The 136746-nt window shown below is 34.5% G+C and overlaps 23 protein-coding genes and 2 long non-coding RNA genes across 43 annotated transcripts; 13 read left to right on the top strand and 12 right to left on the bottom strand.

The window, feature by feature from the left end:
• Positions 1-2852: 2852 nt before the first annotated feature.
• Positions 2853-3806, top strand: LOC123217484. 2 transcript variants are annotated; one of them, XR_006502493.1, is made up of 2 exons: positions 2853-3156; positions 3324-3806. It is a non-coding gene; the product is annotated as an uncharacterized LOC123217484 (long non-coding RNA). The 2 variants fall into 2 exon arrangements; XR_006502492.1 differs by having other exon boundaries at positions 3303-3806.
• Positions 3807-5305: 1499 nt separating this feature from the next.
• On the top strand, positions 5306-6241 carry LOC123216539. The gene is made up of 2 exons (XR_006502231.1): positions 5306-5789; positions 5880-6241. It is a non-coding gene; the product is annotated as an uncharacterized LOC123216539 (long non-coding RNA).
• A 159-nt stretch (positions 6242-6400) lies between these two features.
• LOC123216537 (glucose-1-phosphate adenylyltransferase small subunit, chloroplastic/amyloplastic) lies at positions 6401-10238 on the bottom strand. The gene is made up of 9 exons (XM_044636979.1): positions 9787-10238; positions 9056-9352; positions 8619-8888; positions 8344-8523; positions 8126-8229; positions 7923-8034; positions 7634-7732; positions 7332-7451; positions 6401-6784 (listed from the first exon to the last, which is right to left on the bottom strand). The coding sequence occupies exons 1-9, from the start codon at positions 10042-10044 to the stop codon at positions 6668-6670; spliced, it is 1557 nt and encodes a 518-aa protein (XP_044492914.1). The 5' UTR covers positions 10045-10238; the 3' UTR covers positions 6401-6667.
• A 2863-nt stretch (positions 10239-13101) lies between these two features.
• Positions 13102-16022, top strand: LOC123216538 (cytochrome P450 724B1-like). The gene is made up of 9 exons (XM_044636981.1): positions 13102-13489; positions 13738-14062; positions 14173-14325; positions 14475-14720; positions 14813-14899; positions 14987-15065; positions 15199-15305; positions 15449-15570; positions 15655-16022. Exons 1-9 carry the CDS (start codon positions 13275-13277, stop codon positions 15764-15766), a joined length of 1446 nt encoding a protein of 481 aa, XP_044492916.1. The 5' UTR covers positions 13102-13274; the 3' UTR covers positions 15767-16022.
• Positions 16023-16907: 885 nt separating this feature from the next.
• Positions 16908-22033, bottom strand: LOC123216536 (subtilisin-like protease SBT5.3). Its single transcript, XM_044636978.1, has 11 exons — positions 21898-22033; positions 21661-21704; positions 21472-21572; positions 21214-21378; positions 20398-20506; positions 18744-19278; positions 18522-18619; positions 18169-18414; positions 17973-18087; positions 17676-17889; positions 16908-17572 (listed from the first exon to the last, which is right to left on the bottom strand). The coding sequence occupies exons 1-11, from the start codon at positions 21982-21984 to the stop codon at positions 17025-17027; spliced, it is 2262 nt and encodes a 753-aa protein (XP_044492913.1). The 5' UTR covers positions 21985-22033; the 3' UTR covers positions 16908-17024.
• A 9242-nt stretch (positions 22034-31275) lies between these two features.
• LOC123216213 (disease resistance protein Pik-1-like) lies at positions 31276-32051 on the bottom strand. The gene is made up of 2 exons (XM_044636610.1): positions 31925-32051; positions 31276-31826 (listed from the first exon to the last, which is right to left on the bottom strand). The coding sequence occupies exons 1-2, from the start codon at positions 31928-31930 to the stop codon at positions 31479-31481; spliced, it is 354 nt and encodes a 117-aa protein (XP_044492545.1). The 5' UTR covers positions 31931-32051; the 3' UTR covers positions 31276-31478.
• Positions 32052-42047: 9996 nt separating this feature from the next.
• Positions 42048-42841, bottom strand: LOC123216257 (heavy metal-associated isoprenylated plant protein 16-like). Of its 2 annotated transcripts, XR_006502212.1 has the most exons (3): positions 42759-42841; positions 42228-42665; positions 42048-42194 (listed from the first exon to the last, which is right to left on the bottom strand). XR_006502212.1 is itself a non-coding variant. In XM_044636660.1 (2 exons), exons 1-2 carry the CDS (start codon positions 42762-42764, stop codon positions 42282-42284), a joined length of 390 nt encoding a protein of 129 aa, XP_044492595.1. In that variant the 5' UTR covers positions 42765-42841; the 3' UTR covers positions 42048-42281. The 2 variants fall into 2 exon arrangements, 1 of the variants encoding a protein (XP_044492595.1); XM_044636660.1 differs by having other exon boundaries at positions 42048-42665.
• Positions 42842-44861: 2020 nt separating this feature from the next.
• LOC123216385 (disease resistance protein Pik-1-like) lies at positions 44862-45402 on the bottom strand. Its single transcript, XM_044636806.1, has 3 exons — positions 45397-45402; positions 45224-45302; positions 44862-45133 (listed from the first exon to the last, which is right to left on the bottom strand). Exons 1-3 carry the CDS (start codon positions 45400-45402, stop codon positions 44862-44864), a joined length of 357 nt encoding a protein of 118 aa, XP_044492741.1.
• A 2376-nt stretch (positions 45403-47778) lies between these two features.
• On the bottom strand, positions 47779-50065 carry LOC123217639 (probable glycosyltransferase At5g03795). The gene is made up of 4 exons (XM_044638729.1): positions 49523-50065; positions 49228-49436; positions 48807-49155; positions 47779-48592 (listed from the first exon to the last, which is right to left on the bottom strand). Exons 1-4 carry the CDS (start codon positions 49787-49789, stop codon positions 47918-47920), a joined length of 1500 nt encoding a protein of 499 aa, XP_044494664.1. The 5' UTR covers positions 49790-50065; the 3' UTR covers positions 47779-47917.
• A 2378-nt stretch (positions 50066-52443) lies between these two features.
• Positions 52444-55684, top strand: LOC123217368 (uncharacterized membrane protein At3g27390). Its single transcript, XM_044638368.1, has 10 exons — positions 52444-52642; positions 52957-53065; positions 53186-53378; positions 53559-53695; positions 53785-54073; positions 54183-54289; positions 54414-54576; positions 54654-54849; positions 54933-55173; positions 55270-55684. Exons 1-10 carry the CDS (start codon positions 52549-52551, stop codon positions 55472-55474), a joined length of 1734 nt encoding a protein of 577 aa, XP_044494303.1. The 5' UTR covers positions 52444-52548; the 3' UTR covers positions 55475-55684.
• A 643-nt stretch (positions 55685-56327) lies between these two features.
• LOC123216384 lies at positions 56328-57248 on the top strand. Its single transcript, XM_044636805.1, has one exon. The coding sequence runs from the start codon at positions 56328-56330 to the stop codon at positions 57246-57248; it is 921 nt and encodes a 306-aa protein (XP_044492740.1).
• A 995-nt stretch (positions 57249-58243) lies between these two features.
• On the top strand, positions 58244-60371 carry LOC123215597. The gene is made up of 4 exons (XM_044635763.1): positions 58244-58449; positions 58568-58667; positions 59419-59805; positions 60101-60371. Exons 1-4 carry the CDS (start codon positions 58343-58345, stop codon positions 60227-60229), a joined length of 723 nt encoding a protein of 240 aa, XP_044491698.1. The 5' UTR covers positions 58244-58342; the 3' UTR covers positions 60230-60371.
• Positions 60372-60896: 525 nt separating this feature from the next.
• Positions 60897-69935, top strand: LOC123215721. Of its 3 annotated transcripts, none has more exons than XM_044635932.1 (16): positions 60897-61407; positions 61950-62668; positions 63165-64595; positions 64836-65054; positions 65167-65238; positions 65393-65473; positions 65600-65637; positions 65746-65833; positions 65919-66068; positions 66338-66529; positions 66617-66696; positions 66843-66915; positions 66993-67094; positions 67708-67813; positions 68086-68173; positions 69157-69935. In XM_044635932.1, the coding sequence occupies exons 1-16, from the start codon at positions 61053-61055 to the stop codon at positions 69341-69343; spliced, it is 3981 nt and encodes a 1326-aa protein (XP_044491867.1). In that variant the 5' UTR covers positions 60897-61052; the 3' UTR covers positions 69344-69935. The 3 variants fall into 3 exon arrangements, with proteins under 3 accessions (XP_044491867.1, XP_044491866.1, XP_044491868.1); XM_044635931.1 differs by having other exon boundaries at positions 64830-65054; XM_044635933.1 differs by having other exon boundaries at positions 60898-61407; positions 61950-62539; positions 64830-65054.
• Positions 69936-71874: 1939 nt separating this feature from the next.
• Positions 71875-76645, top strand: LOC123217247 (zinc finger protein CONSTANS-LIKE 9-like). 3 transcript variants are annotated; one of them, XM_044638145.1, is made up of 6 exons: positions 71875-72027; positions 72743-73455; positions 74245-74472; positions 74790-75094; positions 75738-75867; positions 76009-76645. In XM_044638145.1, the coding sequence occupies exons 2-5, from the start codon at positions 72862-72864 to the stop codon at positions 75865-75867; spliced, it is 1257 nt and encodes a 418-aa protein (XP_044494080.1). In that variant the 5' UTR covers positions 71875-72027; positions 72743-72861; the 3' UTR covers positions 76009-76645. The 3 variants fall into 3 exon arrangements, with proteins under 3 accessions (XP_044494080.1, XP_044494081.1, XP_044494079.1); XM_044638146.1 differs by having other exon boundaries at positions 75738-75895; XM_044638144.1 differs by having other exon boundaries at positions 71917-71935; positions 75738-76645.
• Positions 76646-76842: 197 nt separating this feature from the next.
• On the bottom strand, positions 76843-80723 carry LOC123217248 (RRP15-like protein). The gene is given in 10 exon segments (XM_044638147.1): positions 76843-77318; positions 77408-77515; positions 77707-77780; positions 78224-78284; positions 78412-78431; positions 78536-78617; positions 78744-78754; positions 78757-78844; positions 78931-79380; positions 80588-80723. Coding segments are annotated over 9 exon segments (948 nt in total). The 5' UTR covers positions 79369-79380; positions 80588-80723; the 3' UTR covers positions 76843-77252.
• Positions 80724-82518: 1795 nt separating this feature from the next.
• LOC123217246 (probable E3 ubiquitin-protein ligase XERICO) lies at positions 82519-84553 on the top strand. Of its 2 annotated transcripts, XM_044638143.1 has the most exons (3): positions 82519-82924; positions 83556-83642; positions 83793-84553. In XM_044638143.1, the coding sequence occupies exon 3, from the start codon at positions 83881-83883 to the stop codon at positions 84349-84351; it is 471 nt and encodes a 156-aa protein (XP_044494078.1). In that variant the 5' UTR covers positions 82519-82924; positions 83556-83642; positions 83793-83880; the 3' UTR covers positions 84352-84553. The 2 variants fall into 2 exon arrangements, with proteins under 2 accessions (XP_044494078.1, XP_044494077.1); XM_044638142.1 differs by lacking the exon at positions 83556-83642 and having other exon boundaries at positions 82542-82924.
• Positions 84554-85296: 743 nt separating this feature from the next.
• LOC123217244 lies at positions 85297-87772 on the bottom strand. The gene has a single exon (XM_044638139.1). The coding sequence runs from the start codon at positions 87266-87268 to the stop codon at positions 85577-85579; it is 1692 nt and encodes a 563-aa protein (XP_044494074.1). The 5' UTR covers positions 87269-87772; the 3' UTR covers positions 85297-85576.
• Positions 87773-88367: 595 nt separating this feature from the next.
• Positions 88368-90898, bottom strand: LOC123217245 (U-box domain-containing protein 4-like). The gene is made up of 2 exons (XM_044638140.1): positions 90423-90898; positions 88368-89454 (listed from the first exon to the last, which is right to left on the bottom strand). The coding sequence occupies exons 1-2, from the start codon at positions 90731-90733 to the stop codon at positions 88638-88640; spliced, it is 1128 nt and encodes a 375-aa protein (XP_044494075.1). The 5' UTR covers positions 90734-90898; the 3' UTR covers positions 88368-88637.
• Positions 90899-92414: 1516 nt separating this feature from the next.
• On the bottom strand, positions 92415-101143 carry LOC123217243 (GBF-interacting protein 1-like). Its single transcript, XM_044638138.1, is given in 12 exon segments — positions 92415-93281; positions 93756-94253; positions 94611-94766; positions 95011-95308; positions 95918-96308; positions 96714-96899; positions 96987-97381; positions 97478-97607; positions 98027-98068; positions 98071-98128; positions 99455-99498; positions 100564-101143. Coding segments are annotated over 12 exon segments (2655 nt in total). The 5' UTR covers positions 100727-101143; the 3' UTR covers positions 92415-92987.
• Positions 101144-103425: 2282 nt separating this feature from the next.
• Positions 103426-106049, top strand: LOC123216517. 2 transcript variants are annotated; one of them, XM_044636948.1, is made up of 4 exons: positions 103426-103520; positions 103891-104186; positions 104657-104845; positions 105711-106049. In XM_044636948.1, the coding sequence occupies exons 2-4, from the start codon at positions 103941-103943 to the stop codon at positions 105792-105794; spliced, it is 519 nt and encodes a 172-aa protein (XP_044492883.1). In that variant the 5' UTR covers positions 103426-103520; positions 103891-103940; the 3' UTR covers positions 105795-106049. The 2 variants fall into 2 exon arrangements, with proteins under 2 accessions (XP_044492883.1, XP_044492882.1); XM_044636947.1 differs by having other exon boundaries at positions 103488-103607.
• A 476-nt stretch (positions 106050-106525) lies between these two features.
• LOC123216516 (long chain acyl-CoA synthetase 8) lies at positions 106526-111924 on the top strand. Of its 2 annotated transcripts, none has more exons than XM_044636946.1 (12): positions 106526-106735; positions 107742-108314; positions 108410-108490; positions 108605-108877; positions 109203-109334; positions 109418-109591; positions 109734-109963; positions 110214-110331; positions 110608-110739; positions 110874-111008; positions 111108-111314; positions 111608-111924. In XM_044636946.1, exons 2-12 carry the CDS (start codon positions 107766-107768, stop codon positions 111770-111772), a joined length of 2196 nt encoding a protein of 731 aa, XP_044492881.1. In that variant the 5' UTR covers positions 106526-106735; positions 107742-107765; the 3' UTR covers positions 111773-111924. The 2 variants fall into 2 exon arrangements, with proteins under 2 accessions (XP_044492881.1, XP_044492880.1); XM_044636945.1 differs by having other exon boundaries at positions 106543-106735; positions 107720-108314.
• A 1416-nt stretch (positions 111925-113340) lies between these two features.
• LOC123216657 (ribulose-1,5 bisphosphate carboxylase/oxygenase large subunit N-methyltransferase, chloroplastic) lies at positions 113341-118415 on the top strand. Its single transcript, XM_044637151.1, has 12 exons — positions 113341-114213; positions 114767-114930; positions 115047-115130; positions 115255-115312; positions 115774-115827; positions 116303-116374; positions 116480-116560; positions 117081-117253; positions 117582-117684; positions 117762-117893; positions 117983-118105; positions 118181-118415. The coding sequence occupies exons 1-12, from the start codon at positions 113833-113835 to the stop codon at positions 118265-118267; spliced, it is 1512 nt and encodes a 503-aa protein (XP_044493086.1). The 5' UTR covers positions 113341-113832; the 3' UTR covers positions 118268-118415.
• A 339-nt stretch (positions 118416-118754) lies between these two features.
• Positions 118755-121568, bottom strand: LOC123216658 (indole-3-glycerol phosphate synthase, chloroplastic-like). Of its 2 annotated transcripts, XM_044637152.1 has the most exons (9): positions 121252-121568; positions 120739-121176; positions 120567-120641; positions 120417-120461; positions 120177-120341; positions 119871-119949; positions 119639-119721; positions 119406-119474; positions 118755-119088 (listed from the first exon to the last, which is right to left on the bottom strand). In XM_044637152.1, exons 1-9 carry the CDS (start codon positions 121390-121392, stop codon positions 119005-119007), a joined length of 1179 nt encoding a protein of 392 aa, XP_044493087.1. In that variant the 5' UTR covers positions 121393-121568; the 3' UTR covers positions 118755-119004. The 2 variants fall into 2 exon arrangements, 1 of the variants encoding a protein (XP_044493087.1); XR_006502266.1 differs by lacking the exon at positions 119639-119721 and having other exon boundaries at positions 119018-119088.
• A 1370-nt stretch (positions 121569-122938) lies between these two features.
• On the top strand, positions 122939-126107 carry LOC123216865. The gene is made up of 6 exons (XM_044637483.1): positions 122939-123653; positions 124406-124705; positions 124808-124853; positions 125003-125282; positions 125449-125527; positions 125759-126107. The coding sequence occupies exons 1-6, from the start codon at positions 123216-123218 to the stop codon at positions 125945-125947; spliced, it is 1332 nt and encodes a 443-aa protein (XP_044493418.1). The 5' UTR covers positions 122939-123215; the 3' UTR covers positions 125948-126107.
• Positions 126108-127576: 1469 nt separating this feature from the next.
• Positions 127577-134960, bottom strand: LOC123216866 (acetyl-CoA acetyltransferase, cytosolic 1). 9 transcript variants are annotated; one of them, XM_044637491.1, is made up of 17 exons: positions 134815-134957; positions 134169-134232; positions 133814-133912; positions 133527-133700; positions 133327-133432; positions 133110-133248; positions 132867-132944; positions 132722-132787; positions 132489-132574; positions 132046-132145; positions 131797-131907; positions 131669-131710; positions 131381-131467; positions 131198-131301; positions 129895-130134; positions 129010-129192; positions 127577-127938 (listed from the first exon to the last, which is right to left on the bottom strand). In XM_044637491.1, exons 2-14 carry the CDS (start codon positions 134209-134211, stop codon positions 131212-131214), a joined length of 1221 nt encoding a protein of 406 aa, XP_044493426.1. In that variant the 5' UTR covers positions 134212-134232; positions 134815-134957; the 3' UTR covers positions 127577-127938; positions 129010-129192; positions 129895-130134; positions 131198-131211. The 9 variants fall into 9 exon arrangements, with proteins under 9 accessions (XP_044493426.1, XP_044493419.1, XP_044493428.1 ...); XM_044637484.1 differs by having other exon boundaries at positions 133110-133432; positions 134815-134959; XM_044637493.1 differs by lacking the exon at positions 134169-134232 and having other exon boundaries at positions 134815-134945.
• Between the last annotated feature and the right edge of the window lie 1786 nt (positions 134961-136746).

The raw sequence follows: 136746 nt of genomic DNA, 5'->3' as shown, positions 1-136746 counted from the left end.
ATCTTTGCTTAGAAGGAAAAGCAGTGAATTAAGATGTTAGATTAAATTTCTGAAAGAAAAGATGGATGAATAAAATTTATGCAGTCACGTTAATGAATTCAACAAATATAATTACAAACTTTAATTAAGTAACCAAAAACATGGCTAATGAAATACATAAAATCAAAGGTAATCCTCTGCTCATTCAAAGTTTTGAGATCACCATTATAAAACAATATGTTCAAGCCATCCTTTTTCACCTGGCCAAATAAAGCATAAGTTAAATTGACAATATAAATTGCAATGAAAGGATTCTCCATTGTTGCCATCCTTATATAAAGGATTTGCTTATTTCTAGTAAAAATATCAACAGGTAGAAACTTTTGACCTAACTTGGAACGACATCGTACCATGTTTAGCAAAACGAAGTCAGGATTAGCAAATGTCAGATTTGTCAAGCTCCCAGCAAACCCCACATGTAACCCAATATCCTGTCTCACTATGCAAATTCAGTTTACAAATGCACCAGAAGCCCAACTGTACACAGAGTTATCAAGTTTTTTGTACGTCTAAACATGAGTAAAATATTTTAATCATAACCCATGGAAACGCATGACCAAACTCCATTTTATATAATTTTCCGCATAAAATCGTTAATAATGTGTATGCATGGAAAATTTGAAACCATTTAACATTTGCAAAGAGAAATGAATGTAGCTGATGTGGCATCATCAAAATCCCATCATATTTGATGACGTGGGAATTCACACCAACTCATCATCGTAATTATTTAGAGATATTATGTGAAAATTGTGATAAAATTATAATAGAAAATATATTTAAAACGGTTAAATTATTTGAAACAATCGATAAGAATGTTTATGTAAAATAGGTCTTTGAGATTTTTCGTGGAGTTTTGGAGGTCCATTGGAAATTCTCTTTCTTGCTTGGAGAGTGAACAAACAAAAATATGAAAAATGTAGATTTTTTTTCTTATTTTTAATGTTTGTCTAAATAAAGAGATATGTATACATTTAAGATTAGTACACATTCGAGATGGTTGGATGCCACACCATCACTTTATATTTAATGTGATGCATATTGTCTATCAACCCTAGTCACTTTGTATTCAATGTTCCGTCTAAATAATATAATTACTTTTCATTGAATGTGATATAGTTTATTTGGTTGACAAAATAATAATTATACTCATTTGTCTATTTTGAAAACTTTAGTATCTCATATGATGGTAAACTTGTGGTCATGAATAAATGACCCAAATCTCTTTTAATCTAAAGAAGACATATTTTTCTCATTACATTGGAGTAGGATCATGTTTATCACCATAGATTTTATATGTCTAGGTAGTATGAGTTATTTACATCCTCATAATATGATTTGTCTACATGGTTATGATGATGTGTTAGGTCGTTAGAATGTTGGGTGCATATCACATACTTACTACGTGCCAACTAGACGCAACCTAAGGTACAATTATTAAGGGGTAGGTTTTATTGGCAAAAAGAGTGCTTAAAATCATCTCCATGAAGCTACATTTAGAGGACATCATCACATGCCATGTTGGTAACCAATGACAATTAGTGAATACAAATTAGTATGTGACTCTCACATCATCACATACCAAAAACACAAAAAATGATATATATATATATATATATAGAGAGAGAGAGAGAGACTTTATTTACACATCTAAATTGAAATATTAATTTTTATTAATTTCTTTTAACACTTCTTTAATTTTAATTGTTCTTAAAAACAAAAATATCTAAATAAAGCCTATATGTTCCATCTTCACTTCTTTTTAGATGTGTTTCCTAATTTAGGGTGTGTAATATTCTTTTTATCTTTATTTGTTGTTGTATGAAATGTAGTGTTGTTTCATTAATTGAATAGTGTTTTGGTTAGCTAAATGAGGCTAATTTTGGTTAGCTAATCTAAACTATTAATTTTGATATTTTCTTTGCTAGTTAAATAAGGTTCATAGATTGAATTCTTGTGAAGTATGCAAGACAATAGGAGTCTAAAAACAATGGTTCCTACGACTGCAAGTACCACTCATAAAAGAACTAAAGTGCTAATTATAACTTTGGAATTAAACCACATAATTTTTTTTTCTAAGCAAAAATGAATTAAAGAAGAAAAAGCCTCGTGCCCAAAAGAGAAATCTAACAAAACCTAAGCTCGTCTTGGATAAGAGCAAGACAATAGGAAACTAACCAAGGAAAAGCCAACAACACAAACAAAGATGAGATGAGCTCGTTGAAACTAACAAAGAAAGATCGAATATTTTTTTATTGACATTCAATTGGAAGAGCCCATCAAATATCCTCATTTGTATGTTACAACAATTAATATTCATTTTACATAGAACTTGGTAGCAACCCTGTTAATAACATTGAAGGGGTCAATGATAAAGAAATTAGTGGTTTTAAAGTGAATTCAAATAGAAACTATGGATATGTTGATAAACACACAAAAGAGTAAAACAACATACGAAAATTGGATACAACTATCAACAATGGAGAACTTGAGTTATGAAATATTCGAACTCGATTAAGCTTGTATCCACCCCTAACTAAAATAACAATTTCTTTTGTATATGCTAAGATCACTTCATAGATAAATTGGTTTGCATATTTAGCTTATGTAATCCTACATAATTGCATAATGAAATGCCGCCAATTGTACGGCTGTAGGAAATTCATAGGGATTTCAATTGGCGCATAAGCTCAGATATGCTAATAAATTACGGAAAGCAGCATTGCTTGGCCTCAAATCCTCATTATATTATATTGACTTTTTCCTCTAAATAGAATTTTTTATGTTATATTATCAACTGTAGAGTCGTCAAATCAAAGGATAATTTTGTGTGTTTACTATTATAATCTTTGTACAAATGGTTTGACATGATGATTAGGATCATGAGCTACATGTTTGAAACAGTAACACGCATCTGAACCAAATATATAATAGAGTTTTGTCCGTTACATATTACTATGCAGCGCTTCAATATCATTTTTGTAGAAGCCGAGATGTGGAAAATATTCTTCAGAAGAACTGCTGTATTTGCTTTCTATGTAGCTTTTATCTTTGTAGCAATCATGTGGTGCTCTCGTCTCACAGGAGCAACAACTGCCCAGTTCTCAGCTATCCAAGGTGAAAATCTGTCTACTTTCTTGCTGATAATATCCTCGCTGCGTCCCCCACCACCACCCACCGCCCGCCCCCCCCGCCCCCCCCCCCCCCCCCCCCCCCCCCCCCTTTTTTTTAAGTAATCATATCACTTTGTTCTAAATTTGCAGACTTAATTAATTATATGACAGACAATTTGGCGAGGAGGAGAACCAGGGAAGTTCCTGTATCAATTGACAGTCCAGTACCTAATCCAACACATGGAAACACCCAGCAATAAACTCAGGTTAATTATTTAAACTCATATGTTCTCTATTTTAAGTCAGTATTTGTGGTACCTGTAAGTTTCAATGTCTTGGAAATGACACGAGGGGATCTTGAGAGTGTTAATAGATTCCCCTTTGCTGTCATGAGGCCTGGAGGAGGGAAAAAAGATGATAGCAAAAGGGAATGCGGAATTGTGGTAGGTTGTTGCTGCGGCGGTGTTGATGGAGGAGGCGGAGGGTGCGGTGGTTGTGGAGATTGAGAGGATCATATCATATACATGTAGGTGTTGTAATTTATCAATAATCCAAGTATGAGTTTTTCTTTTAGTTAATTTTATCAAATGGAGGCTGCTCCTCTCTTTGTCGACAGCAGAATTTGAATGAAATTATCAAAGCCATTTAAAAATAGATTACCATCAAATTATGCTAATTAGTTGGACCACCTTCAATGAAAATTCCACATCCATGTTTAAAATTATTACATTGTTTTATAAAAATAAGAAAGAAATAAAAATTATAAATCATATTATTAAAAATTTTAATGTGAAAGATAACATGGCCTTGGCTATATTCAATTGTTTCAACTGTCACATTGTTGAAATACACACTATAAATTAATGTTAGATTCGAATTGAATTTATTTAAGTTTGAGTTTGACTCAAATGAGTCTGAAACGAATTAAATTCAAGTAAGTTTGAACTCAATATTGTGCTTGAAAATTTAATATTATCGTGCTTGAGCTTAATCTCAAGCTTTCAAGGTGTTCAGTTCACAAAACTTGTGAGCGTGAAAAATTTTATACGAATCAATTAAAACGAAGTCATTTTAATCAATATACATCAAAATGATGTCATTTTAATATAAAATCGAACTCAACACTCAATTCAAGCTCAACTCCTCTCTAACAAGAGGTGTGAAGTTAAAAAAGAATGTGAGAGATAATATTAAAACTGGCTACAAATAAATGTTAATTAAAAGAGAGGACATATGCACTTTATATTATCCAAAATAGGCCAAGAATTTCTTATAAGCAATCCAATAAAGTTTTGGTACATTCCATTTTAGATGGGAGTGAATTATTAACAAATTTAGTTTACTTTTATTAAAAAATTACGTAATTATCACCAAACTTTAACTAACATTTTGACCGCATAACAAGGAGTGGACGTGATTTAAGCTATTTCAGACTCAAATTATTGTTCGATTTTAACACAAGTTGAGTTTAAGTTAAAATTTTATCTGGATCAACGTCTAACTATTATAGGTGTATTATAACTCGTCTAATAGTTAGATGATTCTCCTTCTTTTCAAGCTATTATTTTTATTCTCTAATGTTTTTGAACAATTAGGTTGAGTGAACTCTTATTTAGTCTCGGTTCGGTTTGAATATTCTTCTAAACATAATTAAAATGTAATAATCAAATTAAGATCATCAATTGGTAATTAATGATTCTGAGTTCATCCTCTCCACAACAAACCAACCATTAGTTTGTTTTCTTTCGAAACTAATATTGACCGACTGGTCAAACAAGTATAGAATTGGAGTGCAACATGTCGTTCCACCTAAGAAACTACTAGCCGACTTGTCGTCTTTATCATCCTCTATAGCTCCACCCTCGTCGTTCAGCCCGTACAATATGGTTGACAAGCGATGCTGAATATTCGCTTGAACTAAAAGATTTCAGCTAAATTTGAAATGTTAATCATCTCTGTCTTGACTGAGATGCAGTAATCTATTAAGTGGGGATATTGGAAAGCACGAGACCCCTTCTAGAATAAATATTTGCAAAATGGATCCATGCATTTCATGTTGAAAATGTTGCAGAAAATTAAAAGAATATTTTCTTGACAAAAATATATATAAATATGTTAATATACCATGGATCAAGCTGTACAGCACAACTTGTAGTTACATCAAATCAACTTCAATGAGAGGAGATAAGAAAAAGAAAGCCTACAGTACGTAGACACTCTCTCGCTGCCCGACTTTTAATCCAATTAGGAGCTCAACAATGGAAGCCAAGTAAATGATTCCAAGAAAGACTTGGCTGACATTAAAAAAAAAAAAAAATTGGTTTTCTTCCTACTCAGAGATTGTTTACCTTGTCCGCAAACAACAATAAGAAGGAAAATATGGAGCTCATAAATTGAAAGATTCTCTTCATTTGGCTGCATGCGTGATGTTATATAACTGTTTGATGGTTGAGAATTGGAACGTGCATTTTGAGGAGCAAGCAAATTTTTGGTTTTGGGGTGTATAACACAGAATGCCAAAGAGTTACAGGATTAATGCTGGTGTCTGTGCTTTGCTTATTGCCTGTATAGTTGTATCAATGAGTTCACTGCCTGCGGTTACAGAGGCGAGAATTACCAAGTTTTCATCTATCCAAGGTGGGAATCTTGAAAAAATCAGATCTATTTTTCAGAACTTTAGATATTGTTCAGTAAGAATTAATCTTGTACTTGATCTGTGAATGACAGAAAGTTTAGTGCGAGAGAGTACAAAAGGGAGCGTGGTACGACGTCGTCGAAGTCTGAGGGTAACTCCAGCGCGTCAGGCGACTCCAGTACCGGCTCCGCAAGTCAATCAAAATGGTTGAAGTTTGTTGGTGTTTTAAATATTGGAAGATTTAGATTGCAAATTTCTGTGGGATATGGAATTGTTGGTTCATGCAATTATCGTATTGGTGATGATGTTGGGACAAAAGGTCAAGCGTTGTTTGCGAAATTTCAAGGTTTCAACTTGTCTTGTGTGTTGGGGTTGTAAGACCCTGACCCTGAATCAGTCAATTTTATGTTGTTTTAATATCAATAAAATTTCTTTCCCCTTCAGGACAATTAAATTTGACCTGATGCTATCAACAACATTCCTAGGTCAAAGATTTCTGAAATTTTACACTCCTCTTTTTAAGTCTTGACTCATTCGAGTATAAATTGGAAACGGAAACCCTTCTAGAATTTATTTTTCTCCTTAAATCAAGCAAAGTATTCGATGTTCAGCATTATTATGAATAAGCATGTTCATTATGAAAATTTCATAAAACTTACAAGCAGATATAGAAAACTTTTATTTTTACGTAAGAAGACCTTTGCACTGTAACTCTCCAGGTCTTCTCTTCCTCTCTTTTAATTACATTATAATGCCCGTAGATATACATACACCATATGTCGAAAAGGTAACCTAAGTTGAAGAAGAAATAGAATTGCATTTACAACATTTTCAAGAGTAACAAGTGGAAGGGAGGCAGACCAGGCTAGGGATGAAAATTCTAGATTATCGTTCCACTGGGAATTAAGGCATCCTTGATTACAGTCACAATCCCGCTTTTAATGAAGTAGCCATCGGTTTCTCTTGCAGCTTCTTGCACATTGTCGCTATTTATGATCTGTGATAACAAAACTCCGTGTAAGGAAATAATATTTCAGGCCACAAGCATGTATTTGAGACAACAAGGTAATAATTTAACATCACCAAGTAGCGCAATTATTCATGCAAGTTAAATGGAGTTTACAGAGGAATACCATTACACAACCATACGGTGACATTGGTCAAGTATATCTTTGAAATTAATATTCTTTGCAAAAAACTTTCAATTGATTTCAACTAAGTTGAAACTCTTATCAGATACTTTTCTTGGTGACCAATATAAAATTGGCCATCAACCAACTAATTAGAAAAATAAATTGTAACCCTCAAAACTGTAGCAGCGATTATAAGGAAAAAGAGTGATTTACGTTATTATTGGGGCTATATCGTGCAACAATGCTGGGAAAAGTCTTAAGTTTCAAAACTTAAATGAGCTTATTGTTATTTAATATAAATTCCCAGTTTTTTTCCGAGGAAGAGATAAAATGAAGTATGTAATAGATTAACTAATTTGCACAGATTCAAAATATGACCCACGCAAAACAATTATGAAATAGGAGTATAACCTTCACATTGTTGCCAATTCGAGCATTTTTGTCAATTATTGCCCTCTTGACGTGAGAATTCTTGCCGATACCAATTGGGACACTACCCTTTGCAGCCAGAAACCTCCTGTCTGCATCCGTCTGAAAAAAGAAGAATGCACCAGAGTTCAAATTGTCACTCAAGACAAGTAAACCTCCAAACTTTCACTAACATGCAATGCATAGCACTTATAACAGAACCACATATCTTGATCAAATAACAAATTGATAATAGGTCATCATTCAATGTTTTTGATAAGTCATTAGTGTTTAAGGCATTTTACCTCATAATAATCAGCTCCCATCAGCAATGTGTCTTCTATGATTGCACCTTCTGATATGCAAGATCGAAGCCCAACCACAGAGTGGTGAATTTTGCAATTCTACAGAAGAAAGAGAAGAATAAGATTGAACTCCGTGGATCATATATACATCATACCTGCCATGACTGGAATATGAAAGTAAAATCTATTTGACATTGAAAAGATTAATATGCGACTGGTTGTACAATGAAGTGATCATAACACATAATAGCCCACACAACATCTTAATATCCAACCTTCAAGAACCTACCTTAATAACACAACCTTCACCAATGACACTATCAGTGACATCAGCATCAAGCATCTTAGATGGAGGCAAATATCGAGGTTGGGTGTAGATTGGAGCTGAGCGATCATAAAAGCTGCAAACAAGAGGATCAAAACTACTTAGACACAAATTTATAATCAAGCTAGTAGCAAGACAACAAAATTGAAAAACAGAATTGTTACTACCTGAAATCAGGTATTGGCTTTCTGGTGATCCCTAGATTTGCATTATAGAAAGCCTCAATGGTACCTATGTCTTCCCAATAGCCATCATACAAGTAAGCTTGCACCTACAGAGATCAAAGAGAAATTAGTACAAATATAATTTTAACTTCTCTAATGCAATACATAATTTCTGCAATGCATTAAACTTCCAGAAAAAAAAGGAGGAAAGAAACATATACTCTCATCCCAATGGAAGTTGCACCAGGAATAACTTCACTTCCAAAATCATTTGCTCCTGGGAACTTATCCCGAAGCAGATTTAACATCACATCTTTACTGATGACATATATGCCCATACTAGCAATGTAAGGCATCTCTTTGGCTCTCTCATCACTAAGACCTAATATAGTTGTATCAACCTGAAATAGATCATTGAGAAAATATATCAAATTGATAATTCAAAAAGGATGAATAAATAAATCACAATATCATAAATAGATCAAACAACTTTTACCTTCATAGCTTTAAGTTGCTCTCCTTTTGGCTTCTCGGCAAATTCAATTACGCGTCCTTCTTCATCAATCTTCATCAGACCAAACGCAGTTGCTCGTTTTTCATCCATTGGCAGGGCAGCAACTGTGATATCTGCATCAGTTTCTCTGTGTGCTTGAATAAATCTCTCATAATCCATTCGGTACAAGTGATCCCCAGCAAGAATAAGAAATTCCAGTACATTGTGCTCCTCGAACAGCCACAAATACTGCCTCACTGCATCAGCTGTGCCCTGTAAATTTAAAATCTAACTTCCATGAGAATCAACCTAAGTACATGGAAACCCATCAAGGCATCACCAAAATAGGAAACAAAACCTGTTATATTTAATTCAGATTCACACATACAGTGATATAACAAAAAATTCAAAAATTTAGAAGCATTGCAATGCAATATCACCTGGAACCAATTGGGATTCTCTGGGCTTTGCTGAGCAGCAAGAACTTCAACAAAACCTTCATTTTTGTAACCACCCATGTTGCTAGCATACGCACGTGAGAGGTGACGATTGAGAGAGGCAGAATTGAACTGTGTGAGCACATAGATCTTGGAAATGTTACTATTTAAACAATTGCTCACAGGAATATCAATCAGTCTGTAATTAGCTCCCAGTGGAACAGCAGGTTTGGCCCTCTTCTTAGTGAGTGGGTACAACCTCGTCCCTGCTCCACCTCCAAGGATAATTCCTAAAACACTCTGCCAACAATTACCCACAAGAACAATCACATTACGTGCTGCAATGATCTGAATAACTCATGACATCATATAAAGACACATAAATTGATGTTGGTATGTAACGTCAAATAAAATATTAATTCTATGTAACATTTAAGAAACATAAAATTTATTATTTATAATATACGACGTCTTGTAAATAAATAGCATTAATGATTTTAATGTACAGTATCATCATGAAACACGATCCATAATTCAATATATATCATCACATTTTCAATCCACAGTTTCTAAAATTTCTCGTTAGTTAATCACGAAAATCCAAACAATCGTAAAAAAAAAAAAAAAAAAAGAAACTGAAATACTCCGTCGAACGGATAACTAGTATCACAACTCTGCTCCATTTGTTTTATGAGAATTATAACGTTTAAATTCTAAATTACATAAAAACTTACGCGACTGGCTTCAGGATCAAGACAGGTCTGAGAGTTTCTTGAATCCGAAACCGCTTTGGGAGACACGACAATAGGACGTCTCTCATTGGCGACGCTCCGCCGATCGCTAACAGCCGCTTTGGAGCAGAGCTTCTCACCTGAAAGATGAGAAGACGAAAACGCCAGTCGTTGCGAGGGAATGATCCTACGGCTGAGATTGGACGAAGTAGATGATGCAAAGGATGACGATGAAGAGGACGGTACTCCAATGGAAGCCATACTTGCCAGATTTTTGGAAACCGAACGAGTACTTAGTTTATTAGTGGGGAGTCGTGCCAAACTCAAGATTTGATGGGTTTTTGGGAGTCGCAGTAGGAAGAGGAATTTACGCAACGAACCTTACAGTTAGAATGCTGTTAACATCGCAAGTAAAATTCTGGGAAGTGTTGAGATCATTGGTGGAGGTCATTTCACCAACAATCACATGAAGTTGTTTGTCTTTAAACAAAAAAACAAACCAATTACCACCGTCCACTCATTTATTTATATGGAAAAAATTCGGAAATAAAAGTTATGAGAAGAGGTGCGTGGAGTAAATTGCACCTTTGATCGATCATGTGAGTTTTGCTTCACATGTAGGAATTTATAAGCTTAAAATCTAAGTGATAGTCAGTTGGGCCAAGAGGCCCAAGGAGCCCAAAATTCTCAGCATTGATGAGCTAACTGGGCCATAAACATTACAAATGAAGGGCCTATGCATTTGAGCTACGTCGTTCCACTTGTAGAAAGAGCAAAAATGCATCATTAATAATTAAATATAATCATAGCCATTAATTGCAATCAAGACGCACGCACGAGTGACTGAGAAAATTAATTAATCATGATTCGGTGGTCTGTGAGGGGCCCACGACTTGCACGTGCACTCCCCACTCATTTACTCCATTCCCGTCGGTCAAACATTTGTTAAATATATAATTTATTCTTGTAAATTCTAATAATAATAACTAAAATTTGCCCACACCTAGAAAGGAGCACCTAAGCAATTAATGGCTCAAGCTAAGACCTAGCCCTGGTGCCAATTATCTCTGTTGCATTGCATGCAGTGTTTTCGTCTCGTTAGGGCTGCAGTCTGGTAGAGCAAGAGCGCCCATGGCAGAAGGTAGGTGATAATATTGAGAACACAGAAAAAAAAAAAAAAAAGGCAAATCAAAAATAAATTGTTGTGAGAATCTCAGGACTCGAGGTTGGGTTGATTGATGAGTAAGTCATTTTTTTATACTCTCACTAGAGATAAACGCAGTTGACCAGACTTGTTTTATGAACAGCAATTCCACAGCCTCAAGAGAGCAACACTGATGAGAAGAGGACAAGGAGATTAGAGAGAGCTAGTCAAACATATTGAAAGAAGGAACACGAATCTGGTCCAACTGAACTGACATCTCCTCGTGCTATCTCGAACAATGTGATTCAGTCAGAAAGAAAAAGAGAGAATAATTGACTTGACAAAACAATTAATTAAATTCGGTAACGGCAGCCCCAAATATTGTTAATAAGAAAATTCATTATTTGGTTTTAATTTCTTTGAAAGCTGCCCTAAAAAATGGCATATATAAAGAATAGAATAAAAATGGTCCCTAGGAAATAATAAAATTGAGGAGCCCAAGAAGAATATATTGCAAAATGTGCTTTTGACTCGATTGTGGAAATTGAATTATCTTCCAATATCCTTTTTATTTGCAAAAACTTGATGTCAAATCACTGGCCTCACGAGTCACTCAGTGTTGTTGAACAACCATTTAGTTTCATGAATAAGATTCTGCCTATCTATGTATAAATCCCTGTTGAGACTAACGAAAAATGTTGGACCAACCTGAAAGCTATACTTGAGTACATCTGCCTCCACCTTCTCTCTTACTTGTTTCTTTTTCACTTTGATGAACAAAAGGATGGATACACTTCATGGCAAGCAATCCAGTCAAACAAAGTAGCTACCTTCTTTCTCATTGTTCAAATTGTGTTTATCTTTCTTTGCGCTTTTATGCATGCGCTTGTGGTACATGGCCATGGATGAATCCTGGTTCATTGGCTTTCTTCTTTTTAAAGAAACATACCATTTCCTATCATCATGCCCCGCTCAATCATAATAACTTGTCTCAATAAGAGAAATATCTTTTGTTTGATCACCGAATTACGCCAAAAGTCACCTATGCATAGTAATTATTTTTAATTTCTTTTTGCGATACAGGACAAGTATTTATAATTAAACTTAAACTAGTACTACTTTCATTTAAATGTTGTATTTCATAGGTGAGTATGAAATTTATATATGCATACTTATGTTAAGATCCAATATGTACTGAAATAAAGCATAACCGTTTGAATTTTTATTGGATATTTATACATGCTCAAGCTTTTTTGGATCGTTATTTTTGGGTCAAATCAATCACATAACTGTTGAACTAAATAAATTAAAAGTTTAATCTTAAATTCATTTTTTTTATACATAAGGTTTCTTTTTTAATCATTTAAGTTATCCCTTAGGATTGCTCAAGCTTTTACTCATTCTAAACACTTTTATCAATAATACATTTTTCAATTTCAAAAGAGAGAAACATGGTAATCTCATAAACAAGCAAATTTAGCTGTTTAAGAGAAAAACCTTTATCACATGGACTATTGATGAAGTGATTCACGTTCAATAGTTGTTTAATATATATCATGCATGACTTTAAACTATATAATTATCTTAATAATCCCAGTTTAAGAGGGGAAAAATAATAAGATTAAAAAATGAATGAAAAGGTACATGATCTGTATACGGCGTGACCATGTGAATGCATGGTTCGATCGGTCAATCGACCTTTCCATGTACTTGGCCGCGAAAAGCTAACTAAAGAACCCAATAAAGCTATGTTTGCACGTATAACTACTATATAAAATTTAGCTTAATAATAGGCTTTTTCAATCTTCAATAATGAACCATTATCACAACAATTGATTGGTCATCAAACGGCCAGGAGCACACTATCTTAATTCAACCTCATCATAATGATCATCACACGAGCTCAACTATGCTTTTCTGATTATTAACTTAATTAAACTATCATACCTAATTGATACTCTGTAGTTTGCTTATTGCTAAAGTTATGTAAATGATGATATTTTATAACATATTTACTTGTTATTATATAATGATTATTAATTATAATTGTATAATTTGTTGCAATGATATTTAATCTAATCAATAACTTTTTCTGCTGCCCCAGTAGTAGTAACAGTAGCTAGGTTGGCCTTCGTTTCCTAAGTCTCAGCCATTCTGATAAAGTAAAATTCAGTGACTGTAATAATCTGTGGAAAAGCCTGCTTTCTTTCTTTCTTTCTAGTGTTAATAAAGATGTAACTCTTTCTCATTTTTCTCTATATATACCAATTCCAGGCCATCTCCTTCCTCCCAAAACTCTCTCACCTCATCAATCGCTTCATTTTCTTTAAATTTAACCCTTTTCTTCATGGCTGGAATTTCAGGTTTTTGGCTTGCGGTTTTGGTTTGTATAGTTAGTCTTTTTTTGGGCCTCATCTTCAACCACTTTCTGCCTATCTTTTCGAAGCCTGGCCTTGCCTTCAAAGGGATTTTTGGTTGGCCATTGCTGGGTGAAACTCTTTCTTTCTTGAATCCTCACCCTTCTAATTCTGTCGGGGTATATCTTCAAGACCATTGTTCTAGGTAAGTAATAACATAAATTAATAAGCATATTTTTCATGTTTTATATATGTTGTTTGTTGTTATATACACACACACACACACACACACACACACACATACACATTGTGCATATATATACACACACACACACACACACATACACACTGTGCATATATATATATACACACACACACATACACATTGTACTTCATATTTGTCAGTTAGCTTTGGGATCGATCATTATTATGAGTTTCATGTAAAATGTCCAGGTTTGGGAAAGTATTCAAGTCTCATGTGTTCTTCTCCCCAACGCTGGTGTCATGTGACCCGGAGCTCAACTACTTCATACTTCAAAATGAAGGCAAGTTGTTTCAGTGCAGTTATCCCAAGCCCATTCATGGAATTCTAGGCAAGGCCTCCATGCTTGTGGCTGTTGGTGACACGCACAAGAGGCTCAGAAATGTGGCTGTATCTTTAGTCACCATTACAAAATCGAAGCCTGAGTTTCTTCACGACATTGAGAGAATTGCCATTCAGATATTGGACTCATGGAAAGATAAAACACAGGTTATCTTCTGTGAGGAGGCCAGGAAGGTATATATAATACATAAGTTAGAAGTTTTCGACAGTGTTCTATGTGAACAACTTAATAAATTAATACATATCTTCTTCTTGTTTTTTTTTTTTTTAATTTTGTTCCACAGTTCACATTCAATGTAATAGTAAAGCAGGTGCTAGGTTTAACACCAGAGGAGCCAGAGACAAGAAAAATTCTGGAAGATTTCCTGACTTTCATGAGAGGACTTATTTCTCTTCCACTTTATATTCCAGGAACTCCATATGCAAGAGCTGTTAAGGTGCAGATAACATCACCATTTAATAGAAAATACAAATAATATAATTGTTATATATGCTAAAGTTTGATCATTTTTTATATAGTTCCTATTATTCCTTGGTTGTGCAAAAAGAAAGCATGTGATCATCTTCTTTTTGACCATCTTTACAGGCTAGAAGCCGAATATCTTTAACTGTTAAAACAATTATAGAGAAAAGAAGAAGAAATATTATTGAGAATTCTAGAAAAGGAAACGACTTCCTTGAAGTACTTTTGTGGGTTGATACCTTATCTGAAGATGAAAAAGTTAGTTTCGTTTTAGACTCTCTATTGGGTGGATATGAAACTACCTCCCTCTTGTTGGCCATGGTTGTGCATTTTCTTGGTCACTCACCCACGGCATTACAACAATTAAAGGTAATTAATATAAATACTCCCACATGCAATTTCATTTTTATTTGTAATTTACATAAAATATTTTCAAAATTTATTCTTTAATATGTGTGTAGCTTGAGCATCAAAAGATAAGAAGCATGAAGCAAAAAAATGAGTATTTGAACTGGGAAGATTACAGGAGAATGGATTTTACCCAAAATGTAAGAGACTACTTATCTCTCTTTTAGATCCATCTTTTTATGCGATTTTAATTTGCTTTTAATTTTTATTTTATGTTATATTCATAGGTGATCAATGAAACGCTTAGGTATGGGAACGTAGTAAAGTTTGTACACCGAAAGGCTCTCAAAGATGTCAAATTCAGAGGTGTTTATTAATTAATTATAGAAATAATAAATATTTATTACTTTACACATAATCATGCATGAGTTGAGCTTTTTGAATTTGCGATTATGTTGTTGAGAAAAAAAGATGTTTTCCTTTTTATATTCTCTTTCAGATTACATAATCCCATCTGGTTGGAAGGTCCTACCTGTTTTCACAGCAGTTCATTTAGACACATCTCTACATGCAAATGCTCTTCAGTTTCATCCATGGAGATGGGAGGTAATCAACCTTCACTCATCAACTTCCAAATCTACACCAAGTCTGCTAATCTTGGAAGTTTAGTACTCGGGGATGGTTTCTTCTCAATAATTTAACATTTTAAGAAAAATGATTTTTTCTTATAAGAGTTGTGTATAATCCAGAGCCAGGATCAAACATGCAAGAAATTTACACCCTTTGGTGGAGGGTCTAGATGCTGTCCAGGATCTGAACTTGCCAAGGTTGAAGTTGCATTCTTCCTTCACCACCTAGTACAAAATTTCAGGTAGATTTAAAATTGTTGTATTGACTAACAAAATGGATACTATTCTTTATCTGAGCACTGAGCTTAATTTGATTCATTTTATAGATGGGAAAATGAAGAGGAAGACCAACCCATTGCATTTCCGTACGTGGAATTTCAAAGAGGGCTTGTGCTAAATGTGGAACGTTTGTTCGAGGTTGAGAAGAAGCGCCAATAATGCCCCATCCATCATGGTTTGGAATTTTATGGGCTTTTACACTTTCGTTAATTTGGAGGAAGCTTGGGCTCTTTCTGAGGCCTGCTAAATTGAAAAGATGTTGTAGGCTTTGGTACATAATCAATAATAATTGAAACCTCTATGAACTAAACTAAATCTTAATGTCTAATCAATGCTCTCTATGGAGTTAATTTCGATGGCGTGTTGTAGCATCGTCAAAATTTGTTAAAGCTAATACTGTTAGAGACTTACCATACACTGGCATTCTTGGCCAAGGTCTTCCTTCATGTTCTAAATTATTATTGCCATTTCATGTTTTCTATTCATGTATGTAATTTTTGAATTTTGTATAGGATAGGATATGATAATGATAGTTAAAATTAGTAAAATAATTTTGTTATCCACTCTAATCAATATAATTCAGAGTGCAAGTGAATTAGATATAGAAAAATTTTTAATGTAATTTAATCTGTTGTTTAAGAGCTTTAATCCACAATTATATTATTAACGAAATCAAAAAAATGTTTCAATATAACGTAAAATGTAAATAGTATGTATAAGAGAAATTGTCATGAAAACTAAATTTTAAAGAGGTACCTAAGAATAATAACTGAATTTTTTTAAAGCTTCCTCGCTAATCTTATTTGATCTAATATGCTTAGTCATACTATTTCCTTATTTTCTTTCTCTTTTATCATTTTATTCTTTATATTTATTAAAGTGGAAGGGTGGCAATCTCATCAGTTACAATACAAATTTAAATTTGAAAATTAACTTTCTATTACATTATAAGAAGATAGGATAACGATGGTGTCTCGATATAATAAAAAGTTATAATTTTTATATTAACATGAGATAAAAAAGAACTATAAATTAGTATGTTACTTTTTTTAAGATAAGGATGTCTACTCTCGTATAAAGTTGTTGGTTGTTGCTTTTGTAACTAATTGCGCCTCTAAATATCACTCGGCCAAAAGAGATTTATCCTATAACAAAATTCGAGGCCATTGCATTCAAGCAAACACAAATGAGAAAGAAGAAAATGCTAATACTGTTGTCATCTAATTATTTTTCTTCCTGCTCATTATTATTGATAATTAAAATATATAACAGCAAAGGGATCCCTGCTGAAGAATTATAATGAGACATAATCAAGGTTATATTATTATAGCCATGATCAGGTAGAAATTAGCAAGGCTTGACTGGCTTCCACCTGAAGTGAAACTTACCTGAAGCTTACATAATTAAGGCAAATATGTCAATTCTTATAGACTGCCTTCACCACTATAGGACTCCTCACTTGATGTTGTTTATCATCTGACCATATCAACTCCCCAAATACATAATTCTCAGATGCTTTTGCCTTCAGAACTTGCAGGGTAACATTGAAACTTTTCTCCTCACCAACCTTGTTGAACGTCAAGCTCTTTGGTTCAATAGACACAGAAATTCCTTCCGGCTTCTTGACGCGAACTTTATAAGTCCCCGGAGACCCAACATTTTTTACTGTCCGTTTCACAGTGATCACGGCCGAGAGATCAGGGACACTGATAGAAGGGTAGTTCAAATTGATTAGACTAATGAACTTGGTGCATTTATAGGTTTTTCCAAAGAAGGATGAAATTTGTGTTGTGTTGTATCCCAAGGCACAAAGAAAGTTGAGGTAATCTTTGACAGTCAAGTCATAGACCAGTCCAGGGTCCATGGCACGGTTTGGTTGCACGTGCCCTGCTCCATAGCTGAATGGTGTTGCCTTAGAGTATGATGCATTCAGAATTTGTTCCCCGTTGTTATCCTGGATTGTTGCTGAGAAAAAAAGAAGACAAAAGCGAGGATCAACATATAATTTTTCACTCTTCAAGTATCATGAAACCTACAATGTATTTCATTTTTGAGCTAGTTTCCATACCTGTGGTCATAATGGCAGATTTAATTGCTGCAGGACTCCAGTGAGGATAGAGGGTTTTAAGAAGGCCAGCGATACCAGAGACATGAGGACATGACATTGAAGTGCCTGATACAGAGTTATATAGAACTCGGCGCTTGTCAAAGTCTTGATTTGTTGGCCCTTCTGCTTGAGTGTAGGCAGCTATAACACTCACTCCTGGAGCTGTGATATCAGGCTGAACATGTTTACAAATATAATTACTTATCTCATTGAAATGGCTCAAGATTTAGTTTAAGGAAATTGAGCTGCCAGCTATACCTTAAGTATCTCCGGGGTTACTTTGCTGGGTCCCTGTGATGAAAAAGCTGCCATGAAGGGAGCTGGCTTTGTTCCAAGTTTCGTTGTTGCTCGAGTAATGTAAGCAACAGGATTCCTGTGAGGAAAAAACTTAGCAATTTTGTTGAATGTAGTACCCCATTGCGAATGATATTACTTGTTATGCTTGTTGTCTTACTTGGTTGAATTTATGTAACGATATAGAGACACACCATCACTGAAGTTGATATGTGTAGCAGGAAGGACATGAGCATCAGCAAGAATTTCATTCCCAGTATCCTCATCATTGGCAAGAACCATCCCAACAGCACCGGCTAAAAGTGCTTGTTGTCCCTTGTCTACTCTTGCATTTACTCCACGAAGGCAGACCAAGATCTTTCCCTTTGCCTTTTTAGGATCCAGTGTCCCATCCTCACATTTCAGGCTGTTTGCATTGGAGGCCAAAAATTAACACGATGATATGAGGTGTTCAAATTGGTAAGCATGTGAAAACAGGAAATGAATAGCTAAAATTCTTCAACTCTGACTCACGCGTCAAGAACTGATGCATTAGCAGCTTTGGCGTCTGCAGCACTGATTATTGGGAAGAACTTGTTCTTCGGCAAGCCTGTAGATGATAAGCTTTGTCCCTTCAAGATAAAATATATATATCGATAAGCCTTGTATACAAAGAATTCTCGCATCTTAGCAAAAAGAAATTTACTTGGAAGTAACTCAAACTTTGTAACTGTAAATCACAAGGAAAATACTAACTGCAAAGCTCTTATTGTTGCCGAGGACAACATAACTAGGGAAGTCCCTGTCCATGGTACTTGCTCCCACTGTGATAAGCCAAGGAGCAGTATTGGCCACAGTAGAATCAGCAGGACCAGAATTGCCAGCTGAACAGACGACGACAATGCCCCGCTTAATAGCATGAAAAGAACCAACTGCAATGCTATCATTGAAGAAAGGGGAGGAATCCCCTCCAAGTGAGACAGAAAGCACATTAACACCATCATGAATGGCGGTATCGAAGGCTGCCAATATGTCAGCATCATAACATTCGTTTCCTGCCACAGGTGGCCAGCACACTTTGTACGCTGCCACGCGGGCTTTTGGTGATCCTCCTTTTGCAGTTCCTTTTCCCAGGCCAAAAACACTTGCCTTGGCTACGAAGTTACCCCCAGCTGTTGATAAAGTGTGTGAGCCATGGCCATCATTGTCGCGTGGAGAATTGAAGGTGGAATTGAGTGGTCCAACAACAGAAGCATAGCCTTTGTTGAAGTACCTTGCTCCTATCAGCTTCCTTCTCCAATATTAATTACCAACGAAAATAAAGACATTGGATGAAACATCAGATGTAGAAATAAATAATGCAGAAAGAAAACCAAAGTAACAATGATAAAAAGATTCTCACAGCCAGGCATACATTGGTTTAGTAATTAAGATTATATTAAATTAATATCAATAGAAATTTGTTGGCTTTTGAAACTTCCCCGACTGTTAAGTAAATAAATCTTAAATGGATTCAAGGGCACTGCTTTCATGGTGTAAGTAAACAGATTGTTACTCCAAAACTGGGCTTTGATGTTCAACTTGCATAGAATACAGTGATGTTTATATGAATATTAATGCTAAGATCATGTTCAGCCAGACATAAATAGAATCATAATATAATTAAATAACAAATCAATTAATTAATGTTGTCAGATTTTTATTGAATTTACAAAATTAAGGCAAATACTCAACCACGTGGCTCACAGCCTACCAGAAGACTAAACTCTTCTGGACAGGTAGAATCAGAAAACCAGTCTTGCTGATAGATAATTCAGTGTATTTTTCTTTGTTTTAGATCAAGACTATTTTTTCACTAATCTGATGATTATATATCAAGATGATAAAATCATTGACTCATTCATTTTTGTTAACTAAATAACCTGATTGGTATTAAGTAATGATATAGTACATTGAGTCCAAGGCTTCATGAGAATGCTTAACAACTATGAATGTGCGTTTTGGTACCGTAGTCCTACCCACGATGAAAGAAGATTGCAAGTGATAGCAATTTGCTCTCTATAGATTCCAAAAAAGCTGGCAATGCTTAAGAAACCCACCGAGTTTGGACTGTAGGAAAACAATTAGGCTGAGATAGATTGCAAAAGAAGTAAATGTTGGGGACCAGTTTCTAGGCAAGTTGATGAAAGCAACTTGAATAATTTTTACCCTAACAAAGATTTCTAGATCAAGGACAGCAGAGTTAAAGATCTATGGAAGGATTCAATAAAGGTGAGATGGTGGGATGTAATTCTATCAATTGGAGCCTTCACAGACACAAGAGAAATGTATGAAAAGAAGACCACCATTGGTAAAGTAGTCCAGGGTAGAGCGTGAGCATAAGCAAAAAGGAAGGTGCAAAAGGGCACACCTGTTACAATGAAATGTAGCATCTTTCTCATTTTCACAAATCCCTTTCCACTTGGATGGAATCGGTCCCAACTCTTCATCGATAAAGCTTTTTGATTCAGGCCAAACACCTAGCACAATTCCATTCATCAAGAAACAAGGCTACATAATGTCAAACATGACAGTGAAATACCATGAGAAGGATGGGCATAATTTCTTGCACAATTTAGAATGCTGTATGAATCCAAGTTTAATTTTACATTAAGAGTTGAAAGCTGAAGAGGGCACAATTTGTTGTCTAGTCTAATGTCAACTAATATAGCAGTGGGGCTAAAAAACACCATTCATGGGTTGAATGCTTAGCCTCTCAGCCTAACCAGTAAGTCACTGGTAGGGACGGTGACTTTATAAGAAATTAAGTGCACAAGTCTATCAACGGTGCAAGACAATAACTATTCGCAATTTCAATTTGGGTTCCTTGTTTTACATGTAATAAACATTGGCAAGGGCTTTTACTGATGAATCATCTAGAAAAGCTGAAACTTTCATAAATTTCCACAAGCTGGTGAGTGAAGAACTTGAATCAGTCAAACCAAACCCTTGTCATGATAAAGAGTTTGAAGTTTTACCCTTGCCTACGTTAAAATCATTTTCATAAAAGTCAACGATGCTAATTTCAGTTTAATTTTTATGTATATTAGATCCAATGGCTCTCATGTAGATTGAATCTAGGGATGTGGTTTACTGTGTTAGCCTGTTAGGTAAACTAAATTAATTATGAATAAATTTAATTATAATATAAACTAGCTTAAGAAAAATTAAAAGATAAAAAACTCACCAGTGTCGAGGTTTCCAATAATGATATCTTCACCGTACCTTGCCGTGTTCCAGATTGAGTTTGCAGGAATCCGGCCACCGTGCTCCAGTTCTAAGAACTCCCATGAATGAGTTGTGTGTAGCTTCCTTCCTTGGTTCAAGAAAACTGACACTACTTTTGGATGCTCTACATTATAAAAGTAGAATATATCTACCAGTTAGTTAATAATGGAGAAAACGATGAAGAAACAGAGAAAGCGAAAAATCTGTTGCTTCTCACTTGCAATCTCAGCTGCTACGGTCTCATCGAGTTTGGCAGCAAAACCATTGATGTATCTTGTGTAGGAGTAAAAAATAGCATCTTCAGGATCATCATCATCACTGTTGAGAAAGTTTGAAAAATACTATGAGATTGAATAAATAGCCAGCTCGATTTCCATGTTGTTGAAAAAAATTTTAAATTCGTTACCTTCCCAAGAATGATCGAAGAAACTCATGGTGAGAGTTGGAAACCTGATTTAGATCAACAGAGGATAATTCAGGTCCATGAGAGTGGTCTCCTAAGTACACAACATAAGACTAAAAACATTGAAGTAGAATAAAATATTAGATTCAGAAGAAAAAAAATATTAATGAAGAAGAAGTACAAGGCAAAAGCAGCACTGTTTTGCATTAATAATAGAAGGAAGAAAGATTAAAGATGAACCTTTTTGGTAGCAATGGTGGGACTCTGTTGTAAGAGAGCAAAAAGAAGAAATAATAGAAGGTAAAGAACAGGATTTAAAAGCCTCATTGCTAAAATTGTAGTAATGTGGCTCCTCTGCCTCACTTCTGTTTTTGTAGGGTCTCTTCCTTCTATATAACAAATTAACAATGGAATAGAGCTTTGCCTTTTCTCATTTTGTGTGCAATTGCTAGCTCTTTTTTTTTTTTTTTAACCATGCTCAATTACGTATTCATGCTGCTTAATTTACAATCAAACTAACCACTTTGATATAATAATAAGATTTAATAATTTTAAATTAATAATAAATTAATCATATATATATATATTTTTTATTTATATTTTTAAAATAAATAAATATAATATTATTTATACTCATTTTAAATATATACTTATATATATTTATATATATTATTATACGATTAGATATTATTTTATTTTTATTTAAAATTATTTAATTATAATATATATATATATACATACATACTTAAATAAACACACATAATTTTATTTTTATAATATTCACCCAAGATAAAAAATCGTTTAATAGAAAATGACGTAACATATGTATAAAATAATAAATAACTATTTTACCTCAATTATAATCTTTTTCTTTCTCCTCACCCTTTTTCTTTTAGTTCTCCCTCTTCCTCCAATCTCCTCTGGCACCTCTTTCTCTTTCTTCTTCAATTTATGTTGTCTCGTTTGGCCAGCTGAATTTCACCACTCTTTATTGCTTCTCTTCCTCTTTTTGGTCTTGGCCACCACCATTCTAAACCTCCATTGCCTTACATTGCTGCTTTTCCCCTTTCCTGGCAATGATTGTCGTCTTGCTCTATGCAGTCTTCTTGTTGCTCACATTCGAGACCAATTGCAATCACTGCTAATCAAAATCAAAATAAGAAACTGGTTCAATTAAAGAGGTTTTAAGTGTATGGATTTTGGGCTCTCCTTCAAAGGAGGAGTAAAACCAAATCATGAGGGTTTGATTAAAGAGATTTTGTATGGTAGAGGGTGATGGATTGTTGAGTTTAGTTGGGGTGGATTGCAGAGGATTGGTTCTACAATAGGCGGTGGTAATGAACTTGGATTATCGAATGTTTCGAGTCAATGGTTTAGGGTTTTGGATCGTAGAGTGTTCAATTATGAGTTGTTGAATGTTTCAACAACATGGTGGTAATAGTTTTGATTCAAATAATCAATTTAATCGATATAACTCACCATTACTCACTTCACCAAGAGAAAGACAATGGTGGTGAAGTTAAAAAAGAAAGTAATATTATGAAACAGTGTTAAACATTAAGAAAAGTGGAAGGTATAATGGAAGAATAAAAAAAATAGAGTTATATGATGATTTCGGTTAATTGTCATAAAATTACACCTAATTGCTACAATTTTGATTTTATTTTATTGTGATTCTGGTTGATGTTATTCTAATTATTGATTAATGAAAACAAATTAACACTTATGCTTTTATATCATTAAATTTTTGTCAACAAAATTAAATTTTAAATAGGTAAATACGATCAGACATTCAAAAAATAAAATAGTGTTTTAAGATCAAACATTGGTTGAGAAAACTTAATTTGTTCTCATATTTATTTTAATTATAATATCAAGATCTTATATTATTTCATGATTAATAAAATGTTTTGCAGTCATTGGATTGGACTATCATAATTTTGAAAAAAAAAAAAATCAGATTTAGAATATTATGAGCATGATTAAGGGAAGTTTTTCATGTAGATTAGGACAAATTCATCATGCATATGAGACAGAGGATTGTAAATGGAGCGCATGCAGCAGCAGAAGTTTGATGAATAAACGTTTGAAACTTGGAAGAGTTTAAGCAAACAAGAATATGCTAGTATCAAACCTGATCGAGGCTCCACTGGCACACGCAAAACTTTGGCTGTATCACCAAATCAGGCTAAAATGGGGTCTGCCCCTTACCCCAACTCATCAAACAAATACATCTCCATTTGACCATACTGGATTATAATTCAAACTTCTCCAACACTGCATAATTATGAGCAGAAAATGCAATCGAACAAAGTGAAAAAGTGGGGTTTGAATAAGACATGATCACCAACACCATCACTAGTTTAGGTGATGGTTACTAAAGAGGAATGAATCTTATTTCTAGGTAGCTGAAGCATTAATTTTTTTTTTTTTTAATGATTAGGGAAGCCCAACTCACCGAACAAGTAAATATTATGGTGTAATGATTATACTCATAACTATTTTATTGAATGATTTTTTTGTCTCAAGTTAATCAATATAAGTTTTTTACATTAAAAAAAGATCATACTAATCAAACACTGGTTTTTTATAAGAGGTTTTTTCGCAAGTAAAGCATTAATTGATATTAAGATATTAATAATATAGTCATATTTTGAGGGGTCTACATGAAAAGAACCAACAAAACTACTCTGATATACATGTTGACAAAATTGCCCCAATATATGAATTATATTTTTCTTCATTGTTACCCTTCCAAAAACTGAATAGGATTAGTGGTCACCAATTTGTAAGTAAAGCATTAATTGATATACAAAAACATAAATCAAACATTGGTCTAAAAACATGCTAATCAAACACTGATCTTTTATAAGAAGTCCTTTCGCAAGTAAAACATTAATTGATATCGAGATATTAATAATATAGTCGTATTTTGAGGGGTCTACATGGAAAGAACCAATAATACTACTCTGATATACATGTTGACAAAATTACCCCAATATATGAAATATATTTTTCTTCATTATTACCCTTCCAAAAACTGAATAGGACTAGTGGTCACCAATTTGCTTCATTTTCTGGCTTTAAAATCAAGAACATAGCCAAAAGTTAGTTTTCTTGTGAAACTATATTTTACTCTGATTGTTTTGGCGTTATGTTGCTTTTGATGGATCTTATGGTGATTTTGTGTGTGAAATTGTGCATGTTGTTAGTATTTAAGAAGGGTGATCAAATCAAGTATAAGCATGGTGAGATAGAAGGTCAGTAATTATGGAAGGCCATAATTTAAACAGGCTTTATATAATTCATCTTCATTTTTTTTTTATTTAGATAAAAATTATGGGTATTTTCGGTTTAAAATTAATAAACAGTAAAAATCGTCGTGTAAAAAATTTTATTTTCTATCAACTCGAATAACAAAATTTTTTTTTCCCCAAATATGTGCATAGCAAACTACATTTACCCTCTAAACCACCATTAAAAAGTCATTTAACAAAATTTCATTTATTGTTTACTGAAAACTTCATTCAAAATTTGTTCATGACATTTTCCAAAAGAAAATACTTGAATTTGGATGTTCTCTTAGCTATTCCCACAGTGTGTTTTTTTTTTAAGGATTTTATGCGTCCATAGATTCCAAAACTGTTTACAGACTTATGTATAAAACATTATACATCCTTTAATTAACCATCCCTAAGCCTCGAATAATTACACATTAGTAATCAACCAACATAAAATCATTACAGCATTAGAGATAACACAATATAAAATTTTGTCTGCAAACTTGGATAAAACTAAAGAGAAAGAGGGACACAGTCTGGCCAAAATTGAGCAGAGTGAAAAAGCATGTGTGGCCATTATAGGGGCACTTTCTTATCGATAGGATATTGTTGATTAGTTTTATACTGTTACAATGGTGGATTGCAGTGCTCTCTCTTTGCCTGTGGGTGTGGGACACCAACACTATATCTGTATAGCTTCGGAATCAAATAAACTTGTAAAAACCGACATAAAAAAGGCTGCCCAGTTTTTATGACGAAATCTATAGCCAAAACTAACCTATAAAGCAAAGGATCACAGAATATAATTGTAAGTCTGAGGGCCGTGGTTTGGATTTTAAATTGTTCTGACAAAATTTTAGTTTGGATATTTAACAGCACCACTTTTGCAATTGATTTGGGCTTGGATGTATGCCTCTAGATCCAGCTCATCCCACCCATGTCCTGTTGTGCGTCGTTAATGTGGGTCCCACATCCCAGCTGGCGATACCCTATTAGCCACTAAATCTATATATAGTATAAACTTGACAATCCTCCAAACGGCCGTAAGAAAATCCGTTAGAACCACCCAAAATCTAGTGCAGCACTGGCTCTGCCTCCGTCTATTAATTAACGGTCAAAAGCCGTCATTGGTCCCCGAAAGCTAAAGCTGTAAACGTGCAAACATAGGCTAATTTTGTCAGTGTAAAGCTACTAAATATAGAATATTATTGGGAGAATCAATAGTGCAATATTCGCCTTAGTGGCCGTCTCTTTACAGTCCCATCTCACTGCCTGGATTTTCTGTAGTCTGTGCCCGCCTTTTCTCTCACTTAGCACTTCTTCTACCAGTCATCACTTACAAGGTGAAACTGAAATTACCGATAGATATAAAACGACGGTTCTCCATTATTTCTCCCAAGCTTCCTGCAATAACTCCTCTGTGCAGCCTATAATGTAGTTTAATACATTAAAAGGAAGGTTTAATGTATAATAAAGTATAAGTTAAAATTTTTTTGATGATATATTAAAATTAAAATTTTAAATTATTTAATATAATAATTATGTAATTAGTTACTAAACCCAACATTTAATTTAGTGGAATGGTTAGTTCCACCCCTTTAGACAATTCAGCTTAGGTGGGTTTCTCCTACCCAAAAAAAATTTTACTCTTTGCAGTTCATAATTCTACTGTGAGCGAAAAGATTTTTTTTTTTTTAATCTTACATTAATTATAGGGATAAGTTGATGAAGCAAATGAGGAGGACGTAAAAGTTGGGGAAAGATCTGCCGAGCTCCCTGGATGCCAACTAAGAAGTTTGTCAACCAGGCGTGTCGGCTCTCCCTAGTTGGCATCAGAGGAGCCATGCAGCTCCACCAATACTCACTGGTTTTCTCTTCCAAGAAATACGTTAACAGGGTGCCGTAAATATTATTAGTAACATATACTGTTACCATCTATTGATAATATTAGATTGATTCTTTTGCTTTTGTTGATCAATGTATATAAAATTCAACAACTTCACAAAGAATCAGGGGAAGGCTCGTTTATTTCATTCCTAGTATATGTAATTAACAAATATTCAAATATTCAGGTTTTATAAATCAAAATTTTGGATATTTACATATTAATTATATAGTTAGACATTATTTTTCGAAAAACATAAACTTTGTCATCGAAAATGAAATTGTGAGATATGGTTGTTGAAATCCCATTTTTTAAATTAATTTTCTCAATTTCAATTGATATGAGTTTATGTTTTTCATATAGATAAAATATCTGTGTGATGATTTAATTTAATTTTATATTAGGTTTAAATTATTATTTATAATAATAAAAATATATCATTAAATTCTAATTTTACGTTTACTTGAGGGTTAGCGTATTAATATATCTTAAAAAAATTTTTCTTTTTTCAAAACTCTTTACAATTAAAAGTGGGTGTGGGCCTAAGTAATTTATTTTTAGTCTTTTTCAGATGAGTCTAAAAATTTTGCTTTAAACTTTCTCAAATTTGATTTGAGGCCGAATCAAGGTCTATCCCCAGATGGATCCGCATGCTCCCCTGTGTATGACCTCATCTCATTTATTGATAATGAAAACAAATATAATCAATTAAGGAAGCAAATTATTATTTATTTAACAGTTCCCGAAATTGCAGTGGGATTTCAAAGAGTTGCAATTGGAGACACAGTGAATAAAAAGCACTCACAAAAACAACCCTTTGGTGAGAATATCCAACAAGTATTATTGTCACATAATGGAAAACAAGAGTTTGATCAATATTTTTCATTTAAATTTTCTTGGGTATTAGAAGCTTGTTCTCTGCATGCAAAATTCTTGATTATCATATTTACTTTCTGGGAACAAAAACCTGTAAGTGGATTATATCTCTAAACATCACATTCAAAACGATACTAATAACAAATATTGGTTTATTTTATTTATACTTGGCCAAAAGATTTGTTCCAACTTAAGGTATAGTAAAAATTCAAAGTGAGATCTTCTAATTTTTAAAAACTCAAATACATATTCATAAATAAAATTTCATAAAAAAATTCAGTTAAAATTAAAGGTAATATCGTTATTTAATAAAAAAAATTAAATAATATAAAATTCATTATATTTTTTCTCTTAATTTTATAATAAGGACGCCTAGATTTTATTCTAGAGGAGAGGGCTTTGAACTAAGATATATCATCAAAGGAAGAGGCATTGCAAGAAGGAAGAAAGATCAATCGTCGTTGGTCGAAGTGGGGAGGAAGAAAACCGTAAGTTTGGGGAAAAATGCTTCTTTTTAAAGTTTGAAAACTTTAGGCAGGAATGAAGTTATTAGTTTTTAAAATTGAAAGAAAAAATATAATAAATTTTATATTTTTAAATTTTTTATTAAATGACAGTTTTCTTTTAACTTTAAAGGAGTTTTTTAATAGAATTTTATTCATGGATAAATATTTAAATTTTTGAAAGTTTGAGGGGGTTATCTTGTATTTTCCCTGTATCTTGGATGAGAAAAAGTCTTTTGGCCTTTATCTTATTCAATATAAATAAAAGGGTATTCTTGAAAATAGGTTGAGTTTGAATAAACATTAATATACAGTGATAGGGATGGCAATTTGGACCCGATTTTAGGGGTCCTGACCCTTCCTGACCCTAACGGGGAGAAGATTCCTCGATAAAAACAGGAAAAGGGGCAAGGATGGGAACAAAAAAAATCCTCGTAATCGGAGACGGGGATATATATGTCCCCGCCCTGCCCCGCCCCATCCCCTCCCCACCCCACCCCACCCCCTAAATCTAATATATTAATATAATAATTTCTAAACTATTAAGTTCTAAAAATTTTTACATTATGATTTATTAAAACTATAACTTTAATTTTACTAATTTTTGAATTATCAATTATCAGCTTTTACTAATTTCTGAACTATTAATCTAATATATTAAAAAAACTCTAGAATCTCATTATCATAAAATGTAAATACACCAGATTAATTCTATTTCAACTTCAAAATTTAGTTAGTCAATCCACTAGGTTTTACACACAAAAAAACAAATTATAAACTTGATAAAATCAATTGAAGTGAATGAAAAGTGTTAAATTTAATGTTATTATAAAATTACCCTAAATCACATACATGAAGAGCTACTAATGAAGAGACTGATTATTGTATATTGTTAGATTTTATGAAAATTTTGTATTTGAACTAAGATAACAATAAATATTTTGTAGTTTTTGTAGCAAGTGATATTTTGGGAAAATATGATTTATTTTATTTATTGAAATACATAAAGGAATTAAAATTTATATTTACGAGTATGAAGAGAGGATTTTTCCCCGCGGGAATAGGACAGGGATAGGGAGAGAATTTTTTTCCACGAAGACGGGGCGGGGATGGGGAGAAGAATTTTTCTCGTAAAAACGGAGAGGGGATGGGGGGAGGATTTTCCTTCGCGAGGAGGGGATGAGGATTTTTTTTTATCCTCGTAACAAAGATGAAACGGGGACAGGAATTGATATCTCCTCGCCGCCCTATCCCATTGCCATCCCTATACAGTGACTATTGAGAAGAAAGGAATCCACGTTTATCAGTCTAACTATTAAAGAAAGACTTGTCAAATTAAAAAATGGACGGGTACGGTGTTCACATTACGATTCAGACTAAGGAAAAAAATAAAAATTAGTTTGTCCAAATAGAAAAACGAGATTAATCAGAATAGACCACTCATTAAAATTAGTTTGTCACATTACGCCATTGACTTGTCAAGTCATCGTGACTCTGTGTTATTGGTTCATTAAGTCATTTGTTGAGCCAATAGGTGCGAATACAAGTCAGTTTTAATTTTAAGAACTTTGAACACGTGTTAGATAATAATATCAAGAATACATGTAATTTTATAATATGATTTGCTTTTCAGTTGTTCTCTAATTAACGCTATTTTTTAATCAAATTTTGGCTTCAATGGCCCAAACAAACTTGACTAGCCGCTGTCTTTACAGTTGCTTGTCAGTATTCTGGATTTTTCCACTGTCGGTGGCCTACCTGTTGCTCTCTTCTGAACTTGTTTAAGTCGGGTCAGCTCTGATCGGCTGAAACTGAAAGTAACGGTATAATCTGGATCTTAGCCGTCAATTTCAAGAATAAATCATATAATATAAAATCTTATACTTATAAAATGATATATATTATATGGCGTTACACGAAATGTATTATTAATATAAAATAGGAAAAATGACTATTTTTTATCTAATTTTTAACTCAATTTCAAAAGTATATTTACGTCTGATAAAAAATTTAAACACTTATCCATCTTTAAACCGTCATTAAGTTTTTTGTTAAATATAGAGATAAAACCATTTTTCTCTAATTAATGCTTATCGTCCAAATCTAGACGATGCTCGTCATTCAGATCTGGACAATGATTGTCATCCAAAGGTCGATCTTTGGATGAAAACTTCTCTGTCATCAGTCGACCGTCGTCAGAGAAAGTGGCTAAATTTTAGGGGAAAAAAGTGAATTTTTTTTAAACTTAATTTATGGGACAAAAGTTAATTTTTTAAATTAAAAAAGAAAAAATAAGATAAAATTTTAATTATTTAATATTATTAATAAAATAATGAATTTGTCCCTTACCCTTAACAGAAAATATGTGAGTGGATCCTAACAGATTAAACTTTTGGTGAATGTTTGAGTTTTTTATCAGACATTGATATACTTTTAAAATTGGGTGGAAAATAGTCATTTTTCTTATAAAATAATATATTTTATTAGAGAAAATAAAAATATAGTATAGTTTATATGAAAATTTTTAAAATTTTAAATATATTTTAGATATTTTTTAAAATAATAATAAATTAATAAAAAAATTTTATTTTTTAAAATTATATTTTATAATATAATATGATATGATACGAATATTGAAGTAGAACCGCTGATGTGATCCAACTGCTCACATAAATTTATTGATGATCATCAGAGTGGCTCCCATGCGTGCCAACTAAGAAGGCCGTCAACACGTGTTGTGTCACAACTCCCGACTAGGCATCAGCGGAGCCTGCATGCAGCTCCACACACACCACTTGATCATACTTTTGTCTTACTTGACTGATTTGTATGTTGGAAATTTAAGGTTTGACGTGACCTTTAACGCCTACACCTGAGTCAATACAGGAGAATGTTCTTGTTTTGAAACTGTACAGTTTAAACAATGGAATTGAATAACTTTCCCAATTACAACGCTGTTACTGCAGTGTTTTTGCATATCTTTTGTTAACCATACCGGGCAGAGAATTTAAAAGGAACAATAAAACTATCTGTATAAAAGATGAATAAAAGTTTATATATAAATAATAATATATTATTTTATAATTAGATAATTTTTATTTAAAGATAAAATAGTACGTAATTACATAGCACTAAGAAATAGGAGAGAAGTTTATCAAAAAAAAAAAAAAAAAAAAGACAAGTTTTGCTCTTGCCTTGTTTAAGATTGGATAGTTAATAGTCCCCATCCCTTGCACAGCACCATCTCACCTCTAATACTCTCTTCCTTTATGCGTTTCACAAGATGGAGCAAGGATTATAGTCAGGGTCATATGGCGGGGGACCAGTATACACGTATTGAGGCGCAACGCCATGATAAGGCCATGTCTCGGGGCTCTCTTTTTCTTTCGCTTTGCTTTCTTCTTTCATAGGGCCAAGGGTCACAATCTCTGCATAGCCCATCTTCTTTCTTAACAACCTTGTAAGATTAACAGCGTCCACCCCGTCTCCAGTTACCTCTATCTGAGTCTTGTCATCTCCTTTTAAAGCCGCTGACTCCACACCGAAATTCCCCACTACAAGTTGCATGGCCTTGCAGCGTGACTTTTCTCCGTTCATTGAAGTCACCTTAATCACCACCTTTTGCTGGAAATAAGCAAGAGAAGCAAAATTAACAACATAAATAACAAAGTTAATAAACAAAACATTACTGTTATTACTAAGTTCATATAATATTTATGTACCTTCATGATTCTCAGCTGTGTCAAGAGAAAAAAAGGTAACTCTTATTTTTGTTTGGTGAAGATGTGAATTGTAGCTGGTATTTATAGAGATTGATGTGGTTGCGATTTATTGCTTATGAGAAATTTGGTAATACCATCTCTAAAAGGCCCCACACTCACTGAACGCTTGACATTTATCTTGATAATTTTAGAAATTAAATTAAATTATTATTATTGGGCCAAAGGTCTTATTTCCACTAAAAATATGTTGTTTTTTCAAGTGTTCACCTCTTATCTTTAAAAATCTCAAATATTCATCTATGAATGATTAAAGTTAACAGTTTTAAAGATAGAATTATTTTTTTGTTTATCATATTAAAAATAAACTAAAATTTAATCTCTTTCTCCCATCTTTCTTTCAACCGTAAAAACTAAAAGTTTCTTCCTAAGCCAAGTTTAAAAAAATGATATTTACCTTTTAAAGTTTAGTTTTCAGATCTCTGACATCATTGTTGGTGATAGATATCTCTCAATGTCTTTTCTATCTTTGACGGCTAAGTTTCTTTCATTTAAAAGTTTGGACGATTTTTAAAGATAAGGGATAAAAATTTGAAAAAACAATATTCTTTTTATGAGAATAAATCTTTTGGCGTTATTATTATTAGTATTATTATGAAAATGATGGATACTGAAAATGTATTGACTACAGACTGGTTTATTTTAATTGGTAGCAATTGAAACCGCGTCTCAACAACCCTAGTCATCATTTTTTGTACTTAATGGTTATGAAGTCAACCAAATGAACGGCTGGTCGAGAATCAGTCTCGTGTTGTGTGAAATGTACATGCGATCAATCAGATTTTATTGATTTGAGTCATCTAAAAGGCTATTATATATAAAAAGACTTTGAGTCAACGTTTGCCGTGTGGTTGCAAAAAATTATAGAGAAAAATCAAATTAATATATGATTTAAGACAGTATTTGAGATAGAAATATGGAATATAAGACATATAAATGATAAAATGACTATTTCCTTCCCCAACTTTGCCAAAATTATTTTTATATTTGAAATTTTTATTTTTTTACCATTGTAAAAGATATTTTTATCATTTTGTATAATATATAAAAAATTAATGTAGTTTATATTTCAGTAATATAAAAATATTATATTTTCGCCCTTGCACTCTATATTTTCATTTTTCCTTGTTTTTTCCCTTCTTTGTTCTCCTTTCTAAATTTTTTATAAGAAAAACATATTTAGTGGAAGTCGATAGATTTATAAACAGCAACTTTTAGATTTCAGAGATATGTATCACAATTTGGAAAAACATGTAAGACAACGTTTTGAGTTTTCAACATTGTTCTTCAATTTTTGGTGATATTTTTATGTTTTAGACACTTCTTGTTGACTTTCTAGCACTGTCTTTCAACGTCCTACATTGTACGTTTTCAAAATTGGATCGGAGTAAAAACCGTTTTAAGTACTGGTTTCTTTCAGACCGTTTGGACTGGCCGATTCGCCGGAATTCTAATTGTATATAATAACCTAAAAAAATTATATTTAATTACATGTGTTTTACATACTAAATTTTATGTTATACTTATTTTTCATAATTAACAAAATATATGTATGATTAAATATTAATTTAATAAGTAATAACCATTAACTTTGCATCAAAACAAAACATATATATTAAAAAAATTAATTCAACAAACATATGCATTATTGAACACCCAAACAAAACACAAATCTAATATATGCATTAAATAAAATATAACACCAACCAACCAACACAAAAATTATTGAACAAATAATATTCAATTCAACATTTAACAAAACATATAAAAAATATAATTCGTCTAACATAAAGTTTAATAAATGAGTAATTGATCATTCTTCATCATCACTAATAATAAAAGATCTTATCATCACTCCTGTTGTACCTTCCATCATTTGTTTAGCTTCTACAACATCATCTTCAATATTATTATTTACAAAATTTATAATTGAATTTTTTATTTTCTTTCACCCTAAAAATCAATCATTTATGCAAGTATGTAAATATTTGTATAAGTGCCAAAAAAGAGTTTTTACCTAAAAAATTATGGGAAAAATCATAAATCGTTTGATCATTATTAATAAAAATAGATCCCTCTCCATAAAGTATTTGATTCAATTCATCTGCATTAAGTTCACTAAACTCATCTTCCTCGTCCACTATCCAGAAGTCGATTTTATCGATACTTTCATAATCAATTAGATCAAAATTTGATTTCTTATAACATAACATAGATAGTCAAAATGAGAAGAAGTAAGGAATTAAAACATTAAAGAGTAATATACCAATCAACGTGATATACCAATATAGCTATTAAGCAGAGTAAAATCATATTGTAAATAATCAATCAACGTGATAAAATACTCGTAATAAAAATATTAAAAAATATAATGATGCATAAATAACAATTGTGTTACCTATTTTGCAACCGTAAGTTATAATAAATGAAAACAAGATCATTTACACGTTGATGATCTAATCTATTTCTCCTCTTAGTATGTATACGTTTAAAAACACTCCAATTATGCTTACAACCTGAAGATGTTGAAGTTTGACTGAGAATTTTAATTGCAAGCTTCTGTAAATTAAAAGTACTATATCCATATGTTCTCTACCATTCATCTGGTACAAAATAACATGTAAATACTTGTATAATAGAATTTTATAAATTATAAAAAGAATTGAGACATAAAAAACGTATAAATTCATACTAGGTCATGAAACATATCAATAGCAAGCTGACATGAGAAACTCCCTTCACAATCGCGAAATATTCGACTCTCTTCCACTAACTTTGCCTTACTAACATTAAACATACATGTTTTACTCTCAACAACATCCAAAAAACCCTGTAATACCTCTGGTTTTGTGCAGAAAGATTCGTGATCATACTGAAAGGCAGGATTTAAGTAATATACAGCTGCATGAATACCTCGACGCAATGTCCTATCGCACCTCAACTTAATTATTTGAGTATAAGGCTTGTATAATTTCTTTTTATTCTTGAACAACTTTTTTACCCCTCCAACCTAGCTCTATACATTCTATCATAAACATATTCTAATGAAGGTCTCTCATCTGAGTTTACAATACGAAGCAAACGCATCAGAGGACCCACAACTTTTACAATTATACCCATTTCATTCCAAAAATCATTATTCAAAATTATGGTCACAACCTCTTTGCCTTGATTACTCTTTGCATATCTGGAATCAATAAAAAATCTATCAGTGACCATCGCTTGTAAGTTATGCTTATGCTCAAAAAGGCTTTGTAATATGATAAAAGTCGTAGCAAACCAGGTTGCACTAGGCCGTATAATTTCTCTCCATCCTTCTCTTTTCCTTAACCAAGCTATCAATAATGTATGATTATAAATAAACTTTGTCACAAGAGATGCACATTTGGAAATTCTAACAATGTGATCCATTTCACCAATATCTTTCAAAATCAAATTAATACAGTGTGCTGCACAAGGTGACCAAATAATATTTTTATATTTTTCACACAATAATCCTCCAGCTGCTTTATAATTAGCTCCATTATCAGTCACACAATGGACAATGCTCTTAGGCCTAACCTATAATACTATTTCCTCAAACAATCGATGCCCCCTTTACAACATCAGATGCATCTACTGATTTGATAAAACAAATCTCTTTTGGACAATATACTAGAAAATTTATCAGTGACCTATTAGAAATGTTTGTTCAACCATCAGTCGTTAGTGTACAACCAACATCTTCCCAATTTTTTCTGTAACTATCAACAAGTAATTGCACTTCCTTCTTTGAATCGTTCAACAAATTCACTTATGCTTCATAATATGTCGGTTGCTTATATCTAGACCTAATTGCAGTTATAACATTTAACATAGGTTGAAAATAAATAGAATTTAATGCATTAAAAGGGATGCAAACATCAGATAAGAACCTCACAACAGCCATGTCGGCTCTCCATTTGGCTTCTTTTCCAGTCAAAACACTTTTTATTGAAGGTTGAACTCCACTAGTAGTCCTTAGAGCAAAAAAATCACCAACCCCAATTGGTCTTTTTCTTTTTGAATCATTTGTAACTCTAATTTGTTTTCTAGAAGATCTAGTACCAGTATTGCCTTCAGGCATGTTCATAGGAGGAGACAACCATTCAAATTCTTCAACTGCAATATCACCCTCAAATGAAGGTATAGTTGCATGCTTACAAAATTCTTGTCTTTCTTTATTTTTCGCTACAATCTCATCTAATGCATTCACCATTTGATATCTAACATCATAAAGAACTTTAGTTCATGGACCAACATCTCTTTTTTCCGAGCCAAATGTTGTTTCATTTTATATATACCACCTCCTCTAGTTGTCTTACCACAATATAAACACTTCAACATCTTTCTTCCATTCTCATCTATACTCTTAGAAACATGTGTCCAAGCAATATCACTTTTCACTCGACATGGTGTCAAAGAAATCTTAGATCCAGATGATGACATACTTCCACTTTACCTATCTGTTGCATATAAAAATAACAATAAAATCAGAAAACCAATTAATATATATATATTCATTAAATATATACTAAGCGTTAAAAATAAAAAGCTTTTATAATTTTAACATACATAACCATACATTCGTTATAAACAATAATATTCATAATTTGATCATCAAGCTGGCTTAAACAGAATAAAATTGTTATACATTGATTTATTAAATATAAATAGGGTATCACAAAAGTTTGATAGTCAACTTTCAAATTCTTGAAAACTAATCACATTACAAATGAAATACATTCAGTTCAAACATCTAATACAGATATATAATAAAATTACAAATTAACAATAAGTTAATTAAAAATTAACAATAACATATTGAATTGACAAAAACAATAAGTTAATTACAAATTAACAATAACAAATTGACCTATTATTAAACACCAAAAATCATAACACAAATTGACAAGCACCAAAGCCATAACACAAACTGACAAGCACCAAAGCTAAAACCGTAACACAAACTGACAAGCACCAAAAGCTAAAACCTGTTAATTTAAAATTTAAAATATCACAATGTTGATTTACTGTACACTATTTGACCACATTATCAGAAGAAAAAATTTTAAAAAACACTAGACAATATGTTTCAGAGTTAAAACAAATAGTATATAAAACAAACCTTTTAATTTCAACAAACCGTTTACAAAGCACAAGCAGACTTAATTTAAATACTGTTTGAACGTTTTTGCATTCCTTGCTTCAAACAGTATATAAAGTTTATATATAGTTTATAAAATTGTTCTTACATAATTATAAACAGTGTTACTAGCTGAGTATCAAATAGTAATTTAAGTAAATTATGTAATAAAATTTTTTTGGTTGGCATTCCAAGATAAATAGTGTTGCTGGCTGCTCCTTGCAAATAGCAATAATCAAGCTTTATATTATAAACAAACAGTGTTGCTGGCTGAATTTCAAAGCTTAATATTATAAACAAACAGTGTTACTGGTTGAAGTTCAAACAAATAGTAATGAATTTGGTTCACTCGCTTCAAACAAAAGCAACACTAATATACCCAGCCAAATTTCCAAACATAAACAAATAATTCACAATGCCTTACAAAAGACCAGTTTGCCTTCGTTGTTGTTGATGTATAATTGCCGGTCACATCAGCAACATGAACTCATCATCGTCAGTCACCGTTGGAGCCTAAGAAGTTGCTGTGAAAGGTTCCAAATATAGCCCTAGATACTTGATAACACCATTAATTGTTATTATTTTGAGTTCTAATTCCCTTATATTGTGTGGAAATTTAATTCAATCTAATGGAATTATTTATCTTTTGCACTTAGGAAGTTTTGAATATTTTTTTTGAAGTAAGTTGGGCCAAGAAGTCTAAAACTGAAGCAAATTTATGAATCAATGAAAATCTGTGATGTTGACTAGGCGTGGGCACGTGAAATGGCGAAAGCAGAATTTGAAAATTAAATCTGGATGTCCAGATCAGCTCGAAAAGTTCACAAAATGTGAAAATTTGTTGCTTAAAAAAGGGATAATTATTAGCTGGAAAAGAGGATTAATTGAGATAAACAAGGAAGAATATTTTTGGAGGAAGGGTATACATTAAAATATATATCTTTTCCTTTCTTTTTGGGAAAATATGTATCACTTTTGTTTGGTTGGATTAGAAGATTATGATTGACTTTTATTTTCAGATTTTAGTAGGGAAAAAATGTATATACTTTTATTTTTATTTTGTTAGGAGATTATTCATCATTGTAATTGGAGGATTAGAGAGAAAAATATGGTTTACAGTAGCTGAATATTTTCTCTTGGTTGAAGGGATCTGAAACTATGGAACTACAATGATTGTGAGATTTATTTTTGTTCTTTAATATATCTTTTTAATTATTCGAGTATTGATTATCTTTCTAAATTATTTTTCATGATTGTGTTGGTTGATTGCTAAGGCGCGCGATTAGTGTATCAATTAATATAATCTACTACTAGTTTAGGTGCTGAATCTGTAATTGTTCAATCCATCTAATCGAAATGGCAACTAGGTTTATCGTTTGTTACGTCAGGAACTGTAAATCCTAGGAAAATAATCAACTGGATTAAATGCAATGTCATACACTTGTGTTGTCTTGCTTCGTTGGTTTTTCTAATTCGCAATGTTATTGTTTAATTAAATTCGAGATCGTATTCGAATTATTAATCAATAAGGGTTAATTGGAATATATGTTTTTTGTTAACTACTCATAAGGAAAGATAGGTAATTAATACCACAATAAATATTTGAATAATTAATTTGATATTTTGGTATCAATGATCAATCGTAGTTCCAATGGTGGATGTGACCATAGACCAAGGTTTGTTTAATTGATTATTTGTTTTAGATTATTTTGTTGAATTTTTATTTATTGTTTTTTTCAATTATAATTTGCATTCAATTCAAAACCCCGCTTTATTTCCTTGTTTTGATTGATTTGTGATGACGTAATAATTAAAACTCTTCGAGGGAACGATCCCTACTTTCTTTTACTATATTTTTGTTGCAGGAATTTAGAATTTTAATTTGGGTATTGACGACAGCACGTACCAATACTCTTGTCTTGTGAGCCTGTAAAAAAATCACCAATCCCTAGACGTCGTCGTCAGCAGAGGTTTAAACCGTCGTCAGAAAGAGCTGAATCACTGGAGAGAAGTTAGACGATGTCGTCGCCTGCAGGAACTGCTTTTCTGTTGCGTGCACAACAAGGAAGAAGAAAGCAGAATTTTATTTTATATGCAAAACCTTGAACCGAAAACAACATTAACTAGTTGGACCACGGTTCATGTGAGAACCGACGGTTCAACCGCGGTCCAACCTGATTCTAAGGTAAAAACGGTTCCTTCTTCTACAGGAATCATCTACAGTTCCGGTTCACAGTCTGGTTCCGGTCCGGTTTTGCATTCCATGGTTTAAGTAGTTTTTCGATATTATTTTGTTGTGTTTTCGTATTAGCATTCGATGTTTCTAACTTTTGATGATGGAATCATGTTTCTAACATTGTTTTTCTATTATCAACACTTTTTAGAGGTTTTTTCGATATTGCACTCTAACCTTTAACACAGTTTTGATGAGTTTTCAATATTGTTTTCTTGTTTATAACGTCTTTTTGTTTATTTTTGATATCTTTCTTTAGTATTCTCAGTATCTAATTACGTACATCTTAGAGACAAATTATTATTTAGCTTCAAGGCATTTTTATATTTTTACTAACTTTATAAAAAAAATTAATAGAGTTTATTTATAAATTTAACATACGATATTTTTTAAACTCAAATGATGGATCGTGGCAACTTCATCAAAGCCTAGGTGGGCCATATGATACAACCTAAAAGAAAAGGCCAAAGGACTATTTTCCACCCTAAGTGTTCTCCAATTTCAAGTTCTCATTCTTTAACTTTGAAAATCTCATTTATTCACTCATAGGTGATTAAAATTAATAGAACCCTAACCCCATAAAAAATTTATCTCTTCCCCCCCTAAACTTTAAAAACTAAAAGTTTTCCCCTAATCCAAGTTTTAAATAATGACAGTTTCTCTTTAGGGTTTAGTTTCCAGATCTCTGATGCCATTACCAGTGGCCTCTTCTTTCGATGGTCTCTCTTCACTCAGTTGGATATCCGATCTGCGTCCAACGAAGCTTCAGAGGCAATGGAAAACTCTTCGTCTTTTGAGACGAAGACAAGGAGGTCGTCTTCTTCTAGGAAAACGATTGTCTTCCCAAAAGAAGACATATTTGTCTTTCCAACGAAACTCTTTGTCTCCCGTCATCTTCGAATAAATCCTTGGGCAAAGAAAAATGCCGAGTGTCAAATGAATGACGTACCCAACATGATCTCATCATAATTCAGAAAGCTAACATTATTCATTAAAGAGACCCATCAACGACCCTACCAATTTCATAATCACAAATAAAGAAAAAATGGGTGATCAGTATATATAATCTCCGTAAGGCCAAAAAACTTATTCCCACCAAGGTTTAGTAAATTCATTTTTCACCCCTAAAATTTTAAAAATTTAAATATTCACTTATTAACTATTAAAATTAATGAAATTTATTAGAATTAAAAGTATAATCAATATTTAATCAATATAATAAAAATAAATAAATTTTATCTCATTCTCCTCTAATTTAAGTTTTAAAATAGTATATTTTTCCCCGTCAATCAACAATCCTGTTAATAATGTTTTATTTAGTAATTACAATTAAAGAAAAATTGGCTGATCAATATGTATGATATACATAAAAAGTGATTTAAAAGCTAAATCTAAAATCAATTTTTTTTTTTAAAGCAAATATTTTTTGTGCGTTTCAAAAGTTATTCATTTTATAGAAATGCGTGGTCAAGAAGGCAAGACAGAAACTACATTGGTGGTTCGCAGCCCACAAAGCCCGTTGCTAAAAATAACCCTTCCATACATGTAATGTGAAAAACACAGGATGCATGGTGAATGATTAAATGAAAGTTTCTCAGCAATTTAGTGGGTTTAAAAGGATTGCTGTCTAAAACACGCAAAAGCCCAAATGTCTTCATTAGCTGCTAAGGAGATTCATAATTCAAACTCCAAGCGGAAAGTCAAGCCAACGAATAACAATGCTGCAAAAAACTACAACATTGTTCGTGTCATGAGGGTGTGGATACAGAATAGTCTCACACTGCTATGCATTTCTAGTAACAGGAATTACTCAAGAAACTCCAGAGGCCAGCCGCAGCAATAACGTATTTCACAAGATCTTTTAACATGCAAAGTTCAGCGACACACCTGCAATAGAAAATTTTATCTTCCAGCGCAACTTATACGAATCTTTTGAAATACGTGATATGCAGGAAGAGTTACCGCTTGGACTGTTCTATAGTTGCACTCTTTTATGGTTGTGAGCTCTGTAGCATGAAAACGGACACTTGAAAACAGAAACGTTGAAATGCATTCTCTTGACGTTGTACAAATTGTATTTATTAATTAATTTGAAGCAAATTTAGATTATTTTCTATGCATTTTCTTGTTCTTTTTTGGTGCATTCTCTCTCTCTCTGTAACCGACAACTTTTATACAGTAACTGACAAAAGTTCTGAAAGAATAATGAAAGCCCAGAAAATCTGCATATTTCTTGGAATTGGAATAGAAGAAGAACAACATAAATAAATAAATTTGATTCTATATATCAGTAGCTAATCCAAGAATCAAGTAAAGTTATCGTTCATTCTTTTCCCCTAAAAAACACGTCTACTGACAAAATTCTTCCAGCATGCGGCTTTTCTTCTAACTTAAATAAATGAGCAAGGCTTCTTTATTTTAAATATTTGTTGTTTATTGTTATGGGGTTGGGGGGAGGTGGTGGTGTGGATGGGTAGATATGATTAAAAACCGAAAGGTTGAGACAATTTAGAGAGGAGAAGATTGGAAGAGAAGTCAGGCAAATAAATATGTGGACGAAAAAATCTGTTGGGTTTGTTCGAGGGGTGTAAGGGCAATTTAACTCTCATTAGTTCGCCTTATATTTGAAATTTAGATGGGAAGGTAACCTTAAAACATAAACAGGAGAATAATGTTCAAGCCTTTTTTATTTCTGCCCATGTAGGAGACAATCAAACAGGGATATGGAAATTAGCAGATGAATTTCATCTAAAGCCTGATTGCAAACTCCTCACCCCGTCAGTGGGGAAAAAAGAAAATAGCACGGTAACAACAAAATCCCAAAGCCAAAATTGCTAACGTAAAACAAATCCATCCTTTGTACAACACCATCTCATCTCTAATACTCTGTTTCTCTCTGTGTTTCACATGATGGAGCAAGGATTATAATAAGGGTCACACTCACAGGGTGGAGCAGGAATAAACACGTAGTGAGGCACACCGCCATGACAAGGCCACACCTCCTGGCTCTGTATCTTAGGATCATTTCCTTTCTCTGCTTTGTCTTTGTCTTTCTTTCCTTCAGCAGCTACAGGGCCAAGGCTCACAATCTCTGCATAGCCCATCTTCTTTCTTAACAAACTTGTAAGAGCAACAGCGTCCATCCCGTCACCAGTTACCTCTATCTGAGTCTTGTCATCTCCTTTAAAAGCCACTGATTCCACCCCAAAACCCCCCACTACAATCTGCAAGGCCTTGGAGCGTGACTTTTGTCCATTCATTGAAGTCACCTTGATCACCACCTTTTGCTGCAAATTAGTAAAAGAAGCAAAATCAACAACATAAATAACAAACTTAAAAGATTAATGTTATTACTAAGTTCATATAATATATGGACGTACCTTCATGGTTCTCAGCTCTGTTAAGAGAAAGGTAACCAGTTTTGTTGCTTGTTGAAAATCTGAATTATACCTGGTATTTAAAGAGATTGCTCTGAGAAATTTGTTAATATTTTATATTAATGCCGTCAGTCGGCACTAAGCTTTCTACCAGGCCCCACAACGCGCTTACAGTGTTGGGGCATTTATTATGACAATTCTAGAAAATAAATTAAATTATTATCATTACTATTATTTTGAAAATGAGAGATACTAAATATGTTTTGAAAATTTATTTTTAACTAAAATCAGACGTTAGATTGATAATTAAAAAATATTTTTATTATTTTATATAATAATAATAATAATATAATTAATATTATTTATACTTCAATAACAAGGAAAAGCATTTTCACTTTAATAATTTTTGTGTCCCATCCGTTTTTATTTAACCTTCTTTTTAATTTCTTGGTTTAAAAAAATTCAATAGGAATTGTTAGATTTATAAACGACGACTTTTAGATTTGAGATGTATACATTATAGCTAGAGAAATTAGGTGAGATAATATCTTGACTTTGCAATGTTGTTCTTCTATTTTTAAAGTTATTTTTAATACTATTTTAGTGGTTTTTGAAAGTATCATCTAGTTTTCAACATTATTTTAATGGGTTTTTGATAGTATTTTATTGTGTTTTAGTATCATATTTGTGGTAGTGTTCTTCAATTCTCAAACCTCCCAGTGGCTTTTTGACATTGTCTTCTAGCATTCAACATTGTTCTAATGGCTTTTCAACACTGTTTTCTTGTTTTTGAAATCATTCACTGTATTTTTGGTTTTGCTTGTAGGTGTTCCCATCCTCTTATCATGTATATTTTAATTTCAGGGTTTTTTAAAAATCAATTTTATTAACAAATTTAACATATAATGAAAAAAAAAAAAAGACTTTTCTAATTTAAATGATGAAAAATTACATTTTCATCAAAGCCTGGGTGGGCAAGATCATTCAACCCTAAAGATATAATGCCGGAAAATAGAAAGTGTTGAATGAATTCAGAAAACCAACATTATTTATTTATTCACTACAGAGACCCATCAACAACCCTATTGATAATGTTTTATTTAGTAATTATAATTAAATAAAAAAATGGGTTATCACTCTTAAATTTATTCTGGTTCAATTAGTTCTAACAATTCAAGGTAAACACTTCTGTGTGTTTCAAAAGTCAAATCTTTTACAGAAATGCGTGGCAAAGAAGACAAGACAGAAACTACGTTGGTGGTTCGCAGCCCACAGACGGCCTTGCTAATAATAGGGTGAAAACAGCATGCTTGGGGATGGTGAATGATTAGTTGAAAGTTTCTCAGCAATTTTGTGGGTTTAGAAGGTTTACTCTAAAACACGCAAGAGCCCAAATGTCTTCGATAGCTGCTTAGGAGATTCATAAGTCAAACTCCAATTTGAAAGTCAAGCCAACAATGCTGCGAAATCTACAGCATTTTCGTGTCATGAGGGTGAGAATACAAAATAGTCTCAAAGTGCTTTGCATTTCTAGGTGCAGAAATTACTCAGGAACTCCAGAGGCCAGGTGCAACGAAGACGTATTTCACAAGTTTTTTAAGTAAGTAAAGTTCAGCGACACCTCTGCCATAGAAAATTTATCTTCCCGCACAACTTATATGAATCTTTCGAAATACGTAATGCAGAAAGAGTTGCGCCTTGGACTCTTTTATAGTTGTGAGGGCCAATTCCGTTAGGAAGAATGTCAACGATGTAATTGTGCACTAACATATTGTGTATGTATGTTATGTATGTATATAAATGCACACACAGTGCTGTTGAATGAATAAACGGACCCCATGACTGTTTCTAAACAATTAGAAATGGATTGGAGTTAAGGTGTACATCACCAATTATAACAACACCAGAAACATATTAATTTCCAGAAAAAACAAACTAGAAGAGGAAAATTCTATAACACAAGACGTGTTTGAACCATAGAATAAAAATGAAAAGTTGTTGAAAATTTTTACTTTAACCTTATTCAAATGCGTTAATGCACAAACAACATTATAGAATGACCAAGATAATACCCAAAACACCTGGCTTTGAACTGCAACTTTTTATTCATAGAATGGTACAAGTGGGAATATCTTGATAGTAGTGGTAGTTCGCGTAGACAGGAAGTGTATGGTAATGGGGTACTCCACAAATATCCGGATTCGGCTTATCGTCATTTTCAGTTGGCTTTAAAGGATCATCGGCAGGGGCAACAATGACAAGCTCTGCATGCCCAACTTTTTTTCTTAGTTTGGTTGTAACGGCAGCCGCGTCCACCCCGACTCCAATTACCTCAATCTGCCTCAGGTCCTCCCCCTTTAGCGTCACTGATAACACACCTTCCAATCACATATATACGTACACAAATTACACAACAAAATCTGCCAATTTTATATCACTATACAATTTTATTTATAAGGCTCGGATACCTGAAATGCCTCCCACGATCTTTTTGGCCTTACAGCGGTCCTTGTCGCTGTGCATGCAAACGTTTATCACCATCTTTTGCTGCCACCCCAGCAGCGAAAGATTAAAGAAGATTAATACAATTATTTATTAAAAGATGCAAGTTAAAGACTTTGTAATTTGAACACATACATACCTTCATGTTGTCCTGAAATGATGCAATCAGAAGAGATAATTGGTGCAATTTGAAGGTAAATATGGGATTGTGAAGAGTATGTTAATGAGAAAAAATTATGAATTGGAAGATGATGAGTGGGTGCGTTCGAACTTCAATGATATCAATAATCATCAGCCTTTTTGTCCCTTCAACTTATCCACTAATTTATTAATGTGTTCATTTCATAGAATTCAACCGTTTCATGGGTTCCGCATCTTGATTTCTCAACTAATTTACATCGCAACTGCGGGAACCAATATTTTATGCATAACCGACGTGTCGGCTCTTTGGTGGATAGGATCACGACTTGCTGGCTTTTTATGCCTATTGTAAGTCATTTATACCCATGTTTTCTTACTTGGACTGCACACCAACCCAGTGAAGGGGTTGGAGTCGATTGACTTATTTAAAATATTTCTATTTATTTAGTTATTAAATATCAAATCTGGATTAAATTTAACTAAAATTGAATTTGGTCTTCTAGTAAATGTTCATCTTCAATTCAAACTGTTAGGTTCGCGTGTCAACAATGTTAGAAACTGTTGGGTTGAACCCTCGATCGATCCAAACGCATTCAGCACTCTCCTCCTGAGCGACAAATGGCAATGGGCTTTTACTTTCTTTACAATTGTTACTATTATCTGCTAGAATGACAATCAATTTAAAAAATAATTTTTTTGCCAAAAAAGTATTTCCCACCCAAGGTTAGTTAGAATTACAAATTCACACTCTTTATATTTCAAAAAACCAAATTCCCACCCATGTACAGTAGGGCTGGATTCGAGCCGAGCCGAGCTTGGCTCGGTTCATATATGAGCGGCTTGAGTTCGGTTCGAGCTCGACTCAAGCTTGGCTAGTTTCAGACTCGCGTTTGGCTCGGCTCGTTTCGGCTTGGCTCGGCTCGTTTTTTCTTATCAAAACGACATCGTTTTTAATATATATTAATCAAAACGATGTCGTTTTGTATAAAAAATTAAAAAAAATCTACTGAGCCAGCTCGAGCTCGGCTTAGTCGAGCTCATTTCGGGCTCGAACCGAGCCAAGCCGAGCTCGGCTCGGATCCAGCCCTACATGTACTTAGTTGCAGTTGGGAAAAAATTATATATGGCACACAAGGGATTATTTTTCCATGTGTTTTGTTCTTATGGTTGTCTTAGGTATTAAGGCTTGAGAAAACATGTGCTTGTATGGATTAGTGTTTTTGTTGTTGATGTTGTGGAGAGGTTTTAGAATATTTGATTATGTATTCTCTTTACATAATACGAATTTGAGGCAAGTGTAGATTATTTTCCATGCATTTTCTTCTATTTTTTGGCATATTCTCTTTTTGTACTATACAATTTTTCTACAATAACTAATAAAAGTTTTTTTTTTTTCAGTAATTAAAATTTATATTAAACAAAAAAAACAATGAATCTATAAAAAAGAATTTGAGAATAACGAAAGTTCAACCTGTCCAAAGAACAAGTAAAATAGCCCAAAACAAATTACTAACACTAACAAAATACTACAAATTAAATAATCTAACATCGACCTCTCTTGAATGTTTATTAAAGTTCTTATAAAGATAAGAATCAAGAAGAGGACAAAACAAATATAAGATATATTTATATTTATAAGAAAGTGAGTGGCAAAAGTTCTTAAAAAAGAATCAAAGCCTCATTTAACAAGGTTAAATCCATACAAAGTTGAAAATTTGTGGATTTCTTGAAATTAGAATAAAAGAAGAACATAAATAAATAAATGTGATTCTAAACATCAATAGCTAATCCAAGAATCATGTAAAGTTATCATTCATTGTTTTCCCCAAAAAAACAAGTCTACTAAGCTTTTTGTAACAACAAATTCTTCTAGCACTTGGCTTTTCTTTTAACTTAAATAAATGGGCAAGGTTTCTTTTCACTTAAGTGTATGTTCTTTATTGTTGTGGGTATGGGTGGAAAGGTCCTAAGTTCTATAGGTGGTGGCATGGATGGGTAGAGATGATTAACCACGAAAAGATTTAGACAAATTAGAGAAGAGGAGATTGGAGGAGAAGTCGGGCATAGATGTAGTCGAAAAAATCTGGTGGGTTTGTTTGAGGGGAATAAGAGTAATTTAACTCTCATGCACTCGAGTCAAATATTTTTTCAGTTAATGAAGTTTAACTCTGGGTGAAAAATGTAATTCATGAAATTAAGGGTTGTCAAATGTTTATCCAAACCTTTAAGTGGGAAAATGTAATTTACTCAAACTAATAACTTAAACCCTTCATATGCTCAATCTTGATATGCGATACCATTTAAGTACCCAAAAGTTATAAATGCTACAATTAAAAAAAAAAAAGAGAGAGAAAAATTGATCTGTCTAATTAAACTGCGATGTTTAAAGAATACAACATTTTTAACTCTTTACAAAATTATTCTACTGCACCAAAAGAATTTAAAGCCAAATGTTTTTCTTCTTTTGAATACATCATGAATCACTTTGCCCAAAATAATTTTTTATTCCATTAAAATAATCAAGATTGATGGAAATCCTTGATTTGAATGTTCAATCTTCTGAGCCAAATGGAGTGAAGAGTCATGTGGAAAACATCAAATCTCTTGGGAGTATCATTGATCACAAAATGCCTCTGTACTTGTTTAACTCTTCTTTGCATTCTCAGATATTGGCTTTGAGATATGCCCATGAGTATATTTTTTATATTGGGTATATCCTTTACAGCTATTTGCACAGAAAATGATTTCCAATTCAACACATCACTGAATGGAGGCACATAGCTTTCTGAAATCAACACTGGAACGCATTCAGCATAGATGGATTCCACAACTCTGGGACTCGCAACTTCAAACCCACTTGGGCACAGGCAAAATTTACTTTTTCTCAACATGGAGTAATATGATACACCCTCTGGGAGTTTGTCATAAACTTGGACATCGTGGTCTTTGTTTTTCCACTGCTCTAGAAGTAGGTGTCTAATGTGGCCATGTAGCCGGCCGGAGAAAAATGCAAGAAGGGAGCGGCGTGACGGGGAGGGCCCGCCGATAAGTCCAGTGATTTCCCCTGTCTGGAGGTTGATTTCTGGAAGTGTGGCATCTTTGGATGGATTAAAGCCTTCAGATGTGTTGGCATTGCACAAAACTCTAATGGACTTGTTGTATAACTCGGGAACTGATGCTGATGCTATTGGCCCCTAGAAAAAATATACATTTCAATTGTTTAAATTGAATTTCACTGTTAAAAGAATAAGCACAATGTTATATATACTTATTTTAAATACATAAATATATATGTAAGAAATGTTATCTTATTCTTAATTCAAAATCATTTAATCATTCAATCATATAATGATCTATATCGTTTATGTACTTGATTTTATTGAAAGAAAAAACACTTGTATTGCTTACCCAATCATGGCAAGATAACATCAAATGATCAGCACCAAGGCTTCGATTCCAGAAGGGATGTTTAGTAGAAATGACATTGATGTAGTCGGCAACAGAGCGACGAATGCCATTTATGTCATGGGCTCCAGGCACAAACAGGTACTCAACCATCATTACAATAGTAAACGGAAGAAAATAAACCGTCGCCTTATCGGGATCTTTAGTTTTAAAAATGTTGTCTTTTTCAATTTCATAAATGAACCTTCCTTCCGTAGTATATATGTTCTTGCATGGACCATAGTGAACCATTGGGGGCTCGCCTTCTTCGTATACATAAATCCTGAAAAGCTTCTCCATCTCTAGATAACTCCTGCATAATAAATTATGTTAAAGTTTTGTGCACAATTGGCTAGAAAGATAAATAATAATCAAGTGATTGTACCTGTAAAAGGCATTAGCGTTTCTGTATATTGGGCCTTTAGGTACAAAGTCTGGGTCTTGAAGGGTTGATGTCAAGTTCCCCATTAAAGCAGCTTTTCTTATGGACGACCTGGCCCTGGCCAAACTTGCTTCAATCTTCATCAAGTTAGTGTATCTCCGACCAACATGATGAACAGACTGGTTGTGCTTTAGTGTGTTTTGATCTTCTCCCTAGTCAAGCAATTGCATCGATCAATATAATGCAGAGTGTCTAGAAATAATGCTGATCAATCAATATTACCAGTTGTATCTCTTACCAGTTGAATGGTTTCGTTTGTGATGAAAACATTGGAAGGAGTCGCAGAGTCTACCAATGAAGAAGAAGCAAAAGAATAAGAACCTGGGAAGCCATGTCTCCAGGTGAAAGGAGAGGACGTTGGAGACCAAGAAAAGTAGTGAGCAGGAGTCAGTATAAAAACAAGAACTGAGATCACAGTCAAAGGTAGAATCACAGCTAACAAAACAAGGAACGATGAAGAAGACCAGAAGCATGATGGAGAGGATTTCGGCTCTTGGCTCATCATGACCAGTAATACTATCACTTTCTAACTCTAAACGCCGAATCCACAGTGGAAAATTTCAAATTTTTTTCGGATAAGTCATTGGACAAATCTTTTACACAAGATTTTTCCTTTTTTTCCTAGTAACTCTAGAAGAACATATCCTAATAAAACAGGAAAACAAAGATTGGGTAAAATAAAACTTCCTCCATTAAATATTCAAAGAAAAAAACTAAGTAATAAATGCATGACGATTCAAGTCACTCAACCGAATAGAAGTGGATTCATTGCTTGATTGGAAGTTATTCCTTGCTGCATATAAAACATATTCCGGAAAGGAGTAGTGTGGCGCTTGCAGCTTTTTGCCACATCGTTGTTCCATGCAAAGCGCTTTCTTGTAGTTGAAGGCTTCCCCTATATTTCCTTTGTAAATCAAGATGGAATTTCGTCTTCTAAAATAGCTTGAATCTTCTTCTAATAGTGACACAGTTTTCTATAATGCGTAAGCCTATAATACCGTATTGGGTACTGCCCTTTGACTTAAAATACAAGGGGGAATAAGATATACTTTTTTTATGATTTGACTTGTCTAATGGGCAGATTTACCAGATTACCTGGACATTATTAGATGTATAATTTATTTTCGACATTTAGTGATAGAACCAGAACAATAATCTGTACCCACAAATTGATTTGACTTCCTAAAAATTGGAAAATTATTCAATTGGACAGAAGAGGGAATTACGGTAGCATAGGATGTGATGTGCATTCACCAGCAAATGGGATTATGGTCCCTATGAGACAATCAAGGTCTTTGATGCTGTCATGTGTACTCAGCTCCTCTCATTTTGGTATTTCTTCCATATTATTCCTACTATTATTGAATCTGTCAATATGTTTGTCATTCATTCTTATCATTATCTATTCTTACTATTCTCAGAATTGTATACCATTCCTTAATTTATATGCATTCCTTTTTGAGATTATTATTATTTTTCCATTCATTCCTGATCTCTCATCATTCTCTTTTCCATGTCAAAACACATCACTTAATCCATAAGATTTCCTTTCTTTCATTTATTCTATAATTTTACTTCCTTCATTGTGTTTGTGTACATAAGAAATAATAATCATTGACCATGATAAATTCCCGAGAGTGCATATTGGTAGCCTCTCTTTAGTGGTTTTCCACTTGATTGACACCATTTCTAGTGGAAAACAAAAAATAATTGCTAATGAAGGGTGTGTTTCTTTTGGGAGGGATCCAAAGTGAGGTTGATCTTATCCACTGTAAAATACTCATCAACCTAGGAATTATAATTACTATGATGAGATTCCAGGTCCTCTTAAGTCTTAACTACAGCTATATACTTTTCTTCTATTTGACGATATGCCATATACTTAAACATCTTAAACGTCAAGCAGTTCCTGATTTCTTATCAAATATACTAGAATAAGTTAATCAAAACAAATTTTTGACTTCCTGGAACGAAATTTTTCCCCACATCTTATGAAATTTGTTGTAGTGGTTGAGAATTCATACCCTCTTACCCTCTCAACAACTCCTTGGAGGCTTCAAATAGGCTTAGAGAGAGAAAGTTCCATCTTCTATTTTAATTTTTATTAGCTTTATCCTGTAATGAAGACATCGTACAATTAAAGAAGAGTATATTCCAGGATAAGTGGTCCATCTCCGTGACCAATAAGAGATATAACCATGGCAATTCTTCGAAATGCTAAAAAGAAAATGGGCACACATGCAATTACTTCAATAACTTTTATCAGTTTAACAAAACTTGGATGAAAGGAGGGGATTTATCATTATTCAAATTTAAAGATAGAAATTTGTGGTTTTAACATTAGGAAATAGTCCTTCTCCCATTTAATAAACACATAATAATCCATCTCCATCTCCATATCACTTTCCCACCCTTTTTGTTAGTCATACAGTGTTAATTTCTCTTCTCAGAACTGTCAATTAATAAATATTTATACTAATGCACAAGGGAGGTGAAAGGAATGTGAGCACTAAGTGAGAAAAATGTACGTTATTTACAAGAGAGATCGACGAAGGAATATGCAGAGGCAGGCCTTGTAATTTTGTTGCTGCAATGTACCCTTCGTTAGATTAACCATTATTGGACCGTTCACATTCGGCAGATAAATACCGCTATTATTTGCTAAGCTAGTTGATACGTCCAGATTGAAGTCATCAGCTCTTTGAATCCCAAATGTTGGGCTCTGGGGAATGCAGACCTGGACAAATGGGCTTCTATAAAGAATATTTTACATATACATATTTGATAACGAAGAACCCTCCTCCAGGACCTCTCATTTGGGCTGTGACTTGCTGAGCCTTACATCCAAGACCTCTTTCTTGAAATGCCAAACGCACACCGCCATCTACCTTGGGCTACGGTATTTTTTTTTCTTTAATACTATCAGCAAAATTACATGGCAGTTTAAAAGGTTAAAAATATCAGGTTGGACCCACAAGGGGACTTCAAGGCAGTTGGTTCCCGCCAAAACCGTGATAAAACTGCCATCTCTTTTCCTTTTTTGTTTTTTGGGGACAGGTTTCCATGCACCACAGCAATCTTTTGGCCACGTGTCCCTATAAGTCAGCATCTCTCGCCACGCGTCCCTACTGATGAAATCTTAACAAAAGACCTTTCTCTTTGTTAAGCCTTAACGCAATCTTTTGTATACGAGCATTGAAACATTTCAAGTTTCTACAACATAATTCCCATTTTGCTCTTCTGTAACTTCCAAATTTGCTGATCATGAAGATTCCAGTAGGGTTTACTGAAACACTATTGAGCTTTCTGTCGTTTTTGCCCTACTTCTTTTTGCTCTTCATCCTTGGCCTCCTCAAAGGTATCATCATAGCGAAATTAAATATCACGTTGTGTTCTTTTGACTATTAACGCAGACATGCGATAATTTAATGCTTAAAAGAGATTACTTTTTATAGTTCATTTTTCAACTTATAATCTATCCCATATAATCCTAACAGTGGACATATGATCGAGACATGAGTAATATGTGAATGGATGTATGCTGATAGTATGCATATGTGTTGGTGTGCATGATTTCTTGTATTATTTGTAGACATTTGCAAGTATATGATTTTATTACTAAAATAGAATATAAACTGCTGGTTAATCGTTTGTATAAATTTCTTTTCACAGCGGCAATTATTGGTCCTATTGCAGTGGGAATCATTGTGATTTCAAACTCATCTGTAATAATTGGCCTTTGGCCAACACATTTTCTGTGGACTTACTACTGTGTAGTGAGGTAATGCTTGATGTTTCACTCTTTCAATTCAATGCACACTTGTTTAATTCAGTAACAACTTCTTTTTCTTCTGTAATCTTATCTCGTGTTGTCATCTGTTCTATGGGGTTGTAATTTCAGAACCAAGAGGCTTGGGCCAGTTTTGAAGATTGTGGTGCTAATAGTGTTGCCACTGCCTCTGATTCTTTGGCCAATTATTGGAATTATTGGAAGTCTATTAGGTGGAATAAGCTATGGATTTTTCACTCCCCTGTTTGCAACTTTTGAGGTTGCTGGAGAGAATTTTACTGACAAATTCTACCACTGCTTTGTTGTAAGTTTTTTTCTCGATTTCAGCTCTGTTTTTTTTTAATTTATTTCCAATTTGGAAGTAGCTTTCTTGTTGAATAAATCTTTGGGTCAATGTACAAAATTCCATCTATCATTAATTTCGATCTATATAACTGTGATATTATATAAGGCACCATATTAGCGGCTTAATGTTGAATACCAGGATGGTTGTTTATCTACTATCAAATCAAGCTGTAGATCAGTGCAGGATTTTATAGACTTTTGCTTCCATTCATACTTCTCCTACATGGATGAGCTAAGTGAGAAAGTGCCTGAGGATGAAATGCCCATGGACATAAAGTAAGAACTATCTGTTCATTATTTTTTACATACTCAGCAGAAGATATATTAATAAATCTTTCAGATATTTTCTGTTTTGTCTTTACCAGGTTAAAGAAACTGCCAAGTTGTATTTTGGCAAGCCTAGTCGGAGTGTTGGTGGATGTGCCTTTAATTACGGTTGTTGCTTTGTGGAAAAGTCCTTACATGTTGTTTAAAGGATGGAAGCGGCTATTGGAGGACTTGATTGGTAGAGAAGGACCATTCTTGGACACCGTTTGTGTCCCATTTGCTGGTCTTGCAATTCTCTTATGGCCTCTGGCTGTTGTAGGAGCTGTGATAGCTGCTATAATCTCCAGCTTCTTTCTTGGACTTTATGCTGGTGTTATTGTCCAACAGGTCTTCAGAAGTTACCTTTTTCATATTAGCAAGTTCATATCTCTTCATTTTTCCAGTTTAATTTGTATTGGCCTTTAATTTTGTCTAAACAAAATCCCAACATATCCAGGAAGACTCGTTGCAGATGGGACTTGCTTATGTTGTTTCAATAGTTTCACTTTTCGATGAATATGTAAATGATTTACTCTACTTGAGTGAAGGATCATGCTTGCCCAGGTACATAACAAAATCTGCAATTGTTTTCTCTTCATATTTCAAAGCTTAAGTTAAAAGTCCAGCCCCAAGACATTTTGTTTTTCAGATAATGTTCTTATTTTTGGGGCATCCTTGTGTCTGCTAGGCCCAGATATCGTAGAAACATGAGCACTAGCTATGGGAGGAAAAAGCTTGGTGACAATGACACTGATCTAAGGATTCAAAGAGAAGGTTTGCCTAATGCAAAGCTTATCTCAGAAAGATCAAGAACACCAAAGCGGGCAATCCAACAATATAAACCTGTGCAGGTAAGGGCTCTTCCAGACAGAACTTCAAAATATTAAGTTCTGTTTTTGAATTATATGCTTAAATTCCAATGATACAGATGTGGGACTGGCTGTTTAAATCCTGTGAAGTGAATGGTAGGATACTCCTTCGTGAAGGTCTTATAAACATTAAGGATATTGAGGAATGCATTGTGAGGGGAAATTGTAAGAAGTTAGGCATTAAACTTCCTGCTTGGTCCATATTGCAGTGTCTGCTAGCATCTGCAAAGTCTGACTCATCTGGGTTGGTGATCGGTGGGTTTCATCTCAAACTTTTGACCTTCACTACACGTTTGACATTTTTATTTATAATCATACCATGCCATTAAATTTTCCAGCTGATGATTTGGAATTGACAAGGTTGAACAGTCTAGGAGACAACGTGTTTGACTGGTTCATTGCTCCACTCTTGATAATGAAAGAGCAAATAAAGAATCTCCAGTTAAATGTGAATGAAGAAATTTCACTCAGAAAGGTTATTATGGAGTGCAAAAATGATAAACCTCAGGACTGGGATGCCTGCGAATTCCCATCTAGTGACAATGTCCGAAAAGCACAGTTGCAAGCCATTATTAGAAGGTGAACTCATCAATACATTATGCACAACTGTAGGCCTTGTTTGACTGTGAAATTTTTAGTTAATTTCATTGAATGTGAATTTCTTCTTGTTGACAGACTGCAGGGGATTGTAGGTTCCATGTCCAGAGTACCAACTTTCCGGCGCAGGTTCAGAAATTTGGTGAAGATATTGTGTATAGAGGCAATGCAGGCAGCTGCTTCGGCTAATCATATTGGAGGATCGTTGCACTCCACAACTGACCGAACTAGCTCTATTGAAAGTGGGGACTGGAAAGATAGAGATGAAACTGTAAATGCATGAGCTCATAGAGATCATGTTAATTTGAATATTGCACAGATCGTCTTCTTCTTTTAAGTTTCTCCCAAAACTTTGTATATGATATTAGACTGGGTACCACATATTCTGAGATAAATGTAAATTTTTTTCACTTTTGTCCTATTTGTCAAAAAACATTTTGAGATGTGTAATAACTATTTAATAAGATTGTTTTCAAATAAGGAGGTTTTGGAAGCTGATAAATGGCTGATATATGAGATAATGTCTGCCACAAACATAGCCATGGCCACAGGATTAATTATATACGATTTTGTATCAGTGGCAACTGTGTTTGTTAATGGTTAAAAACTCATAAACCAACATAAACATAAAACAAGACACCTGTCATCAGTTTTTGAGTATAGAAGCAAATCAACTGTATATAGTAAAAAGATTTGAGGACAATTTTGTTGAAATCCGTTTCTAGCGGCCATCTTTTTTCTTTCAGCCTCTGAATGGAGATATTTTCTCCTACTGTAACACACATTCATGTTTGTTCCTTGGTCTGTTTCTTCGCCCAAAAAGAAAAAAAAAACACTAAATCCCCAGCAATAATCCACTTTGAAGAAATCTTCTTTTTCCCATTATATGTTTGTTTTATGTAACACCTCAAAGATCTATGACTCTATCCGTAGCAAGGTATTTCTGTAAATTTCATTATGCTGCAATCTGATTATCTTTTGGCGAGCACATTCTGCATATTTATGGACAAATAAGTTGAATGTGATAAAAAAAATATACCATTTTGGTGTTTGTTACAAGCTTAAATAGTATATATAAAAGATACAGTCATGTTGTATTTATAAAGGTTATAGGAAGGGCGTGTGTATGAGTACCAATGGCATTTCGCTCTATGAAATCTTATTCTGGGGCAAATCCACCGTTAGCAGAGAGAATAACAGAAGATCCTGTAACAAATAAAACAGCTCAGAGCACGGTCACATGTGGCTACCAAACACATATTGCAGGCTATTTGAGAAATGTGACAGTTTTGTGGTGCAGAAATCTTATGAATCATTCTTTATGTATAATGGTATATAGCTTGGAAGGAGATTGTCATTACAGCTGCAAGATTGATCTTAAGCCTTGGCAGTTTTGGAGCAAAAAAGGGTGCAAGTCAATCCATGCTGAAGGGAACCTAGTGGAGATTTACTGGGATCTTCGTTTGGCTAAATTTTCCGGAGGGCCTGAACCCTATGCGGATTATTATGTTGCTCTAGTTTGGGAAGAAGAGGTTGTGTTATTGTTGGGAGACAGCAAGAAAAAGGCCTATAAGAGAACAAAATCAAGACCAGCTATAGTTGAAGCAATACAATACTACAAGAAAGAAAACGTTTTTGACAAGAAAAGTTTCGCAACAAGGGCTAAATTTGATGAGAAGAAAAGGGAACACGAGATTGTAGTGGGGAGTTCAACAAACGGACCTAAAGATCCGGAGATGTGGATTAGCATAGATGGGATTGTGATGATTCAGGTGAAGAATTTGCAGTGGAAATTCAGAGGCAACCAAACTGTGTTAGTCGACAAACAGCCAGTTCAAGTTCTCTGGAATGTACATGATTGGTTGTTTAGTGGCCCTGGAACGGGTCATGGATTGTTCATATTCAAGCCAAGTGCACCGGAAGTCGAAAGCGAAGGCAGCACCACCACCAGCCTAGGATGTGACAGTGAAACCAGTAATGGAAGCAGGTACCACACAGCTAAAACTTGGGCAGCACCTGAGTTCTGCCTGCTCCTGTATGCATGGAAAATGGAATAAACTTTGATTATAGCATGATGAATTCAATGGATGCAACATCAACACATTTCTGTTGTAAATTATTTTGATTATAATTTGCCTGGACAGTTTGTTTTACAGTTTCTTGGTGGCTGAGGAGGTCCTATTTCTAAGCCATAACACATACATATATATAGCCTATGCTCATTTGGTTCTAGTTTAAAGAAAGAGGGATAGATAGGGTGAGATTAGGATTATGTCTTAGCTGATCTAGCTTTTTTTTTTTTTTTTCCTTTTTTAAGTTTATCAAATTTTTTATTCAACTGTCAACTATTGTACTTCTCATGATATATAATTGAGCGCTTTTTTTTTTTTTTTTTTTCGTGTTGTAGCTGTGTATTTGAAGTTATTTGATCTCAATATTTTATCATATATTATTTGTAATATAACTATTTTTTTGTAGAGGAGGACATCCACAATTTTGTCTTTATTTATCAATTAATTAGGTAAAAACTCCTAAATAAATTATCAAACCTTAAACAAAGTATATGTAAATTGTTACATGAAAAAATCTATTCAATATAAAGAGAGCCAAAAAACTACACAATTTAACCATTTACTTAAATTCAATATAATTAAAAATGTTACCATTAAACACAATTCATAATGTAAAGTCTTTCATCCCTATCAGACATGGGGATGATCATATATATTTTTTAAGAAATTAAAAATAAAGCTTTCTTTTTCAAATTTTACATTTTATTATATTTAAAAATTCTAATAAATTTTAATAACCGAATTTGGTAAAAATATTTTTTTTTTTGTAATGAGAAATTTTATTCGAATAAGATCACCACATTGAGCTTCAACTAATTATATTAAATAGGAGAAACTCTAGATTAGTGACTGATTTCATATTGGTAAATATATTATATGATAGTTATTTCACATATTTTAAAATTATTAAAAAAAAATTAATAGGGTAAAATCATAATAATAGAATTTTTAAATATTTAGAATTATTGAATAATAAAGGTATTATCACGCTCTGGATCGCCAATGCTATCCTAATTCCTAGCTGCATAGATCCTTGGCTGCGGTGCTTTGTCTAACGCAGAAACGCAGAGAAGCATAAGATGAAGGTAGCTTCAAAACTTATCTTCCTATTAAATGAACCGGAAGGCTTCGCTGCTACCATCTTTAACGCTCTCCACGTTAACCCTAACTCCTCTCTTCGTAGACTGTAAGTTACTTTCGATTTAGTCTGCATTTATAAAGAAAGTTTGGTTTATGAATCGATCATTTTTTAAAGAATTGGTAACTATTGCTTTTGTTTTTTGTTTTTTAATTTTTATTTGCAGAGATGAATCATTCGAGTTGTCACTGGAGCGTTATGGAATTAAAGAGAAGAAAGCCTGTGGCGATCTCGCCCACTTTGTCGATGATAACGGCAATTATCAGGTATTGCGTAACTGTTATTAAATGCAATCCTATGTTTGTTTTTGTAAACAAGAGAAACAAGAGTTTTTTTTTTTTTTTTTTAAGGTAAATGATATTGTAAAATTAGAAAAGTTGGGAAAATAAGTTTTATCTCTGCCACTCCATTTAACGGCAAACGAAGAATTCCAGTTAAGGGTTTGTGTCGATATGACATGTGAAGCCTTCTATGTGCAGACTGTGACCTCCTCTCTGCCTTTAATCATTACTAATGTTATTGATTTTCTTGTAACCACGAATAGAATCTTGCAGGGGAGTTGTATAAATGTCAGATTTTCTGAAAGTAAATCCTGGTTGTAGTTTTGTATCATTTCTTATTGTCGTCTTTTTTCAAAATGCTGTTTTCTCTATCAAAACAATTTTATTTTTCTTGCTTGTTTATTGAGTGCTTCAAAATTTGATTTTACAACAATTAAAATTAAAGGCTTTCCCATATTTAAACATCTATAAAATTTTCCAATATTAAAACTTTGGTGTTCTTTTTAGATCATACTTGATTGTGGTTTATCGTACCAAAGAAATAGATAGTTGTTAACTTCTTCCCAAGTTTTGTTAAAGCTGACCTCTCCTCCTACCACTCTCCTTTTTTTTCTCAAAGTCTTAGTGCTACATAACAGAATTCTGCTTTGAAACATAGACAGGCAGATTTTTGTCTACCAATTAATTAAAGTTTATAGTTTATTAAGCAGATCTTTCTTCCCTTTTATTCACTCAGGTTTCAGTGTTGCTTCTGCAAAATTATGAGCCACCTTCATTGGTTTGTGCCATAAATGAGGTTCTGGCACATATATCTTATGAAACATCAACTCTGCCCACACTTTTAGCCCCTTTTGTTGTAGAATCATCAAAGCTTAAGGGGGACAAAACTTCAGTGGCTAGTGGAAGCAAGGTTTCACTTTATGGCTTGCAGATTGGTCCAGAGACAAACATAACTCAAGCCGTGGCTGCCAGAATTGAGAAGCCACCAGCCTCATTGCAGATTCATTATGAACCTCTAGCCTGCTTTCTACAGCTGGTCCGAGTCTTGAAGTTGCCAACCTTAATCCTTATTGGGCAAAGAAGTACAAGCCATTCTGATAAGTCTTCAGAGGGAAAGCTTGAGGTATCCATTCTTGATTAACACTAGTTGTGATTTATACTGTAATGGAATGTCATTTATGATTGGAGTGAGGCATAAAAGCTGCGTTATTCTTTTCTGCTTTAAAAAAAAAAGGTATTTATGTTTACCAGACGTGACTTGAGGTTGAGATTGAGATTGTTTGATATTTTTTTAAATTTGTCACCGTGATAAAATTATTTAATATATCTCCATATCACTTTGAAGCCATCTTTCGCTTTGTTCTAAATCTTGTTCAAGCATATAATAATTGGCTTATTGTTGATGGTTCATTTTCCAGTTACTTCACGAGATTGGAGAGCTTTTGGCAATAGATACCAGGTTGTGCTTCTTGAGAGACAAAATCATGTGGAAACCAACTGAGACGTCAAAGGATGCTCAAGAGCCATGGCGTGCTTTGTATGGTTGAATCCTTGTTTGGACATATAAAGTCGAGATATGACATATCATTTGGTGAACCTGGTTGATAGAGTTTTCCACAATTTGTCTGAACATTATATTGATGTAAACTTAGAATGTTTCAGAAATTTTAATGTGAATTGGTTTGTTGAGATGCTTCATGTTATGCAGAAGAATTGAGAGAAAAGTGTGTTCTAAATAGCAGTTTCTAGAGATAAAAAAAACATTATTAGTCCAAATTAGAATTCTTTAGAAGTGAAATACATATCATATCTTAGAAAATCAAAATTATTCTAAAAAGGTGATTTTTGAATGTTACTTTACATCTAACCCTTTATTGTTAATTGGTGTAAATTTATCATTAGTTCTTGTGTCACAAATTAATTATTAAGAAGAATAATTTCATGTAATGACCATACTAAACAAGTTTTAAGGCTGATGATTATATAAAGTTTAAAAGCAATTAATGCGAATAACAAGTATTCAATATATTGTACTAACCAGAAAAATTGAATTTATATTTTCACATTTTCAAGTGATTTTTTATAAAATGCTTTTCCAAGTAAAATCATCCTCTTTGTTTTCCAAAATCTAAATGTTTCTCAGAGGAAAAAGAGAGCGAGAATTGCATAAAGACCAAAATGTCCTTAGCTTTTGCCGACATACTTAAAATAAGAGGGGTAAAAATGGACTAAAACAACTATTCCCGTTCCGTTCAATTCAAATTCCCACACAAACACTTTCCCGCAATTAGAACGAGGTTCAGAATTCAAAAACCCTAAGATTCAAAATCCTTCACAAATTTCATATTTTCTCCAAATCACATCTAGCTCATGGCCTCAAAAGATGAAGAACCTTTCAATACCGAGACTGACGAAGAAACCATCGCTTTGAGGAAGAAACGGTTGCGACGTGTGAGTTTTGCCGACCGAGAAATCACTTCGGTTCACATATTCAACCGAGATGAGGACTATGAACAGGAGTCCGCAGCGGAACCGAGCTCTGTGGACGAAGACAACATGGTTCTTGGCTTTTTCAGAGACTTAGCAGCAGATAGCGACGACTCCAGGGAAATGTCACCTGAGGGCGATGACGACGAAGAGACCGCTTCGAGCAAATCATTTTTAAGGCCAATTGAGACGCCTTCTCCTGGAAGTAGTATCATTGGCTCAGCTACTTCTAATGACGGTCAGTTTTTAATCAGTTCTTATATATTCAAAAACGGTGTGTTCTTATATATTCATTGGCAATCTACTTCTAAGGCCATAGTGCATTTCCGAGATATTAATAATATAAGTTTTTTCTTTTAATTAACATTGCTGGTGAATAAATGTAGGCTACAAACTTTGCATGGAAATTGACGAGGCACACATTAGATAGAAAGTTGAAAGTAAATAGGTTCGTACAATTAATGAGGATTAATGGTAATAATCTAAAGGATAATGCTATGTCAACTTGTATACCAGAGTTTATATGGGTAGTGCTCACTGTTACTATTAGTGTATTAGTGTTTTCGTGCTTAAGGATTTGAATTTTGGTTTTAGATTGTCTGGTGCATTTTCTTTTTTCTTTTTTGAAAAATATATTGTGTTTAGTTAATAATGAATTGAGGAAGAAGTAACGAGAAAAGATTGAATAGGCGTTTATATTAGATCTATTGTCACTGTGTGAGGAAGTTTAAATTTGTCAGGATTAAGTACTGAAAGGTTTTGCCTGTATTCTTTATGCAGAAAACAACTTTTTTGGTCCTGTATCAGCCAGATTTATTAGACCTGGCCGGTTGTCTGATTCTGCTGCTTCAGATGATAACCATGATATCACAATGGATTCAACGGCATTTTCAATGCATTACCGTAGTCTTGTTAGGTCAGAGTCAGGAGACATCAAGATGCCAGCAGAGAGTTGTTCTGCCTTTGAAGAGAAAACACCTTCCCAGGTTGGCACTCCATCTGATTCAGGAAGTTTCATGGTACTAACAAAAGCCAAGAAGCCCATAAGCCTGACATCATCACCTGTTGGTAAAGTTGGTGTCAGTAGAGATTCAAATGATATGACTCTTGTGGGAGAGAACCCACATAGGTATGATTATGGGAGACTATCTCCTACATTAGAAGCTCTTTTAGCAGAAGGTAGTCAGGATATCCATGCTGTTCCTATCATTGATGCAAAGTCATCAGAGAGGAATGAGGTTTCCATTTTTAATGAGAATGGAAGTGTCATGATGAGTATAAAGGATGACAGAGATACAGATATGTGCAACGTTGGCCCTGATAATATTTCACAAGAGAGGATTTCTGTGGCTCATTTTCAGTTTGGTGAGGTAAATGGTGGTACTACATCCACTCATAGGGATCAGATTACCTCTAATTCCTTGTCACATGTAACTGATGATCCAACTACTGATGCCTTTTTTAATCACCAAGTCCAAACCCCTAATCAGCTTGATAAAGTAAGAACCTGTCTTGCCTATGACATTTTAATCTGATATGTTTCATAATTATTTGGTTTTTGTATTGATACTTTTTTTAGTAGACAATTTTGAGATTTTTGGATGATTGGTTAGGTGCCCCCTTTATATATATACTTCTTCTCACTTCAGTACAAAACCTTTATTTCCTGTAGGTGCAAGTTTCATATGATCCTTTTTATGGCATTGTGTTTTGGTGTTGCATATAGATTTACTGTACTGTTATTCAGCTAAGAGAAATGATTGGTATTTCTTGGTACCCCATGACTTGCTATGCCCGTGGCTTCACAAAGGTGATGCAGGGCTTGCAGTGCTGTGTTAATACAATTTTAAATCTTTTGTCAACAGATGACATCTATTATTGCTATTTTCATCAATAAAACTTGGGAATTGTTTGAATGTTTAAACAATATTTCTCATTATCTTTGCAGGAAATTGAAGTTCTGATTCTTGCACTTGTTTTGGTGTTCAATTGTAGGTAAACAAAGTGGTTATTAAAGCCGTGACTGGGACAAACAATGTTGAGTTCCCTACAATAAGTAGTGGCACCCCACCAGGTGTAAGTCTGAAGAGTAATGATTGTCTGTCTAGTTTGTTCTCACAACCTGAACCTGCAGATTTATTTTCCACTGAAGACTCACAAAAAGAAAAATCTTCAAAAGCTGCACAGGAAAATTCCCATATTGATGAGCCTCTTGATCAGCAACTGGAATCTCCTTTAGTGGGATCTATAACCATGTTATCTGCTAAACGGAAGCAAATACTTCTGGAGGCTAATAATGTATCTAGACATTCACTATGTATGACTCCTTCCCCAAAACTGCCTGGTTCATTGTTGAGGAAGGAAAACATAAGATTAGGTGAGAGTGTTTCATCTCTTCTGAAAAGCATTTCTAAGTTCAAGCTTATTGAGTCCTCTCTACACACATCTACTCTTAGCGATGGAATTGAAAAATCAGAACAGAAGTTATCAGAGTACCTTTCTGCAACTTCTCCCTTCCATAATGTTGTGGAAGAAACCAGCAGTGATATCCCACACCAACTTGTGGACGCTCCCATTACTAATTTAGAGAAGCTATTTAGTGGTGATAGGAAGAATGGAGAACTCAAAAATGATATCAACATGTGTAGAGATTGTAATGAAACACCAAAGTACTTTGATAACTTGAACCAAAATCAAGAGAACATGATCTCCGGAAAAGATGGAGAACCCCTGGATCATCCGTCTGATAGCATTTCTCATGAAGTTAAACTTACAGAGATGTTGGCAGGCATGCCTTCATATTCGCAGTCTACAACATCAGGGAATAAAGTGATGCATCAGCACTTGGAGGCAAAAAATGCCATGAAGGTCATGTCAGACATTAGTGGATGTGAATCCTCCTCATTGGAGGTCACACTTGATCATAAAAAAGATCAGAAGCCAACCAATGATTGTATTAAGAATGTTTCTCCTCTATTGAAGAGGTTAGACCGGAAGTTGCCACCAGCAGAACAAGGCAATCTCTCTGGTGATCTGAAGCAGCAAGTTCAGCCCCTAGGAAATGTTGTCATTGTTTCTGGACCAGAAGGAAGTTCAACGGAATATGCTACAACTAGAAGCCGTTTGACTGAAATGGCTAATAACTTGGACTCCTTTAGTTCACCCCTTAATGAGGTTAACCTTATCAAAGAATTTACATCAGTAAAGAGAGAGGATGACAGAAAAATCCTTCCATCTGCTTTACAACATGTTTCAGAAACTGTGAGGAACCTGCAAACCCCTTCAAGGGATACAGGTTTGCCGAAATATCATCCAGTAAGCAAGAATTGCCAAATTGCAAATGACACAATCCGGACAGTAGAGGAACCTCCTCAAGGAGGTCATGAGCATGCTTCTCAACTTGTTGAGAGAAATCTGAATGAGAAGGTATTGATTTTTCTTCCTTTGTTCACCTACGCATGTTCTTACACAATCTCTACTCTGGCATTAATGGGACATTAGGAAATCTCTAGGCTGTTTGTTTATGTTATTTAGGTTTTCTTTGGATGCATAGAAAGTTAACATTATTACTGGTTCGAGAGATGACTATCTTCAAAGTCCATTTCAGATGAAAATGGTAATGATGATTTTTGTCAGATACTTCATAATTCATATATTCAGTTTCAGCTGCTAGATTTTGAGAATTCTTCCGGACGGAAAAGAAGAAGTGAAGAAATAGTTCTTGGAAATGCAGATAATGCTTGTGAAATCAATTGGATGCAGAGAAGGCCAAAAGTTCATAAAAGTAGAGGTAACAATTTGGATTTAAAGCTGGAACATTCTAATAGAAATGATACTGGAAATGAGAAGATTGGAGTTGACACAATCTTGAAGCTCTGGGCTGATGTATGTATACCACTATCTCTTATGCTCTCTTGTTTGCCTAACTATAATTGCCCTTGGGGTTAGACTTTTATGTCCACCCATTGTTTATAAATTTTTAATTTTTACTCTGCAGATTTCACACAAATTCTCAACAGAAACAAACCAAATCCTTTCTCCATTGATTGATAAACTCACTATAAGAGCTGTATGTACCCATTTGATTTTTTTAAGTTTCTTTTGTTCAGATAGACTCTAAAAATTCAATATGAAAATGGATAACTCAGTTGCTGGTTTTATTAATCTACTTCTTATTCTCCTAAACGTTAGTAATATCTTTTTATTCAATTTGCAACATGTAGATAGATGAGTTTGAAGATATTTTGGTTCACCTTCAGAAGGTTAATAAATATGGGGTGCTTTGTTCAGAAATACTTTCTCAGGTCAGCTGAATAAGTGAAAACAAGATCATTAGATAATTACTTTACAGTATTCATTGTTTCCAGTGACACTTTAACCAGCATGTGTTAGCCATTATCCTGTTAATCCTGTTGTTCCGTTCTGTGCAGAAAATACATGATCAGTCTGGAAATATTAGGCATAAAAGGTGCTTTGTCTCCCTTTCCATATGTCATTGTCAATAAGGATGATACTGGTGGTTGGAAGCTGGTTTAGCATTATGAGTATTGACATGAATGAATTGATGTTGTTGCAGAGTGGGTGAAGCAAGATTATTGCTTCATAAAATAGTATACGAGAAGGCAAAGCTGCAGATATTGCATGTGAAACATGAAAAACTGCTGGTATTTTAAATCTTCTTCTTTATTAAATTTTATTTTCAAGATAAATGCTTGTGCTTTCTTATCTAACTTCTGTTCTTGTACGCAGAAAAGTGCACAGCTATTAAGCTCAGGAATGCAGAAGTTTCACACTTTGAAGTTGAACTATGTCAGATATTTGTCTGCGTCTGGTAAAAGGGAAAGTGTTAATGATAAGCTTCGATATTCCTCTTCTGCAAATTTTGTAGACAAACATGGGGTATGCATGCCAGTTTTAGGATGTGGATAAAATCATGTGAAATCCTTTTTGCTGCATGATTTCATTCTGAGTTTCATCTTTTTTATATAAAAATGTATAATATGCAGATTAATATTGTTTTCTAAGTCATTTTGTAACAAAGAAAGATTTTTAACTTCCTTTTTCATCCTCAGAACCCTCCTTCATTTTTGTGTGTGCGTGGTCATATCTGTTGTAGTATCAGCTGGGTTTCAAGCTTCTAAGAAAATGCGGGTTATATCTTTTGCCAGGTTGTTGCCAACAAAGTTATCACAAGGAAACAGGAGGCCGGTGCTGTGGATTGGAAAATAAAGAATTTAGTTAAATCCTTGAACACTTATTGTAAGACTAAAGGTGATCTAAGCTGTGCTGACATTATTCCATTACTTAATGATCATCTTAAGAAGAGAGCGCTTTGCAGATATGTACGCCAGGATCTGCTGGTAATTCTCTGCTTGCTGCATTCTTGTCAGTGTGTACTAGAATTTTTCTATGTGACTGTTCAATAAATCATGTCTGTTGTTTCTCAGATGTGGGAAATTGATGATTTGGAAAGAACACATGGTCACAACAATCTTGTCCTCAATTACCATGGCTTCATCTGCCAGAGGTTGCTACCTTGCTGGATTTTTTTCCTTTATTTATCTTTTATTTTTTGCTGGAGTTATGCAAAATAAGAAAATATTTGAGACCATAGCGTTCCTTTTTTTAAGTCAGCAGATTTTTATAGTTGTTCATTTGTTTGGCAAAATAAAGGTTCACAATAATTGCTGGTCCAGTTTCAAGTATGGTAGTCTCAAACAAAGTGAATGACATAAATATTGAGAAGGTAATTTTGTCAAATTACCAAAACTTCTTTTTGTTCTTTTAGTTGTGTTGATTTGTAATTGAGTGATTCTTGTTTAGAACTTTCCAAACATGGACGCCTGTGGAGCATTTGCATTTGTGTTTAATGCTGAGTCCAGCAAGAGAATGGTTGGTTCTAAGAATTTGGTGAAAGAAACACAAGTAAGTTGCTGCATCTCATTGTTCTGATTATCACTCTGCAACTGGGTCTTCATCTCCTTTTTTCATCTTTGTATTCTGCTGCCTTCTTCTGGAGTAAAACTGGATTTAAAAGGCCTATGCCACCTATCTGAGCCAAGTGTATAGCTCAAGCCTAGCTTGAGTTTTGCTTAAGCCTTATGACAATTGCTTAAGCTCATTTTGTCCTTTCCTTGTCAAGCCAACTAGTTACTCTAGCTTGGTTTGGAATTAACTGTTGGAATTACCAAACTGCATATTAAAGTTTTCCATTGTTATTTGTTGCAAACATTAAATCTTGAGACCAAAAATGTTTATGATAGATATTTAATTTATAAAAACCAATTGAAATGATTATATTTAACATATTAAGGTAATAATCTTCACATTATTATCAATGAGAATCTTGCTTGTTCCATGGGCTAAAACACATGATGACAAGTGGTTGATCTTTTGGTTTCTTAGAGTTTTTTATTTGGGTACCTGATGCTGGATATATGTGAACACTGATGGATTAATAGTTCTCTTCCTTTAGGAGTTCCATAACCGGACAGATCATTGATAATTCCTTTCACTTAATTATTTTCTGAATCTGCAGAAAACCAGTTCACTTTTATGTAATCTTCTAGCAGTGGTTGAGGAGTTACAGCTAGCAAGGATAGAGATTAGAAATTTGACACAGACAAGCTTTAACTCTCCATCTGGTAGAAAATATTTTCTGTTACCTTCCTTTATTACTGTGCTAATTGTTTACAAGCTTGAAATTTGTTATTTCTGTCAAATGCATAATATAATAAACCACTTTGCGAATTGCCGCAAGCAATGGTGCATTTTTGTTTTGTTCATTTAAAATTTATGAATAGACTTATATTCACCCTTGCTTTTTTTTTTCTGTAACTGAAGATGAACCAATGCCTTCATAGAATATTGTGTTCTGGAGTTATCATTTCATTTGATGTTTTTCTTCCTTTTGCAGTTGAGCAGCTTGATTTGCACCTTTGTTTCATTGATTTGAATAGCGGTGCAAAAGTGACAGTGATTCTTGATATGACTTGCTTGAGTCGGTAAAGTTCTCCATTATTTTATTGTTTATTTGATCATTATATATGCTGCAAACTCAGAACTATCTTTTATCATTCAAAGAAGCTTTTGAATTGAATCTGATGTCCTCACTGTTAATTATGCTGCAAAAACTTTATGATGCTGTTATTGGGTTTATAGAGATATCTAGCTCTCCATGTCATAATCCTGTTGAAGTTTAATGCAATTTACTTGAATATTGGTGTTAGCTATGGAATTTTGGGATCAGCCTTGTTTGTTTTCCTGCATTGAAAGATAGGACAAGTAACATGTGATGATGAGGCCACTGTCTGTTGATTACTAGGTTAACTGAGGAGAATTCTGCTCTGAATGACAAACTCCAAACTTATTTGGTTATTCTCTTTACAGAAGCGTTGTTCTGTGCTGTGTGCTTTGCATGTATTCTGTTGCTTTTTCACACTCAAGCAGTTGACACTTAACTCACTGTGGCTATCAAAATCCTGTTGGAAACTGTAGAGTCTAGGTTTGGATTTGATTGGTATCCTTCTACGTTTTAAAGTTACTGGTAGGGAATAAATCCTGTTACAATTTGACCATCTTTAAATTCATTAATTATTATCGACTGGTTACTGAAATCCTGTAAATTGACTCTGGGTGTTTTGCTGGATAAAGATTTCTTAAAATCTTGCTCCATTATTTTTAGATTAGTTTTATCCAAATGAACTTACCATAGTCTGTAGGTTAAATAAGTTTATGGTCAAATAAAAAGGAAACAATTGGATTAAGGCCGTGAATACTTGGTAGATATTTTTGTAAATGTTCTGATGTATGCGGATGACCATTTTCCTGTTGATTGAATTTATTTAGTGCTGCACGAAATTCAGGTAACTGTGAAATTTCATTTTGGCTGGCATTGAGCTTGGCCTTTTGTTGTGCATGCTTTTGATCATTCTTCAGTGTCTGATAGCCATACTGACATGTGTAATGTTTTTGATATCTGAAACAGTGGGATTTATCCTTCCGAGATTCTCCCTTATCAGCTGCAGTTCCCCTCCACTAAGATTCTAAATTCCCTGCCTGAGTTCCTGTCTGCTGAAATAAATGCTGCAATTCCTAATATTACAAATGGTTACTCGAGGATTATTAGATTGTGCAGGCGTATTTCTGAGGTGATTCAATCTTCAAGGGGGTGATTATAGACTGTTTAGAACTTGGTGAGAGTTGTACTTTTTTTTTTTTCCTTTTTTGTATCATAACAGTGATTAATCCACTCCTGCAATTCTACCTAACGACAATCTACCTGGAGAGTGAATTAGGAGCATAATTTCGTTGATCGCTCTTAGCTTTTGCCAATGCATTTAGTATGTAGATCATTTGGCTTGTTTTTAGATCTGAAGTGTAGAATTGTGAGCTGTATTCCTACTAATGGAGTTGGCACGTAAATAATGGAAGACTGTCAGCTTGTGTCCGACCTTTTTTAAACTCCAGCAAGAAGCAAGCAAAGTCAGACATTTTCGCTAAAAAGGTATGACATTAGTTGCTTTCGAAGTCAGGTCAGCAATTGGGTAAGTCTGTCTTTGACATTGGTGATGGAGTGAAAAATAATTAGATTGAGTTGTTAAAGTGTCTCCGTCATAGTCGTGTTTTGAATTGTAAATATAAGGACCACTAGGGGTGTGTGTGTGCGCGTGTGTGATGATGGATGGACCGTTAGATTATAAAATGTATGATGTTATATGTTTTTTTTCTCGGAAATTGAATTCCCTTGAATTCATATTGTTCATACTTGGGATGAAGACGAATGTTTTTTCTGGCATATGCAAAATGTCTTGCTAGTTTTGCCAGTCGACCGCTGTTGCTGTGCCACCTGTCCAGGTGAATTCCTTTTATGATTTAAATCTCTAAAAGCAATATTCTCAACAAAAGCAGCTTTAGATATTTCTTAGATTTTGCCTGGATCAATTAGCCCCTGTTCTTGTGACATCAGCTTTTTGTCGCATAACTTTAAGTTTTGCTTCGAAAGTAAATTTAACTATTATTTACTTGAATCAGAATGATATAAATTAAATTATACAAAAATAAAAAAGAAATTAGAAATTTGCTTCTAATTATCTAAAAGTTCTGGTAGAGATGTGAAAAGGCCCTTTTCGGCAGTTTTTTCTTTCAAGCTCGTTAGTCATTACCAAAACTCTTGTTGGCACGGCATTCGCAGGTTTTTTTGACTTTAAGCAACTATAGCTGTTTTTATGCATGAAAATTCCATCACCCGTCCATCTCCCAAGTTTTGCTAGCATGGTTCTTCCGATGAAATGGTAGTTCGAGAAGTGTGAATTTGACATCTCTTTTTCGATGTAATGTAAATAGGGAAAAGTAGGTGGCCAGCATTTTGTCGTCTTTTTTCTGATTTATTTAACTGAAGAGAGACAAGTAAAAAGTATGAATTTACAATATTAAAATTAAGCAAATTATCTTGTAAGATTATCGAGAAATTCAAAGTCTTTTTCTTGAAGAGGCAAATTGTTGTAATATATTTTTTTTTTAATTTTCTGCTTATAAATGTTATATTTGGTAGATGACTTGCTACCAAAAGTTATTTATCCATAACTAAGATCTTTTAATTAAAAATTCTATATTTTAAAATCGAATTTGTTAAATTATACGAAGAAGTTAGAAACAAATTAGATTTATATAAAAAATATATATATACAATTTTATTTCTTTTGACAGACATAAATAGCAGTGTGGGTCTGTGGTGTGGTTGGTCAAAATTACAGTGCAAATGAAGGTGAGTGGGCCACATATGGGCTTGCGAAGGTCAATCATTTAACAAAGAGGAGGGCAATAAAGTTTTTGAAATAAACAGAAAAAGCGAAGCACTTTTCTTCACATGTGCTTTCTTTCTTCCTTCGTCTGGAAGCTCTGATGCCTTATCTGAACAAATAGTCTCGCCTCTCACTTTCTCATCATCTACATATTACCCTTCTTTTTATTTTGGTATCCGAAATTTAATTAAAAAATAATAATAATAATAATTTCTTCTATTTAATTATTATTGTTTTAGATTAAAGAAGTTTAAGGAACATATGTAATGTGACTTTTAACTTTAAAGGCACTAATAGATGTGGAGTACACACTGCCTTTACGTCATCCTTAAGAAGAGGATTTGAGAAGGTTTTTTTTTTTTTTTTAAATTAAGTGCCCGTGCAAAAAAACAAAAAAAAAAAGAGAAAAGCAGAAACACGTGTACATTTATTTTTCCACACCAGAGAGTGAATTAAAAAATATTTTTTATTATTAAAAAAATAGTATTATTGTTATTAATTATCCTTTTTTTAAAGGATGAGCCGAACTTTTCCTTTCGCTGTGAAAAGGACTTGGCCCCACTTCCCCCACCCCGATTTAGGTTTTATGTTTATTTTCATTTAATTTAATAAATTGTGTATTTGAATTTTAAATACTTATTTATTATTATTATTATTATTATTACATGTTTTCACTGAAAAAATGGGAAGGATAACGTTGTCGTGAGTATAACCTTAAAATAGTCAAAAAATTAATTTATTATTATATTATATATTATTAGGATTTTATATTTTAATTACCAAAAAAATTTAGGATTCTTATTTTAATTACCAATAAATTTTCGGATTCTTATTTTATTGCAAATTATTTCTCTCTCATTGCACTTTTTATCAGCTTACGTCAGATTTCATATATACAAGACCCACTCTATCCACCTCTCTATGTACTCACAGATTTTCTGGAAAGCTCCTTCTTCTTTAATGGTTTTTCTTCTCTTATAACAATTTTGTAATTATTTTTTTCATTATTATAATACAAACTCTCTTTATCGATCTTGTCTTTTCTTCTACTCACGGTAATTTCTTATTTTTTCTTGCCTTTTTTATTTTTTTTTCTCGGTGTTTGTAGATTAAGTAAAAGTTTTCAATTTTGATATCAGATTCGCTTTGTTTCTCATCTCGTTGACTGTTTGTCTGAGAAATATGGTGTTTGTTCTTTTTATATTGATTCGCTTCTTTTTCACGGTGGGTTTTGACAAAATTTTATTTGATTTGAATGATTTTTAATTGGTTTGTTTTCTTAATATTTTTGTTTTTTTTTTTTACTGTGCGTTCGATTCTTTTATTTGTTATTTTGTCTATGTAAATATATCACTTTAGCAGCTCATAATTCTGAGATAAAGAACTTTTTTTTTTAATAGAAATTTCATCAAAGAGTTTTTTTTTTTTTTAAATTGTATTTCTTTTGATGTTTATGTCAGAGATCAGTATGCTTAACTCTTTAACGCCCTTCTCTTTCTCCGTTTCATGTTACGTAGAATTTTCTTGTCGTATGTTTGTTGCTTAGAGCTTGAAATTGCTTATTGTTTTTATCTATCTGCTGTGCTCTAGTAGTTAGCTGGATTTATTTATTTATCGGTTTGTTTAATTTTGAAATCCATCAGCGGGATTGATAAGTAGCGATAAGTTTTTGTTATTGTTTTTTATATGCATGCGTAATATTCGGATTCAGTATATGATGAATTTCTGTGGATTTTTACCAAATTTTGTTATTATGTGATGTTTTTGTAGGTTGAGACTGCAGTTAGGGGAATTGTGCTAGATTTCAAGAAGTTACTATCTTTAGGTTGATTTATTAATACATAGGTCAATTAGAAGTTTGCAATTTGAAGAAATCTTGGATTGAGAAAATGGGTTACATATGCGATTTTTGTGGAAATCAAAGATCCATTGTGTATTGCCGATCTGATGCAGCATGTTTGTGTCTATCATGTGATCGAAATGTGCATTCGGCTAATGCCTTGTCCAAACGTCATTCAAGGACACTATTATGTGAAAGATGTAATTCACAGCCGGCCTTAGTTAGATGTGCTGAAGAGAGGGTCTCTCTTTGTCAGAATTGTGATTGGCTAGGTCATGGAACCTCTACATCGGCTTCTGCACATAAGAGGCAAACCATCAATTGTTATTCCGGTTGCCCTTCAGCTTCTGAACTGTCCTCAATTTGGTCATTTGTTTTAGACTTTCCATCTGTCGGAGAATCTGCTTGTGAGCAGGAATTAGGTTTGATGAGTATTACCGATAGCAGCATGAAGAATTCCTGGGGCAATATTGAAGATACTATCACTCAGAATGCATCAAGTGGTGGTGGCGGGACTAATATTATGCGAGATGCTGATAAGTCAAGTGTTTGGGTTGGATCTTCTTCCATGCCTGGGCCTAACTCTTCAACACAGAGTCTTGAACAAGCACCTGGATTAGCTAATAATGCATCTTTGCCCAAGGTAAATGCTAGTTTTGTTTTAGTTCATTATTTTTTTAGTTTCGGTAAGATCTGTCTTAGGAATTTTCAGGTATCTGACATGTTGCTTTCTCAATAGTCTGCTATGCAGCACAGTAATAAACATCTGACGTATAAGGGAGTTGATTCCTTTGGTGTAACAATCTAGAGTTTGCTACCGAAAATTGATGTGGCAATCTCTCAAGATACTGTTTCCAAGAATTAGTTAAATTCGTTGGATGTGATAGTTCCTTACTATTTGGAACATAATTTAATTTGAACTTATCCCAATACTTGTGCAATGCTAAAATGCTAGATGTAGCAGATTTTAAGACATTGATGTATAGGTTTTTCTATTCATTGTGGCCTTTTTGGATATACCCTAGTCCTTTATATAAACCAAATGTGTTACAATCTATAGTCTGTTTTTATTGAAAACTGGGAAAATATTATTGTTAGTCACTAGCAGATGAATATTATTTCTATGTTAAATATGATCTTCTACATATTAGTGAATCTGATTTCTATTGTATTTGAAAATTATATTTGTTAATAATATTTCAAATGAATACAGTGCTTATTTCCCAGTTTAAACTTCTTTCTTAACATGGAGTGGCATCATATTTCAGATTTCTAGTATGCATTAAAATTTTTTTGTGTTGGGAAGTCGTTATGATTATGAAGCTAGTTCACCAAATTAATGAGTACAGTGTTTGGGAAGTGTATTTGCGAATTTTTATGATATCTTGATCTGTCAAGGACCCTTGCAAATTTTCACTTCATTAATATGCAGTTATGCTGTCCTGGAACAAAAGGTCCTGCATTCTGTGAAGATGATGATCTCTATGCTGACTTCAATATGGATGAAGTGGATTTAAGTCTTGAGAATTATGAAGAACTCTTTGGCGTAACTCTTAATCATTCAGTGGAGCTTTTTGAAAATGGGGGGATTGACAGCTTATTTGGGACAAAGGAAATGTCTGCTGCAGATTCCAACTGTCAGGGGGCTGTTGGTGCTGAGGTTTTCTTTTCTTGCTTTGTTCTTTCAACACTATCGCTGTCACCTTACACATAGTTGGAGCACCTTTCAGAATATTAGCCTTTCATTCCAAAAGTTTCAACTGTAACCATTTTTAATAAATGACAAATTTACTTTTTAATCACCATCCTCCTTCAAAGCTATTAGTAGTGATTTTTTTTGGCATGTTTCAGCTACCATATGTGTAATACTGTCAGCCAATTTGATGTGTTTGTTGTATTAGTCATACAAGTCCATCGTTAGCTGGGTTTTCGCGTTTTACTTCTGAAATGATCTCATAATCAAATGTTCTTTTTCAGGGCTCATCAGTTGGACTTGTAAACACAGTGCAGCCTGCATGCAGCAATGCAGCATCTGCTGATTCCATGATGAGTACAAAAACTGAACCTGTAATTTGTTTCACAGCAAAGCAAGCACACTCAAGCCTCTCTTTTTCTGGCCTTACTGGTGAGAGTAATGCTGGTGATTATCAAGATTGTGGTGCTTCTTCGATGCTTCTCATGGGGGAGCCTCCATGGTGTCCTCCCTGTCCTGAGACTTCCTTTACATCAGCAAGCCGTAGTGAAGCAGTCATGCGTTACAAGGAAAAGAAGAAGACACGCAAGTAAGTGTATGGACATGACAACTACTGTGGTGAGCTTAGTGAAACATAATAACACTGAAAAAATTGTGGTTTTGGTTGCGTTATTTATTTATAGAGTTCTTGTGTTGCAGCTCCTGGATGTAGATTTTTCTAGCTTTTCCTTTCTGCATTTCCTTCTTAGTTGTATAGGATCGCATTTCCATTTACTGGGTTAATGATATTATGCCCTTAATTCTTCTTTTTCATCAATAGTATTTCACTTTTCTAAGAATGAATTTTCAGTCTGTCTGCTAATTTCAGTCTAGTTGTATGGTTGTGATTTCAATGTATAAAGTGATGAATGTATAATGAATATTTGATATTATTTCTTCATGTGGATGACATGGTTGAATTTTAATGGAAGAATTATTTATGGCATAAAGTAATTTCTTTTTATTACATGCTCTGTTCTGTCTAATAGGTAAGAAGGAAAAATTATGCCCTCGCAGAAATACACACACACACACACACACACACACACATACACATGAATTACTTACTGCAATAATACATAAATATTTATTTGTGTTTCATTTTCGTCTGGATGATAAGTTTGAAGTTTGCATATTGTTCAGCAACTCGGAAGGAGTTTAATTGCTTAACAGATCTCGTGTTTTTATGATAGGTTTGACAAGACAGTTAGGTATGCCTCTCGCAAAGCAAGGGCTGATGTAAGAAAACGTGTGAAGGGGCGCTTTGTCAAAGTTGGTGATGCTTATGATTATGATCCTCTCAGCCAAACCAGAAGTTGCTGAGTACAATTTTTAACCATGCTTTAAAAAGGAAAGAAACACGCAATGTTTAGTTGAAAAGCATCAGTTATTATTGCCTAAACAATGGATAACTTGATGCATGTTGTTACTGTGAAATGACAAAGCTGCATGGTTGTATCTCAGGGACCTAGGTTCTCATGAGGAGAAAGGGGTGGATGTAAAATCTCCGCTTTCAAATGCTTCAACAATAAAATTCAAGTGCGGATGGCAGATTCCCATTACCATAAAAGATGGATGGACTGTGACAGATTCTGACCAGAGTGCTTGAGACTATGTGTTAATCATTTCCGCTGTATCTTTGGGCAGTTCAGCTGCCCAATTCTTTTCTAGGACGGGGATACTTGTCGGTGCTTGAGCCGTATGTGTGCTTCCTTGTTCACCATTTCTACTGTTAATCTTTCTTCAACATGTTTGAACTCTGGCACGTCTATATGGGAACTAACACAGTGAGCGGCTGATCTCACAGTTGTCGTGGGGGTAGAAGCTTGGTAGCTGTAGTTTGAACTCTTGTTTTTCATTTGACATGTATAACACTGAAATGAAGCCGGGTAAAGAATGTATTCTGTTTGTTTTATCATGGACGTGTACAGCTCTTGATATGAAAATTGTATACGCATATATTTAAGAGGATGAGGATGTAGCCTGTAGTAACTCAGTTTGTTACTTACCCAAAAAGAAAATTACTCAGTTTGTTATTTTTGTTTGTGGCTAGAGGATTATTTGAGCTGTTATTGTAATAAAATGGTATTATTTGTAACTATTATAACAGTTGCATCATCTTATATTGTTAATCGAACATGATTTTGACAGTGAATGGAGGAATGGTTTTTGAAAATGCATCTGGTTTTGTGGGTTTCAAAATGGATCTAAACGTACTCTCCTAAACACAAGGGGAAACAAAGCATATTAGAGCACTATATACACATTTACACATTTCACTCATCTAGCAGATCATAGTAGAGCAAGAAACAAAACATGGAAAATGTGTTTTCAGTCAAACCTTCGGTGGGAACATAAAACTCACTCGTTAAGAAACGGTTTACACAGACGCTAATCTCTGGCATGAATTCATGCCTCCACGCTACCCCACTCCGGGAAAAGCCACTTCGTTTGAACCTATTCAACCAATAAAGCTAAACCAATGGACACATGTTTAAAAGCTCATTGCTCATGGAGGTCCTGCAGTGGCCATTGCCAAGTATGTTTTTTCACTTCAGGAATAAATTGATCCTTACATTTCCAATTAAATGTCATAGGGGCAAAACTTGATTCTACACATTCAAGACAAAACTTCATCTTGTATATATATATTAATTATCATGATCTCCATTCAGCCTTACAATAGGGATGTCCATATTATCATCCAATCAATCATCATCAGAACTATCATCCTCTTCTGACGTTCTTCCCACATCATCTGCTACAGATGTATCCTGCAAGGACATAGCAAGACATTATTATACAAGGAACTTGATTATACGGTATCCATGTCTGTAAAATTAGCAAGCACAAAAATTCTTACAGGCATCTTATCCCAATCCTTCAACTTCGAACTGGTTAGCATGTAATTATCACGTAATGGAGCCCAAGCAGGCCCTTCTCCATCTGCATTGCTTGATGAGACATGACCCTGCATATTGTAAGACAAAGAAACTACTAAGGTTGTGAAACAAAGTCAAAATTTCCATTTGTCAACCATATCCATGCTTGAATATGCTCTTTATCCCTTATCAAAGTTCAAAAACCAAGTATAATGGATTTTCTTTTCTTGTATCAAGGGTTCTAACTTGTTATTTGATCAGTCACAAAGAACTTGCAAACCTTAGAGGCACCATTAGCAGCTGATGTCTTGCCCAACTCTGAAAGGAACGCCTCTTTTCTTCGCTTATTTATCACTGGCAGGATTAAGGCAGCACATATTTAGAATTTGATGAAGATAAAAAAACAATATCAAGAACTGCAATTCACAATACTTTGCAAAAATATACAGTCAATCATGGGAATAACTACATTAGCTGGCATTCAATTGATATTGAGAAGTCAAGCATAACTGTTAGCAACAGTAAACATGGTTTCTGCAAGACTAGAAGTGAAAGTAGTACATCAGCAGGTATCATTATCTAGTTCAGTATGAGCCTGGTTCATACTAATCACAATCACCAACCTTTTCTATTGAGATGGACAAACCACCGTAATATGTGAACCATATATATTACTAGTATGTATGTAAATTGATTCTAATACTGGTAATTCGTAATCCATTCTGAAACCTAACCAGGAAAAATGGCATGGCAAAAGAAAAGTGGTACAAATTGTAGAGCAATGTCAGTCAGCATACCTTTTGCATCTTTAGATCTTGAAGGGTTCAACCCTTTTTGAGCATTCTGTGCTTTGTTTACCTGCATAATATACCAAATAACAGAGTTCAAGACTCAATACAATGTGATAGGACCAAATCTAACCCAAAAGGAAATGACAATTAACAATAAAAAAGAAAATATGTGAATCTTCGCCAAAGAAACTTACAGCATTGAATAACTTGACAACTGAAACTCCAGCAATACACATGGTAAAAGTGAAGTTAGTAAAAGTAATGAGAAGAGGAGGTGCATTTGTCATGAACACTAAACCAAAAAACATCATTTTGTACCTCCTTTTGTAGCAACACCAATGAGAAATTTTTCATGCGAATCCAAGTAATTAGCAGGCTTCACATGCCCCTTCTCTCCTGCCTATCATGTTAGAAAAGCTAATATATAATATCAATCCACTAACAGTAACAAGGGAAATTCATGGCACACATACTGCCATTTCAAAAAATAAAAAATAAAAAAGAGTATTTTTGAAACCAAGTATACCAAGTGTTTTTCTTTCTAGTCTCTCCCTTGACCTTTCGCTCAACTTCCTCTTCAGCGAGCTTCTCAGCAACAAGCTTCTTGTGTGCTGATAACACTGGACCCTTCAAGGCAAACAAAATTCAAACAAGACCCATGTATAAAGCTTTAAAAAGATGAAATTCACAACTCAATCAAGCAAGTAGCTTACAAGTGCATCATCAGCTATACTATTTTTTATGATGCTCTTAAATGCCATCTTGAATGCTCTAGAACCTTCCGTAAAACTTGCTATTCCAGGCTGAATTTCACCATTTTCTTCATCATCAGAGAATTCTTCATTTTCAGAGTTTATATCCAGTCCATCTTCAGAAGAATCCCCACCTTCTGCCTCATTATTGTGAGCGGAAAGTGGCATATCACCTCTAATCTCAGAGGGGGCTAGCTCCTCTTCATCATCATCTGAATTGTACTCTCTTGCCCTCTTGCGAAACAGTTTTCTCATCTTCTGATTTATTTTAACCTTCTCTCCACTGCCTGGCATCACCTTTAATTTCTTCTTTGCCTTACTTCCCTTTTTGCCCAATTTCCTCTTTCTTGGACCTTTTTCTGCTACTGGCACATGTACTTCCTCAGCCATGGTCGTCATCTATTTCTTAACCTAGCATAATCCAACCCAAGTAATCAAATTGCATCAACCACAGTAGAGTAATAATGAAACTATCAGTCAGAATACTGCTACAATAACATACCTTTTCAAGTAAACAATCAATTGTTCTTCTTAATTATATTATACCGTAGTTAAAACAGATTTTAAAATACAATCGTGATTCTAAGGTCCAGCCAACTCATGACAATAATCTCAAAACTGAGATAAATTCCACTGAAACAGCCGCAAGTAAAATTTCCAACCAAACCAATCAACAAAATCCAAAAAGACAATCAAATTCTTTTCAATGAAAATTCTATAAAATAATTACACACGCATAAAAGAAAAAAAAAAAACCCGTATGATAATAGTAGTTATTAATCTAGATTTTACAAATAACTAGCTACAAAGTTTAGAAACACATTGAAAGATTCAGCACAGCTACGAAACAATTCAACCCTTAAACCAGAAGTAAAAAATACCAGTAACAATAAAAACTACGTAGCTCACGCAACAGAAGATTTTCCTTAACAAAACCACATGTCAGAACGTGAACATAACTTAGCTAACCAACAGGGAAAAAACAAAGACAGGGAAACGAAATTGAAAGAAACTAAGAAGACGTACCGACGGTAAGAAAGACAGAAGAAAGAAGAAGAGAGAAGGGCTGGAGAATAGAAGAAGAAAAAGAAGTGATGGCAATAAGTTTAGGGCTCGGTCCTGAGGCTACAGCATAAAAATTAAATTCTTAAACAAAAACTTGGGCCAAAATATAGTCCGGCCCAGAAAATTAGTGCATCTTGATAGAAACGACATCGTATGGTTCAAGAAGGTATAAGTCAGTCAATTTCTATAAATCCTTATACATATGTATAATTTAAGCAATTGATGGATGTATTTTGTGACATTGTTTTACACGTAGATATTATTAGGGATGCAGACAGAGGAATATTTCTCATTGAAAATTATTGTTATTGTCACATTCAGATTCAGTGCATGTGTTACTTCATAAAAATCACACAGAAGGATGCATGGCAGCAGATGGGTTGGCACGTGAACTTCATCACCCATTTCTGTTTTTTCATGGCATTCAAAGCATTGCCCTTTGGCCGTTCATGTTTTCTACTTCTTCCTTATAAAATTACAGACAATGAATAGCCTACTTCTCCATAATTCGATTTTGTTTGATTGACTTTTATCATTCTTCTTAACATTTTACCTTTCAACTCTGGGTTCAATTTCCTTCTGACTAGACCAACTACTCTGTCTGCATTTTAAATGTTTGGTCAAAGAATTCATGCATCTTTAACATTAAGTATTATAACACGTGTACTCATTTTTCATATGAGTGGAAAATAAAAATTGAAAAAAGTTGGGATATGTCCTAGAGGCTTCTGATGAAGTGGGACTCATTACTTTGCTTTTATAATACTCTATATTGACAAACCAAAAATTAGTTATATCTAGTAAGTTCTGTTTTCCCTAGCTATCAGTCCACATTCAGAATACCATCTCTTCCAAATTATGGAAAATTAATAAGACAGATGGGATTTCAAAGAATCTAAAAAAAAAAAAAAATCTTCCTTAAGTTTGGATATTCATCATCACAAGCTGATAGAATAGTCATTGTCAGATTGAATATAGAAGCAACATCTCTATCAAATTCAAAACCTAATCATGTATATTCCTTACATTTTTTCACTTTTTTTACTCTTTATAAGTAATATATATATGGTACAAGTTAAAATTTTGGTATAGTTTTATTGAATCATGAGCTCATATTCTTCGATATAGAAATTTTTAACTAATATCATTCAAATTATTTCTAAAATTCTAAACTAATGCCACTCAAACTATCTCCAAGCGTCAGGAAGCATAAGCTAGTTGATGAGAAAAGATAATTTAAAATAGTGTTTGCTAGCTCTAGGTGGCTTTAGGTTTGTTAGGCAACTAAGAGACTAGTTTAGTTACCTCATTTAACACTACTTGTTATGGAAGCAAGCTAGCAATGTTGATGTAAAGCAGTTATCAGAAAACTCTCTTAGTCCACAGAAATATGTAACTTGTTTCAATTAAACTTCTTTAAATAGATACATGTATATATGCACTTAACTGCTTTCTATATATGAGAATATCAGCCTCCGTGGCTTCTCTCTCTCTCTCTCTCTACTGAGTTTCATTCAGATTCAAAGAATCAGACTTGTAATTGAGCACATGCAGACAAACTCCTTGATGTGTCGACTAACCAAACAAATCTTTGTGGGTTGCTGTTTCCAACCAAATGGACAACTTTTTTTTAACTCATTCGCGTAAGATATATATGTAAATATTCTTTATCTCGAGTCTTTGATTCTTTAGAGAAGAAAGAATCTAATGATAGATGTTAGGGTTCCTTTCATTTCATCCAATAATTGATGGGACATGACAGGCTTTAATCTTGGTTACATGGGCTCATTACACTGTCACATTTGAGGGACACTTGCCACCTGTATGAGAATGCAGCCGATTAGGGGTGCCCTCTGGGTCTAAAACCCATTAGAAAAGTGACACGTACTGAACAAAAAAACAATCCAAGGGGTGAATATCTGTTCACTTAAAACAAGCATGCCACTTTAACTCATACAAGTGCGTAAGGGTTCACACTTGGGTGGTTTCAAGAGGGACACGTTGGTAATGTGACAGAGGTATGGAGAAAGATGACACGCGTAGGTAGGCGACAGCTAATCAGAGAATAAATGCCACTTGTCAGTGAACAAGTAAGACATGACATATATGAATGCGATCATTCAATTGATGAAGTGATTTCACTATGCCTAAATAAGGCCAAATCTCCTTGTCATTTTTGCTTCATATCTTACCTTTAATTTCGGTGAGAGCAACTTTCTCATTTAATGTTGTTGTGAAGAAGACAAGCTTACTGTATACACGAATCCAAAGTTACTAAAAGCGGTAGAACGGAAGAAATCCTAAGGAGAAGAGTTTGAGTTAAAACTGTATTAATTTATAATTAGTATAGTTGCGCCTTACAGAAACTCTTGAAGTCTGCGTCAGGATTGAAACTTGAAACCACTTTTGTGATATAAAATATATAACCTCCAAGGTTGAAACTTTAGTTTCTTCCTTGCTTATAATTACTGGGTTATAATAATTCTTTCTAACTTGGTATATAAACAATTAAAAATGATTGAAAATTAAGTTGAAGAAAAGGAGAAGGAAACAAAAAGCCTAAAAAGAGGTAAAACAGAGCAAGAAACAAAGAATGGTGGCGATATAAAGTAACCATGGTTAGTGAAGAACAGAGTCCGGAAAACACGTAAAACTAACCATGGTCGAGTTAAGTAACTTGAAGATAGTAGTAAGAGTTTGCGGTGGGACCATTTGTGTTGGTTGTATATAAAGAGGACGAGGAGAGCCACTTGCTGTGAGCAGCTGAAACAATTTTACATTTATGTGATTGTGATTGTATACTTACAAGCTGCACAATCACTCTTCCTTTGATCTTATGAATCTCTTGTTAAGTTCTTCTTCTTGATATATCAACCCAACCTAACTTTGTGTAAGTCTCTTTAGTTATTTCCTTTGTGATTTTTCATTTTTGGGTTTTTTTTTTTTTTTGAGTTATATGAAAAAATGTTAGATCTTTTGTCACACTCGAGTTTTAAAGTTATGAGCTTTTTATTGTTTCAATCTCTTTTGCTGTGCGGATATCTTTTGTATTTTGACCATATTTACCATTTTCGTTGTTTTCCCAACTGTGATATCAATTTCAGTGTCTTGGTCAGCTAGATCTTGATCCTGTTTTGTTTTTTGGTTTATAAGATGTTTATTTTGACATTGGACTTTGCAAGAATTCCACCTTTGGCGTTCTTAATCCTTGAAATTTGTGATTCATGGGCTATGGATCCTTTAGAGTCATTTCAAGATAATTTGGCTAACTTGGTTAACTGTATTCATATTTTCCATTTTAAATCATTGTCACAAATGGGTTATAATATTTCCATCGTTTTAAGCCTATTTTATAGATTTTCCCCTGATCCTTGAAACAACTTATCCGGAAATTTGGCTGTTGATGAATAGTCATGTTATTCATAACATCACCGATATTTACTTATTATTTTAATGTTAATAATGTTTGTGGTTGTAACAAGATATCATTTTCCGTTGATTCTGTTGTGTTTTTGCTGCAGCTTTGATGTGCTTACCTCTCTCAGGCTTATTTCTGGGATTTTGTTGTTGCAATTAGTCTTGTTCAGGACTTTCACTCCTCTTGTAATGTAGTTTGAAAAATTTTGTGATGATGTTTGTCGAATATTTGTTTCTCTTTGAGAAAATTTCAGTATCCACAATCATTTTCAGAATTTAGTAATTCTCATTTGCTTGCAGTCTTTGAATGAGATTCTAATAACCTTTATATTACTTTTCAGATATAAAGACAACATTTGGCCGGCAAATCCAATATCTCAAGTTCAATTTAGCTTTACAAAACTGAAGATTTAAATTTTGATTCAGAAAATGGGCCTCTCAAGTCTTCCAGCTCCATCAGAAGGAATGCTGTGTGTGATTTTAGTGAACACTGCTCTATCAATCTCTATCGTCAAAGGCATAGTCCGATCTATCCTCCAAGTTGTCGGTATCCATCTTTCCGAATCATCGCCTTCATCCACATCCTTCGATTTACCTCAACCCACCAGCGAATCATACGACGGACGTGTAAGTCCTCCAGTTAACTACGTTGAAGAGTTTCGGAGCCAGAACCCTGCAATCAAGTTTGACACATTGTGCCTCTGTAAACACCCTGAACACGAATGTTCTGTATGTTTGACACAGTTTGAGCCGGAATCGGAGATCAACAGGCTGTCTTGCGGTCATCTGTTTCATAAAGTGTGTTTGGAGAAGTGGCTGGACTATTGGAATGTAACATGCCCTCTCTGCAGGACACCATTGATTCCTGAGCTTGAAGAGGATGCCTCTTGCTTCTGGTAAAGTGTTTTGAGTAGTCAGTCGTGTCGAGTCTGAGGAAACTTCATGTACAGCGTGTAGTGTACAGGTAACGGCTGGGGTGTAGTGTGATGCATGTTTTATGTGCGAATTGAAGCTTGAGACTTTGATGGGTCAATGAGAAACCAAATTTTAGTGTATATATTGTGAGGTTTCTGATGTTTTATGGCATATATCTTTGCTTTGATCTCGAGCTTTTAAAGTGGTTTCTTTTTACAGAATGTATTGTGATTGATAAAATTGACTGCTAACTACAGCCAAGTCCTGGCGGATTCAAAAGCTGAGGCCTGGGATTGTATAAACATCTTTAGCTTTTACATAAATAAAATATCCTTAAAATTAGTTTGCCTCCATCTACTAAAATTTAAAATCATGGGTAAGATCCAAACTTGTATATCCCACCTCTTGTAACAACTTCCCATCTCCGCAAGTTTACTACTTTTGTAGAAGTTTCCTTCTTTTATTCTGTTTTGTGTTTGAAAGTTCGAATTTAGATTAGCTGTTAATCAAAATTATAATCACTCCCCTCCGAATTAACAGCTAAAGCTAATCAAGGGTAGTTCTTCGTTGGAAAATTTGAGGTGGGTGAGCCATTTGATGACTCGAGCTTGCGTTGGAGCCTGAGATTGAGTGGAACGTTTGGATGGAAGACTGAACTGTATTATGGACATACAAAATTATTAAGAGATTAATCGAGGGTACGGACAGGATCCGTCAGGGTCATGTCAAATGTCGTGATGGGGGCCCGGGGCCATCCCCATCGCCTGAATGAGTATCCACAATGGTGGACTCCGAATGAACTAAAAACTACAAATGACTCATCTTTTCCAACCCTCGGGGAAGATTCTCATTGGTTCTGGACTGGTGTTATCGGAATAAAAGATTGAAGCTCAAGACTTTTCAACAGCGTAAATGAAAAGCAACGGCTACTGAACATAAATGCACAACATTGAAAGTCTTATTTAAACAAGAAGAAACAACAGTACAGTTTTAGAGAATATAACATAAACCAAAAAACAACTTGAAAGGATGCCGTGTAATGAAACATTGATTGTCCATATTCTACAAGAACTCAAGATACTGTTTTACTCAAGATCAAACTATCAAATAAGATTGCAGTTTCTGGAAAGTGAAATGGGCAATAACTAGAATACATGTGGGTATAACCCAATGTAGAAACACAAAAGATTTGAAACTCGATGGGCAAGGGTTAACTGGATGCAGCACTGCAGGTATTAATACCATCCTTGCAGTCATTGGTGAGATCATTGAAAGTTTCAATCTGTTTTTTCCCTCTCAAGAATACCTCTGTATCGACAGACACCCTCATGTACCCATCAAATTCAACAGCAACTCCTTTGGTAAGCTTTGTTGTCTCATGATACCACTCGCTGTTCTCATCCCAAAGATACTTGTACTCATCAAGAAAATGGGTGGTATACTTGTCTTTCAATGGGTCGAAAAAGGATGTATCAGGTTCATTGGTTGCTATATAAACATTCCTTCCATCTTCAATCTTGTCTGCTAGGGTTGAGATAAGTGCACCAGGTGAAGTATCTTTTGCAAGGTTAGGCCAGAGCTCCTTGTTCCTAGCCTTCTCCCCTCTCTCTATGTGAACTGAATCATAATCCCAATTCAACCTTGATGCAATTGCAGACACTATATCCATCAACCTTCTTGACTTCCAAAGCAGATGCCATGGCCGCTGAACAACAGATTCTGTCTCTCCTTCACACACCCTGTACCAGTAATTATCTGGTTCAACAGATCCAAATTTTCTCATAATCAAAGTATCCTTAACCTCAGAAAGCTTCATCGGTGTGATCCGAACGTCCTCCACTAGGTGAAGACTTAAGCCATCTTTCTTGTGCCACTGATTCCAATCTGACCAAAACTGATCCTTGTCCAACACAGCTGCTGCCTCCTTCAAATGCTCGAAGTCAAAGTAGAACCTGAAATCTTTACCTTCCTCATCTTGATTCGATGAAGTATACATAGAATTCAGACAAATAGTCAAATCCATAACCAATGTTCGGTTCAAGTACTGTGCTTCACCCAAAGCACACAAGAAACTCCACAAGTAATGATTCATGCTCTTGCACCTATCTCCACCATCCGTATATACCAAGTACTTCCCACGACTAAACGACTTCTCTGACTCAACCACAGGGAGTGTATCATTAACAGCTTCCCCAACAACCAACAAGCCAGGAGGTTCCTTTGTTTCTGTCTTCTCAAACCCATGTCTCTTCTTCTTCTTCCTAGCATTCACACCTGAATGATAATCGCCAATACTCACCACACTAAGAGTACAATTCTCCCTAGCAATTACAAACCGCCTATAATCTTTATAGAATGCAGCAGTCTTCCCTTCCTTGGGCCGGAAGCGCCATGCCATATCACAACTATTATCCCCATCCCCACGTACAGCCTTCCCAAACCGGTAAAAATGTATATCCTTAAAATGATCAATAGCTTTTCTCATCAATAAATGAAACACTTCTGGGTCAGTACAATCAACAGGACTATCTGCATTAGCCTCGCAATTAGTCCCCGTCTCAGCCTGCAAACCTTTCTCTGAAATCTCATTCTCAACATCAGTTATCTTAATAAATGTGGAAACCACAGTTTGGTTGGGCTTCATGAAATCCTCACCGGTTTTAACAACGGTGACATCAGATTTAAAAGTGGCATTTGAAGTTGATGTCAAGAATGTGGTGATCTTCGTTGAGGGGTGAAAAAGTGGGTCCTCAGGTTCATAAGTAGCAGCAATAATAGTGAAGATCAAAACTCCTAACACAAACGCAGTGAAACAAAGGTTGCCTATCATTGCAAGAGCATTCTGACCTAAATTCTCAGGCCGGAAACTTCCGGCTCTTGATAGAGGAGACCGACCCAACATTGTTCCCAAACCCTTAACTAAATCTAGCTACCACAACTGCGACAAAATTTACCCAGATACCAGAATTGTAAAGCTAACAGCTTTTAGATCTGGGACTAACAGATCTCGATATTAACAAGACAAACAAAGCAAAGCAAAGCAAAGAAAGATCTGAAGCTTCAAGCTGATTGAAGACTTAAAAACAGACAACAATAGTAGTTTAAGGTTTCAATTTCCCTTACCTTAACAAGAAGCATAAACTCATCTCTCTGTTTTTTCTGTTTTCTCTGCCTCAAAGTGCGTTGACTGAGGGGCTTCACACTCACACTGACGAAACTTGTGAGCTGTTACTCAACTGATTGAAGTCAAATAGACGAAGCATAAGGGCATTTGTTATGGTGGGATGGCACTGCTTTGCATCAACTGATACACCGACAGTGGCAAAATTGTAAATTGACGCTTTCTCAACATTATAAGTTCTATTTAATGCTTACAAGTTACAATAAAATATGGTCAAATTTATTATTTTCACATAAAATATTTAGAATAAAAAAATATAGGGTTTCAAAGATAAGGGTGGTTTGTAAAAAGATGGGCGCCTGTAATGAATGATTCAGGGAAATGCTTTATATTTAATCACTTCAAAATTCAGATAGTTTTTCAATTAGATGGACCACTCCCTCTGATTTCCAACACACACACAAGATGTGGAAGTCTGTTGAGCATCATGGAAGTTTCCTTCTGCTTCAACAACAAATACCAACTCCGTGCTGCCCCAAGGGGGCAGCTTAACTAAGAAAAAACTCTGGAATTCTGACACCCTCCTTAGGGGGTTTAGGTTCGAGATCTAATACATCAAAGCAAAATAAGACTTTTGAATTATCCGGTTTAATAATTGTGAAACCAATCATTATGCTTAGAGCCTTATCTATCTAGTATAAGCAGTTAACCCTAATATGGGCAAACCAGCTTGGGGAAGGTTCCTCATCATGGGAAGCTGAAGGTGAGCAGGAGCAAGCTATTCCTGGGTGTTCATAAAATTTCTAAATTTTGCCTGTGAAAGTATATTGTCAATGTCACCACAACCTTGTAACGTGCTGCCTTTCGTACAAAATTAAAGTGTGGGTATAACTTGAAGAGATTTTATATATATACATGATCAATGTTAATACTTATCATATACAACACCCGGATGAGGTTACAGTATCACCTCAAAATGGATGACATTCTCCTGAAATATAAATCAACATTTTACTCTTTTCATTCTCACTCACTTGGGTGGTGATCTAGAAAGGGTGCAAGAGATTTAACAGATCCCAGAAGAATATATATTGAATTGAAACTCCACCCTTTTATCTTTTATAATACCTTCTTGAGGCTGTAGGATATATCATGTGGATGTAATCTTGGAAGATGCAGCCCTTTGCTGGATTCGTGTCATACTGAGTTCCATACTTCTTTGGACCATGTCTTGTAGTAACCTCTTAGCAGTTTCAGCAGCTTTATCTGCTCCATCGATCCGTTTAGCAATGTCATAAAAAATTTTCTCCAAAACAGAAGAACTTAGTCTCTTTTCCTTCGGAGTATCTCTGAGCAAGTCTAAGAGTATCCGAGCTCTTTCTTTGGCTTCATAGGTACCCTCTACAGTCAGTCGTAGAAGCCCTGGGATTGCACCTTCTTTAAGAATAAGTTGTCGATACATATCCCGGCAACTCTGGCATAGAGAAAGCAGAGCTCCAACTGCATGTTCTGTGCTTACAAGAGATCCATCTTCAACTGTCTCTACTAGAGTTAAAATCCCACCATCTGAATTTTTTATTGCCATTCGCCCTTCTTCAGACTTTGAGAGGATTTCCAGTAATGCTGTAGCTTTCTCAGCAAACTTAGAATATTTCTTACATTCTTTAAGGAGTTTAAGAAGGGGGGGAACAGCTGTAGCATTTAGGATTGGATTGGAAGTCTCTTTGCAGGTTGAGAGATAGTGTAGAGCTGTGACTGCATCCACTTGTCCCTGAACACTTCCAGAATGGAGAATCTCTACTAGAAGAGGTGCAGCTCCTGAAGCTGCAATGGCTGGCTTGTTGGGTGCGGCAGCAGAGAGAGTTAATATTGCTGCTGCAGCCAATTCCCGTAAACTACTGTTTTGGAACTTGAGAAGCTCCACAAGCGGGGGAATGGCACCAGCCGTCACTATCTCGACCTTGTTACTGATAAATACGAACAGAGTGAATGAGATACAAAAGGTGCACCTAATAAAATCGACTAAAGAGAAAAAAGAGAAAGGATTATTGCATTACATAGGCAACTTCAAACCATAATTGGAAACAAAGGAATTGAAAGGAATACAATAAGGGAAAATTTTCACACATAATAAAAGCAGATCTATAGATTGCTTAATGCTCATGGCATAATCAACTCAAAAACAATCCCTGGTTACAATGGAAAAACTAAAAAGATTTTTTTTTTTTTTGAAAAATCAAAAAGCTTGTCCTTTAAGTCCAGGGACAACATAGAACCAAAAAAATGAGGTCAGCAGGAACTAAACCAGATATTGCAAGCAACATTCTGTTCTAAAATGCAATACTAAACCTAACTTAGACATTTCTATCCAAAGAAAATGAAACCTCACTTCCCCAGAATCAATGCTTTCATCTTTGGCAATCTCCATACGGAACCCAAAATATTCGATCTCCACAAATAATCCATTAAAAGTCTTCCATCAATGAAAACCCTAAGCCCCCAACAATGGGAAAAAAAATCTTGCGATTACATCCACTTGAATCAAAGAAATAATGCCTTTTCAAACTGAGTTGCTTTCGTTTTCCATTTATTTTCCCTTTTAGTTCTTTTCACCCAGACCTCAATGGCCAAAAACATAATCCATATCTTCACTTTTCTTAGACCTTCTTCTCTTGTATCATTCGTAAGATTGTATATTAATCATTTTTTCTCAGTATCTCTTCAGAAAACGTAATCTACGAACCAAACAAATTTTTCAGCATAAAAAACTAACCGTAACCCTCCATTTTATAGCTTAAAAATTTAAGAACCCATATAATTAAAATTCCACCGACTTATCTATCAAAGACAAAACTGAAATAAGAAAAAGCCATCTTGAAACATAAACAGATAATGTAATAATATGTATATGGTAAAGAAAGAACGAGAAACAAACCGTTCATTTCTAACAGCAAGATTGAGGAGAGCAAGGAGAGAGGCTTCACAGGCGTCGAGATTAGAAGAGACAAGCATCAAGACCAATGGTTGTAAAACTCCAGCAGCAGCAAACTTTGATCTTGTTTTAACAGAAGATTTCTTGACTACTTTTCTAATATCTCTAGCAGCTTCTATTTGAGTCTGAAGATCACCATTTATAAGCTTCTCAGCCAAGTCGTGTATGAGAATTTCCTTTTTTTGGTTCCAAGCTTCTTCTTGGTCCGTGGTGGATGGTGTTGAAGCGGCTGTGTTCTCTTCATCCTGTCCCATCTTCTTCTCACTTTTTTCTCTGTGCCTCAACTGAAGGGTTTCCTTCGCTTTTTATCTTATGATGATGGGTCCTGTCTGAATGCCCAAACAAACACTAACAAACAAAATTGACCAAAAATCCAGAAAGTTTTTGAGACCACAATTATTATTATATTTTACAATAGAGTTTTACCCATTTTTAACTGCCCAGTGCCCACCTCTCCAAAAACTTCATCTGCTACTGTCTGTTTTGCGACATCCACCGATCATCAAAACTAGGAGAATGCTTTTAATGGTTTTGTATTATTATAATAAAATTACGATGACATTGGATCTTTTGTCCAGTTGGATTTTGTACTTCGTATGTTTTCAACGATAACAGGTCTATTGAGAGATAACATCAAGATATTCAAGAATGTGAAAAGCATATCATGTCAACAGCCTGTGAATCAACAAACTTGAAATGGCTTCAACATTACCAAAAATTGGGACTTACGTCCAAAATTTAAAAAAAAAAAAAATGTTGTTATTAATGTCTGAGATTAGTCTTGTAAAGATCCTCAAAGAAGTTGGATAGCATATCATTCTTCAGGCCTTTCATTGATAGCATCAAGTGATGGTTCCCACGTTGGAAAAGTACCTCTGGGCCTTCTCTTTCGTTGACGAGACTGAGAATTCAAGCTCTTTTCATCTTTTTGCTTCACTACTTCAATCCCAATGAATCTCACATGCTTTTTAATGGAAGTTTTCTTTCTAAATGAACTACTTGCTTCACTTGATTTACTAACTCCACTTTGTTGGCAAAATGACTTGCAGGAGAAGTCATTCTTCTTGCAGGAAACTACATCAACTAACACATCAATAGAAGACAACTTTGAAATCGAGGAGACCATAGAGGCATCTACATTTCTATCAGGCCTTTTAATCCGTCGCCAGAGTTTCTTGACCGTACGACGAGGGACAAGGTAGAACTTCTCACCTGGGACGAGAATCTCATCTGGCCTCACGATTGAATCCCATGGCTTCCTGAAAACTTCAGGTCTAGCTAGAATGCAAGAAGGGTACTTCTCCATGATTCTAAAAGCAGGTGTTGCCACGTAATAACTTTCAACAACGCCACCTACATGGACTATTTTCAAGACAAGGGAGCTACTCTTCGGTGGAGATGAAGCTGAAGCTAAAGCTGGTTTTGAGTTAGAGGGCACATTGCGTCTGAACAGCTTATTGAGCATGTTGATGTTCGAATGGCAATTATGACGGCTTGCTGGGTTGGGAAGAAACAAGTGTTACATATAATAAGGAATATCGGTGAATCCAAGAGGCACCAAAAAAAAAATGCCGTCGGCCGACTTAGTCAAAGGGTAAGTGATAAGATTTAGGGAGGTTTACAAAGAGGGCTCCGTGGCTGATCTGGTGATTGTTATTTAGCTTATGTTGGGTTGTTATCAAATATCAATACCGGCCAGCAACAGCCCCGAGGGATGTGATCATGAGCACCTTCAGTGAAAATCCATTATATAATAATTTATTAACATTAATCATCGAAATAGCAAATAAAGAAAATAGAAGAAGAGATGTTTAATCTTTTTCTTGTCACAAGAGAAACCCAAGTTAAAATAAATCCAGGAGGCCAAAAAGGAAAACCCAGCCCTCAATCCTATACCACCTATGAAAAGCATTAATTTACTGTTAATCAGGTAACTGAAACAATAGAGAAGTTGCCTTCCGCTTTACCAATTACAACTTACAAGAGTCCAGTACATCATTTTCATGCTATCAAAATTCACTTTACAGGTAAGACAGCTGAACCACAAGACAGGAGGAACGGAAAATTTTCTCCACTAACCTATATATCTTACCTTCCAGAGCCCTATAAAATGGGAAAAATAATGGACAACAGTAAATTTTGAGTTCAGAAAGTTACAGCAAAAGGTGAAGAAAAAAGATTGAAACTATGAAATGGAAAATTGGTAACATCATATAGCAGCAGCAAGAAACCTGCACATGCCAACCTTGACTAACTTAAAATGGTTGACATCAGTTACAGGAGAACCGCAGCTGTTATGTCCTCAACCCAACCAACAAGAAGATGCTACTGGCAAATATATATATTTTGCAGCCTCCTTTCTTAATTTTACACTCTCAAATCCAGCCAGTGTTGTATCTTCTTCATTTTCCACCATCTGAACTCGTTGGAGTTCCTAAGAATATTTCCAAGATTGGACTTTAATCTCTTGTTTTACCTGCTAACAAAAAGAAAAAAACTACCCCTGTTTCAGTAGCTACTGGGCCAGTTGATCTGTGCATGCTGTGGCTGCTGATAAACACTGGCCGCTGGTCCCCCCATTTCAACAGCTCCAGCCATCGTCTGAGATTGTTGTAAAAGTGGATGTACTGTTGCTGCTGTTACTGTTTGTGCAGGGTGATAGATACCCACAAAGGTGCCATGACCAGCCTGTGTTGGAGCTAAAGTTACATGCTGACCTTGAGGAAGGTTGTAAAATGAACTCCCTGGCAAGCTGGATATCTCTCGGCCTGGTGCAGCTATCCACACAGCAGAACCTTCACTCTGCAGAAGAAGTAAATCCATCACTGTACAAAAAGGGGTGGATACGAACCAAACTGAACCCCAACAGCCTCTGACTCAAGTTCAGCTCAAATGAAAAATGGTTCAACTCAGTTCGGTTCATGTTCAACTCAAGTTCATGGTTCGAGTTCGCAGTTCATTGACAAAATGACATTGTTTTACCCAATAATGGATAAAACGATATTATTTTGATAATTGTTTGACATAACTCGAATCGAGCCAAGTTTGAACTGAATTGAACCATCCCTCAGCTCGCGAGTTGGACTAAACCGAATCGAACTCCCTCTATCTCGATTTCAGCTAGGTTTTAAAAACGAGCCGAATAGGATTGACTGAGCTAGCTTAGCTCAGGTCCAGCCCTAACGAAAATGATTTCCCTTCAACAGTAAAAGGAGGAAGGCAAAAGGAGCATTCAAATTGGATAAGTCAAATTAATTAATAAGAAAATAAGCAAACCTGTTGTCCAGTGATGTAGACATTGTTTTCCTTGAACTGGGATGCACCAAGCTCCTCATTAGGAGTAGAGTTGCCAGCTGTTGCAGCAGAACTGGGAGTATAGCCAGCTGGGGAAGACCCATATGGTCCATAGCCACTTAGCATTCCAATATGGTTCGAGTTACCAGTATTTGTTCCAGGTTTGTACTGCAGAAGTGAAAATTTGGCACCTGTTGTAGCTGCTGCTTGTGGAGCTGGATAGACACTGCCAGCTTGAGGTTGCTGAGGAAATGCACCATTGTTTAAAAACTGATGGATGGTAGGAGGTGGAACATAGAATGGGGAGAAATAGTGGCCATATGGAATGTAGTTTGGAGGATAAGATATATGCACTCCAGTTGGAGGACGGAAAACAGGAACTGGTTGCTGAGTCACAGCTATAGAACTCTGCGTGAGTCCAGCAGCTTGAGTTGCCAATGGAGTTGGACCTGGTGCAGACAGGACTAAAGAATTCCCACTCTATATGCAGGAAACATAAAAGCGTTAGAACTTAAGCTTGCAAATATAAAGCAAGATCAGCATCTCAATTCAATGTTATCAGACACCCAATATAGCCTTCACTGCAAAGTATAGGTACATGCTAGAACAACATAACAGCCACATCCATACAGCAAATTCTAACACAAGAAATATTGAACAACCCCAATCATCAGCTAATACTTGATATGCATAGATAACTGATGAGTGGATATTCAAGATTTAACCCCACAGTATAACATCTTCAGTAAATCATTTTTATCAAGGAAATAAATGAAAAAACTAAGTTGACATTTTCTCTAAATTGAAAATAATCAAAGGCTCCATGATTGGACAAACCTCTTGTGGAGACTGAGTAGTCTGTGGTGGCAACACCGAAACGTTCCCATTGTATTTGCCGACAACACCTGGCGGAGGAAATGGGGAAACACGACCGTCACTATCAGCACCTGATCGGTAGAACTGAGCATAATAACTTGCTGGATCAAATGGTTGCTGGACATGGATAAAGAGGAACCAGTAGTTGATTTTAATGCAAAAAAAGAGTGAAATAACTACCAATAGCAATGCACAAGATACTTAAGATACAATTGATGCTATGAGTTCATGATATTTCATGTTTCATTTAGCATGTAAAATCATTATCTAAGAGGTAATACATAGCAGGTATATAAATTTAGCATATCATAGATGTACAATCAACACAAAAATCACTAAACAAAAAATTTTGGATGCTCACTACAAAGCTTGGAAGCCGAGAAACATCACGAGCTTGAGACTCAGAGTTTTCAAATGGTGCAAACTGACTCCCTAACACGGGAGGCGCAAAACCAAAACTGGAGTTGGGATTAGTATGAACCACTGAGTATTGTTGGCCTCCAGAAAGCAAAGTTGTCTCCTGCTTTGATTCATTATACTCTGGGACTGCACTGTTTGATACATCACTATCAGCCGACAAATTTTCGGGTACATGATTAGGTGATTGTGAATGATCAGGATAATCTCCTATTTCAGCAGTTGCCAACGTGTTTTCATTGCTGAAAACAAACAATTTCAACTTATAAAATATCTGGACAAACATCCTGCATCTGCAGAGTAACAAAATCCCAGAAGCTAGGTTCGACATATTAACCACAACAGCGATATAAGTGAAAAGACCAAGAATCAGACTGTCTTACCGTTGTAAATGTTCATTAATCACAGCTTATTCCAATGAACATGAAAAATAACAATAATTCATTACAGCCTTATGTAATTTTTAACTCTATGTGAAGCCATCAATAGAATGGTAGCACAAACATGCCTCACTAACCTGAGCAAAAACCATTCTTCTATAACCCAAGAAGATTAAGGAGTGCAGTAATCTACAGAAATAAAAGGCATTGACCAAATATTATGAGGTTAAATTGAAGCTTTCAGCATGATCAACAAATAGACAAATAAAGTTCCTAATAACCAAATGAACAATACCACTGTTTCATGAATGATCAGATTCAGTGGTATTATTAGCACAGGCAACGCAGAAGATTTAGTTAAAAGGAGGGCAGGCACCAATAAGTTATTCTTCCTACATTAAGACAAAGGAGAGAAGGGGAGTGGAAGGCTTTTTACATCAAAACCTAAACAAAAAACTCCATGTTACAAACCTTGCAGTCTGTTCCTTCATAGTTTCTTCAACAACCTGAGAAGCTTCAGACACAGGTGTGGAGCTGTTCTCACTCTCCTGAGCACTGACATAATTAGTCGTTACCCCAAAACTAGGGTCAAAACTTCCAAAGCTCAATTTGGTTCTTTCAGATTCAGGAACATGTATATGGTTTGGAATTATAACATGCTGACGTTGTGGAAGATGTAACTCCCCCAGCTTTTTCTGCAGTTTTGATGTTGTTTCTTCTAAATCCAGAACACTTGACACGGACTGTGGTTGGGCACTAGCTTCAACTAAAACACTAGTGACTTCAGATGTGGCAGCCGCTCCAGGTACTTGAGTAGTAGTGGGGTTTGTGGGCTTTGGTTTCCACTCCTTGTTAGAACCACCTATTATAGAGAAAGATCATTAATTTCTAAATGAATCTACAGAAGGTAATCTAGCATTAATCAGTTCTAGTAAGAATATGAGAGTATAATATCATGCAGACATGTATTTCCAATACCCTAATCTAGAGAAGAGATTTCCAAGCTTACTCAATGGTCAATACTCCAAGATAAAATCTTTTCCTCAAGCATACCAAAAGGTCCCAACTTAATGTTGATTATTCATACCACAATTAATTAACAAATTTACAATCCCTATCAAAAGCACACTTGTATGGTACAATATCAAACATATGCCACAAATAACAGGTGTGAACTATGCAAAGTATTTGATGGTCAAACCAATGCATTCGCCCTAAATTTTATTAAAGAAGATTTTAGTCACACATTTCTAATCCAAAACAATACCTTTCTGAGGGCCTATTATCTCTTGTGACCTGTTATTGTAATTAGATGGAGGTCGACTAACTGAAGAGGAACTATGGATAGCAATAGACATGGGCTGGGAAGACTCAGTAAGCTGATTCTTCATAATACCATGGGATTTGCTTGGCACCTTTCCTTGCATAAATGAGCTACCAATCTCAGATGGCACTGTCAATAAAGGGGGAGAACATCAGAGTTGATCATATCACATGAGAAAATTTTTTCCACAGTGATAAAAATTGTTAAAACCCTCACCAGCACTTAACTTGTTCTCTGCAGCAGTATTTGGTTCATTGGAAGTTCGATGACTCCCCACTTCACGCTTAATTGCACCCACTGCACCAGGGAGCTGTATATCATTAGATGGCACCAACACAGGATCTGAAGATGAGAAACAGACGGTTGATGAAGACAATGGGCTGGAAATTGGAGCAGGCTGCCCCTGTGTTGACCCAGAGCCAAATGCAATGGTGGAAGTCTTGTTTGAATCAACAGGGGAAGGTGATCTCCCCAACTTATTAATGCCAGCAGCTGATGAAAACACTTCAGGTTGATTTATCCCAGTTCCTGCTGGTAAATCAGAGGAGTGCAGAACACTTGTGCCTTCAGAAGCTACAAGACAGGGACCCTTGGCCATGGCAGATACAGAGCTGAAAGAGATACTTAAACTGTAAACTCTACTGTCTATCAGTTTAAAAAATTTGCTTGTAGATGCATGAGAAAGTCAAATTGTAGACAATAGTCACCTTGCTGCTGGAGTTGTTTCTTTATGTTTTGCTTCCAGGGGTGTTGGAAGAGTTGGGCCAACACCCTTTTCTGCAGGTTGACTGGTTCCATTTTTCCTTCCAGAACCAAATTTCTTGCCACCACCAGCGTCTAGAAATAGGTACACAAGAAAAATTAACTTAGCAATCAAATTAATCCCAACAATGCAATAAACTATGTCCTAAACCTTTGTTCTATAGCTGATCCTTTCATTAAATCATCAAACATCATAGCTAAGAGCCAAGAAAAAGATGATGAAAAAACAATCAACTCGGTACCATCCAAGGGCACAGGAAAATAATATGTTTAAAACAAACATCAGCAATGTCACCTAATTGCACAGAAAATTTGTTTGAATAAACTGAGCAAAATGGTGCAGTTTATACAGTTACTAAATAAGTTGCAGGCCTTTAGTACTGCAAGTCACAGCAAGGCATATGAAGTTAGGAAGCAAACACATGTAGATGCAGCAAAATCGGAGTGTGAATCCGACATCATAATTTTAAACACTTTGTCCGAAATTTGCTTACCACGTGATGGGTAATGGGACGAGAAATTAGCCCGGCCACCCTACTTCCCTGGCCCTGTAAGGCAGGTCTCCACCGAGACTCTGCAGACTCTCTGTTCACATTCTGCAACAATAAAAATGAGCAAATTCATAATAATACTAAAGCTGAATTATATATCTGAAGAAGAAAAATATCAGGTATTATCATATCACCCATATAATCTAAACCTTAAATATCCAAAAGTTATCAAACCACTTGATCTCCCCACTATGGTTCAATTTTTACTACCTGCACTCACCTGATCTTAGTATCATAGACATTCGAACAGAGACAAAGACGTCCAAACAAAAATAGGTATGATTTGATCATTTGATTTGGATATATCACTCCTAAATATCTAAAGCCAGAAATGCACCTGGCAAATGGGCAGGCCGGATACAAGTCAGGTCGAATAAAAGGTCACCTTATGTGAGTAAGGATTACAAAGATCGGCACCCAGCCTTGTGGGTACACCTGCATCCATGGGCTACTTGTGACTTTTATTTGAGTTTCATTGCCTAAAATTCATTGTGTGTCGCTTTGAGATCTTGGGTTCTTAGCTAAAGTGTGAATATTAATCAACAAAGGGTCACATTCCCCTCTAGTTAGAATTAGAAGCTCCAAAATGGTGAGAGCTCCATGCTGTGAGAGCCCCAAAAGGAGAAAAAAAAAAACAACTAGGTCATGAATGAATATAGATTGGATGGGAAATTCTGAGTCCATAATCATCCCAAAACCGCAAAGGTTCATACTTTCTCCTCTGTTTTTTTCAACTCAGTTTTAGTTGTTTATGTTATAATGTGAGTTTTAACAGAATTTGATGTTGTTTTTGGCAGAATGAATGGGTAATTCAAAAGAGTTCAGGTGGGAAGAAGACTCATATTCCAGAGCTAGTGAGATTAGGCTCTTCTGGTAATAATGAATTTTTAGTCCTTTTGGTTTACCTCCATTAATGGATGCTTTTCCTTCTGATAATAATGGCAGAAAGTCCACAAAACCTGCTACTGATAGGCTTACATGGCCTGCTTCTCCAACTCTAATCTCACTGACATTCAAAGAACACAACAAAATTCAATTAATTCCTTCAACAATCCTCTCATCCCCGTTTCTTCCTCCAACTGGACCGATCTTTTCCCACAATTTCCACTTCCAAATTCATTTTATTCTCCTTTGTCCATCTCAGTTTCATCAAATTTCCAATTTCCAGTTTTTTCTTTTAATTTATTTTGGGTACCAATGATTATACCTGGCCCGCCCACAGAAAATAGGTTTTACAATGGTATAGGACCAAAAACCTAGACCCCGTTCCTTTTTTTTGGGCAGGTCCCAACGGGCAACCCACCCATTTGCCATGTCTAGCCAGAAATATACAAATCTAAAAATTCATTGTCATTGAGAAAATTCGCTTACCTCTTTCCTTTTGTCACGTTTCCTTTTGACCACATGAAATGTATCTGTGAAACCATATATAAACTTTGTTATATTGATTCAAGGTTGCAAATAAACTAAACACTTACAAATTTGCTCTGAACAAAATTCGTGACCATTAACAAAATAAAACATAAACAAAATCCAACTGTCAAACAGGAAAAAAAAACAAAATTCAATATACTCAACAAATTGCTTGCCACCTATCAATAACTGATAATTAGTGGAAGAAATCTTTAAGCTGCATTACAGGATCATCAGCAATTTGTCATTACCTAAATAAGTCGTAATACCATAACAATTTCATATGTGATACCAAGTTGATTCTCCTGTAACAACGTCTGAGAACCAAAAATTTGTAAACCATCATTATATGTCACAGAAACCATGCTAAAATCTAACAAATTGCAATGGAATTCTAAACAAATGCCTAAACAGCACCTCTGAACTGATAAGTAGTCTGTAATAGATTCCCTTCACGATACCAAACTTCCCCTAAACATATAAAGTGGCTGAGATAAAAAAAGGACCTTTAACTCGAAAACTATCCCCCATCATCACCACGTGTATGTGTAGCATAAATGAATGCCATGACCATAACTAAATAATGCAAGTTGCTCCACCAGATATATTGATCCATATCAACATCCCATTAAAAATGAATATATTACATCACAGAAATGTATTTCGTTTCACTACATATGCGCAGTCTCATTCAAACCAATCCGCTTCCAAGAAACTGAACGTGAGCTAAAAGGGAAAACCCTATTCATCATTAAAACAGCGCACTCACGTGTAAGCTACTGAATTTGTAAATTTAATTGAAAAAAAAAAAAAAGAACTATTTTCAGTAACACTCTAAATTTCTCTAAATAGGAAAATAAAGGTGTCGCAATCTAGGTTTAACCCTAAAAACAGTAAGTAATCGACAGTGGAAAACCTATCCAAGCAAACCTAAAGAAAAATTAAGAAAAAAGATAAATAAAACCCAGATGAGTTGACACAAAGCTGAAAATGTGGATCAGAAACAATGAAAACAAACAAAACAAATCGAGATCAACCGGCATAGAGAAAATTAAAAGAAAAAATACCCTGAAGGAGAAGCCTGTGAGCAGTTTCATTGGGATCCATAAAGCATTCTTTAAGCATTGCATGAATATCCTCTTCACTGTGATTACCTGTGATCTCTTTTATGTTTGCGATCATCTTCTTCGTGTTGCTCGGGATTGAAACCCTAGACCCACCTCCGCTCATCTTCACTCACTTTTGAACACAGCCCACAATCACAAACTCAATGCCTCAAACCCAAAACCCCACTATCTCTTAATTAATTAAATATGATTGATACAACCAAAAAGAAAAAAAAAGCCACAAAACAAACAATATATGTCTATGTCTCCCTCTTTGTGTATGTAGTAAAGAAATTAATTATCGAAAGAAAGAGAGAAATGAAAGAATAGTTGAGAAGAGAAGTGAAGTGAAATGGGTTTTGATTGTGTACTGATGGGCTTTGTTCTTCTGTCTGAATTTGATCTCAAGCCGAAAGAAGAAGAGAAAGAGAGGGCAAAACTAGTGTTTTTTAGGAGTGTAGGGCTTTCTGGGGTTTCCATTTTTTTTTTTAAATTCTGTATGATTGTATCTGATCAGCTTCGAGCTTCCTACACTATTTATATGATATAACTTATCAGTCCCTATAGGTTTCAAATTATTCCTTTTCCCCTAGAACCTTGCTAACTCTCTCTACCAAGTAATGTGGTAATTCTGTGAAATACATCGCATTAGCCAAAAAACCATTTCTCTACCAAAGTTTGACGAGATTATATTCTCATGTTTTAAGATTTAAATAGTCAAATTTTTACTTATTATATATTTTATTAGTGAATTTTATTTTATTTTTATAAATAATTATTTTACTTTTTTAACTTTTATTGTAATTATGAAATTGACATCAACATTTAAAATAAATATTAAATTATTAATATATTTTTATCAATTTAAAATTGTATTATTTATATTTTAAAAAATATTAAATTTGATTCTAATTTAAAATATTATATTTTATTAAATTTTTTATAACTATTAATGACATATTAAAATTTAAATTTTCAAAAAATAATATGTTTTGAGTTTTTAAAAACCCTTTAAAATTTTTCATTAATACCACAACCATTTTAAAAAATTTTAGTTAATCTCAAAACTTTTAAAAAGGAAAAATATAAAATATATAAAAAAAAAGTAAAAATATAAATAATAAGATGTATAATTATAGAAAGAAAGCAAACATAAATAATTAAATAAAACAAAAAAATAAAAAAAATATATAAAATGACCTTTCTCTCATTTCAGTTAATAAAATTTATTTACGAAAATAAATAATAAGTGAAAATTTAACTTTTGAAAAGTTAATAGCATGCAATTTCCTTTCAACAAACTTTGGGTGAAAAATTGTTTTTTGGGCCATCGCATGTTCACATCTCTTGTGTAATAATAGCAGCATGCAAATAATAAACGGATATAATTGTCAGATTATACCCTTCTGAAAATAATGTTAATATCCTTTTGGACAGTTATATGCCAAATTATTCCCGATAAGTCAATAATTTCTTACATATTTATTTGACATTAACACATTTAGCAGTCCCATTTAATGCCACATGGCTAAAATCAAACAATGAACTCTCTCCAGTAAGGTTACTATATAGAAAGTAATTTAAGTGGTAAAAAAAAAATATTTTATATATAAAAATATATAAATTTAAATTTTTTTAACAAATTATTAAAATTAAAATTTTAATTTATTTAATTTAATAATTATTAAATCGATTATTAAATAAAAAGTTTGCCTTAATGAATATGGTAAGTTTGATAACAAAAATATCTATCCTGTAATGTCACTTTCCCGACCGAAAAGATTTATGGCCGTTTTTGACATTCAGTAGAGTGAGGTGGAAACTGGAGAAATGACCCACCCGGAATTAGAACTATCATTGCATGCTATTGTATTATTCCAACTTTATCAAATTCTGATGACCAACGGATCCCGACTTTGATTTTTCTTTTTATCTTTTAAAACCAAACCTCTCTTTCTAATTGACTTTAGACTATTTAGGACTTTTCGACTTTGCACAGCTCACGAACGCTTCAACTTTCACCATTCGGATTCTTTTGTTCGTTCTACTTTCACTCTCTTGTCTCTTTTTAAGGCAACGCCTGTTAAAAAATAATGTGTTTGTTGTGTTTTATTTTTCTTCATTAATAATTGCAATAGATAGTTTGATTACAGAATAAGTTTGGTGTATCGTTAACAATTTATTATGAGCAGGGGTATATTTGTCAGGTTTTTAAACTTGGAAAGATTGTATAGTTTTTTTTACAGGGTGTCAAAGTTACAAGTTCGAAAATTTTAAATAAATTAAACACAAACAAAAAATCTGAAGTCTAAACGACTAAATTCGAAGTTGAAACAAACCAGATTCAATTCAATAGGTCTACCCATATGGGACTTCGGATGGGACTATGCATGTGGGGACTAAGGCTTTTATGGGTCTGTTGAAGAACCCATAAAATTAGTGAGGGAAATATGCTAATGTTATGAGTCCAATACAACTAACTATTATAAAAATCGAACTAGGATTATTAATTATTTTATTTCCCCGACAATTATAGGAAGAAATGATAATACAATGCAATTAAGCATCAAGTGCAATTTGACCTCGTTTAAAATAAACAAATAAATAATTTAAGATGTTTTCAATTAGATGCAATGCAATCAGGTAAATAGTAACAAAAGGGCCATAATTTAATATGAGACACAACACAACTACCAATTATTTTCAAGAAATGAAATAAATATTATTTTTCATCAAATCCTTGTTTACAATTCACGGCTCTAATTCATTTGGGCTTTGACTTGGGCTATAAGCCCATCGGGCAATTCTTAACCTGGCCTCCTATGGTGCATAATCTGTCCAGACCAGTCTTTAAATGACATGATCCAGCTGCTAGACACGTTCGTCAGCAATTCTCCTTTTTTCGTTATAAATTTCAGGTATTTCTCGTTGCGTGTGGTGTATGATGCATGCGTGATGTTCGTTAGAATGCTTCAGTGAATCACTCATTTTGTAAAGCAAATTAGGTTTGGTCCATAAATCTGAGTTTACTTTTTTTAAACTTTATTTGAAAACTGCTCTTAAAAATATTAAGCCAAGCTCTTGTTTTGTGAAGCCAAAAAAAAGATTGATTTTGGAAATAGAATTTCATTTTTAGCTTCTGTAATTCGGTTGCTGAAATTTCTGAAGATTTCAGGCAAATATTTTTCTCAAATCGAAATTTCGAATACTATGATAAGTAACATCTTAGTCTACATATTGTTAATTCAGCTGAAATTCTAAGAAGATGTTTTTTTGCTATGAGTACAGGTGGGTTTTCTTTGTAGAAGCCAAATAGTGTGGAATCTAGTTTAGTCACTATGTATGGGATTAGACAAAGGTTGTTTTTGGTTCACAGAAGGTTACATACATTGTCCCGAGATGGCCCATCAGAAAGCTTGAAGGGAAGGGTTGCTGAGTTGGAGAAGATAAGGAAAAAGAAGAATGTGAAGAAAGACCAGGTGTTTGTTGAGGTTCCTGAATCAAAATCATATCTGGACACGGCCACTATGCCAATGTATCTCACTGTTGCTGCAATTGCACTCTTTACCAAGTTGCTCATGATGGTAATCTGCTTCCATCTTTATTTAATCAAGTGTTGTGATTTTTAGTTTTGCTTGTGCTGACCTGCACGTGTGAGTGCACAAGAAAATAACGAAGTTGAATGATTTATATACGAGAGTTGGTTCATCATTATATTAGACTGTCAAATTAACTGCTTTGCCTTCTTGTGGAAGTGTATTTGTAAGTTATGTACGCCCCAAATTGAGTGAGAGTGAAGAAAATCAGTAATTTGTGTAGAAGCGTTGGGCCCTGATAATATCTTCACGAAATTGCTCCAAGTTTTTCGGTGCTTTATTTTTTTTTTCACTAAATGTGAACTAGTAAACACTTGATTTTTTGTTGTTGAGCTTCTATGGTTTGTTTTCAGAAAAAAGAAAAAATAATTTACCTTTGTGATGCTTCACTTTTACTTTGAGGGGTTTTTAGTTTGTTAGGTGGTGATTTGACAAGGTGATATGTTGAGAACCTGCAGTATGATGACTCAATTTCCCAAGAAATGACTGAGCGTAGAATAAAAAATGCTCCTCCTGGGCAAGGCACGGTTAGGATGCTGACTCGTGAAGAGTGGGAGAAATTTCGGGAGGTGAGGCCAAGGACTCCTTTTGAATCTAAACTTGCTCGTCCAAATGCACGAATAAGGACTGGAGAACCAGTGCACATGGTTTGTCACTCAACCTCGTAGAGCTTAATTGTCTTTCATAAGTGAATCAATGAATCTGTTTTGTGTTAATCTTGCTAATGGTAGTTTAAAAACTAAATGCACTAATGACAGTCCTCAGAAATTCTTTGTTTTACACAGCCAGCAAAATATCAGTTAATCGTTTCTGATGAGGCTGTTGAGAGAACAACGGCACTCTTAACCTCTCTTGAAATGCTTGTACAAAACTGTGCTGGATTTTCTGAGGAATATCCAATAGATAGACTAAGATGCTAGTTACAGGAATAAGAATATTTACTGGTTGCTGAAATATTATTTTTTAAGTATGTGATCTTTAAATGATTTTATTTCTTCTAGCACCATAAAGTGACTGCAGAATCGATCACTATAAGATTTTCTATTTGGTACTATAACACAGCAAAATTTCCTGTTTGGTTATGATTGCCATACCTTGATATCGTAGTTACCTGCAGTTTTTTTTATTTCTGAGACTGTATTACTTACTTTAACTGCAATCTGATGTCCTAGATACATAATCAATTTGGTAAATCCTATGTCTTATTTGCTTTACTCATCCCTTCTCTGGGGAATGCTGTATGGTAGTTTCAATGCTGGAATTTCTTGCTGCATAATTTTATTATTTGGACTAGTTGATAAATTAAGGCTCTGTTAACAACTTTTTTCTCCAGAATGTAAGAAACAACTAACAAACTGTATTGTTCTGCAAGAGTATCTTTCTTTTATATCGCTATACTTTATCTTACTTTTTTTTCTGCTCTCATGAAGAAACAAGATACTTGTCCCATAAATATTTGCAGAGAAAGATTCGAAATCTGATATTTGCAGCTTATGTACCTGTTATCTACAGGATGACTTGAAGGATTGGTCAATCGATGTGCTCACAAATGCATTCACAAGGGCTGAAGAATGTGCCAAACTCAATTCAAAGTGATATCAGTGAAAGAAGACTTTCACCAATCCTTCCATCTCTTTGAAATAAGGTTTAACCTCACCAAGGGAAAATCTTAAAAGATATTGATGCTTGACATGCAGAATCATAGATGTATTGGCATAAAACGTTATTCATAGAACCATATTATACGTTTTTTGTTGATCTGCTAGAAGAATATTCATTTAAAAATAGTTCTGTTATTATATTGACTAGGTAATCCAAACCAAAGGATGAATAAATCAAAGAATTGAATCATCCAATATGTTTACACTGAATTTATTATCCCATTGTTCTAACTCTCCAGTTAGCAGCTGGTCTTATTTAACTTCAAATGTCCTCATCTCACTTTGTAAAGCCTCTATTAAGTTGTTGATTATCATGAAATTGTGCATCGTTTGGGATCTTCATTCATTGGCGAATCCAATCAAACGGTAGAGGTGTGTGCCTCAAATCACATTGGAAACCAAAACAAACCAGAAAGCTGCTTTTTCCTCCTTTCGTATGAACTACGCGAATCTCACACGTGCCAGTCCGGAGGACGTAACTTATTACGACACGTGTATTTTTTACGTATGCCTTATCATCGTGCGACTGCCCAGAGCCTCACATTTACCCACACATAGTCCGAAACTTGCCATAAGTCGTTAGAATAATGCTTGGTATGAATAATTATTTCCTCCCTAAACTACCCCTCACGGTCTTCTGCCGGCTTCCGGAAGCCCACAAATCTTTTCTTCATTTAAGGGGCAAATTTTGTCATTTCTCATCCACCAACTCATTTTCATATCAATTTTTTAAGTATTTAATCACAGTGACGCCGTTGGATTCTTTGTTTTCCACTTTTCTAATTGCTTGTCGAACTTCTTTATGTGATCTATTCCTATTGTAATATCAATAATACAGACACTGAAGGATCCCTGAGGTTTGCTTTTGTTTTGAAGGTAAAGTTGAGTTTTTTGATGGTTCTTTTTCGATTAGAACCATGTTGTTGTGGTGATCATTTTAATCGTGATTGATGTTGTCGTTTCTTTCTGAGAGAGTTGGGTTTATTTTTAAGGGGTCTGTGTATATATATATGTCTGTTGTTTCTCTAATCTTGATCATCTTTGTTTCAGAAGTTTGAACTTTTGAAGCTAATGATAGCTTTATTTTAATGAGGTTTATGTTTCATGTATTAGAGTGAAAAATCTGATCATGACGTGTAATGTGTTTTGCGTCTTGATGTTGGGTTGATCATGTTCCTTCTGGACTGTTCATGAGACGACGGTTCGGATCACACTAATATGCATAGTCCTTTTTTTTTGGTTAAGGAAAAATAAAGCAGAAGTATGATGCGGCATATTTCGAAATAAGGATGATACCGTTATTTTAGAACTGCCTCATTTATTTATTAATTATTTTATGTCCTGTCATTATTTGAAAATCAATCACTTTGTTGTCATGAGTTTTATGTGCTTACCATTGTTGCTGTGAAATTCATTACTCGTATAAGAAATTTAGGTCCCAAAATAATTTAAATTTGCTTATAAATTCTTCAGCTTTTCTGCATGAGTGTTGGGGTTGTGTTGCAATTATATCTCCGCTTCACTCTTCTCTCTCTCTCTCTCTTTTGTAAGCTGGGAAAAAACAAAATGGTTGCTAAGAATGAATTATTTCAACTTCAGCATAAAACCTGATGCATTTCTGATCAATGTTTGTAAGATTTTTAGGCACTGGGAAAGACTGCAGTAGGCTTCTAATTTTTTCATAGTATCTTATCATTATTGGTTGTACTTTTTGGATATTGTTGCAGTGTATGGGACTCTAGTGATGTTGTACATTTGATTCTGTTGAAGTTTTCTCATCCATATTTAGAAACATTAGATAATGTATTGGGTTGTAGTCAAATGATGGATTATGTTGCCAATTCTTTTCATCATATTCAGGTCATTATTTGGTTTATCCCAGAAAGGAGTGTTGTGTGCATTCACAATGGAGAATTCTGAAGGAAGTTCGTATAACCCACCAACTTTAGAAAACTTAGTCAACACTGTTGGCTTATCTGCTGTGAAAGGTATTGGGATGTATGGGATTGTTGGTGCTGCTGTTGTTGCTATACTTGTACCAGTTTTGCTGTCTAAGATGTTACTTGGTAAGAAGAAGGTAAAACAAAGAGGAGTTCCAGTAGAAGTTGGGGGTGAGGCAGGTTATGCAATCCGCAATAATCGAGCATCTGAGTTGGTCGAAGTTCCATGGAAAGGGGCAACAACCATGGCTGCACTCTTTGAACAGTCTTGTAAAAAGCATTCACGAAACCGATTTCTAGGAACAAGAAAGTTAATTGATAAAGATTTCGTTACAGCTAGTGATGGTAGAAAGTTTGAGAAGCTACACTTGGGCGATTATGAGTGGCAAACTTATGGAGAGGTTTTTGATCGTGCTTGCCACTTTGCATCTGGGCTTGTTAATTTAGGTCATAATGTGGATACCCGAGCTGCCATTTTTGCTGAAACTCAGGCAGAGTGGTTCATTGCCTTTCAGGTGTTTCTGGGAAGCTATAATATCATCTACTTTTTTATTTCTTTTGAACAGGTTGTTGATGCAACAGAATACTGAATTAGTTATTTTGGATTCAGGGCTGCTTTAGGCAAGGTATTACTGTTGTTACTATTTATGCTTCTCTAGGCGAGGATGCTCTCATCCACTCACTGAATGAGGTGAAAAATTATTGGCTATGATATGGATGATTTATTGCTTGCAGATCAACCTATGTTGATCCATGGCAATATATATAAAGATAATTCTTACTCAGAGCCTTGACATGTTTACAGACGCAAGTGACAACCCTGATCTGCGACTCCAAGCAATTAAAGAAGTTGTCTGCTATAAGCTCGAGCCTAAACACTATCAAGAACGTCATTTACTTTGAAGGCGATGGAGCTGCCAATGATTCTGACTTCTCTGGAAGTAGTAGCAAATGGACAATTTCATCATTTTCTGAAGTTGAGAAACTTGGGAAAAGAAGTCCTGTTATTCCAAACTTGCCTTCCAAGAATGGAACAGCAGTTATAATGTATACAAGTGGCAGTACAGGCCTACCAAAGGTTTGTTTCTTTCTGTTATATTTGTTATTTGAGGCATACTCTAGCAACAGGGCAAACCAAGTACCAGTTTTCTTGCTAAAGAGGCTGACAAACTGGAAGATTCTTCTTGTTTTATTTCTGGGGTAGATATTTGGAATTTTCTGTATCTTGGTATAATTAATATATCACAATTTTTTCCCCTTTAATACAAACATTTTGTTACGTGTCTGCATGCCCTTGATTTCCAATTCTTGGATAAAGACCTTCCGATTTGAATGTTTGTTTTATAATTCCTGATGCATGTGTTATCATTTACTCTAACATGGTACAATTTGAAACAATTTAGGGAGTCATGATTACTCATGGGAACATTGTAGCCACTGCTGCAGCTGTTAAGACTGTGGTTCCAGGACTGGGACAGAATGATGCATACCTTGCATACTTGCCCCTAGCCCATGTTTTTGAACTGGCAGCTGAGGTACCTTCATATCTTCTTATGTACGTTAGATGTTTTCTTCTTGTGTACCTTCATAGTGTTTTAAATTTTTTGTGGTTGTCCAGTCTGTGATGTTGACTGTAGGTTGTGCAATTGGCTATGGTTCACCGTTGACTCTAACAGACACTTCTAGTAAAATTAAGAAAGGAACCAAGGGAGATGTTTCTGTCTTAAGACCAACTCTACTGACAGCAGTTCCAGCTATTTTAGACCGTGTTAGAGATGGAGTTGTGAAAAAGGTGTAAACTCATGTTGACACCATGGAATACTTCTATATGGAATGGTTTTTTGGCATTTATGATTGGTGCAATTGTTTATTTTGAGTATATTAGGTGGATTAATTTTCTTTTGCCCTTCACTTATTAAAATGATGTCATCCAGGTCGAGGAAAAGGGGGGATTTGCAAAGAATCTTTTCAACATTGGGTATAAGCGGCGACTGGCAGCTGTAGAAGGAAGCTGGTTTGGTGCTTGGGGACCTGAGAAAATGCTGTGGGATGCCATTGTCTTCAATAAAGTACGAGCTGTACTTGGGGGTCACCTCCGATTTATGCTCTGCGGTGGAGCTCCTTTATCTAGGGATTCCCAGCGGTTTATCAATATTTGCATAGGGTAATAACTTCTCATCTTGTTATACCAAGATAACATAAGGGAAAAACTTACTCCTTTTCTTTGTATGAATGCAAATATCAGATAGTTGCAGGTGACATCTAGAGGAAATAGTCATTTAAGAGTGCAGCCTCTTACATGTTTATATGTTAGCTCTTACATAAACGACATAAAGCCTGGAGGCCATTGTACCATATTGTTTGTCAAACTCATACTTTTAAGTTGATTTTTATGTATATAATGTTCTTATTAGGGCTCCCATTGGCCAAGGATATGGCTTAACTGAAACATTTGCTGGGGCTGCATTTACTGAGGCAGATGACACTAGTGTGGGCCGGGTGGGGCCGCCTCTTCCTTGTTGCTACATCAAGGTTTGCCGGATTTCCACCTTTCCTAGGAAAATCATTTTGGCTTTTCAAATAAACTGGCACATTTATGAAAAGAGAATTATCTGGGTTACTCTTTATTTTGTGGCCAGCCTGTCTGAGCTTGGCATAGCCACAGAAAGATAAGATTTGACTGATTTCACTTCATGAGACATGTTTTACTCCCTCTTTTTTGGAATTAATTGGTGATAAAATGTAGTAAGGTCCCCATGTGAAATTTGAAGAATTTGGCCTACTGAGAATTTTCTCTTAATATTTCAGCTTGTTTCCTGGGAAGAAGGTGGGTATCTGACTTCTGACAAACCAATGCCCAGAGGAGAAATTGTTGTAGGGGGGTTCAGTGTAACTTCTGGTTACTTTAACAATCCAGAAAAAACTAACGAGGTGTACAAGGTAAATCTATGTGCATGTATGCTACATGCCTTAACACTTGGACTATCATCTGATAAAGCATTTTGCAACTTGTAATTTGTAACTGATCTCATAGCCTATGATTACTGGCCATTGTGGTCTCTTACATGCTGCAGGTTGATGATAGGGGCATGCGCTGGTTTTATACTGGTGACATTGGACGATTTCACCCTGATGGATGCCTTGAGATTATTGATAGGAAGAAAGATATCGTCAAACTTCAACATGGAGAATATATTTCCTTAGGAAAGGTATATTGAATTCGATTGGGTGGAACGTCTTTGAGCAACAATATGTGCCTAGATTTTGCTACAGTGCTTTTTTTTTTTTTACTAATTATCTGATTACAGGTTGAGGCTGCTTTGATGTCAAGTAATTATGTGGATAATATCATGTTATATGCGGATCCTTTACACAGCTATTGCGTTGCTCTTGTTGTTCCATCACACAAGGATCTGGAAAAGTGGGCCCAAGAAGCTGGCATCAAGTACCAAAATATTTCAGAGCTGTGTGACAAAGCCGAAACTATCAAAGAGGTTCAACAATCCCTTTCCAAGGTTTGGTTTCTTTATCCACTAAAAGGTCTCTTGGGAATATCTAACATGTTACACGTGCATACGACATTTGATTTTTTGGTGTAGTTGTGAATGGGTTTCTGTTATACAGTCTTGTGATCTGAACTAGTGCAACATTCAATGTGATGTTAATGTCATTTTCTTAAAGAAGGCTGACAGTTCTATGTATGTGCCGTGAATTGGGGAGGAATGGGGACAAAAATTTTCTTGCAACTCATTGAGTGAAAGAAAACTAAATCGACCCCAAAGATTTGAGAGCATTCTATGTTCTGCAGGTAGGAAAAGCTGCAAAACTGGACAAATTTGAGATTCCTCAAAAAATTAAGCTGCTGCCAAATCCATGGACACCTGAGTCTGGATTAGTTACTGCTGCACTCAAGATAAAGAGGGAACAACTGAAGGCTAAGTTTAAAGATGACCTCCAAAAGTTGTATGCTTGAAAAATGTAGTAATATTTTTATTTTCATTGCATTATATTATGTCAGCTATCCTGAAGTCTTTCAGATTTTCTCAGAAAAATAAGCTTTTCTAACAATTTGTAAGGTTGCTTCTTTTTGCAAATCAAAGTGTGTTGCTGTTTGATACTGTTAAATCTTCTTGTTGATGATCTACAGGAGGTTGTATTGCTTTGTCAACATGCATCACTGTATCACTGGAATTACCTTCATGGTGATATATATATATATATATATATGTGTGTGTGTGTGTGTGTGTGTGTAAAATATGTTAGGGTTAGAATAATGTTGATCACGATAGTAATTGATATTTTAATTTGAATAATTGATAGGATAATTATTAAAAGTTTTGAATTTGAAGATTTGGATAATAAGATTAGGGTATTGGAAGAATAAAAAGAGTAGCAAAGGAGAAAAAATATTGTTTTGGTTTCTAGGTCTGATTAGGACGTCACAGCACGGCATTGTTTTCTTTTCCCGGTTTTTCATGTCTGGTTGTGTGCTGGATATCAGTATGTTATTGATTGAACTAGAGTTGCAGATCCAAGTCTCTTATGACAATAATTATAGATGAGTTGACAAATGCTCTTCAAGACCTGATTTAGTATGGATGAAAAAAATATGTATGAATAGGAGCCATGAGTTATATTAGCTTCTTTCTGTATTTAATTTCTGGTCCAAGGTCGAACAGACATATGATCTGGATTCCACGTTTTATACTTTTTTCTGTTCCATTCATGAATAATCAAGTTTTATTGATGAACATTATATCAAATGATAATAACTAGTACTATGAACATCATCACATCCCTGGAACTGAAATTATCTACGGTAATCCCAGTACATGGTGAATGTTCAAGTAACAAAGAGAAGCGAAGAATCTGAGAGATAACCAAAACGATTGTGGAAATAGTTTCTGATCCTTGTTCTTGTGCAAGATGAATTCAATTTCCTAGCATCTATGAGTGTTCTAAAAAATTGACCTATACATGAGCTGTGGTCTTCTCATCTTTTATATCTGGGTGTCAGCTGTGCCAACTTGCTTGTAGGTTTTGATATAAAAACCAAATGGAGAATATAAAATTTACTCTTGCTCTGATGAGTCTTTGCCTAGTGAAACAAGCATTTCTGACAGTGAAGGCCTTAAGAAAAGATACAATGCTGGACCCAAATATGGGATGGCATCAACAATATGGGAAAAAGCCAACGGCCTTTGTCATACCTGCAGAAAGAATAGGTACTTGAATGTTTACGATATAACGCCCTTTCAAGGAATTTTGAAGGCAATCCTATCATCATAAACCCAAAAAGGAGAGATTCCGTCACTGGGGTAATGTTCTGTTGAACTGAAAAATCGACCAGCCAAAGAAAGGGAAATTTAAACAATATTATGAAACTAAGAGAGTACAGTCAATATGACGAGTGCGTGCATCTAATGGTCTTAATTTAACCATGACTTCAACCTACATCAACAGATAAAAACTTGCCGGGGTTCGGTAAGGAGAAAGATTGAAAACATAGTACATAAGACCACCCCGCAACACAAAAAACAAAATTAAGACTGTCCAGTCACTTCCCTCTTGAACATTAACCTCACTCTCCAAAACTGACCCTCTTTATCATCTAAAACTGGGTTTTCTCCTTCATCTAAGTTCCTAGAATCTAACATGCTGGGACATCTTTGGAGAAGAACCCTTTTATGAAATGGGAAAACCTAAGCTTTAAGGTTATGGAGTTTCAGGAAAATGTGGGACTCTGGGGTGGGCGGGGGCGGCGTTGTTGTAGTGGGAAGTGAAAAAACAATGTTGTTAAAGTTGCAAATTTGGAAGAGATGTGTAGGTAATTAATATGTTTCTTTCAAATAGACAAAATCAAAAACTCAAGACCTCTTATTAATTTCACAAACGACGGCGTTTCAGATTGGTTAAATGAAACACGACTGTTAAGAATCACCATTATCCATTTCATAGCCTCTGACATATTTTCTTCGTCTTCCCTTTATCTTCCACGTGATAAGCTCTCTGATTGTCTTTTGATACGAAGCCATGGCCGAAGTTTCTAGAATTTTGCACACCACTCTCCTTCCCACCTTCTCTCATTTCTACAACAACCCAAATTCTCACACTTCCTTCACAACTTTCCCGCGGAAAAGACATGTACTTCAGTGTTCAGTCTCAACAACAAACGAAACAACCACTTCCAAAGCGACTGTGACCCAGAAGGTCATTACGTGGGGATGTGACGTAGATTCGTTGGAGAACTCTTCTGATCTTCAAAAGTGGCTGTCTGAGTCGGGACTCCCTCCTCAGAAAATGGGCATACAAAAAGTCGATGTGGGAGAGAGAGGTTTAGTCGCCTTGAAGAATATTAGGAAGGGTGAGAAGTTACTTTTTGTTCCACCTTCTCTTTTTATCACCGCTGACTCGGTAAGCTCCTTTCTTATAATAATGATATTACTAGTTATTAGATAGCTTTTGTAGATTAAGCTTTTGAGTCGATTGCTTACTAGTAAGGTATAATATTGGCTTTCCATGACTTGAATAAGCTTGAATTTTAATTTATATTGTTGTAGCGATATTGAATGAGTTAATTGTTGCTGTAACAGAATTTTGGTTTTTGCAATCATAAATCATGTATAATAGCGATTACTGGATATTTGTAGATCAATACATGTTAGTTGTTGACTTGTGAAGGCCTTGGCGGTAGATCGCATGATGAAGCTTTGAATTTATGTTCTCATGTGAAGCAGATTCCAGTGCAGCTTATGAATTACTAATCATAGTCTTTTTACTTTTTGTAGTGCTTTAGTTCTGGCAGTGTAAATTATCTTTTTCTTTTTTTTTTAAATGTTTCTTCAAGGGATTTTACTGGTATCCCTTTTAATTGATTTAATTATATAATATGTTTAATGTCTAATTTTGTCGGGTGCTAATAAATCTTTTAGAGTGTGAGTAATGTTCTCTTAATCTTTGGTGATAGGAATGGAGCTGTCCACAGGCTGGTGAAGTGTTGAAACAGCATTCCGTACCTGATTGGCCTTTGCTTGCTACCTATTTGATTAGTGAAGCAAGTCTCCAGAGATCTTCAAGATGGAGCAATTATATCTCAGCCTTGCCTCGACAGCCATATTCACTTCTGTATTGGTAAGAACACATTCTTTATTACTTTTTCCTTTTGTGGAGATTTTAAAGTGCTATTTCTCTACCATCAAAAGGGTCTACTCTCAGTTTTCCCCCACAGCCTTTCTATATTATTTCAGGACACGTGCTGAACTAGATAGGTATCTGGAAGCATCGCAGATTAGAGAACGGGCAATTGAAAGGATTACCAATGTTATTGGAACGTATGGCTTTGTTTTTGACTATCTTCAATGCTTGTTCTTGTTTATACACCTTCATTGGCTTCAATTTCTTATTCTCATAAAAATCTTGTAATATACTATTGAATGTTTATTTCATCGTGTGCAGATACAATGATTTGAGGCTGAGGATATTTTCCAAGTATCCTGATCTGTTCCCTGAAGAGGTACTTATTATATATTTTGGATCTGGAGCTGAAATCTGAAGCATACATTTTGATAACCTGCTATTGATAGTAGATATTTTTCTATTACTTCTTCCATATTTTCTTAACCATTCATGTAGAGATGATATTTCTCTCCTTGATTACCTGAATCCCTCTAAAATAAGAATCAAGGAGCTATTAGAAATACCAGTTGCAATGATCTGCATATCATTGTAGTGCCTCCCAAGCTGATTCTTATGCTAATCTTCTTATCTTTTTAAAAGCTACTTTATTTCCTTGTTTTCCCTTGATACATGAAACAACATGATGTAATTAATATAATTTTTAGTTTAAATTTATGATGGATGATCTGACATTTTGTAGTGGAAGCTGTTTCTGGAGTTCCTTAATTACTTGTATGTACTACTACTTTTCTTTTGTGAATGCCTCTTTTTTGATATTGCACCCTATTTAAATTGCAGATATTCAATATAGAAACCTTCAAATGGTCATTTGGTATTCTTTTCTCACGCTTGGTAAGAAAACTTATTTATGATGTCATGGTTACTTTGTTGCTTGGTTCACATTATATATCATGCTTCATGTAAAAGATCTGGATTCTTGTAGGCAATGAATATGCAGAATTATGATCTAACCAGAAGTCCTCCCCAGAATGTTGTTTGAAAAAAATTAGTTATAGAAGAAATTCGGAATCATGAATAATATTTCTTTAGGAAAGAAGCTGTCAAGATTTTTTAATTGTGGGTCTGAATTCTAAACTTGGATACAGATGGGCATACCTTAAATTTAATAAGAAAATGAAATAAATAGTGTTAATTGCAAGGCATTGTTCATATCTTTTAACTTTTTGGCCTTTGACTCACATAAATGGTACTTCTTTTCTTTATTAAATTTCATTTTATTGAACTAAACTGAGAGTTTCATGTGTACAAGAATCAAACGTTATTACAAAAAGTGGTCTTTGTTGACTTCTTATTTCCTTATATACAGGTTCGATTGCCCTCAATGGATGGAAGGGTTGCCTTGGTTCCCTGGGCAGATATGCTCAATCATAGTTGTGAGGTTCATAGATTATTTTCTTTGTGCTACATCTGTAATTTAAAATAGCATCTGTTATGAATGTGCTTAGTTTTCTAACTGAGTTACATTTGCATTTGACTGGTCTAGGTGAAGACATTTTTGGATTTTGATAAATCTTCTCAGGGAGTTGTGTTTACTACTGATCGGTCATATCAGCCAGGTGAGCAGGTAAACAGATCTAGTAATTTTTGTTAACAAATCTAAAGCTGATCAGTACAAAAAACTCTAGATAAACCAATTGCTACAACGCACTGACCATTAAATAATATAAGAGGAGAAAAAAAATATGAACCTCATTGTTGTTAAGGTATATGTCTTGAATTAATTCCAAATTTTAGAAACTTCCTTGAAAATAATTGTTGGCTTCTAATAGATCTGAGGTTTGGTATATACTCGGAATTTGTCCATATATGAGATTACTGCTGAAGACTAGAGAAAAGAACCTCATGGAGCAGATTTGTATATAATGATATCCTTCATGCATATTGCAAACAGGAGGAAGTATGATGCATTATCTCTCTATTTCTATCTCCCTTTGCACACTCCAAAGTATCACTGAAATTTCCTAGGCTTGTGTGGATTATTAAATTCAGCACAAATTTGTATGAGTTTGTTCAGTGCAGTAACAGAGATGCTATTGACTAGTTTGGTTATATATATTGGCAATTTCATGCATCATATCATGCAGGTTTTCATATCGTATGGCAAGAAATCTAATGGAGAACTTTTGCTGTCATATGGATTTGTTCCAAGGGAGGGAACCAACCCTAATGATTCGGTAGAGTTGCCATTGTCACTTAATAAATCAGACAAATGCTATGAGGAGAAGTTAGAAGCTCTGAGGAAGCACGGATTGTCAGCGTGAGTTTCTGATAGATCTTTGTTTGATTTGCTCTGATTCATAGTTGTCCCAGAACTTTTCATATATCACATGATACCATATGTAATGGAGTGTTATCATGTTCTTACTTGAGTAAATCAGAAAGCATAAATTTACACATTTCAATCTCCTTGTATAACTGATATAGCCATGTATCATGATCTGATTGTTTTGTTTAAGTATCCCACAGGAAGGCATAACTTTGTACGTGATTTCATGACCTTTGTTTTCCTTTTTATACAATTGGTTGCATTTGCTAATTCATTTCATGAAACTTTAACTGATGATTAAGATAATTTCTTTTCTCAGATCTGAGTGTTACCCCATACAAATCATTGGATGGCCGGTAGAGTTAATGGCATACGCTTATTTAGTGGTCAGCCCACCGACTATGAGGGGGCAGTTTCTAGAGGTTTGACAAGTTTAGCTTTGTGTTAAACTCTTAGTATTTTATTATTATGTAAGATGTCTAAAAGATATTTCCACCAGATGGCTGCTGCAGCATCAAACAAGACAACCTCTAAGAAGGATATAAAATACCCTGAAATTGAGGAAGAAGCATTACAGTTCATCTTGGATAGATGTGAATCAAGCATCTCCAAGTACTCAAAATTTTTACAGGTGAAAGAACTTCCTTATTCTTATGAGTCCATACTTACGTTTTAAAAGAAGTTATATAAACACTGCACGTTGGATTTGTTGACTTTCAGGAAAGTGGATCAATGGATTTGGATGTAACATCTCCGAAGCAACTCAACCGAAGGGTGTTTCTAAAACAGCTAGCAGTGGACTTGTGCACTAGTGAGCGGAGAATACTATTCCGTGCACAATATGTGAGGATATATCTTTTGATTTCAAAGAATTATGCTACTGATTCATCTGATGTTGTCTTTCTGTGCTGGATGCAGATACTTAGAAGGAGACTGAGGGATATAAGGAGTGGCGAACTAAGAGCTCTAAGACTATTTGACAATTTCAGGAAGCTTTTTAAATGAGTGTTTCCCTGTTTTGTAAGCAACAAGATGCTTTTTAAACGGGTGTTTACCTGTGTTGTAAGCGGCAAGATGTTCATCAGAAATACTTGCTTTTTAGGCTATTGCTTTGTCTCAGTTTGCAATGGAAGTTATGCCAACTTTCATGTCCTATGGTAATGGCGGCTTTTTTAGAAACCAGGACCCAACAGTCAATAAACCAGCAAATATTCAATAAAAACAGCAAAGAAATCAGTTCAGGCAGTATATACTCTGTAAAAGACACTTTCATTAGTCATATCAATACAAAGAAATAAAAATATAAGCCATACTAGGTACGGTTTCAATTCAAAGGCCGGAAGATGCAGTTGAGAGTAAACATCTCAATCAACAAGGATAAAAACCACTGTCGGCGATACTTGTTATCCTGCCTGGCTTGACAATCTGTCACGGCTTGAATGTTTGTTCACATCAGATTCAATCTTAATATCTTCATTTATACTTGCATAACTCTGACTAAGTATTAATTTATAAAAATGGAACAATATTACTGGGTTACACTTTTTAATACAAAAATTTAAAGAAAATGGCATTCAGGTCATCATGTACAAATACAATATGTTATTATTCACAACAAAATTCAAACAAGAAAATAAAAGGGAGGCCGGATTAAGTTAATATGCAGGCAGAAATGAGATTGGAGGGTGTATGAGCCATCTCCATTCCCAAAACTTGAAAGAATATAAGCATCTACCATAAGCTCATAACGAAATGTCTTTGCCAAAAAGTCCGGCGATTCCCCTCCCTGGGTCACTTTGTTTCACAATTGACTCCCCAACCAAAACCTGCCAGGTCAAACAATTTAATTTTGATCTATACAACATGTGAAACTTTCATCTAGATCAAGAATACAAAAATACATGAAATCCTTTTGACTACAACTCCTAGAGTCTCTAATATTAACTCCATATCTCTGTCATTCAAATAAACACAATTTTCTTCCTTTTTCATGAAAATTGATGTAATATGTAAAGCATTCAAGAGTGATTCGATAGCAATAACATAGATATTTGTCTCAAATAAAATAATATTTGTTCTTCGGGAAAAAAATATGTCCAGAAATCTTGATTCAGTGGTTAAGAGTGTAAAACTTGAAACTTACAGCTTTGGCACCAGCTTCTTGTACAAATGCAATATCATCAGGAGTAAATAGAGCAGATTCACCAACTACCTGCAAGAGTCCAAAGGAACACAAAAAAGTTAGCAATAGCAATAACATCACTCAACAGAATTTACCTTTAACCACAATTTTTTTTAAAAAAAAAAAACCACTTGGGCAAGGTGTAACATATCTCTATTAGCAAGTAGTCATAATACTAGTTAAAAGACCCTTACAATTATGTCTTTTTGATGAATCTTTTGGCCACGCTCTCCTTCAAGAAGTTTCTTAGTATTACTAATGTCAACCTCAAATGTTTCTATAGACAAGAGAAAATGACAGGTAAGTGACTTTGTTTTATCAATATACCAAGCCAATGTTTCAGACTAATTTAAGAGGATAAAAAATAACAGTGCAAGGATATAAGATCCATAGACAAACAAATTTATGAATAAAATAAAATCTTACCAAGGTTACGATTGTTGATACCAATAAGTTCTATCCCCTCTATGCCAAGAACACGATCCATTTCCTTCTCATCATGAACCTAGGATTAAACAACAACATACAAAAACATTCAATCATCTTTATATTTATACCATTTTTCAGACTACAACGTTGAAATAGTTCATTATTAACTGCAGGATTAAGTTTGTACAAAAGTATCTAATTTGCCTAGATATCTATGTTTCAGCATTTAGCAATAGATATCCCATATCAAATACTTTTAGAAGCAGAAGTAATATTGGATACAATAAATAATAGCATTTAAACCTCCACAAGTGCAGCCAAACCAAGCATCTTGCAGATCTTAGTCATGTATTTGATGTCAAGATCTGGCAAAACAGCAGCAATCAAAAGAATTGCATCTGCACCCTTACACCGGGCATAATAGATCTGCCACGCATCAATAATGAATTCCTTGCACAGTAAAGGGCACTGGAAATTTGACTAGCATTAGAACTATCACAAGGCCAATATTAGAAACTGAGCAAAACAAGTGACAGTACAAACCTTTACTCCAGCACTCCTTATTGCCTCCAAATTTTCAAAGCTTCCCTTTAAGCGATGAGATCAAAAGCAAGTTAGATATAAAAAAGATTTTAAAAAACCATCTTTAGCTTCAAATTAACATTTGAGAATACAGGATAAACTCAAGTATACCTTAAAATACTTCTCATCAGTTAAAACACTGAGGCATGCTGCTCCACCTCGCTCGTAAGCTCGAGCAATCTCAACCTATCAGCAGAAACATCAAAACAAAAAGTTTAGAAAATAATTAAAAACAATTGAAACAATCGAAAAACCAAATTATGAGAGTGTTGGATATAGTTACAGGATCAAAATCCTCTCTGAGGATTCCTCTGCTGGGAGAAGCCTTCTTTACTTCAGCAATCAAACCGGGAAGACCAGTCCGTTCGTGGGCAGCCCTAAGAGCTCCAATAAAATCTCTAGCGGGTGGAGCGTTGTCAAGGGCTTTCTTGAGCATAGCAAGTGGTTTTCTCTCTTTCAATTGCGAAACCTCGGCATCCTTGTGCCACACAATTTCCTCTAAAATGTTGCGCGGAGTATTGCCCTCATTCTGAATCCGAAACTCAAAGGGTCCAACGTAGTGCAAAGGAGGGCCAGTGGGGGGTCTTCTCCTAATTCTAATTCCTTGGATGGCAGCCACTTCATTTTGGAACATCCGCACTTCCCAGTCTTTCACTTTAAGAGCAGTTTCAGCATCCTCCTTCACAGCAGAAATCGTAGTCGATCCATCCTTTTTCTCACTCTAAACAAACAAACCAAATTAAAATTAAAAAACAGATAATTGGAATGATGTTGGCGATCGAAGTGAAATAATTACCAGTTGCGCTCGAATGGGAGAGAAAAGGACAGCGTTGGAGGGTGAAAATGAACGTCGGAAAAAGAAATGAGTGGGTGAGGGATTGAGGGAGGGAAAGTAAAGAGGAGGTGTGGGTGTCCTCAGAGAAACAAAACCCTCCATAATGAAGAAATAGGATCAGGGACCAAGAGAATTGAGTTTCGCTGCAAGTCAGTCGTAGCAAAACGCTATAAATAAAGGATGCAGGGGCTGCCTTGACTGGTTAAAGCAGACGATCTTTCGTGCATGATTTCCATGTGAAAAATCTGGATGTCACAACAAATTGAAATAATTATAGGTTTAATCATTATGCTCCAAATTTATGTATTTTAAAAATTTTTATGTTTACTTTTTTCAAATAAAAATTGTAATAAATTTATTTTATTTTTTTAATTGAAAGAAAAATAAATTTCCTTATTTTGGGTAAAATTTAAAAATATCCACTTATTTAGAGAAACCTTCATAAAATTTCAAAAGAGACCTCATTAAATGAAAAGTTTTTAAAATAACCCTTAGTAATCTTATAAATGTTAAATTTATAAAATTAAAGGGAAATTGTTGTTATTATTATATTTTGCCTGAACAATAGAATTCCATCTTGAACTTTTAAAAAATATTTTTTTTCTAATTTAGGTCTAATATTATATATTAGTTTTAATTGAGGGAATTTTCGTTAATTTATAAAATTATATTATTATACTGAGTTCACATGTTCTTTTAAAATTTTATTTCTTCATTTCTTTATTAACTTTTTTAAATTTGAAAAAAAATTTCTCTCTACCAATTGAGTTAGTTGGTATTAATTACCAAATTAGATACAAATAACTGATCTTACCAGCATAAAAGGTGTACTTATCAATGAACCCTTAAAATTTATCTTCTTTTTTAGACAAAATTAACCAATAATCATATTATACGGTAAACAATGAACAATACGAAATCAACCCTTCAAATATAAATGAATCAAGCAAACAACAAATACCCACTCACAAACTCTTCAATTCGAAACCTTCAAAACTAGTAATCAACAACCAACAAACACGACCCAACAATTTCAAATTTGTAAGAAATTCTTTGAAGGTTATCAAAAGAATATCATATATCAAATATAATGCTACAATATATTCTTAAACATTAACTTTCATATGAATACAATATCATTAATATACGCATAATCATCCATTTAAATTCAAAATCATGAATCAAAGTTTTGGAGAAGAGAGAGAATTCAAAGAAAGTTTTTTCCCTACAAAATTTGTACGCTAGGAAAAAGAAAATAAGAGAGTGGGAAAGGTGAGAACAGGAGAAAATATTCAAGATTATTGTGTCAATTTTGTATTATACCACGAACTAATGTAAATATTTTGTACATAGACATTCAAATCATCAGACCGAATCAAGTGAAAAATTTGATGTCATATTTCTTTCTTTACTTTATTTTCACACATCTCCAAAGTAATTTTTACACACCAGCATGTTATATAAAATGGTGAGTGTTATTGCTTTCTTTCTTTCTTTAGTATCCACGTTTGCTTACCCTGATTGATGCTGATCCTGTAAAAACAGTAGGAAAAAGGTAAATAATTGAATGAGAATAATTGAAACAAATATAAAGTATTCTAAAGAAAAAGACACCTTTGACAAATCAACCGCAAAATCATAATGAAAATATAGAACATTGTATAAAGATCAGGTTTTCTCTTTGTTATACTTGAGGCTGAGAGAAACGCCATAGATAAACAGGGGAAACCTCTGTAATTAACTGGTGTGGTTCTGCAGCTGGGGGCTGGGCGTCAGGAAAAAACCGTTTATAGAAAACATTATTTTATATTTTTTCGAAAGGACTCATATTTCTGAAAAATTTTGTGAACCCCCAAGGACTTCTCGAAGCATTCACTAACCTCCCCGATGGCCGATGGACTCTATGAGCGGAGGAGAGTCATGTCATGGCTTTCCTATTCTCACTTCTTAGTTCCGAAGGCACCCAATCGACGTTTCGTAACATCCATCTAAAAAGTAAGATAAAAGTAATTTTCTTGCTTTCTCACTTTAAGGTGTCGGCAATGTCGACTCCGGTGGACAGTGAGGTGGAGTTCCGTTCGTACGTGGACGACGCCTGGTACAGTGTGCAACTGCTTCTTGACCGTGAAGGTGAGAAGTTGACCGTCAAGTTCTCTAGCTTACCCGGTTGCTATGACGAAGTGTTTGATGCGAGCGGGTTCCATAGCTTGGAAACGTTGGAGGAGTTCGAGAACAGGTTCCGTCCTGTTTCCATACAATTACAGGACACTGACTGCTCTAAGGTCGTCAAAGGCTTGCGGGTCTGCGCCTCACACGCCTTCAATGACAACGATATCCGCTTCTTCGACGCCATTTTAGAAGATGTAAGTAACGATTCCTTCCTTCTTCTTGTATGATATATCCATTGTGGTAGTGTTATAAAAATGTTAACTTTCATTCTTTTTTCAAAGCATGGTTGTGTTTGGAGATTTTAGTGAGTAAATTTCTTAAAGAGGAAGATTTCTAGTTTTGATTCTGTTGAGACTTTCACGAACGTAGCCTTAGTTTTTGAGGTAGCTTTTGAGTATATGACATCTGATTTTGTTTGGTTCGTCAGTGAATTGTTTATTTTGTGTTGTTGTATATGGTTTTAGTGGTGTATTTTGTTTAAAAAAAAAAAATTGTTTCTCTTGGATTGTCCCAGCGAAAAGGAAACTGGCTGGGGTGATTTTTCCAAAAATTAGTGTATGCCTATGTGGTATTCTATGGTAAAAGGTTGAAAGAATGGTTGATTATGTTTAGTTCTTTCTCTTGGATTGCCCTGACAACAAGGAGACTCGTATGATTTCTCCAAAACTTTGTGTATGCTGCTGTGTGGTATTCTTTGGTAAAAAAGCGAAAGAATGGTTCGCTTAGTGTTCACTGAATGGAATTTCTTACACCAACACTAGTTTTAAACTTGAATTTTCATTTATTGTATTATTGTACTGTGGTGTTTTGTTTCTTACGCCAACTCCGATCTTAAACTTGAGTTTGCCACGTGGCTAGGAGATTTGTTAGAATATTATTTGAACATAGAGTAGATATAGGTTTAGATTCTTTTGTTCCCCCATTTGTGACTATATATTTTTTGTAGGTAATAAAGAGTGAACATTCTTTTGCAAGTGGGGAAGAGGAGTGTTTGTGCAGTTTCATACTTTGTTGGAAGCATGGTCCAAATGCTGATACATATATGGAGAAGAAAGTCGAAAACATATGCATGGTCCAGTCTAATCTAAAATTGAATCCCCATGTGGCTTCTTTTGCAAAGAGAGCAAAGGAGAAAATTGAGGGTGAGGGTGCTAATCTTAAATATATTTCAGCTTCCAATGGTGATTCTGCCAATTGCAATAGTAGTGCTGGCTGTAGAGAAAACAGTAACCCCATTGTCAAGCAGGTAATTTATTTTGTATATGGTGGTCTAGAATTGCCCATGTACAATTTGCTCTTTAGAGCAAACTTTTGGAGCAGCAATGACATTGTATGTGCTTATTTGCAGGTTAAGTGTGCCAAACGATCTACAAGTAGTATTTGGTCATGTGAAGGTTTTTCTTGTTCTTTGAAGCCTCAACTAAAGAACTCTATTTCCAAGTTCTTTTTGTCTCCTTAATTATTAGCTACTCGCACTTTTTTCTTACACTGTAATGCAATATCAGTAAAGCTTTTGTATCTTTTGGTTTTCGATATTTGTCAGGGAAGACTAGTGATCTTCAAGATATAGATATAGAAATAGGAAGGGATGGCTATCACTATATCATATTACTTGAGAATTTGGAGAAAGAATTATCCCCTTCAACAGTCATTGAGTTCATTCATCAACATACGAGAATTACACCCCAAGCTTATATTTTTCCAAGTTTGCCATGGGAGTTGTCTACTCAAGGTGCTGTTATGTTAGATTCTAGGAAGAATCTTGAGGTTTTATCTGATTTTTTGAGTAATGCTGATCACTTTGTCGTATCCTCAAAAGGAAGGTATGTTAATGCCATTGAAGTATAATGCACAATTTTTATTTTTTGTTTTAATCTTATTTAATAGTTGAATAAATATTTCAACAACTAAAGATTTTTGAGAACTGTTTACACCGTGATATACTTGGCATTTCAGATTCATATCTCTCCTCTTTTCTCTTTTATGCAGGCCATGGGTAGTAAATAAGAATCTCATGAGACATGATGCATGTAGAGCATCAATTGGGACTTTTATGCTTAGTCATCAGGTAACTCATTACTGTCATTTTAGCTGAGTGGGGATCAAAGATCTTAATCAAGGATGTTGTTGCATACATCTCTTAATTGAATTCAGCCTTTACACCTCTGCGCTGCAAGCTCCATAGAAAAACAATGTCCTGGCAATTATCATTTATCATAACATGAAAAACCTTTACTCTTCATTTTGGTTGAGAATAGACTTTTCATTTCTTAATATGAATTTATTCTGCATGTTGCAGAAGAAATTACAGAAAAATAATGCTGGGATCAGACATGAATTAAAGGTTGTGTGTTCTGGCACCGAGGAATACAGGCGTGCAAAGGAGTTGAGGGATTTATTCATGGAGTTCAGTTGCCATCAAGAGCGACTATTCAAGAGGCTAGCTCTAGAGGAAAGAAAGATCCTGCACCCATCCCCTACATTGTAGATGCTGTGAGTGGTCTTATGCAAATGTAATTGTATTTCACTTACTGGGAAGACTGACCTGACTTATACTTACTGATATAAACACAATGTATCGAACACGATCATTATTACGGTTATATCTAAAGTTACGTGATCATCTGTGGTCAAACATGATAACTAAATACAATCCTAGGATGACTCAGTTAATTTTTAGTTATCAAGATGATGTCGTACTGCCACTCTCTCTTTTTCAGTTAATCATTGTTTGTCTTAATTAAGAAAATAATTTAGTTAATTAGAGATTGATCTATTAATATGGAGTTGAAACATATTATTATTGTTGTAGTTGTAATGATGGTGGGAATAACAGAAAGAATAAGATTTGAGATAGACAAAGTAATGTTTATCTCACAGAGTTGAATATGAAGGAGACATTTCATCTCTCACTCGTTGTTATTAAGTCTGACACTCTTGCATTTCACTGAAGATAGTGTTGATCTTGTGGTATCTTTTTTTCTATTTCTTTGCCATTTGATTTGCTTCTACTTTAATACCATTGTTGTTTAACCACTTATATCTGATGGCAACATGATAAACATATATTCTCCTAGTGAACGATCTGTTCATCTTATGATTCGGTTCACTTCAATCAAGTTTTGGACTCTTATATCATATCTTTTGTCTCTTCAAAATCTGTTATTTTTGCATAACTCTGGTGAGATTATCAGATAAAGGAACCTTCAGGAGGTCAAATTCATGAAATTCAAGACAAGATCAGTGAGAAATATGAGTTTGCGGTACCCAAGTGAGGAGTTAACAACCTCTGCTTTACCAGCAAGTCTCATACGAAACTATGATTTTGGTGTTCATGTTGCTCACTTTGCATTTTATGATCAACATTCCAAAGATGATGAGACACATTTGCTAATTTTTACACATTTTTAATCGACTACAGAATGGTAAATGGTTCCCTTGAATGTGTACAGAACATTCTAGAGCCCGTAGCCCGGTTGGAGGAAGCCCTTTATGATGTTCAATTTGATCAACATTGGTTAGATGCTCGGACTGATAGCCAGGCACTGGGTAAAATTATTTAATATGAACACCTAAATTTCCGTGGCATTAATCCAATTTGTGAATCTCTACTTTAAATGTTGTGGTTGAGGATTTTCATGCATATAAATCTGTATTCAAGTAGAGTGACTTTAAAGCAAGTTTGTGGGTTATTTCAGCAAATTGGGTGCATAACATGAGCAGGAGAGCACTTGAAAGGCAATATTTGAATCAGCTTTTCTCTTTGGGGCTAGTGTCCTTCAAGTCTTCCTTCACAGACACCTGTAAGTAAGTGCAGTATGAATCTTCATTTGTAGTAAGATCTTAATGTTGCTTTGCCTCTACATGCTATATTTGGCGTTTGATGGTGGGAAAAGTTTTATATTCCAGTAAATTCCCATTATGGATTGACCTCCACTTATTATCTGTTTAATCGACAAGACAATGACTAATCTAGAACTCATGTTGATTCAATGGAAACCATACGAATAAGAGGCTGATATTATTCGATAAAGTCAGCATATATATCAATCACCATTATTGGTTAGGATGCTGTATGAGTTTCCATAGCCACAAAGTTCAAGTTAATAGCAACAGATACAGAAGAATCGTTGTGAATTCATCATTGACATTGTTGATTATTCGAAAATGCGAAAGTAGTACTTTGTTTCATGTAAGTACACACAGTTTCACACAAGAAAAACAAAACCCACTTGAAACAATAACTTACTAGTATTACATAAACATATAAACATTATTCTTTCATCATAATTTTCCCTAGAATACATGTCACAACAAACGGACTCCAGCAAGACCCATCATAGCTCTTGAAAGCAGCTCCAGTCTTCTGGATCATATGTAATTTATAGACGTATAATGCTTTTATTTTATAAATCTGATAAGATCAGAGCTTCCTCATGATTTTGCATTGGCAGCATTGACACAGCAAAACCATTTTTTCTGCAAATCAGTATATTTCAAAACATCAAATTAACAAACTGTCAACCTGTGAATTTTACAAAAAACCAAAGACCCTGCAATTAAACACAACATTTTCATATGAAAACTTTCTGAGTTAACAAGGGGATGATAACAATGTATACTGACTAACATGTAACTCTTTGGGTATTCATAATCTATTGCAAGTTCTTACAAATAAACACGATAACCAATCAGTGGAATGCATTCCTTAAGTCACCAATTGTTCTCCACTGAAATAAAATCCATTCAGATGGGAGAATGAAACATAGATGTTACACTGTACAAGCAAACAAATTATGGTAAAAAAAACAAAAAATCATACAAATTGATATTCCATCTTACATGCCAAGCCATCCCAGTACATGATACAAGTAATTTTTGAAATGACCCATAGTATGATGACTTGGTACACATCATAAAAATTTCAAGCAACATCAATTTGTATGTAAACCATGTAAAATGTCATAACAATGGTGGTCATCTTAAGTAAGAGGTGGCATTGGTTCAGGGAATAGGGAAGATCCATTTAAAAAGGATTGGTGTACGTCTTAATAAAAAAGGTAAGCACATAGCACTATGAAATGTAATTTTTGCATTTAGATAGCACAGACCAAGAAGTGTCCCAACATGGCCACAACCCTAGTACAGGGGGGATGTATTTGAGAAATGGAAGAAATAGAATGCCAAACGGAGTATCATAAGCTATAAATGACAACAACGAAGGCCAATGTGGATGAAAAAGTAAACCAAACTGGATTTGAAGCTCGAAAATTTAAAAAAAAAAAAAAGAAACTAGAAATTTCTAGATTTTGATTGAATTGCTGTAACGATGCATTAAGTTTAATGAAGTCTTAACAGTGATTTAGGAGCACTAGACACCACTAACATTTGTGACAGAATAAAGAAAAAAGAAAACAGAAAACAGCAAAGTATTAAGTTTAATGAAGTCTCAATAGTGATTTGAGAGCACTACACACCACAAACATTTGTGAAAATCTTAACAGGAAAAACAACTAATTAAGGTATAAGCATGATTAAAAAGAAACTTACAGATTGTGGCTTTCCAAGAACAGCCCCGCGTTTAAGTTGAGTAAAATCTTTTGCAGGTGATTCAGGCTTCCCACCCATCTTTTTCTCATTTCTAGCCTTGTTGAAAATAACTGTGAATCCCTCAGCTGATGCTGGGTTATTAACATCCCATTCACCAAATTTTGGCAGTGGTTGACCTTTTTCCTGCAGATATCGTGAGGGTCAGCCATCGAAGAAGAAACTTGCAACAAGTGGAAGATCATTATGAATAGTGAAATCTCCATGTATCCAAAAGCCCAATATGATGGCAATCATATAAATATAACCATATAAGATTGTGCTGACACGTCAATAAAGGTGATTATATCATAACAATAATGCTGCTAAAATCCAACCCAGCTCCTCCTGAATGAGAACAACATTTTTCTCAATGGGCACATCTTAAGTCTCCTAATCTATGCATGATCAGAAATTAAAATACCGGTGTATGAAAGCGGTAACACAACACACAAGCATAAACTGGTATCATAACTAATGGGGTCAAGAGTAGAGAGAATGGGTAAAAGAGAGAGAATAACAATCAAAATGGGGACTAGAATTCATGAAAATTAAATAACAATTAGGCAGCAAACCTCTCAAAAACTTTTAAAAATCATTAAGAATCTCCCATAAAGTTTCATAAATTCAATAAAAAAATTCCAACAAAACTATCAAAATCCTGAACAATTCGAAACCATAAATGTTTACATGCACTGAATAGGAAACCCCAGTTAAAAAAAAAAAAAAAAATTCAACTTGACCAAAGCCACAACATCTACAACACGCTGAGCATGCCAGAAATGGAAAAAAGGTAAAATGAAGAAGGAAAACGTCATTAAAAAGCAAGAAAAAGGATTATACGCTTACAGCCATGAATGATATTGTTGCAGAGGGAGTGAGAATTCGTTTCTGATTGTTTTGAGTTGCGTTTCAAGAAGACGGTATTGTATTGCGTTGATAAAGACGAGAGAGGTGGGCCAAAAGGGAGGGGAGAGGAAATATTGCGATGGGGCCCCACAAAGTTGAACGACTTAAAACGGTTTTTGTGCTTGCTTCCGTTAATTCAAGGCCAGCTGTGCACTTAACCAATCACACGCACGTAACATCCTATCATTCATAAAGCAATCAGTTAGAGGTTATTTATCACTGAAACTTTGTTATTTGTTGGGATTATTGATGGATTTTTTTTAACGGATGTTAATGCAAATATAACGTAATAGGTCATCAAAATCTGTCAATTTAGGTGATACAGCTTATATAACAACATACGCCGTTATTTAGTTAGTACAAGAATATCATCTCTGGTTATTTTGAGACAGCTGAAGTAATGGATTACGTGCATCATTAAGGAGATTCTAAAAAGAAACAAACACGAATTAACAAGGGACCCCAACAAGTCTTTATTTCTGCTTTATTTCAATTGTCCAACGAGGCTAGAATCACTATTTAAGAGCATCTTGTTAAGTCAAAATCAATAAATGGTGACTTTGTTGGGAACGTCTATTTGATAGATATCACAATTCACAAGACATTGACAGGTACCCAATTGAACAAGACATATACCTTGATTGAGGAGGGGAACCACCACTTAATCCCCGGATGATCTTGCATTAAACCATTTTATCTATTTAAAGTACTAAATAATTTATTTATGCAACAGCTCTAAAATAATAATAATCAAAGTTCTATGGCAAGAAAGAGTCGAGAGAGAATGCAGCAATGGAACGTCTTAGTACAAATTTAGCTTTATTACATATAAAAGCAAAATGAAAAACAAGTGAAGGTAAAATTGCACAACAATCTAACTGTGATGACCAAAGATTCATCCTCGCTCATTTCTATCCTGAACCACAGAGAGGTAATTGTCACCAGTTACAGAGATTATACACAGAGTTCAAGCTTTTAAGCAGCCCAAATCTTTTAAGAAAAGGCTCATCATGCACGAGTGATCCCATGAATGCAAGAAATAGTTGTTATCATAGATAGTTAAAATTATTTTTTAGATACAATAGAGTGCTATTGTTATTGCTGTTAGAATTTATTATTATATTTTCTCTCATAAAAAGGTTTAAAAAGTCACCTCCTTAGCAAAAAGTACAGCCTAATTATCTTCATTACTACTATATTATGCTTTCATTTAAATTGTAAATTTACTATGCATGACGCTTACCTAACATAAAGGGCTCACACAAGCTCTAGAACAAGTGCTGATGCACCACCTCCTCCGTTGCAAACACCACCAACACCGTATTTCCCATTTTTCTGCCTCAATACCTACAAGTAGTCATTGATTAAGACTACGGAAAGCAAAAAATTGCTCATAATTATACAGTAAATATTGTAATTAGCATACCCCCAAAAGTGTGACCAAGATTCGAGCTCCACTGCATCCCAAGGGATGTCCCAAGGATACAGCACCCCCATGAACATTAACCTTATCCTGTCAGAAAAAAAGAAAATATCTTTACTAAAAAGAAAAAACAAATTCAGAATGTTAAGAGTAAATGCTTATTTGTTTTGAGTGTAGGCACTCATATGTCAAAACATAAACACATTCAGTTTAAAATAAGCAAATGCTTGCATGTACACTTGCAAAGGGAAACAAACACTCACACAACTGTGAATAAGTTGGAGAACTCACTGGATTAAGTCCAAGCAATTTCTGGTTTGCAAGGGCCACAACCTGCGGACAACAATGTAAAGAGTAAATATCAGCCAGCTCAGAACCTTGACAGGAAAACCATGTTAATATTATGAATAAAATCTCACAGCAAAGGCTTCATTTATCTCATAATAATCAATCTGAGAAGCATCCAAGCCACCATTTGAAATAGCTTTTGGTATTGCTAGTGCTGGAGCAGTTGTGAACATCTCTGGTGCCTGCAAAATATATCATATGAGCATCAAGTCATGAAAAGTTCATAAATTATGTGAAATATAGTCATTTTCCACTCATAATATAGCAGTCTACAAGTCATTCTAATAACTCCTTTAGATTTACAGCAGTATGCAAAGTACCTGAGCAGCATCAGCATATCCTGTGATCTTTGCAATCACATGCAGACCAAGTTTAAGTGCCATCTGACCACTCACTAAAACTAAAGCTGCAGCCCCATCACTGTCAGTAAGAGCAATTCACTTTTAGTAGAAGCTAGGTGTCAAGCCATAGACAGGCATAACCAAAATGGGAGCCACTCATTACACTACCAAGGATTTAGATGCTGAACCAATAAAAAACGTATTTTATGCTTATTCAATTTAGGTACTTCACGAAGGCTTCAAAAAGATATAACAGATTCTTAGTAGCTTTATGCTACAGAGAATAAAACTTCAAACAAGATTCTAGCATTAAGGAGAAGCCGCCATTTTAGTGATTCCACTGAAATTATGGTTTAATGAAAAACCCAATTAAATAAGTACGATGTAATTTTAAAAAATATGAAATGATGAAGATAATGAACCTTATACTAGAGGCATTGCCAGCTGTAACTGTGCCTCCATTCTCCTTGAAACTTGGTCGGAGCTTCCTCATTTTTGCAGCATCAAACTGGATTAAGATTAAAGCAAATCATATAACATCATTAAACAGGATAGCAGATGTCATTAACTGATTTGCATATTCATATGTTCATATTCCTTTAATACAGAGGGAAAGAGAGAGAGAACAACGCAAATTAGTTTCAGCACAAAATACCTTCCCTAAACCTTCATCTTTATCAACAATGGTTGATGGTTTTCCCCTTCCCCCAGAAACTTCAACCTACATTTAACTGAATTTAGCATGCAAACATGCATAAGAAACCTACAGTAGCATCTATCCAATTTCTTAGATGTCTAACCGGAACAATTTCCCATGCAAAGGCACCAGCTTCCTGGGCAGCAATAGCACGCTCAAAGCTCTGAATAGCAAAATTGTCCTGCAGGCAACACAAGGATATGAATTAGGCCAACTTCTAGCCAGGCAAGAATAAAAGAAAATTTTGTAGAATGAGTTAAGAAAATTTAATCTAAGAATTATGGATTGCCATAAAAGAAACTTTATGAACTGGTCCAGCTTGTAAACAATAGAAGTAATATGATACCTGATCCTCCCTTGTTACTGCATGTTCATCAGCACATAGCTCAGCACAAGTTCCCATGCCACAATCATTATAAACATCCCATAATCCATCTTTTAGCATTCCATCAACAAGAGAATCATGTCCTAGTCGAGACCCTTTCCTGCATGCAAATGCAGGATCAGAAATCTCTAATTGAGTCTCAAAACAAAAGAATGATGAATAATAGAGTAATACAAACCTTGCTTCCGCCAAGTATTTAGGTGCATTAGACATGCTTTCCATGCCACCAGCCACAACAACATCATTGATGCCCAACTGAATATTCTGTGCAGCAAGAATTGTAGCTGCAACATTAAGCCAAAAAAATGTCAATATCATTGAATACAATGTCATTAAGAATAATACGTATATAAGACTTTTTTAATGCTACGTATGCACCTTTCATCCCAGATGCACAAACTTTGTTAACAGTAGTACAGATAACCGAATTAGGAAGTCCTGCACCTAATGCAGCCTGTCTAGCAGGAGCCTGCCCTAGATTTGCACTGAGAACATTGCCAAAGTAAACTTCTTGTACAAGAGATGGATCAACATTAGCTCTCTTAAGAGCAGCTGCAAGTTGATGAAAACAACAATCAGAAACAAAATAAGCCGAAAGAAATGACCGAGAGAAAAAATATTCAACTGAAAAGGGAAAAAGGGAAGAAGAAAGGCTATAATCTAACCTTCAATAGCAATAGATCCAAGCTTGGTAGCAGACAAGGATGACAAGGAACCAAGGAATCCACCCATAGGTGTACGTGCAACCCCAACGATACAAACATCTGCACAAAATAAACTAGAAAAATTGAAGAAACCAGCAAGCATCTCAGCACTTTTAGATTTCTACCAGGCTTTAGACCATATTTCCATATAAATATTAATCAGCCACATGATTTTAGAGCAAAAAACAATACCTAGTTCGAACATAAACCACTAGAAGATAGAAGAATCATTTTAATATAAATTACAGAGACTTCAACACACAAGTAATCATCCATGAATTATGTAGATTAATAAAAAACAAAACAAATGCAACACCTCTAGGTTTTATCGAATCCAAAGATGCTGCTGCTGGAGCCATATGAACTTAAATGAAAATCAGCTGCAATAATAAATTTCATTCACCTTCAGTGAGCACAATACATATGAGCCGTTAAATTAAAATTTAAAAAATTTTAATTACAATTATAATGATAATATTTACTTATTCTGCAGTTCATAGCAAAAGCATGAAGTCAGTTCAAAATTAAACAAATAACATAACAAAGATAGTGTTACTTTTCTTTCTCACTTTTATTTTTTTTCAGAAAATGGAAAAAAGAGAAGAAGAAATAAACATCAGATCACGTCCAAACTAATCTGATAATTAATTATTACTTAATCTGAAATTATTAATTCCTAGTTTACATAAACAAAAAATAATAATAATAAAGTAATCGTGTATTTGTACCGACAAATGCAGCAATAACTAGCCACCAAACCTCCGTTTGACAGCAGAGAAATGCACGAAAATTAAAAAGAAAACAGAAGTTGTCTCGGCAGCCAAACATAAACAAAGTGAAAACAAAAACAGCAGGATCTAAGTAGAAGAAATAATAGTTATGCAATTACATTACATATTTTCGGCCAGAGATTCTCACTAGAATAACAAATTTTAACAAAATTCAATGAAATTGAAATTTACCTGCGTTGTGTTGATTGCGAGATCAAAGTCACCAGCTAGGCTTGTTGGAGAGATGTTGAGTTGAAATTGAACTTGACTGAGTACACTCATATGACATATATAAAGAACGGGGGGATCAGTCAGAGCACGTAGCACACAAACTACTAATTTGGCCTCTTAGATGAAGTTTATTTACCGTCTTGACCACACAAAATTTAAAGGTTAAAATAAATGCTTAAAATATCAAGAGTACAGTATATTTGGTTTTAATATTTTCAAAATTAGTATGTTTATGATTATATTTATTTTTAGAATAAAATTTATTTGATTATAATTTAATTTCAATGAAAATAGAAAAATTATCTAATATCATAAATAATAACCGAAACAGATAAATTTGTATAATATATTTATACTTATCATATTATTAAGAGTATAATTGCATGTATATTTACTTTTAATTAAATTATTAGGGTATATTGGAAACTTAGGGACGTGAAGATATACATAAAAGTAACAATAAAATTATGTGTACTCATTTTTTATACATAATTTATATACACAGATGATGTGTTATCATGTGATTTGATTTTTTTTATTATATGATGACACATATTTTAAAATCACCTAATTATATGATGACACATCATTGTGTATATGAATTGTGTATAAAAAATAAGTACACATAGTATTGTTCTAAAAGTAAAGATACATGGATTGTTAACTGTGAGTGGAGAAAGTAACATAAACATAGATTAGATTGGGCCAAAGGACTTATTCTCATTTAAGTTTTGATGTGTTCTTAAAGTCATATTAATAAAATTTGAAAAACTTAAAATCTCATTCATGAGTTAACTGTTAATTTTTTTTGATTTTTTCATTAAAAATGGTTTAGGGTATACCAAACAATGATTAAGGATAAATAAAAGAGGTCGTTAGCTCTGAAAATGATGGTCAGAGAAATTAAAAAAAAAACCCTATGTTTGGGGGGAGGGGGAATATGATTTTTCAAGATTATAAAACTTTAAATAACAGTGAAGTATTTAGTTTTTAAAATTTAGAAGAGAAAATATAATAAATTTTATATATTTTTAATATTATTAATAAAATAACAATTTTACTCATATCTCTAATAGAAAATTTTAACAATAATTGAGCGATAAGTGGAACTTTAAATTTTTTAAACTTTACGAATATGTATTTACCTTTGCATTAAAATTTGAGGGAAAAATAGTTCTCCGGCCATTAGATTAAAGTCCAACTAAGGGCATCTTTGGGGGATATACGTCCACATCATAGCATCTTTCTAACATTAATTTTATCATAATTAAAAGTATTGGTAGTGGTTGACTTGTTTTATTGTTCACAAGGGATTTTTTTTTTCCAGTTTTAATGATGATAAGATTGGATTCAATGCAAATTAGGTTTTAGTTGTTTGCAAGGGATTTTTTTCAGTCTTCATTATGATAAGACTGGATTTAATGCAAATTAGGTTTTAGTCAACCATGGGAGACTTTGTTGCCTTCCATGGATGATTCAATGGTTGCAGTAAATTAAGATTTTCAACATGATGAATTGAGGTAAGTTTTATACCTTATATTTGGGATTGTGATATTTTGAATGTCATTCATAGGTATTACAAAGAGAGTAGTGAGTTCACGAGCAATGTTGTTGTGTTTGATATGGTGATTGATGGATTTAGGAATGTGGGACTGTTAAATGAGGCTGTTGACGTGTTTAGCTGCGATAAAAGTACTTGAGTTTGGGTCTGCAGTGTTGTGTTGTAATGAATTGTTGAAGGATTTTTTGAAAGGGAACAAATGGAGTTGCATTGGAAGGATTGTGAGAAAATGAATGAATTGAAGGTGGGTTTTGATGTGTATACTTATACCCCAGTGATAAATACACATTTTAATATGGGCAATGTTTTTTTTTTACTTCTTTTTTTTCACT

This window comes from Mangifera indica, chromosome 5 (assembly GCF_011075055.1).
Source record: "Mangifera indica cultivar Alphonso chromosome 5, CATAS_Mindica_2.1, whole genome shotgun sequence".
Lineage (NCBI taxonomy): Eukaryota > Viridiplantae > Streptophyta > Magnoliopsida > Sapindales > Anacardiaceae > Mangifera > Mangifera indica.
This window is presented reverse-complemented; position numbering and strand designations above follow the sequence as displayed.

Excerpts from the sequence above, each read along its gene's own strand:
- LOC123216537 (XM_044636979.1), bottom strand. The coding sequence starts at position 10,044 with ATGGCTTCCATTGGAGTACCGTCCTCTTCATCGTCATCCTTTGCATCA. Across the intron at positions 8,889-9,055 it reads AGAATCCCAATTGGTTCCAG|GGCACAGCTGATGCAGTGAG; the intron begins GTGATATTGCAT and ends TTAAATTTACAG. Across the intron at positions 8,230-8,343 it reads CAACTTCCATTGGGATGAGA|GTGCAAGCTTACTTGTATGA; the intron begins GTATATGTTTCT and ends TGATCTCTGTAG.
- LOC123216538 (XM_044636981.1), top strand. The coding sequence starts at position 13,275 with ATGGCTGGAATTTCAGGTTTTTGGCTTGCGGTTTTGGTTTGTATAGTT. Across the intron at positions 13,490-13,737 it reads CTTCAAGACCATTGTTCTAG|GTTTGGGAAAGTATTCAAGT; the intron begins GTAAGTAATAAC and ends TAAAATGTCCAG. Across the intron at positions 15,066-15,198 it reads CAAAGATGTCAAATTCAGAG|ATTACATAATCCCATCTGGT; the intron begins GTGTTTATTAAT and ends ATTCTCTTTCAG.
- LOC123216536 (XM_044636978.1), bottom strand. The coding sequence starts at position 21,984 with ATGAGGCTTTTAAATCCTGTTCTTTACCTTCTATTATTTCTTCTTTTT. Across the intron at positions 21,573-21,660 it reads CTTCGATCATTCTTGGGAAG|TGATGATGATGATCCTGAAG; the intron begins GTAACGAATTTA and ends CTTTCTCAACAG. Across the intron at positions 17,573-17,675 it reads ATCTGCCATTATGACCACAG|CAACAATCCAGGATAACAAC; the intron begins GTATGGAAACTA and ends TTTTTTTCTCAG.
- LOC123216385 (XM_044636806.1), bottom strand. Across the intron at positions 45,134-45,223 it reads GATCGTGGGAGGCATTTCAG|GTGTGTTATCAGTGACGCTA; the intron begins GTATCCGAGCCT and ends TGTGATTGGAAG.
- LOC123217639 (XM_044638729.1), bottom strand. The coding sequence starts at position 49,789 with ATGATGAGCCAAGAGCCGAAATCCTCTCCATCATGCTTCTGGTCTTCT. Across the intron at positions 49,437-49,522 it reads CAAACGAAACCATTCAACTG|GGAGAAGATCAAAACACACT; the intron begins GTAAGAGATACA and ends TTGCTTGACTAG. Across the intron at positions 49,156-49,227 it reads AACGCTAATGCCTTTTACAG|GAGTTATCTAGAGATGGAGA; the intron begins GTACAATCACTT and ends TTTATTATGCAG.
- LOC123217368 (XM_044638368.1), top strand. The coding sequence starts at position 52,549 with ATGAAGATTCCAGTAGGGTTTACTGAAACACTATTGAGCTTTCTGTCG. Across the intron at positions 53,066-53,185 it reads ACTTACTACTGTGTAGTGAG|AACCAAGAGGCTTGGGCCAG; the intron begins GTAATGCTTGAT and ends TTGTAATTTCAG. Across the intron at positions 55,174-55,269 it reads TTGCAAGCCATTATTAGAAG|ACTGCAGGGGATTGTAGGTT; the intron begins GTGAACTCATCA and ends TCTTGTTGACAG.
- LOC123216384 (XM_044636805.1), top strand. The coding sequence starts at position 56,328 with ATGGCATTTCGCTCTATGAAATCTTATTCTGGGGCAAATCCACCGTTA.
- LOC123215597 (XM_044635763.1), top strand. The coding sequence starts at position 58,343 with ATGAAGGTAGCTTCAAAACTTATCTTCCTATTAAATGAACCGGAAGGC. Across the intron at positions 58,450-58,567 it reads AACTCCTCTCTTCGTAGACT|AGATGAATCATTCGAGTTGT; the intron begins GTAAGTTACTTT and ends TTTTATTTGCAG. Across the intron at positions 58,668-59,418 it reads ATGATAACGGCAATTATCAG|GTTTCAGTGTTGCTTCTGCA; the intron begins GTATTGCGTAAC and ends TTATTCACTCAG.
- LOC123215721 (XM_044635931.1), top strand. The coding sequence starts at position 61,053 with ATGGCCTCAAAAGATGAAGAACCTTTCAATACCGAGACTGACGAAGAA. Across the intron at positions 64,596-64,829 it reads AGAGAAATCTGAATGAGAAG|TTTCAGCTGCTAGATTTTGA; the intron begins GTATTGATTTTT and ends TCATATATTCAG. Across the intron at positions 67,814-68,085 it reads AAGCTTTAACTCTCCATCTG|TTGAGCAGCTTGATTTGCAC; the intron begins GTAGAAAATATT and ends TTCCTTTTGCAG.
- LOC123217247 (XM_044638145.1), top strand. The coding sequence starts at position 72,862 with ATGGGTTACATATGCGATTTTTGTGGAAATCAAAGATCCATTGTGTAT. Across the intron at positions 73,456-74,244 it reads ATAATGCATCTTTGCCCAAG|TTATGCTGTCCTGGAACAAA; the intron begins GTAAATGCTAGT and ends ATTAATATGCAG. Across the intron at positions 75,095-75,737 it reads GAAAAGAAGAAGACACGCAA|GTTTGACAAGACAGTTAGGT; the intron begins GTAAGTGTATGG and ends TTTTTATGATAG.
- LOC123217246 (XM_044638143.1), top strand. The coding sequence starts at position 83,881 with ATGGGCCTCTCAAGTCTTCCAGCTCCATCAGAAGGAATGCTGTGTGTG.
- LOC123217244 (XM_044638139.1), bottom strand. The coding sequence starts at position 87,268 with ATGTTGGGTCGGTCTCCTCTATCAAGAGCCGGAAGTTTCCGGCCTGAG.
- LOC123217245 (XM_044638140.1), bottom strand. The coding sequence starts at position 90,733 with ATGGGACAGGATGAAGAGAACACAGCCGCTTCAACACCATCCACCACG. Across the intron at positions 89,455-90,422 it reads CTTGCTGTTAGAAATGAACG|TAACAAGGTCGAGATAGTGA; the intron begins GTTTGTTTCTCG and ends CGTATTTATCAG.
- LOC123216517 (XM_044636948.1), top strand. The coding sequence starts at position 103,941 with ATGTATGGGATTAGACAAAGGTTGTTTTTGGTTCACAGAAGGTTACAT. Across the intron at positions 104,187-104,656 it reads TTACCAAGTTGCTCATGATG|TATGATGACTCAATTTCCCA; the intron begins GTAATCTGCTTC and ends GAGAACCTGCAG. Across the intron at positions 104,846-105,710 it reads CTGGAGAACCAGTGCACATG|GATGACTTGAAGGATTGGTC; the intron begins GTTTGTCACTCA and ends TGTTATCTACAG.
- LOC123216516 (XM_044636946.1), top strand. The coding sequence starts at position 107,766 with ATGGAGAATTCTGAAGGAAGTTCGTATAACCCACCAACTTTAGAAAAC. Across the intron at positions 108,315-108,409 it reads AGTGGTTCATTGCCTTTCAG|GGCTGCTTTAGGCAAGGTAT; the intron begins GTGTTTCTGGGA and ends TTTTGGATTCAG. Across the intron at positions 109,592-109,733 it reads GAGATGGAGTTGTGAAAAAG|GTCGAGGAAAAGGGGGGATT; the intron begins GTGTAAACTCAT and ends GATGTCATCCAG.
- LOC123216657 (XM_044637151.1), top strand. The coding sequence starts at position 113,833 with ATGGCCGAAGTTTCTAGAATTTTGCACACCACTCTCCTTCCCACCTTC. Across the intron at positions 114,931-115,046 it reads CCATATTCACTTCTGTATTG|GACACGTGCTGAACTAGATA; the intron begins GTAAGAACACAT and ends ATATTATTTCAG. Across the intron at positions 118,106-118,180 it reads TACTATTCCGTGCACAATAT|ATACTTAGAAGGAGACTGAG; the intron begins GTGAGGATATAT and ends TGCTGGATGCAG.
- LOC123216658 (XM_044637152.1), bottom strand. The coding sequence starts at position 121,392 with ATGGAGGGTTTTGTTTCTCTGAGGACACCCACACCTCCTCTTTACTTT. Across the intron at positions 120,342-120,416 it reads TAAGGAGTGCTGGAGTAAAG|TGCCCTTTACTGTGCAAGGA; the intron begins GTTTGTACTGTC and ends TCAAATTTCCAG. Across the intron at positions 119,950-120,176 it reads GTTTGGCTGCACTTGTGGAG|GTTCATGATGAGAAGGAAAT; the intron begins GTTTAAATGCTA and ends GTTTAATCCTAG.
- LOC123216865 (XM_044637483.1), top strand. The coding sequence starts at position 123,216 with ATGGCTTTCCTATTCTCACTTCTTAGTTCCGAAGGCACCCAATCGACG. Across the intron at positions 124,854-125,002 it reads TAGTATTTGGTCATGTGAAG|GGAAGACTAGTGATCTTCAA; the intron begins GTTTTTCTTGTT and ends GATATTTGTCAG. Across the intron at positions 125,528-125,758 it reads CTTTTATGCTTAGTCATCAG|AAGAAATTACAGAAAAATAA; the intron begins GTAACTCATTAC and ends TGCATGTTGCAG.
- LOC123216866 (XM_044637484.1), bottom strand. The coding sequence starts at position 134,211 with ATGGCTCCAGCAGCAGCATCTTTGGATTCGATAAAACCTAGAG. Across the intron at positions 133,701-133,813 it reads TGGATCTATTGCTATTGAAG|CTGCTCTTAAGAGAGCTAAT; the intron begins GTTAGATTATAG and ends ATCAACTTGCAG. Across the intron at positions 131,302-131,380 it reads TCTTGGTCACACTTTTGGGG|GTATTGAGGCAGAAAAATGG; the intron begins GTATGCTAATTA and ends GACTACTTGTAG.